Genomic DNA, 118,557 nt, shown 5'->3' on the forward strand with positions numbered 1-118,557 from the left:
AGAATCTGAAACAGGCTCCAGGCTCTGAGCTGTCAGCACAGAGCCCGACGCGGGGCTCAAACTCACGGACCACGAGATCATGACCTGAGCCGAAGTCGGCTCGTTAACTCACTGAGCCACCCAGGCGCCCCAACACTCTGAATATTTTGAAAACTATATGAAGGCGCCTGAAGTTGAAAAATGTTGGGAAGTGGCGAAAGTAATAAGTTAAATGATTATAGTTAAATGCAAATCTTCTGTTATTTAATAATAAGTATTGCCTACTATGTGAACGACATTGTGCTGGGTGCTGAAAAAGCAAAGTTTTTGCCTTTATGGAGCTTGTGGTATAGTGGGAGATATTTGAAGTATTATGTATAACATAATATACACCCATTATGTATAACAAAAAGGTATAACAGAAACAAGTGGAAGCATCAGAGAAAATTCATTTGAAGTAAGTACCTGGTGAAAGTCAGTCAGAGAAAGACAAACACCATTTGATTTCACTCTTAAGTGGAATTTAAGAAACAAAACTAACAAAGGAAAAAAAAAGAGACAACCCAAAAAACGGACTTTTTTTTTTAAGATTTTAAGTAATCTCTACACCTAACGTGGGGCTCGAACTTACAACCCCGAAAATGAGAGTCACATGCTCTACTGACTCAGTCAGCTAGGTGCCCCCCAAAACTGGACTCTTTAACTGCAGAGAACACATAGGTGGTTACCGGAGGCAAGGTGGGTGGAGGGGTGGCTGCATTGGGTGAAAGGGATTAAGGGTACACTTATCTTGATGAGCAGTGAGTAATATATGGAACCGTTGGCTCACTATATTGTACCCTTGAAACTAATACGACACTGCATGTTAACTACACTGGAATTAGAATAAAAAAAATATGATACCTGGTGAAGTCACAAAGGAGGTAATATTTGAGCAGATAGGTGAATGTATCAGTTTGCAAAATTGACAGGCCGGGGGGAAAGTGTTCGAGATAGTAGGTTTAAGCACAAGTAAAGGTTTGAAGTATATGAAGAACAAAATTCCGGAATGAGAAATAGTTGAGGATTACTGAAATTTTAAGTGAAAGTTTGCTGTTTTTCTTTTTGTCTGTCTGGTTTTTTATCTTAAATATTTTCCTATGGTTCTAATATCAAGATATATTTAAAAAATTTTTTATGTTATATATGTTTTAATATGTATATTATTTCTATTGATAGACGTTCATGTTGTTTCGTAGTTTTCACTATTACAAACAATGCTGTAATAAACATTGTCCCTACTTTTCTGCACATGTAAGAATGTCTCTAAAATAAGTATTAGTGGATTTACTAAATTGAATGTTATTTACAGTATTTTGATCAATTCTGCTAAATTTCACTTCATTCTTGGTACCAGTATTTGACAGTAGCTGATTTCCCACATCCTTGACAGGGATACATCATAAGGCTTTTTGAATTTTTTTTTTTTTTTTTAAATTTTTTTTTAACGTTTATTTATTTTTGAGACAGAAAGAGACAGAGCATGAACGGGGGAGGAGCAGAGAGAGAGGGAGACACAGAATCGGAAGCAGGCTCCAGGCTCTGGGCCATCAGCCCAGACCCCGACGCGGGGCTCGAACTCACGGACCGTGAGATCCTGACCTGAGCTGAAGTCGGACGCTCAACCGACTGAGCCACCCAGGCGCCCCAAGGCTTTTTGAATTTTAAGATTATCCCTTAGCTACGTAGACAATTAAGGACCCATTTCAACCAGTCAATATAACGAAGTGGTTAAGACCACTCTTGTATTGTAGTCACAGTTGAGTTCGTATCTTGGTTTTGACATTTGCCATCCACGTTAAACAGTTTCTAAGCGATAGTGTTGAGGCAAGTTTACCTGTGGAGTGTACAAGAAACATACTTATGGAAAGAATTCAGTTGGATTTATCATTATAGGACTGGGAGCAAACTGCGGGCATTAAATAACAGTTCATCATTCTTCGCGAATTTGTCAGGAATTGAGGGTCCCATTTAAGAGTTTAAGAGGTTCACATTTTCCAGAAAGATAACCAGAATGCACATCGGAAGTGCGGCAAACTATTTCAACAAGCGCTTTTAATCCGAGATTAAAAGGTGCTATCAGGCAACTCATCAGGCTGGGCATTTTAAACGTTGAGACGCTGGAGGATTAAAATCCACCACGTCTACGACTGGGTCATACATTTACCATAGGTACCCAGTTTGAGATTACCGACGGGCAGATACCCCTTTTTTGCCAGGAAACTGCGGCTAAATAGTGACTTCTGTCAGAAAAAAATCCTCCAGATTCCAGGACAGTCCGCCTCCTTCCTAAGCACTGCGGGCACCTGCCAGCCGCAAGATGGCGATTACCCCAACCACCTTTCCGAAACGGAGATTTCCATAACGCGAATCGCCGCGCCCTGGAAAGGAAGTTTTGCCATTACCCAAGATGGCGAACTGCGCAGCTTCACGGTTTCCAGCTTTCAATATGGCTTCCCCAACCCGCACCACCGGAGGTTAATCTCAGGAACCAAACTAAACTCGCGCGGAAGTAGCGTAAGCGGAAGTTGCGCCTGGCCCAACTTCCCACCCCCTCCTACGCCCGCCCCCGTTCCTACGCCCCGCCCCCGGTGGCGCGGAGTGCAGAGCCAAGATGGCGGCGGAGTTGGAGTACGAGTCTGTTCTGTGTGTGAAGCCCGACGTTAGCGTCTACCGGATCCCTCCCCGGGCCTCCAACCGCGGTTACAGGTACTAGCCCCGAGGCTCTGCAGTACACGCATACCGGGTCGGGGATGACAGTGTCTTCCTCAGGTGGCACGCTGCGAGTCCCCGCCACTGCCACCTCTGAGTTGTCACTTTGCTAGCCTCCCACCAGGGTTGTTCTCGCCCCGTCCTCCTGTTCTTTTCCCACTGTGGCATGCCAGCCTGGTTTCCGCCGCTTAAAAAAATTTACCATCTGTGTCTTCCCACCCCTCCTCCCTTGGGCCCCTCTGGGTTACCCATCTGCTCCCCATCATACCCATCCAGTCGTGCCTGCTCCATCGCCTGTCACCTTTGGTTCGTTCTTTCTTGCGTCCTTCGGTTTCTCCTCCTCGTCGTACCCCCTCCTGACCTCCCTGCTTCTCATAAACATTTCCAGTACCCCGTGCATAATGGTGGGTAATCATTGTGTCGGCCGCTCTCTAGGTGATACGATTTAATCTTTTGTGCCAGTCTTGCCACCAAGCATGATCCGCCGTTTGGTTTTCCTTTCACTTCTTTTGCTAGTGGCAAAGGTTATGATGGTAGGTTTTCCAGTGGTTGTCCATTCTGTTTGTTTTTTTCCAGTACATTTTCTTGATGATTACATGGTATTTTCTATTTTCCTTTCCTCCCTTCTTAATCTCTCTCATAGCCTTTCTCTCCAAAGTTAATGCAGCATTTTCTCTGTAGGGCTAACCAACCACCTTTGTGATCGCGTGTCGGTGAGGTTCTGAGGATGCTGTAGGCAGTCATGAAGTCATGTAGTGGAAGGAGTTAACACGTTAACAGGGTTAACATATTCAAAAATACGGGTATGAACCCTGACAGTTTAACAGCTGTGTGATTTGGGACAAATCTCTTAATCTCTGCAAGCCTCAGTTTTCTCATCTGTAAAATAGAAAAAAAAAAAAAAGTGATCAGAAAACCTGCTCTGGTTCTGTACCTCAGAGAAGTTTTTGGAGGGTTACGTGAAATAATATAAGAAATGTGAAAAAATTTAGGAAACAGTAAAGCAGCATATTAAATACAAGGCACTGTTCTTACCCCTCTCTCGTCCACCTCACCATCATGATTTTCCTCTTGGCATTTATCATTGCTTTGGCTCTTGTCCTCCTCCTGTGGCCATTAGCTTGCCTCCTTACTGGGGTTTCATTCATCATGAATCACTCTCTTCGTGCTTGCTGACCTGTGCACTAGACACTGTGGGTTGCACATTTTGGCGGAGGTGGTCCTAATTCCAGTTTTTCAGTCAGGCCCCAAATCGACCACGAATAGGAATCTACGTGCTTTTCGATGGTAGTTACTGGTAGTGGTGTGTGAGTCAGCAGGGACATCTGCTGCTTTGGGCTTCCCAAAGAAGTGACCCTGCCATTCTGGCTTAGGTACGCTCTGTGCGGGCCTCCGTAGCACCACTGCTGATCTCTGTCCTAGCGCTCTTCCTTCTGTATTGTAATCGATTGTTCCGTCTGCTGTTTCTCCAGACTAGCTGTGAACAACTTGAGGTCTTTCCTAAGTTTATAGTACCAGGGTCTAGTACAGTGTCCTGCACATAGCGGGCACTCTGTAAATGTGGGAGAAATGAATAGATTACACTTCATCACATAAATTAGCACTGATTGAATTGTTCAGTAGTTAAGACTTCCGAAAGGGTATGATACATCATACAGTGGGGTTCTCTTCTCTTTCTTCTACTTTAAGCTTTTTCAACAACCTTCCTCCTCTCACCCACCTGCATTCTCAACTTTCACTTCCTAGTTTATCCACAGCCTTTTATCTGTATGTCCGTTAACTGCACTGAGCCATCAAAACAATTTCTTAATTTTCCTCTGTTTCTTGTTGTCTGTGTTGTCTATGCGTATTATTGACATTTCTTATCCTCAAGAGGCATTTTATCATTAGCCACTCTTAGTATAGTGAATGAAGAGAGCTGAACTAAGTGTGCATCGAGATTCCCATTTATTTGCTGGGTTACTCTTGGCAAGACACCTAACTCTTTTTAATTTTTTTTTATTTTTTAATTTTTTTAATGTTTATTTATTTTTGAGAGAGACAGAGATGGAATGTGAATGGGTTAGGGGCAGAGAGAGAGGGAGACACAGAATCCGAAGCAGGCTCCAGGCTCTGAGCTGTCAGCACAGAGCCCGACGCGGGGCTCGAACTCACAAACCATGAGATCATGACCTGAGCCGAAGTCGGACGCTCAACTGACTGAGCCACCCAGGCGCCCCACACCTCTCTTGAACTGTAGTTTCCTCATTTGTAAAAATGGATATACTACTACTTACCTTGCAGTATCCTTTCACTTAATTTTCATAGGAAGAGGCATAATGCTTGGCACATAATAGGTACTTGATAAATGTTACTTGTATGCCTTTTGTCTGCCTAATCTTGTTTACAGAACCCATTTTACATTATGAGCATGACTTATTCTTTAGGCTGCCTTTAAAGGAAAAATTGGGATTTTTAGGAAGCAGGAGGAATACTTTGAGTGATTAGTAAGATTGAGGGAATGAATGACTTTGATTCACGTAGCGTAAGCTGTTGCTTCCCAGACTTTCTCTGACAATTTAGATCGATGAGAATGTTACAAATGATTAGAAAATGGTTTCCCAACCTATGAAACTGTTGTTATATTCATCACTGCCCTTCCCTCAGCTAAATCATTAGTAAACTCAGTAGTCTGTTTTAATGTGATGAGAAGAATGCTGGACTTCGAAGTTAGGCATTACTTCCTGTGTTACTATTCTTCATTAAGACGGACAGAGATGGTAGGCTTTCCATGCCTATTCCAGATGGTTGCTGTAAGGGTTTATTACTAACGTCAATGAAAATTTGTGAAGTCAGTTCAGAAGTCCAGCGAAACCAAGAGTTCCTCAGGCTAGGTCTTGGGAATGGGAAAGCAACTAAGGCTCAGGGCTGAGGGAAATTGCTTCTGGGGATATCCATTCACTTACTGAGGATTTGTTAAATATTGGCTACTAGCCACGCAAGATAAATAAGTCAAGGAACCTGTCCCAGGAAACACATCTAGTAGGCTTGTTCCTGATATATTCAGTACACAGTGTTTAGCTCATGGTGTGATGGTAGAATAAGTAATGACTCCTTAAAAAAAATGAAAACTCAGGGACCTTTAGAGCATTATAGTGTGGATCAGATTCAAGTACTTGAGGCACTGCATTAAGAGATGAGGGCATGACAAGGATTTATAAATCCTGTTCAAAACCTGTGCTAATTTTCATTTTTTTGTCCTTTCCACCTTTGCTTCTTGTTTAGATATATTTTATTGTTACCTTTCTGCCTTGCAAGTATTAGTCTTCAGGTTTCTAAGGGATGAGGTTTTTTATTTACAGATTTTATTTTATTTATTTACTTTTTAATTATTATTTTTTTAAGTTTATTTATTTTTGAGACAGAGAGAGACAGAGCATGAACGGGGGAGGGTCAGAGACAGAGGGAGACACAGAATCGGAAGCGGGCTCCAGGCTCTGAGCCATCAGCCCAGAGCCCGACACAGGGCTCGAACTCACGGACCGCGAGATCGTGACCTGAGCTGAAGTCGGATGCTTAGCCAACTGAGCCACCCAGGCGCCCCAAAGATTTTGTTTTTTTAAAATTTTTATTCTTTTTGAGAGACGAAAAGAGAGAGAGCATGGGATAGAGGCAGAGGGAGAGAGAGAATCCCAAGCAGGCTCTGCCCTCAGTGTGGAGCCCCATGCGGGGTTTGATCTCGTGACTGCAAGATCACGAATGCAGCTGAAATTTAGAGCCTGGTGCTCAACTGACTGAGCCACCAAGGTGCTATGAGATTTTATTTTTATGTAATCTCTGTACCCAACAGGGGGCTTGAACTCACAACCTCGAGATCAAAAGTCACATGCTGTAGTGATTGAGCCAGCCAGGTGCCCCATGATGAGTTACTTAATAACTTTTACTTTGCCCTCTCTTTTCCACACGCTGACAAAAACAAACTCACAAATTCAGAGCTTTGTAAAATTGGTCATATTTAAATAATGTCTTAGATTTCCTTCAAATTCATGTATCACACAGATTATAAGTATTCAGTGTTTTGTAATGTTTCCACGGACATCTGTATCTCTAGCCCACATGTTTTTCCTGAACTCCTGGCTCATATTCAAATGCCTTCTCTGTATCTTCACTTGAGAAATCAATTTGACGTCTCCAACTCAACATATTCAAAACTGAACTCCTGAGCTTTCTTCTCAGACATGCTCTACCTATAGCCTTTCTGTCTCAGTTATTGGCAGTTCCTTTGCTCAGGCGAAAAACTTCAGAGTCATCCTTGACTCCTCCTACCTCACATTCAGTCCTTTAGAAAACCCCGTTTCTTTGCTTTAAATGTGTCTAGAATCTAGCCGCTTCTGCTCCTGTCCCTTCCTAGTCACCGTCATGACTCCTGGATTGCGGTGGTAGTCTCTTAACTATAATCCCCTTGCTTCAGTATTTACATTGCTTCTATGTACAACAGACAAGGTAATTCTTTTTTTTTTTTTTTTTAATTTTTTTTTTTTTTCAACGTTTTTTATTTATTTTTGGGACAGAGAGAGACAGAGCATGAACGGGGGAGGGGCAGAGAGAGAGAGGGAGACACAGAATGGGAAACAGGCTCCAGGCTCCGAGCCATCAGCCCAGAGCCTGACGCGGGGCTCGAACTCACGGACCGCGAGATCGTGACCTGGCTGAAGTCGGACGCTTAACCGACTGCGCCACCCAGGCGCCCGGTAATCCTTTTAAAGTCAAAGGAAGATCATGTTTCACCTCTGCTTAAAACTGGTACTGGCTCCTTTTTCACTCAGTAAAAGCTAAAGTTCGTACGAGGCCTATACAATTTGCCCCTCTGTTACCTCACCCCCACCTCATCTCTTATTTTATTCCAGCTGCAGTGGCTTTCTTTTTGAGGGCAAGCTTTCCAGGTACACTCGCACCTTAGCACCTTTGCACTAATTGTTTCAAACCTGGAGCTCCTCCCCCCCTCCCCCCAATATCTGCATGAGTAACTCTCTTGCTTCCTTCACATTTTTGCCCACATTTCACCTTGTTTAAAAAAAAATTTTTTTTTTTAATGTTTATTTATTTTGGAGAGAGACAGAGACAGAATGCGCGTGGGTTTGGGGCAGAGAGAGAGGGAGACACAGAATCTGAAGCAGCTCCAGGCTCTGAGGTGTCTGCACAGAGCCCGACACGGGGCTCGAACTCAGGAGCTGTGAGATCATGACCTGAACTGAAGTCAGACACTCAACCAACTGAGCCACCCAGGTGCCCCTCATTTCACCTTGTTAATAAGGCCTCCCCTGACTACCCTCTTGAATGCTGCAACCTGTTTACCCTCCCACTACCCTCCCGATTTCCCTTTTCTGCTTCATTTTCTTTCTGCTTTAGTACTTACCATTTTCTGAGATCAGTAAAATACTGATATTTTACTTATTGTGTTTATTTTTTATTGTCTATTTTCTATTAGAATATAAACCTCACGAGGGTAGGAGTCTTTGTTTTGTTCATTCACCTAGAACAGTGCCTGTGACTTAATATGCATTCTGTAAGTATTGGTTGAATTCAGTGAAAGATGATAATACATTTAGGGATTTGGGAAGCCTTCTGTTACCCAGTATAGTTCATTCAGTAGACTCTGTTATTACTTGATCAGTAAAACACTATTATATAAAATGTCATCTGCAGTGTGGCAGTATAGTACCATTATGAGAGTTCGTTTTAATTGCTTGTATTTGTACTTTTACATGTTTTTATTGATCCTTATTAGACTCCAGGATTCTTAAGAAGTACCACTGTCTTTTGTTTGCTTTGGATTATATGTCATATGAGGCATCTGGGCAGCAGGGATCATGAGTTATTCTTGTTAATTATTTAATAGGTAGAATAAGCAAGAAGGGAAATAGAAATACGGCAAATGATTCTGTGTAGGTTTTTCGTAATAAAAGCCATAGACTTGAGGCTTCCTATTTTCCTGTCCTAGGGCATCTGACTGGAAATTAGACCAGCCTGATTGGACTGGTCGCCTCCGAATCACTTCAAAAGGGAAGATTGCTTATATCAAGCTTGAGGATAAAGTTTCAGGTAATCTGTGCTGGTGACCCTCTAAGATATTAAGGGTATTAGTTTGGTGTGCCTTTTCTTTTCCTTTTTCTTTTCTTCTTTTTTTTTTTTTTTAATGTTTATTTATGTATTTTGAGAGTGAGAGAGTGAGCAGGGGGAGGGTCACAGAGGGAGGAGAGAGAGAGAATCTCAAGCAGGCTCTGAGTTTTCAGCGTAGAGCCCAACACGTGGCTTGAACCCATACACCATGAGATCATGACCTGAGTCGAAATCAAGAGTCAGATGCTTAACCGACTCAGCCACCCAGGCACCCCGTTTTTGGTGAACTTTTATAAATACATTTAAGTTGGAGACTGGAATGGAAATATTTGTTAGAGTTTTAGATTTTTGCTTCTTTAGCTCAAGGAAGTCCTTTTCTTACCTGTTAGGGGAGCTCTTTGCTCAGGCACCAGTAGAACAATATCCTGGTATTGCTGTGGAGACGGTGACAGATTCCAGCCGCTACTTTGTAATCCGGATCCAGGATGGTACTGGTAAGGGATCTGGGATTTTGAATGGGTGAGGTTAGGAAAATAGGTGATGCCTTTCAATAAAGTGCGTCTCAGTTGCATTTATCTTAACTTCAATTTACTAAATTTTTCCACCCCTTGCTCCACAGTTAACTATGGTTGCTAAAGGACAAGGATTAACATGTTGTTTGTAATAAATAAAAACAAGCTCAAGATATGATAATTAATAGGTGGATATAAATAAATGTCTATCCAACCAAAGAATTCATACATATTGCCCACTCATTCATTGTTTGTGGTGGGTTTTGGTGGGACTGTCTTAAATCATCTATGTCTAGGGCATTTTCTATCTTTTCTCCATAGTCTATATCAGAGGTGGGCAAACTTTCTGGAAAGACAGATGGTGAATATTTTAGATTGCAGGCCAAATGGTCTCTATTGTAGCTACTCAGTTCTGCTGATGTGGTATGAAAGCAGCTATAGATAATATGTAAACAAATGGGAATAGCTGTGTTCCAGTAAAATATTATTTAAAAAAAAATTTTTTTTTTTTTTTAACGTTTATTTATTTTTGAGACAGAGAGAGAGCGAGCATGAACGGGGGAGGGTCAGAGAGAGAGGGAGACACAGAATCCCAAACAGGCTCCAGGCTCTGAGCGGTCAGCACAGAGCCCGACGCGGGGCTCGAACTCACAGACCGCGAGATCATGACCCGAGCCGAAGTCGGCCGCCCAACTGACTGAGCCACCCAGGCGCCCCATTATTGACAAAAACAAGTATGGCAGCATTTGTCTCTTGGGCAATATGTAGGGTGTGGACCCCTGGGCTGTGAGAAATGTTTCACATTCACAGACTTTATCTAGTTAAGGTAACTGTTAATTTTCATTGGGTGGAATTTTCCCTAAGGGACACTTCCTGTTCTGAGTATTCCTGTCTTTTTCACAGGGCGTAGTGCTTTCATTGGCATTGGCTTCACAGATCGGGGTGATGCCTTTGACTTTAATGTCTCCTTGCAAGATCATTTCAAGTGAGTGATTCTTGTCCTTAACCGAGTTAAACCTTGGCTAAGTTAACCCTTAACCAAGCTAAAGGGTTTTGGAAATGCTCCTCCTCAGTTGAATGGATACTACCTCTTTTATCTGCTGGTTTCTGTATTTGATAAACTAGTTTGTTACGAATTTGAATCTTCCCATTCACTGTTTCCTTACATCATCTTTGTGTCTCTTCTGTCCTTTCCTTATAGCCCAGGATATGTTTTTGGTCCTTTGTACGGTGTTTTGAGATGATGCTTTTGCTTATGCCTCTGGAGGAATTGACATTTGCTCTCTTCAGTGGCCGAGGGAGGCATATAGTAAGAGCAGGACTGTATGTGAGAGAGGAGGAGTTACATGCCAGTTTTGTTGCTTTGTGTAGCTGACGTGTTGTATGTCTCCTGCAACGACATTGCTTCAGTTTTGCCACAGTTGTGGTGGACAGCGCCATGCATGGTCAGCTTCCTACTTCAAGGGCAGGCATAAGTCTGCTTTTCTGCCTCAGAACTCTGAAATTGTGGAAGTGCACTCAGTTGGCACAGGGATGCAGCCCGGAAGGACGGAGGAATTAACGTCCCCTCAGGGGCAGCCCTCACCCATGGCGGGTGGAAATTGGCAGCTAAATGCCCTCCTTTGGAGGGACAAGTTAAATATGCATTCTGAATGGCTCCTCGGTGATATTGAACCCTGTTGCCCTGTTTTGGCTTTTCTTCTTTTCCTTCCTCACTTTTCATGTTCCTTCACTCTGCTTTCTGGAGTCCTGTTTCACATAAGCCAGTTACACTCAAATTTGTGTGTCAGCTCTGCTTTCAGGTAGTCCCAAATTGAGATAATTTACTCTTTTACTGAAGGTGGGTAAAGCAGGAATCTGAGATTTCCAGAGAATCTCAGGAAATGGACACTCGTCCCAAGTTGGATCTGGGCTTCAAGGAAGGACAGACCATCAAGTTGAGTATTGGGGTGAGTATGGTTTCTTTCCTCCCGCTCCCTGAATTTCCATAATAAGCTTTTGACTTTTTCTTTCTCTTTCTTCTCTGTTTTCTTTTTTATAGAACATTACAACTAAGAAAGGTGGTGCTTCCAAGCCCAAGGCTGCAGGAACTGGGGGCCTGAGCTTGCTCCCGCCCCCACCTGGAGGCAAAGTCACTATCCCCCCACCATCCTCCTCAGTTGCCATCAGCAATCATGTCACTCCACCACCCATTCCAAAATCTAACCATGGAGGTAGTGATGCAGGTAAATCTCTCTGTTACTTTGAACTCAAGACCCTGAGAACAAGAGTTGCACATTGCACCCTCTGAGCCAGCCAGGCGCTCCATCTCTGTTACTTTTAACTTTGAGAAATCATCTTATCTTCTCTTTCTTTTTTTTTTTTTAATTTTTAAATTTTACTTAAATCCAAGTTTAACATGTGGTGTAATAATGATTTCAGGGGTAGAATTTAGTGATTCATCACTTACACATCAATCTTAATCATCATATCTTAAGTTTCAGTTGGGTACCGTACCCCTGTTTGCCAAGGAGAGTATTGATGTTTTTGCTATTAATGACACTTGGTACTGAAAGGTGATTCTGACAGCCTTTAGCAAGGGATTTAAGTTTTTCTATTGAACCGGGAGTCATGGTATTTGGTAGGTTCTTTGTCAGAAAATGAGTGGATATTGGGGCACCTGGGTGGCTCTGTTGATTAAGCATCTGACTCTTGATTTCAGCTCAGCTCTTGATCTCACAGTTGTGAGATTGAGCCCTGCATCAGGCTTCAAGCTGGGTGTGGAACCTGCTTGAGATTCTCCCACCCGCTCCAAAAAAGAAAATGAGTGGTTATTAAGAAAAAGACTGTTTCCTTCATTGTACCTTGGTTAGATGCTAGTAGGCCTGAGAGTCAGATGCACTCAGATTTTGGTGAGAGCTCTGCTTTTTTTTTTTTAATTTTTTTTAACGTTTATTCATTTTTTGAAAGAGACAGAGCCTGTGTGGGGGAGGGGCAGAGAGAGAGGGAGGCATAGAATCCAAAGCAGGCTCCAGGCTCTGGACTGACACAGAGCCCGACGCGGGGCTCGAACCCACGGACCGTGAGATCATGACCTGAGCTGAAGTTGGATGCTCAACCGACTGAGCCACCCAGGCGCCCTGAGCTCTGCTATTTTATATCTGAGTGTACTTGGTAATATTATTTACATTTTCTGTCTTAATATCCTTATCTACATAATGGAGACTTAAAACTACACCCAGATTGTGAAGGTGGGGTGGCCTGACGCCACCTAGCACTGTCCGTGGCGCAGAGCAGCCACTCAGTAAACGTGATGTTTTCATTTTTCCTGTTTCTTCGCTAGGACAGCTGGGAGACCGTTAGACAGCATCTGGGTTCGTGAATACATTTTCACTTTTCTGTACCATCTAATGGCAAAAAAGAATAGATCTAGTTCTTTCCATTTCAAGAATGAGAATATTAGGGGTGCCTGGGTTTGACATCGGCTCAGGTTGTGATCTCATAGTTTGTGTGTTTGAGCCCTGTGTCAGGCTCTTTGCTGTCAGTGCAGAGCCTGCCTTGATCCTCTGTAGCCCTCTCTGTCTGCTCCTTCCCCTCTCTCACATGCGTATGTATGTGTGTGCTCTCTCAAAAAATAAACATTAAAAAAAATGAAAGAGTGAGAACATTAGAACGTGAAAAGGAATTTTTCTGAGATTATTCATATAATTGACGACTAAGAGTAAACTTTTTCTTTCTGGAATTTTGAGATAAAAATGGTTGTAACCTACTTTTTTTCATAAGTGTCTCCAGAAGGCACTGGGGGGATAATGTCTAAGATTTATTTTTAATTTTTTTGAATGAAGCTTTTTATTTTAAGATGATTGTAGGTTCACACGCAGTTGTAAAAAATAACAGAAAGAAATCCTGGGTCCTCTTTACCCATTTTCCCTAAATGGTAACTGTTTACAAAACCGAAGTGGAACAGCTTAATCAGGAAATTGACATTGATACCGTCTACTGATCTTATGTAGATTTCACCAGCTACACGTGTTCTCATTCGTGTGTATATGTGTGTTTAGCTCTCTGCACTGTGATTGTGTTAGGTTCCTGGATCTGTTACCACGGTCAGGATACAGAACAGCTCCCTCAGTGCAAGGGTCCCTCACATCATCCTTTTATACCCACACCTCCCCCCGAGTCCTGCCCCACTCCTCCTCTAACCCTTGGCGATCACTAGTCTGTTTGCCATCTTTATAATTTTGTCACTTCGTGAATGTTATATAAGTGGAAACATACAGTACATAACCTTTGGGGATTGGCTTTTTCCACTCAGCATAATTCCCTTGAGATTCATCCAAGCTGTGTACATCAGCAGTTTGTTTCTCTTTCTTGCTGGGTAGTATTCCATGGTATGGATGTACCATAGCGCGTTTAACCGTCGTCACCCACGGGGAAACATCTGGCTCATATCCAGTTTTTGGCTATTGCAGATAAAGCTGCAAGGAACATTTGTGTATAGATTTTGGTGTAAGCGTAGGTTTTTATTTCTAAGATTTTTATTATGCTTCCCCTTTTCTTTTTCTTCCGTCTGCCCTGTATTCAGATATCCTTTTAGATTTGGATGCTCCTGCTCCTGTCCCGGCACCAGCACCAGCTCCAGTGTCTGCAAGCAATGACTTGTGGGGAGACTTCAGCACTGCTTCCAGGTATGAGCATAGTGAAACCAGCATACTGTCAAGCAGGGTACAGGGAATGTCACCGTCCAATGAAATCTTGATGTGGGAAGGCAGGGCATTTCCAGATCATAGAGTCTTAGGCAGGAAGTTTAGGTAAGGAAGTAGAGTTAGTGCTGGGGATGGTGGGAGAAGAAAGCTGTAGGGTGAAGTTTGGCTGGGATGTTTCAAGCCTTGATAAGTAGAATTTCTGTGAGGTATAGTTTCAGAAAATCTGGGCATTGATTTCTTGGAAACTATTAAGTGAAGAATGGAGTAGCTGTCCTAATTCCTTTGGCTTTCTCTCTGTTCTCCTGTCTTGCAGCTCTGTTCCAAACCAGGCACCACAGCCATCCAACTGGGTCCAGTTCTGAATAGCATTAAGGACAGACTTGAAGAAAAAAAAAAATGACCTTGAGGGCACCAATCTGTGAGGGAAGTTAGGAACCCCTTCTCTTCCCAGAACCAAAATTACTGGACAATCTTTTTCATAGCTCCTCCATTGCATTCAAGCTGGATCACGTCACCCCCCTATGTTGTTACTTGCGTACAGCCGAGGAAGAATCTCTCATCTCCTGTTCACTGTTAAGGCAGGGGAGTGGTGGGTCTTCTCATACTTGTGGCTGACTATGCAGGGCCCCAAAGGCCAGATCTCTTTGAGGGAGAAGTGAATTCTAACATCTGTAAAATTGTTCTTTTCAATTCTTCAACTTATTTCAGAATCATCTCATGACCCTGTGTGCCTCTTTGTGAAGCCCTATTGAGCAATTTCAGGGGAGACAAAAACCTTGAAATTTCTTTTCCCACTAGCCTACGACCCTCCAAATGGACTGACCAACCTCAGTGTTTACAGATTCAGAGTTTTGACAGGGATAGGTGTGAAGAAAGACCTGTTTCCTGGGTCTCTGAGATAGACCCTCCTGCAGGCTTATCCTGTCCAGTGAACATCCAGGGCGGGGGGCAGCTCCATCGCCCTCGTGTGTTTACATTGTTTCTTCCTGTGCTCAGAGGGTTTGTTGGTGGCACCTCCACTGTTCTTTTATTTGTTGAATAGTGCAACATCTTTGATCAGTGGGTGTCTCTTAGATGAAGGAGGTTCGAGGGGCTGTGTTTTCCAAGTCCTATTGTAGAGAAGCGTTGACTTTCTTGCAGCTCCGTCTGGTGGCTGCATTTGAAGCGCGGCATTACTTTGTATTTGCCCCATTATTTGACCTGGAGTTGAAGGGTTTAGAGTTTTTAACCTGATCTGTAGAGCAGACGGGTTGAAAAGCACGTAACTCTTTTTCAGTACCCACATTGCCTTGCTGCCTGGGTATCTGGCCCCTTGCGTGAACATTTAGTTTTCAGTGCATCTAGCCCTTTCATAGAAAGCTGCTATTACATACATTGTCACTTATGAAGGAAGCTGGAGAGTCCACGGCACTAGCCGTCCTAGGTTCTGCCCGAGTGACCGCTTCGCTAAACCATCACAGAGGGTATCTCGAAAGCAAGTTGCTCTCCCACCACTTTCCCTTCCCTCTACCCCACCATTCCTTTTACAGTGCTGTGAAGACAGTTCCCTTTCTCAAATGAATGGGCACTATCAATTGTGTTTGTTAATGAGCAATTTTGAGGGTGAAATGGGAAGATCTCGTTTCTTCCCTCAGCACTTCTTTGGATGTGTACACTTTGGGAGGCTTGTGTTTAGTTTCAAAATATAGTCTCTCTCCTGGATTTCCTTCTTGACTCTTTTTAACTTTGGGTCCATTTTTTTCTCATTGCCTCCTGTTCCAGGCAGCTCTATTCTTACAGAGCCATGGCAGGGCTTTTTAAAATTCCAATAGAAAACACTAAGTGGAAAGTCTATAGAATCACTAGTGACTGACTACTGGGAAACTATTTTCTCAATCTTCCTCCATGTTGTGTTCTTTGTATTCTCAAGATGATAATATATTATGTATTTGAATTGCTGAAAAACTGAAAATGAAATTTAAGATATATGTATATAAAGCGTATGCTGTATTGGTGCAATAATGGTAATTAAAAATATGGAAAAAGGTAGTGTCTCCTTTATCTTTAATTTGCCTATTTCAGTGCCTTTTTAATTCAATTGACCCAATATAAACGGGCCAGTAGGTAATAAATGGACATTTTATATCTAATACTCTTTTTCAAGAAATAGGGTTTCATTCAGCAGTTCAGGCTAGACTTCGGTACTCACGGTTCTAAACCCACAGAGCACTCCACTCCTTATAGAGATCGTATATATTAATTATTCATTTGCTGGTACAGTTCATTTCTTTTGCTTCAGATTATCTTCACGATCGAGGCCACCACTCACGTCCCAGAACTATAATCAGCATCAATGAGGGGAATCTGTGAGACATGGAACTAAAGACAGAGTTATAGACTTTGGAAGCCAGAAGGATCTTGGAGTTCTCATTCAGTGCTTTTCACAGAAGGTGAATCAGAATGATACGTGTGCTTGCTTTTTTAAATAAAGTAACACACTGCTCTCTGTAGAGATTCTCATGTACCTCCTAGAGTAGGGCCTAGATGTCTTTCCCACCCATGGCCTTTCTTATCATTACTGAGGTTGTGAGGCACTGTCACTGACAGAAGTGTATCATAAGCCTCAGGTTTTGTTTGGGGAAGAAAGTGGACAGTCTTTTTGGTTTTTTTGTTTTGTTTTGTTTTTAGCTCAACCCCCTCAGTTATACATTAGAATCTGCCTTCACAGTTGTAGTGTGAACTGGTATTACTCCACTTCATCCTGATAACCTTCTAGGCAGTTGGCCTGCCTCTAGCTTTCTTTTCTTTTCCTCTAGCTCCAATTCACCTTCCCTGTTGCCACCGGAATCACCTTCCTAAATCAAGCCCTGCCCACGCCCTTTCTTCCCTGACTCATTGTCTTTAATGATTTTCCTTTGCTTAGATCATAAAGGCCAAAGTACCATTTCATCCTCAGCCTTGTTTTCCCTTTCACTCAAAATATGCTCCTGAAACCAGGATACTAGTCATTCTTCAAATGCCATTAGCACCCTGAATATTGACTGCTTGCTAAAATTCCCTCTGCCTACAATACCTTCCTGCCTATTGAAATCCTTCCCGTTTCGTAAAGCTGGCGTGAATAATACTTCATGAAATGTCACCTATTCTTTCAGTCTGAAAAATGATCTCCTTTGTTTTGTTTAGGTTGCTGTTGAAATTCTCTAATAACATTACTTTGTAATATTAATTATGCTAATTAATATTAGTTTGTAATATTAGTTAGAATTTAGTTTTTAAGCTCTTTGAACATAAGGACCATGTCTTCATTTTTATCTACAAACCATACTTCCCTATACTTTTGTGTTATAGTAGATGCTCATTAAATACTTGTCGAATTAACAGTGATTTCAGTGAAGATGGATTAGAAATCAGTAAGTTGGGTATTTTCCTTCTTTTACTCATTCTCAGGGTTGTTCCTAGCTACATGATGTAAGTGTTCTTTGTATGCTTTGTCATAGTTGCAGAAAATCTCATTTATGTGCTCCAAAATCCATCACTATGAGGGAATCAAAAAGGCAGTGATGAAGAAAAATTTTACTTTGGTACATAAACCCTGTGACCTGGGAAAAGAAAAATGGTATTGTAAATAAAGCACAGCTGCGGATACGCTTGGTAATTTACGGTCTCATTTTGATGACCATCACTGTCTTAAGATGACATTGCACTTTGGTTATGTTTTAGTTATCTTGTAGCTTAAAAAAACACACCATTTCTGTTATTGCCTCTTAACTGTGCATGACACACACATACGGTATGTGACTATAGAACTCCCACTTGGGGGCAATGGGGTGGCTCAGTTGGTTAAACGTCTGACTCTTGATTTCATCTCAGGGTTTTGAGTTCAAGCCCCATGTTGATGCTAGGTGTGAGGCCTACTTAAAAGAAGAAAAAAAACAAACAACAGCTCCTACTCAAGAGCTCCCCATCAATCACACACATATTCTCTTGAGAAAGAAAGGAAAAATGAGAGTTATCTTGATTTTCAGGTCCCTTAACCCTGGGGGACTTACATATAGGCTTGTGATTGTTTTGGGCATTTATTTCAGATTTTGCCATTATTGTCATTTTCAGTCCCGTTTTGAAAGATATCAAAGTAAAGCGGTAGTTCGTTTTTTTGAAAAAGCTCTGGTATAGTTGAATTGGCTACATCTGAGCCAGGAGTAACGTAATTGTCCACAGTGCCCTCCTGTTCTGCCTTATCGGTCTACTCAGTCTAAGCACAGTGTCATCAGCTCAATTAAAACACAGTAACGCGGGGGGTGCCTGGGGGGCTCAGTCGGTTGAGTGTCCAACTCTTAATTTTGGCTCAGGTCATGGTCTCACAGTTGGTGAGATCGAGCTCCGTGTCCTGCGTGGGATTCTCTCTCTCCCTCTCTCTCTGCCCCTCCTCATGCTCTCTCTCTCTTTCTCTCTCACTCAAAGTAAATACACATTAAAAAACCCACAATAATGCATTAAGACCCATTGTGGATTACTTGCTTTTTAATATTTTCTTTTCCCTTACATGTGTTCTGCCACTGAACCTATACTAGGAAAGAATGTCATTGAAGCCCTTTCTGTGAATGCTACCTCTGGCTGCATATCAGCATGGGGCCACTAGAGGGCAAGCTCCCTCTAGCAACTCCAGCAACTGTAGGAAATACTGCTCATACATCCTGGTGACGGAAGGTGTTTAAAAAGAAAGACGTACATGAAGACTGTCAAGGGACATATCTATGGAGTCTAACCATGCATTTGATGCATTTGTTGAGAATGTAGAAAGGTAGCTCTTTAGGTAGGCAGAAAATGAAGTACAGAATAATACTTTCTTCAGACTTTAATAAATAAATATTTGAATGAGGAATGTACTTATTAATTTTAATGACCCTTCCCCTGATCCTATCAGAATAGATGACTAATGGGTAGTAAAGTGTAGTCGTGGTTATGACCATGGATTTGGGAGGGAACAAATTGCCACAGTGCAAAATTTTGCTGTGCCACTTACTTTTTTTTTTTTTTTTAATGTTTATTTATTTTTGAGAGAGACAGAGCATGAGCAGGGGGAGGGACAGAAAGAGAAGGACACAGAATCCAAAGTGGGCTCCAGGCTTTGAGCTGTCAGCACAGAGCCCAACGTGGGGCTCGAACCCACAAACCATGAAATCATGACCTGAGCCGAAATCAAGAGTCAGACACTTAAACGACTGAGCCACCCAGGCGCCCCATTGGTTTTTTAGCTTTGGACAAGTTACTTAACATTTGTTTGCCTTGGTTTATTCCTATGTGATATGAATATAATAGTTCCTAGTTTTCTAGAGTTATTGTCACAATAATATTTTTTATTTTTATTTTTTTACTGAAAAATTTTTTAGTGTTTTGTTTTTTTTTAATACAATTTATTGTCAAGTAATGGCTAACATACAGTGTATACAGTGTGCTCTTGGTTTTGGGGGTAGAGTCCCATGATTCATCGCTCACATGCCACACCCAGTGCTCATCTCAACAAGTGCCTTTCTCAATGCCATCACCCATTTTCCCCTCTCCCCCGCACCCCCTCCCATCAGCCCTCAGTTTGTTTTCTGTATTTAAGAGTCTCTTATGGTTTGCCTCCTTCTCTGTTTGAAACTATTTTTTCCCCTTCCCTTCCCCCATGGTCTTCTGTTAAGTTTCTCAAGTTCCACATACGAGTGAAAACATGGTATCTGTCTTTCTCTGACTGACTTATTTCACTTAGCATATTGCCCTCTGGTTCCTTCCACGTTGTTATAAATGGCAAGATTTCATTCTTTCTCATTGCCAAGTAGTATTCCATTGTATATATAAATCACATCTTCTCTATCCATTCGTCAGTTGATGAACATCTGGACTCTTTCCATAATTTGGCTATTGTTGATAGCACTGCTATAAACCCTGGGTTACATATGCCCCTATGAATCAGCACTCCTGTATCCTTTGGATACCTTCTTAGTAGTGCTATTGCTGGGTCATAGGATAGTTCTATTTTTAATTTTTTGCGGAACCTCCACACTTTTCCAGAGCGGCTGCACCAGTTTGCCTTCCCACCAACAGTGCAAGAGGGTTCCTGTTTCTCCACATCCTCGCCAACATCTGTTGTTTCCTGAGTTGATTTTAGCCACTCTGACTGGTGTGAGGTGGTATCTCAGTGTGGTTTTGATTTGTATTTCCTTGATGATGTGTGATGTTGAGCATGTTTTCATGTGTCTGTTGGTCATCTGGATGTCTTCTTTGGAAAAATGTCTGTTCACATCTGTTGCCCATTTCTTCACTGGAGTACTTGTTTTTTGGGTGTCAAGTTTGGTGAGTTCTTTATAGATTTTGGATACTAACCCTTTATCCGAAATGCCATTTGCAGATGTCTTCTCCCATTCCGTCGGTTGCCTTTTAGTTTTGTTGATTGTTTCCTTTGCAGTGCAGAAGCTTTTTATCTTGATGAGGTCCCAATAGTTCATTTTTGCTTTCATTTCCCTTGCCTTGAGAGATGGTGACAATAACATTTTAAAGTGCTCAGGATGGCCTGGCACATGGGACTACTACTGCTGCTTAATGGCTATTCTAATTCTGGCTATCAGGATGTGCAATAAAATGGTAAGTGTAAGGACATAATGATGGGAGTTCTTTTCTTTTTTAAAAAATAAATTTTTATCGAGATATAATTGACATATGTAACATGACATTAGGCATGTGCCACATATTGATTTGATACATTTATATATTGTAATATGGTTACTACCATTGTGTTAGGTAGCACTTCTATTACATCACAGAATTATTATTTCTTTTTTCTGGTGAGAACAGTTAAGATCTAGTCTCTTACCCCTTTGAAGGTTATAATACAGTATTGCCTATAATCACTATGCCATGCATTAGATGTCCAGGACTTATCTACTGGTGGCAAGTTTGTACCCTTAAACCACATCTCCCCAACTCTCCTACGCCCTAGCCCTTGGTAACCACCAATCTACTCTTTGTTTCTGTGAGTTTGGGTTTTTTCAATTTCACAGAGAAATGATAACATATATTTGTCTTTGTCCGTCTGACTTGTCTCATTTGGCATTGTCCCTCAAGGTCCATCTATGTGGTTGCAAATGGCAGGTTTTACTTCTTTCTTATGGCTGAATATGTACACACATATATACACCACATCATAAATGGACACAGGGTGTTTCCATATCTTGATCTTTCTGAGTAATGTCGCACGAAACATCGGAGTGCTTCCATCTCTCCAGTATCCTATTTTCATTACTTTTGGATGTATATCTAGAAGTGGAATTGCTGGATCATATCGTAGTTTTGTTTTTAATGGTTTGAAAGACCTCCATACTGTTTTCTGTAGTGCTGTACCAATTTGCCTTTCCATCAACCGTGTACAAGGGTTTCCTTTTCTCCACATCCTTGCCAACTTTTGTTAACTCTTGTCATCTTGATGACAAGGTGTGAGGTGATATTTGATTGTGGTTTTGATTTGCATTTCCCTGATGTTTACTGATGCTGACCATCTTTCTTGTGAATGGGCCCCAAGCATCACTCCTGCCAGGCTGGGCCCTAGGGCTTGGAAGGGAGTAAAGTAGAAATAGTATCTTTGTGGTCTTGAGTCACATTGAGACAGTCAACTACTTGTGACTAAATAAACCTTTTGTAAATGAAAGAAAAAAAGAGCTGTTGACCATTTTGTCTTCTTTGGAAAAATGTCTATTTAGTTCCTCTGCCCATTTTTAATTGGATTGTTTTTTTGTTACCAAGTTGTAGGAGTTCCTTAAATATTTTGAGTATTAACTCCTTGTCACATATATGGTTTGTGAATATTTTTCCCCATTCCATAGGTTGTCTTCATTTTTTTTTTAATGTTTCTCTTGTGCAAAAGATATTTAGTTTGATACAGTTCCACTCGTTGATTTTTGCTTTTGTTGCTTGTGCTCTTTGTATCATATCTAAAAAATCATTGCCAAGACTAATGTCAGGGAACTTCCTCCCTATGTTTTCTTATAGAAGTTTACCATATCAGGTCTTAAATTTAAATCTTTAACCTATTTTGAGTTAATTTTTAGGAGTGTTGTAAAAAAAAATGTGGACATTTTAACAATATTAACTCTTTCAATCCATGAACACAAGATGACTTTTCATGTTTTGTTTTCAGTTTTTTTTTCATCAAAGTTGCAGTGTTTGGGGTATAGAAATTTCACCTTCTTGGTTGAATTTATTCCAATTTTGTTGTTTTTGGTGCTATTGTGAATGGGATTGTTTTCTTTATTTCTTTTTCATGAAATGAATTTGGGAGTGTTTTTCCCTCTTGAGTTTTTGGTAGAATTCTCCTTTAAAATCATCTGGTTATGGACTTTTCTTTGTTGGCAGGTTTTGGATTTCTGATTAAAAATCCTTACTTGTTACTGGTCTGTTCATATTTTCTGTTATTTACTGATTTAGTCTTGGTAGGCTGTATGTTTCTAGGAATGTTTTCATTTTTCTAGATTATCCAGTTTCTTGGCATATAATTGTTTATAGTAGTCTCTTACTATCCTTTGTATTTCTGTAGTACCAGTTGTAATGTCTCCTCTTTCATTTTGTAGTGTACTTATTTGAGTCTCCTTTTTCTCTCTGTCTTGCTAAAGGCAAGGCAATTTTATCTTTTCAAAACACCAGCAGAGTTTTGTTGATCTTTTCTATTGTTTTTCTGGTCTCTGTTTCATTTATTTTCATTTTGACTATTGTTATTTCATTCTTTGCACTAACTCTGGGCTTAGTTTGTTTTTCTTTTTCTAATTTCTTGAGGTGTAGTGAGGTTCTTTATTTGAGATGTTTCTTTTTTCTTAATGTAAGAATGTACCGCCAGAAACTTATCTTTTAGAATTACTTTTGTAGCCTCGCATAGGTTTTGGTATGTTATGTTTTTACTTTTGTTTCAAGCTATTTTTTGATTTCCTGCTTGATTGCTTTGATGTATTGGTTATTCAGGGTTGTGTTAATTTTCATATATTTATGAATTTTCTAGGTTTTCTTCTATTACTGATTTCTAGTTTCATACTATTGTGGTTGGAGAACATTTCAGTCTTTTTAAATTTCCTGAGACTTTTTTTGATCTAACATACGATCTGTTCTGGAGAATGTTATGTTTGCACTTGAGAAGAATGTGTATTCTACTGGTGTTGGATGGAACGTTCTGTATATGTCTGTTAAGTCCCTTAGTCTGAAGAATGGCTGCAGTCCAACATTTTCTTGTTGATTTTTCTATCTGGGTGATCCATCCGTTGTTGAAGGTGGTATACTGAAGTCTCTTGCTATTACTGTACCATCTATTTCTCCCTTCAAATCTGTTAGTATTTACTTAATATATTTAGGTGCTCTGCTGTTGGGTGCATATCTATTTGGGGTTGTTATATCTTCTTGACATTATTTAATGACTTTATTTTTTTGTTACCATTTTTGGCTTCAAGTCTGTTTTGTGGTATATGGATCGCCATCCCATTCTCTTTTGGTTTCTACTTGTGTGGAATATCTTATCCCATCCATTCACTCTTCACTTATGTGTATCGTTAAAACTGAAGTGGGTGTCTTGTAGGTTATATATAGTTGAGTCTTGGTTTTTTTATCCATCTAGTCACTTTATGTCTTCTCATTGGGGAATTCAATCCATTTACATTTAGAGTAATTGACAGGTAAGGATTTACTAATGCCATTTTTAAAATTGTTTTTTTTGTTTTGTAGTTCCCTTGTTCCTTTCTTCTTCTCTTGCTGCCTTCTTTTGTGAATTGATGGTTTTCTGTAGTGGTATGTTTTGATGCCCCTCTCTTAATGTTTTTGACTCTACTGTAGGCTTGGAAACTTCCATAAAGCACCATATATATGTATGTATGTGTGTGTATACACATATATGAAATAGTCTTTTATGCTGATAACAATTTAACTTTGCATACAAAAACTCTACCCTTTTATTCCCCCTTTTATGTTTTTGATGTCACTATTTACCTCTTGTTATATTGTATATCTATTTAATTATTCTAGCTATAGCTGTTTTTAATGCCTTTGTGTTTAACATTTATGCTAGAATTAAATGAATATAGCTATAGGCTTATCTTTACCAGTGTGTTGAATACTTTCATATTACTAACTAGCAATTTTTCATTTTAGCTTGAAGAATCCTTTCAGCATTTATTATAAAGCAAGTCTAGTAGTGATGAGCACCCTCAACTTATGTTTCTTAGGGAAAGTCTTTCTCTCACCTTCATTTTTAAACTTTAAAAAAAAATTTATTTTAGAGAGAGGGAGAGTGTGTGGTGGGGCAGAGGAAGAGGGAGAGAGAGAGAGAGAGAGAGAGGGGAACAGGGGGAGAGAGAGAAAGAGAGAGAGAGAGAGAGAGAGAACGAGAGAGAGAGAATCCCAAGCTGAGCATGGATCCTGATGCAGGGCTTGATCCCATGACTCTGGGATCATGACCTGAGCCAAAATCAAGAGTCAGACACTCAACTGACTGAGCCACCCAGGCACCCCTCACCTTCATTTCTGAATGATAATTTTCGTGGGTAAAATATTCTTGGTTGACTGTTTCTTTCTTTCAGCACTTTGAACACGAATATATCATCTCATTCTCTTCTGGCTTGCAAGGATTCTACTGGCAAATCTGCTTATGGCTTTGTGTGAGAGAGACATTTTTTCTCTTGCTGCTTTTTAAATCTCTTTGTTTTTGATTTTAGACAGTTTTACCATAATGTGTCCTGGAGAAGATAATTTATTTTATTAATTGAAGTATTAACACACAGTGTTTTATTAGTTTCAGGTATACCACGTAATGATGCAATAGTTGTACATATTACTCAGTGCACGAGAAGTATAGTCACTATGTGTCTCCAAACCACGTTATTATAATGTTATTGACTGTATTCCTTGTGTTGTGCTTTTCATCTCTGTGACTTATTTTTTTTTTTTTTTTTTGTAGCTGGAAGTTCATACTTTTTAATCCCCTTTATCTATTTTGCTTATCCCCCCACCGACCTCCCCTCTGGCTACCACCAGTTTATTCTCTGTATTTGAGTCTTTTTATTTTTTATTTTTTGTCTCTTTGTTTGTTTGTTTTTCTTAAATTCCACATGCGAATGAAATCATATGGTATTTGCCTTTGTCTGTTTGACTTACTTCACTTAGCATTATACGCTCTAGGGCTATCCATATTACAAATAGCAAGATCTCTTTCTTCCTTACAGCTGTGGGATATTCCATTACACACACACACACACACACACACACACACCCCACATCTTCTTTATCCATTTATCTATTGGTAGACACTTGGGTTGCTTCCATTTTTTGGCTACTGTAAACAATGCTGCAGTAAACATAAGGGGTGCCTCTTAAGGGGTGAATTAGTGTTCTTGTTTTCCCAGTGGTGGAATTACTGGATCATACACTATTTCTAATTTTAATTTTTTTGAGCAGCCTCCGTACTGTTTTCCACGGTTGCTGTACCAATTTGCATTCCCACCAATGGTGCGTGAGGCTTCCTTTTTCTCCCCATGTTATTTCTTGTCTTTTTGATTCTAGCCATTCTGACAGGTATGAGGTGATATTTCATTGTGGTGTTGATTTGCATTTCTCTGATGAAGACATACATATGTCTTCTTTAGAAAATATTCAGGTCCTCTGCCCATTTTTAATAGGATTATTTTTTTGGGGGGGGGTATTGAGTTGTAGTTCTTTATATATTTTGGATTTTAACCCCTTATTGAATATATCATTTGCAGATTTCTTCTCCTGGTCAGTGGGTGGCCTTTTCATTTTGTTGATTTGTTTCCTTCATTGTGCAGAAGTTTTTTATTTTGGTGTGGTCCCAATAGTTTATTTTTGCTTTTGTTTTCCTTGCCTCAGGAGACATATCTTGAAAACCGTTTCTATAACCGATGTAGAAATTATTGCCTATGTTTTTTTTGTTTTTTTGTGGGGAATTTTATGGTTTCCTGTCTCATATTTAGGTTTTTATTTATTTAAATTAAAACAATTTTTTTAATGTTTATTTATTTTTGAGAGAGAGCGAGAGAGAGATTAGGGGAGAAACAGAGAGAGAGGAAGACAGAATCTGAAGCAGGCTCCAGGCTCTGAGCTGTCAGCACAGAGCCTGATGCAGGGCTTGAACCCACAAACCATGAGACATGATCTGAGCTGAAGTCAGATGCTTAACCAATTGAGCCACCCAGGCATCCCTATTTATTTTTTATTTTTACTTTTTAAAAGTTTAAAAAAAATGTTTATTTTTGAGAGACAGACAGAGACAGAGAGCGATCAGGGGAGGGGCAGAGAGAGAGGGAGACACAGAATCCAAAGCAGGATTCTCTGAGCTATCAGCACAGAGCCTGACGTGGGGCTCGAACCCATGAACCATGAGATCATGACCTGAGCCAAAGTCAGATGCTTAACTGACTGAACCTCCTGGGTACACCTTTCTTTTTTTTTTTTTTTTTTTTATTAAATTTTTTTTTTTTTTTTTTTTTTACTGGTTGGTTATTTTTGAGAGAGAGAGAGAGAGAGGAGCAAGAGCAAGAGCACAAGTGGGGGAAGGGCAGAGAGAGAGGGAGACAGAATCCAAAGCAGGCTCCAGGCTCTGAGCTGTCAGCACAGAGCCCCATGTGGGGCTCGAACTCACGAATTGTGAGATCATGACCTGAGCCACAGTCAGATGCTTAACCAACTGAGCCACCCAGGTGCCCCCCTTTTATTTTTACTTGTAAAGAGAAAAAGCACAAACTGGGGAGAGGGGCAGAGGGAGAAAGAGAGAGAATCTCAAACAGGCTCCCTGCTCAGCACAGAGCCTGACATGGGGGCTCAATCCCAGGGCCCTGGGGTCATGACCTGAGTGGACATCAAGAGCTTGACACTCACCCAGCTGAGCCCCCTGCACCCCACACTTAGATTTTTAACCTGAGTTTATTTTTGTGTATGGTGTAAGAGTGTTCCAGTTTCATTCTTTTACATGTAGTTGTCCAGTTTTCCTAGCACCATTTGTTGAAGAGATGGTCTTTTACCCACTGTATATCCATGGCTTTCTTTGTCATAAAGTAATTGACCATATAAGTTTGAGTTTATTTCTGGGCGCTCTATTCCATTTCATTGATCTACGTGTCTGTTTTGTGCCAGTACCGTACTGTTTCTTTCTTTCTTTTTTTTTTAAGTGCCACAGAGAAGACTGCATATTTCTTCTCTGTGCTTTTCTTTTTCTTTTTCTTTTTTTTAATTTTTAAGTTGTTTATTATTTACTTTTTTTGAGAGAGAGAGACAGAGCATGAGCAGGGGAGGGGCAGAGAGGGAGGGAGACACAGAATCCAAAACAGGCTCCAGGTTCTGAGCTGTCAGCACAGAGCTGGATGTGGGGCTCGAACTCTTGAACTGTGAGATCATGACCTGAGCCAAAGTCGGACGCTTAACTGACTGAGCCATCCAGGCACCCGAGTACCCTACTGTTTTGATGACTACAGCTTTGTAGTACATCTTGAAATCTGGAATTGTGATACCTCTACCTTTGTTCTTCTTTGCAGAAGATCATTTTGAATTGCATTTTTGTGGTGATGTCTTCCTTTGTGAATTTGAATGTCCAAATCTCTCTCTAGGTTTGGGACATGTTTAGCCATTATTTCTTTTCTTTTCTTTTTTTTTTTTTAATGTTTATTTCTGAGACAGAGAGAGAGACAGAGCATGAGTGGGGGAGGGGCAGAGAGAGAGGGAGACACAGAATCAGAAGCAGGCTCCAGGCTCTGAGCTGTCAGCACAGAGCCTGATGCGGGGCTTGAACTCACAAACCATGAGATCATGACCTGAGCCGAAGTTGGTCACTCAACCGACCGAGCCACCCAGGCGCCCCTAGCCATTATTTCTTTAAAGAGCTTTCTTTATTTCTTTAAAGAGCCATTATTTCTTTAAAGAGCATTATTTCTTTAAAGAGCTTTTTATTTCCTGGGACTCCAATGATGTGTGTTTGTTTTAATGGTTTCCGATAAGTCTTGTAGAGTTTATTCCTCTCTTTTCATCTTTTTTCTTTTTGCTCTCTAGATTTCGTTTGATCTATCTTCTAGATCAAAATTCTTTGTTCTGCTTGGTTAAGGCTGCTGTTGAAGCTTTCTGTTGAATTCTTCAGTGATAATTCTTCAGCTACAAAATTTCTGATATTTTCTTATGATCTCTGTTGGACTTCTTTTTTCTTGTATTGTTTTTCTAATATGAAATTGTTTCTCTCAGTTCTCTGAGCATCTTTAGAACAATTATTTTGAATTCTTTGTTAGGTAATTCCTAGATCGCCATTTCTTTGGGGCTAGTTACTAGAGGTTTACTGTATCCCCCTGCATATTTCCCTGATTCTTCATTATCCTTGTAGCCTAGTATAGTTGTCTGAATATTTGAAGAAACAGCCCCTCTTCTAGACCTATGGCCTAACTTGCTTAAGGGAAGGCATTTGTCTGTGGGTGGGCCTATGCTAGAGCATGCTGTGACCCCAGTTCTAGTGGTGCAGGGTGCCAACTGCTGGGGTGTGTAGTTGTGCCATAGATGGGGTGGGGCACGATGTGTCTTTGGCTCAGACCGTTGGGGTCCACGGCATTGACGCTCGTTTTTGACACTTGTTTTGGAGTCCCCAGCAGTTTGGGCCAGGGCAGGCAGTGGTGGTGGCTGGGGCTTGTGGTATGCACACACTTGGGTGTGGGGACCAGCTGCGAGAGCCAGTTAAGCGGTGAGGACCAGTTGCAGCCACATGGAATAGTGGGGGCCAGGGCAGGCCGCAAGGGTGGGAGCCAGCTTTGGGCTCACCGGCAACAGCCTGGGCCGTTGGTGCATTCTCCTCTAGTTGCATGGTCTCCCCCTCTGGGTGTGTGCACGGTAGTGGTGGCCAGTGATAGGCATCAGGCTGGTGGCGTGCAAGTGTATAGCTGGAGAAGCTACACTTAAGTGCACACATGACGTTTGGGGTAATCCTCTGGTGTCCATGCTAGCATCTTGTATTGGAACAGCTGCAGAGGCCATGGTTGACTGCTGGTGTGGTTCAGGGGCTCTGGCGGGGGGGGTGGGGGTGGTGTGCACGGAGAGGTGGTGGAACGGGGAGGGACTCGGATGTCTGATGTCAGCAAATGTGAGTATCTGTGAGGCAAACGCTGGTGAAATCTACAGGGAGTCTGCCGCGGTCGTTAGTTTCTGCAGTGGCACAATCTGGGTTTTCTGCGGATCATGTCGCCGAGCTGTGAAATGTGACCTGTGACCATGCGTGGCTGCTGTTGGTAGCTTCTGCTTTTCTTCCTTGTTCCTAGCTGATGCTATGCAACTCGACTCTGCCAGTCTGGGTGGGTTGAAACTGAAGTGAGACCTTCTTGAAGCGCTCTGAAAGGCTAGGGAGGCTGATCATTCACCCCATTTTTCCCTTTCCTGGTAAGGAGAACTCTTTCCAGCTGGGAAGAACCCTCTTGGTGCTGAGCAGTGTTGCCTTGGGTGGTCCGGGGTGGGAGGGTGGGAAAGTGCAGGCAAAATGAAGCTGTTTGTTCTCTTCCTGTGTGGTTATTCTCAGGTTTTTTGTTCCACCGTGTTGCTAAAGTTTCTGAAGTAGACTTCACAGCTCTCCTAGAGCAGTTTTTGTTCATGGATAGCTGTTGATCTTTGCGGGGGGACCGAGGCTGGGAATCTCAACGGGTCACCCGTTTTGGTGATGTGAAAAATAATTATTCAGTTCCTTTATATCTGATGGAACAAGATATTCCAGATTCCTCTTGTTCTTAACTACTGGTTTTTCTTTTTTGATCTAAAGCCCCGGGAGAGAGGTATTACTGATGGGTGGTCTGTGCTTTGCTGTGTCGAAGCTTTTTATTTTGCTGCAGCCCCACTTGTTTATTTTTGCTTTTGTTGCCTTTGCTTGTGTGTCAAATAACATTATTGTGTTACATACTTGGCAGTTGTTAAGAGTGTAGACCAGTCACGTGAAGGGATGGATGTGTTAACTAACCCTATGGTAGTATTCATTTTCCAATATATATGTGTATCAAATCATTACTGTATACATCTTAAACTTACATTTTTTATATTTCAATAGTATCTCCACAAAGCTGGAAAAAATGACAGATACTGTATGATCTCATTTATATGTGGAATCTAAAGAAACTGAACTCAGAGTGAATCATGGTTGCCAGGGACCAGGAGCCAAGGGAAATAGAGAGATGCTGGTCACAGGGTGCACACTTCCAGCTCTAAGATTAACAAGTTCTGGAGATCTACTGTATAGCATTGTGAGTATAGTCTAATATTGTCAAATACTGTGTTATATAATTGAAATTTGCTAAGAGAATGGATTTTAAATGTTTTCACTACAAAAAAAGAAAGGGCAATTATATGAAGTTATGGAGGTATTTACTAACTCTGTTGTAATAATTTCACAATATATTCATATATCAAATTATCACATTGTACACCTTAAACTTACACAAAGTTCTATGTCCATTTTTATCTCAATAAAGCCTGAAGAAAAGTACAAATAAAGGTGACTTATTACATTAATCTATGCTCAGGAGCTTAGACATAGCTTGGTGATGTTAATCAGATGTGTCTTTGCTGTTTATATATTTATTTTTGTGAGAGAGAGAGAGAGAGAGAGCGAGTGCTCGCATGTGCACAAGCAGGGGAGGGACAGAGAGAGAGGGAGATAGAGAATCTGAAGCAGGCTCCAGGCTCTGAGCTGTCAGCACAGAGCCTGATATGGGACTTGAACCCACAGACTGTAAGATCATGACCTGAGCCAAAGTCGGATGCTTAACCGACTGAGCCACCTAGGTGCCCTAAAAAGTTTTTTTTTAATGTTTATGTATTTTTGAGAGAGAGAAGGAGAGAGAGTGTGATCAGGGGAGGGACAGAGAGAGGATCCCAAACAGGTTCCACACTGTCAGCAAGGAGCTCGACGTGGGGCTCCATCCTATGAACGGTGAGATCGTGACCTGAGCTGAAATCAAGAGTCGGATGCTTAACCCACTGAGCCACCCAGGTGCCCCAAGTTAGCTGCTTTTTGCCAAGAGTATGCTTCACATTTGGTGGTTGAAGGTCAGACTGGACTTATTCAGGGGGAAACTCTAAAGGGCTGATTCTGAGATATTTTCTTGGCAGGAGGAGTATCTTTGAGTCATTGGCAGGTTGCCACAACCTATATTTAGTTGCATGGGACTTCTGCAAAAATAATATTCAGCAATAGGGGGACTAGAGACACACAGTTTTTCCATTTCTCACCAGCCACCACATAAACTCCATCTTTTTAAAATCCAAATCCTTAATATTTTTATATGTTCCAAGGAATCAAAATTTTTGATTCGAAAGAGATTTAATGACAGTTTTGTAGAAAACATCCATAACATCTTTGAAAGATAGTTATCCAATATCTGCTTCAGTAGCTCACTCTTTGAAAGATAACCTTTTATGTATGTATGTATGTATGTACATAGGTTGTACATATGTATTTGCAAGAAGTAGCAGTTTATGTTTATATATGTATTTATTTTTTAAAATACAATTTCTTGTCAAGTTAGCTAACATACAGTGTATACAGTGTGCTCTTGACTTTGGGAGTAGATTCCCATGATTCCTTGCTTACATACAACACCCAGTGCTCATCCCAACAAGTGCCCTCCTCAATGCCCATCACCCATTTTCCCCTCTCCCCCGCACCTCCCCCCCCGTCAGCCCTCAGTTTGTTCTCTGTATTTAAGAGTCTCTTATGGTTTGTTTGCCTCCCCTCTCTGTTTGAAACTATTTTTTTCCCTTTACCTTTCCTCATGGTCCTCTGTTAAGTCTCAAATTCCACATATGAGTGAAAACATATGATATCTGTCTTTCTCTGACTTATTTCACTTAGCATAATGCCCTCCAGTTCCATCTGCGTTGTTGCAAATGGCAAGATTTCATTTTTTCTCATTGCCAAGTAGTATTCCATTATATATATAAACCACATTTTCATTATCCATTCATCAGTTGATGGACATTTGGGCTCTTTCCATAATTTGGCTATCGTTGATAGCACTGCTGTAAACATTGGGGTACATGTGCCCCTATGAATTAGCACTCCTGTATCCTTTGGATAATTTCCTAGTAGTGCTATTGCTGGGTCGTAGGGTAGTTCTATTTTTAATTTTTTGCAGAGCCTCCACACTTTTCTGGCTGCACCAGTTTGCATTCCCACCAACAGTGCAAGAGGGTTCCCTTTTCTCCACATCCTCTCCAGCATCTGTTGTTTCCTGAGCTGTTAATTTTAGCCGCTCTGACTGGTGGGAGGTGATATCTCAATGTGGTTTTGACTTGTATTTCCCTGATGGTGAGTGATGTTGAGCGTCTTTTCATGTGTTTATTTGTCATCTGGATATCTCCTTTGGATAAGCGTCTATTCATGTCTTCTGCCCATTTCTTCACTGGATTACTTGTTTTTCGGGTGTTGAGTTTGGTAAGTTCTGTATAGATTTTGAATACTAACCCTTTATCTGATATGCCATTTGCAAATATCTTCTCTCATTCCTTCAGTTGCTCTTTAGTTTTGTTGATTGTTTCCTTTGCAGTGCAGAAGCTTTTTATCTTGATGAGGTCCCAATAATTTATTTTTGCTTTTTTTTTCCCTTTGCCTTCAGAGATGTGTGGAGTAAGAAGTTGCTGTGGTTGAGGTAAAAGAGGTTGTTGCCTGTTTTCTCCTCTAGAGTTTTGATGGTTTCCTGTCTCACATTTAGGTCTTTTATCCATTTTGAGTTTATTTTTGTGTATGGTGTAAGAAAATGGTCCAGTTTCATTCTTTTGCATGTTGCTGTCCGGTTCTCCCAGCACATTTGCTAAAGAGACTGTCTTTTTTCTGTTGGATACTCTTTCCTGCTCTGTCAAAGATTAGTTGGCCTTACATTCGTGGGTACAATTCTGGGTTCTCTATTCTATTCTGTTGGTCTATGTCTGTTTTTGTGCCAATACCATACTGTCTTGATGATTGTAACTTTGTAGTAGAGGCTAAAGTCCGGGATTGTGATGCCTCCTGCTTTGGTTTTCTTTTTCAACATTGCTTTGGCTATTCAGGGTCTTTTGTGGTTCCATACAAATTTTAGGATTGTTTGTTCTAGCTCTGAGAAGAATGTTGGGGCAATTTTGATTGGGATTGCATTGAATGTGTAGATTGCTTTGGGTAGTATTGACATTTTAACAATATTTGTTCTTCCAATCTATGAGCATGGAATGTTTTTCCATTTCTTTGTGTCTTCCTCAGTTTCTTTTGTAACTTTTCTATAGTTTTCAGCATACAGATCTTTTACATCTTTGGTTAGGTTTATTCCTAGGCATTTTATGGTTCTGGTGCATTTGTAAATGGGACCAACTTCTTGATTTCTCTTTCTGTTGCTTTGTTATTGGTGTATAGAAATGCAACTGATTTCTGTACATTGATTTTGTATCCTGTGACTTTGCTGAATTCATGTATCAGTTCTAGCAGTTTTTTGGTGGAGTCTTTTGGGTTTTCCATGTAAAGTGTCATGCCATCTGTGAAAAGTGAAAGTTTGACTTCTTTTTTGCCAATTTGGATGCCATTTTGTTTTCTGATTGTTGAGGCTAGGACTTCCAACACTATGTTAAACAACAATGGTGAGAGTGGACATCCCTGTCGTGTTCCTGATCTTAGGGGGAAAGCTCTCAGTTTTTCCCCATTGGGGATGATATTAGTGGTAGGCTTTTCATATATGGCTTTTCTGATGTTAAGGTATGTTCCTTCTATCCTGACTTTCTTGAGGGTTTTTATTAAGAAAGGATGCGTTTTGTCAAATGCTTTTTCTGCATCTATTGACAGGATCATATGGTTCTTATCCTTTTTTCTACTAATGTGATGTATTGATTGAAAGTGTTGAACCAGCCCTGCAGCCCAAGAATGAATTCCACCTGATCATTGTGAATAATTCTTTTAATATACTGTTGAATTCGATTTGCTAGTATCTTGTTGAGAATTTTTGGTTCCATGTTCATCAGGAATATTGGCCTGTAATTCTCCTTTTTAGTGGGTTCTCTCTTTGGTTTGGGAATCAAGGTAATGCTGGTTTCATAGAATGAGTCCGGAAGCTTTCCTTCTATTTCTGTTTTTTGGAATGGCTTGAGAAGGATAGGTATTAACTCTGCTTTAAATGTCTGGTAGGGATGGCCAACAGGCACATGAAAAGATGTTCAACGTCGCTCCTTATCAGGGAAATACAAATCAAAACCACACTCAGATGCCACCTCACGCCAGTCAGAGTGGCCAAAATGAAGAAATCAGGAGACTATAGATGCTGGAGAGGATGTGGAGAAACAGGAACCCTCTTGCACTGTTGGTGGGAATGCAAATTGGTGCAGCCGCTCTGGAAAGCAGTGTGGAGGTTCCTCAGAAAATTAAAAATAGACCTACCCTATGACCCAGCAATAGCACTGCTAGGAATTTATCCAAGGGATACAGGAGTACTGATGCATAGGGGCACCTGTACCCCAATGTTTATAGCGGCACTCTCAACAATAGCCAAATTATGGAAAGAGCCTAAATGTCCATCAACTGATGAATGGATAAAGAAATTGTGGTTTATATACACAATGGAATACTACGTGGCAATGAGAAAAAATGAAATATGGCCTTTTGTAGCAACATGGATGGAACTGGAGAGTGTGATGCTAAGTGAAATAAGCCATACAGAGAAAGACAGATACCATATGGTTTCACTCTTATGTGGATCCTGAGAAACATAACAGAAACCCATGGGGGAGGGGAAGGAAAAAAAAAAAAAAAAGAGGTTAGAGTGGGAGAGAGCCAAAGCATAAGAGACTGTTAAAAACTGAGAACAAACTGAGGGTTGATGGGGGGTGGGAGGGAGGGCAGGGTGGGTGATGGGTATTGAGGAGGGCACCTTTTGGGATGAGCACAGGGTGCTGTATGGAAACCAATTTGACAGTAAATTTCATATATTAAAAAATAAAAAAAAAATAAAAAAAATAAAAAAAAAATAAAAAAAAATAAATAAATAAAACTGCTAAAAAAAAAAAAAAAAAAAAATGTCTGGTAGAATTCCCTTAGGAAGCCGTCTGGTCCAGGACTCATTTGTTGGGAGATTTTTGATAACTGATTCAATTTTCTTTGCTGGTTATGGGCCTGTTCAAATTTTCTATTTCTTCCCATTTGAGTTTTGGTAGTATGTGGGTATCTAGGAATTTGTTCATTTCTTACAGGTTGTCCAGTGTGTTGATATATCATTTTTCACAGTATTCTCTAATAATTGTTTGTATTTCTGTGGTGTTGGTTGTGATCTCTCCTCTTTCATTTGTGATTTTATCTATTTGGGTTCTCTCCCTTCTCTTTTTGAGAAGTCTGGCTAGGGGTTTATCAGTTTTGTTTATTCTTTCAAAAAACCAGCTCTGGGAATTCATTGATCTGTTCTGCCGTTTTTTGTATTCTACATTATTTATTTCTGCTCTAATCTTATTATTTCTCTTCTGCTGCTGGCTTTGGGGTTTCTTTGCTTTCTGCTTCTAGCTCCTTTAGATGTGAGATTAGGTTTTGTATTTGGGGGTTTTTTCTTGTGTCTTGAGGTAGGCCTGGATTGCAATGTATTTTCCTCTTATGACTGCCTTTGCTGCATTTGAAAGTTTGGATTGTCATGTTTTCATTTGCTTCCATATATTTTTAAATTTCTTCTTTAATTGCCTGGATGACCCATTCATTCTTTAGTACGATGTTCTTTAACATCCATGCATTTGGAGGCTTTCCAAATTTTTTCTTGTGGTTGATTTCGTTTCACAGTGTTGTGATCTGAAAATATGCATGGTTTGATCTGAATTCTTTTGTATTTATTGAAGGCTGTTTTGTGACCCAGTATGTGATCTATCTTGGAGAATGGTCCATGTGCACTTGAGAAGAATGTGTATTCTACTTTTGGATGAAAAGTTCTGAATATATCTGTCAAGTCCATCTGGTCCAGTGTATCACTCAAGGTCATTGTTTCTTTATTGATTTTTGCCTACATGATCTGTCCATTGTTGTAAGTGGAGTATTAAAGCCCCCTGCAGTTACCGTATTCTTATCGATAAGATTGCTTATGTTTGTGATTAACTGATTTATATATTTGGGTTATCTCCAGTTGGGGGCATAAACATTTACAATTGTTAGCTCTTCTTGATGGATAGACCCTGTGATTACGATATAATGCCCTTCTTCATCTCTTTAGTTTAAAGTCTAGTTTGTCTGATATAAGTATGGCTACTCCAGCTTTCTTTTAATTTCCAATAGCATGAAAGATTGTTCTCTGTCCCCTTACTTTCAATCTGAAGGTGTCCTCAGATCTAAAGTGAATCTCTTGTACACAGCACATAGATGGATCTTTTTTTTTTTTTTTTAATCCATTCTGATACCCTATGTCTTTTGATTGGGGCATTTAGTCCATTTACATTCAGAGTTATTATTGAAGGATATCGATTTAGTGTCATTGTGTTATCTGTAAATTTCATGCTTGTGGTGATGTCTCTGGTCCTTTGTAGTCTTGGCAGCATTCCATTCACAGAGTCCCCTTTAGGACCACTTTCAGGGCTGGTTTAGTGGTCATGAACTCCAGTTTTTATTTGTTTGGGAAAGCTTTTATCTCTCCTTCTATTCTGAATGACAGGATAACCTTGCAGTTAACCTTGCAGGATAAAGGATTCTTGACTGCATATTTTTCCTATTCAGCACATTGAATATTTCCTGCCACTCCCTTCTGACCTGCCAAGTTTCAGTGGACAGGTCTGCTACTACCCATATGTGTATACCCTTGTAGGTTAAGGCTGGTTTGTCCATAGCTGCTTTCAGAATTCTCTATCTTTGAATTTTGCTAGTTTCACTGTGATATGCTGTGGAGAAAACCTATTCTTGTTAAATCTTAAGGGAGTTCTCTGAGCCTCCTGAATGTCTACTTCCTTCCCCAAATTAGGGAAGTTCTCAGCTATAATTTGTTCAAGTAAACCTTCTGCCCCTTTCTGTCTCTCCTTCTTGAACTCCTGTGTATGGATATTATTGTTTCATTCAGTCACTTAGTTCTCTAATTCTCTCCTTGTGATCTAGTTTTTTCTTATCTGTCTTTTTCTTGGCTTCATCATTTTCCTTAATTTTATCTTCTATTTCACTTAGTCTCCCTTCTGCTTCTCCATCCTTGCTGTCACTGCGTCTAGTTTATTTTGTACATCATTTACACCATTTCTTAATTTGTCATGATTATTTCTTAGTTCCTTGATCTCTGCAGCAATAGATTCTCTTCTGTCTTCTATGCTTTATTCAAGCCCAGTGATGAATCTTATGACCATTTTTGTAAATTCTTGCTCAATTATATTGTTTATATTTGTTTTAAGTAATTCTCTAGCTGTCATTTCTTCCTGGAATTTCTCTTGAGGAGAATTCTTCCATTTCATCATTTTGGCTAGTTTTCCATCTTTTACATGTTTTAATAGCTTGTTATGTGTCCTGCAGCTGTGAGCACTGATATATTAAAAAGGGATCATACACTGTATAGGGCCTGGCTCTTCAGGAGGTGTTTTCAGAGTGTGTTGTCCGTTGTCCGTTGTTGTGACTTTGGTTGCTTTATTTCCCAACTTGTAGTGGTGGTTTGGACCCTCCACCAGGTATGCTTTGATTTGTTCATTGAAGTAACCCTGGAAAAAATTTTAAAAGAACCGTGCTGGAAGAAGCCTTATCCCATACAAAGAGAAATGACAGGGGCGGGGAAGAAGAAAAGAAAAAAAAGACCAGGCAGAGAATCAGAGAAACTATATAGCTTAATACAGAGAGAGAGAGAGAGAGAGGAAAAAAAATAAAGGAGATACAGAAGAGGTGTAAAAAGAATATATTAAAAATGTCTGCTTAAACAAACCAACAACCAGAATAGAGAAGGGAAGAAATAAGAGGAAGAAAAGGAAGAAAAAAACATATATATATATAATATATTATATATATATAATATATTATATATATAATATATATATAAAATATATATATCATATATATTATATATAAATAAAATATATATAAAAATATATATTATATATAAATAATATATATAATATATATTATATATAATATATATTATTACATATTTTTATTACGTATAAATATACAATATGTATTAGTATATATAGGTATATAGATAGATATAGACCAAGAATCAAATCAGAAAATGCAAAATCGTTGGACTGATGTCTGATGGTGCCTTGGAACCAGTGGTCTGGAGGAGGGGCTGTCTGGTTTGATCAGTGTCAGTCTTGCTCCATAGATACGCAGTTACCAGGCAGGGAGGGGTGTGGTTTGGTGTAGGCAGGTCCCGCCTCCACTGTGGGCCCACTGTCCTGTTCCCTGAAACCCCACCTTGTTGGTGATAGGGAGAAAAATGGCGACACCCCAGTCTCTCCTCCATGGACCGGGTGTCCCAGACCACTCTGTTCAGGCCATCCTCACAGTTCTGCATGGGAGTGAGTGGGACAGGTTTGTCCTGCTCTAAGTCTCCCGTGCCTCTCTGGCGGTCAGCTGGGATTCAAACCCCGATGTCTTAAAGGATCCCGCTCTGTGTGCCCGGGGTTCTGGGGTAGAGCCGGAGCCACTCTGCCCAGCCAGCTGACAAAAGGCCTCCGGCTGGTGGGTGCTGCGGGGTTTTGCGCCCTTAGAGTGGCTATGTACCTTCTTCCGCACTCAAGGGAGGGGACTGCTCTCTGACTGTGCCTCTGAGCACACTACCCAGCCCAGGGCTGGCTCTCCTCCCTGCCAGGTGCAAGTGCAGGGCAGCCTGCCCCAGTCGGGAGAAAGACCCACAATCCTGGATCCTGTTAGAAATTGGTGCTTTCTCCATTTTTTCTGTTCTCCAGTCCATAGTGTTTCTCTTGTCCACATACAATCCTACACTTCTACAGCCTCTCTTTCTCTTCCTTTTCTCTCTCCACAGAAGGGGATCTCTCCGCTCTGTGTCTTCGCCACCTGTTGTATCTCTCCCAGGTTGCAATTGAGCGCTGATGGCCCACCAAGTTGTCCCCGTGGGCCCCTAGAGATGTTTCTGTGCTGTTTGAGGGACAAGGGAACTTTGGTGCCCCCTACTCCTCCACCATGTTGAAGCCACTCCGAAAGATAACCTTTTAGAATACAAATTTGGGAATTAGGCCTGGATTCAAATTAATTAAAAGTCTAATTTTGTTGGCTCTGTGGCCAGTTTAATAACTTGTCAAACTCTCAGTTTTCTCATTGGTCAAATGGGGAGTAACAATGCATATTTTTCAGGATTATTTTGAATATTGAAATGAGAAAAGCAATATATTCATCACAGCACAGGGCATGGTAAGCTCAAATGCCTTAACCATTATTGGCATTCTTTTTCAGTGCTGATGACTAATAGCAGGACTGGTCGCTTTTAAGGAGAGGAAACCCAGGTTGAGTCATAACAACAAATAACTAAATAAGCAATAACCTTGCCAGGAAGGGCAAGCGTGAAGATGGTCTTTAGAGTGATTGGTGCTACGAACTTCTTTATAGGTTCGCACCAGTGCAAGGATTGCTTTCATTTGGCTGTGGTGTCCTATGAATTCTATTTAGGGGCCTTAGGACTCTTGATTGTCACTCTTTGTGTAGCTTCGATGGAAGTATCATAAACCTTCAATGGAAAACCAACAGGTTTATTTTTCCCAAAACTGATATTAACTTATCCCTCTTTTTATTTATTTATTTATTTATTTATTTAATTTTTTATTAAAAAAATTTTTTTTTAACGTTTATTTATTTTTGAGACAGAGAGAGACAGAGCATGAACGGGGGAGGGGCAGAGAGAGAGGGAGACACAGAATCGGAAGCAGGCTCCAGGCTCTGAGCCATCAGCCCAGAGCCCGACGCGGGGCTCGAACTCACGGACCACGAGATCGTGACCTGAGTTGAAGTCGGATGCTTAACCGACTGAGCCACCCAGGCGCCCCTTATCCCTCTTTTTAAAGGTAGGGTCAGAAGAAGAAAAATATGGCAGTCCAGGCTTTCTTAGTTCTTTTCAGTGCACATCAGTGCTTTCCAGTCATCGATTATCTGATCTTGTAATTAAAATGTCACTTTGAGGGCCTATCAGTTGCTAGCCACATGTAAAACTATTGATGCGTGTTTGTTTTCCTGCCATACTTTGTGGGCTTCCATTTTTAAAAAGTGGTTGGTGTATTAATTGTCTGCTTTTCGTGTGTGTTGTCCTTCCCCAGCTCCAGGTTATGATGGCCCCTCAGACAGGGACCTCTAGTCTGCATTCATTGATCACATCCCACGCCTTTTTGGTATATTTCTTTGTATTTAAATGAGGCGTCTCACAGTCAGCCTTCTTTTTGACACCCCTTTTGATCATTAGTGTCCTTAGTACCATGTGTCAGGAGTATTTCTGAGTCTGTTTCTTTGCTGTCCTGGAACAAAGGATGGTTTATGTTTCAGGATCTATCACTATCATTGTCTCAACCAGAGCACTTATGTGAGCATCAAACCAGGAGAAATCCCAAGGAGAATTGGTACCGCATCTTGTGATCCAGATTTATTTACCTCTCTGAACGAGACTGAATGTAGCAGTGACTCTAATTTGTCCACACCTTCTTATAGTTTTTGTCTTGTAGCATTTGCACTGGCTCTGGGCTTGATGGTGCAATGCTTTGGCCAAGGAAAGACTACGTGATGTGAGGCAAGCAGGGATTATGTGCATTGGACTTGCTCTCTTGCTGCTCTTGGAACCCTGCTTAGTCGGCTGGAGGATGAGAGACCACACAGAGCAGATATAAGCTGTCTCAGTCGGGGCCATCCTAGATAAGTGCCTATCAATCTGGTATCTGACCAGAGATACGTGAATAGACTGAGCTGAGATGTGAATAGACTGAGCTGAGATCGGCCACCCTTGACTCAAACCAGAACTATGCAGCTGAGCCCAGCCCAATTTGCCCAAATGAGGAATTTGAGCTGAATTAACGGTTGTTGTGTTAAACTACTAAGATGGTTGGTTATACAGATAACTGATGGTCTCCCGAGCAAGTCTATTATGTATATTATAATAAAAATGAAAGTTAAAAAGGATGTGGTAAAGGCAAAGTAAATAATATTTTCAAATGATTTTAAATTTAGTGTTACTTGTTATGAGAGCAAAGTATCTGATTAGTTATAAGTTTGGTTTATTTCAGCTCTTGCTTTTAGTAACTATCAACTGTGAAACATACCTCATAACGATACATGGCTCAAAAGGGATGTGTATTATTAGCTGTACTTAACAAGTTGTGATTCTTGTTTTTCAATTCTCTTTATAAATCTTTCTGTTAAAACCAGCTGGTAAATATCTTTTTTCCTGTTATTAATCCAGTTGTTCTTGCAGACTAATGAGAGTGTTCATTTTAAATTCATTGATAAATGAGTTCAAAACCCACTGAAACCAGATTTTGAAGATTTCAAAAAGGAAGATGTATAAACCACATCCTTATATAATTTTTGGCAAAAGGAAAAACATCACAACATGGTGGAACTAATTTTTTTCTAATTATCAATTTTCTATCTGCTCTCTCCATAACACAGTTCCTTTTTTGAGGTAGTCGTCTTCTCACTGTTGAAACATCACCTTTACCTTGAAAGCACAGGTTAATTGTGTGTGTGTGTGTGTGTGTGTGTGCACGCATGTACGTGTGTGCTCATATGCTTTGATATCTGCTAATTAGCATACCACCGGAAGCTATTACATAGCACTGAAAAAGTCAGCAAAATTGGAACACGTCTTTTTTTTTTTTTTTAAGCATAGCAATATTAAGTAAGTTTCCCAATTCTTTTAAGTCATTTGCCAAAGTGAACAAGATGGTCACTTCCCATCTTGTTAAAAAAAAAAAAAATCACAAATATTCTAATATCTTGTTTTATGAAACTAATCATATTGTGGTATTGTAATGATTTATGATACCAACTGCCTGGAGTTAGGCCAGATTTCACAGATTAAGGGCCTAGTCCTGTGTAAGACTGCTCTCATTTCAGACACCAGTCACAAGTTTGGGGGTTTCTCGGGCTTCCCTTATTTCTTATCAACCTCCTACAAATTTGGGGATTCCCATGACTCCCTCAGGTTTGATAATTTGCTAGAATAAGTCACCAGACTCAGAAGACTGCCAGCTATACTTACAGTTTTATTATAGCAAAAGGATACACATCAGAGTTATCCAAAGGGAGACACGCGTAGGGTGAGATCTGGGAGGGTCCCAGGTGTGAAGCTTTCATTGTCCCTGTGGATATGTCACCTTCCTGGCACATTAATATGTGACAGTACACACAGTATTGGCAGACAGAGGAGCTCACCTGAGCTTTGGTGCTCAGAGTTTTATCGGCATTTGTTACATAGGCATGCTTGGTTGTGTCATTTGCCATGAGGCTGAGCTCAGTCTCCGTCTCTTCCCTGGCTGGACTGGTATCTCATGGCTCAAAGCCTCAACCCTCTAGTCCCATGGCTTTTTTCTGACTTGGTCAGTCCCTATCTTGTTAGCGTCATCTTGTTAGCACAAACTAGGGGCTCACAAAGAGTGACTTCATTACCATAAAGTGTCAGGGCTCATCATGAATAACAAAGACATTCATATTACTCAGGAAATTCTAAGGATTTAGAAGTTACCTTCCAGGAACTGGGTACAAAGGTCAGCCAACTTCTTAACTATACAGATATTTAAACTGTAATATGATGCAGCATGCAGAGAATGAATGAACACGTATAGGTACAACATCAACTTCTTAAGAGTTGTGGAACCTTGGGGCACCTGGGTGGCTCAGTCGGTTCGGCTCAGGTCATGATCTCACGGTTCGTGAGTTCAAGCCCTGTGTCAGGCTCTGTGCTGACAGCTCAGAGCCAGGAGCCTGCTTCGGATTCTGTGTCTCCCTGTCTGCTCCTCGCCTGCTCACATGCTCGCTCTCTCTCTCAAAAATAAATAAACATTAGAAAAAAAATAAAAAAAGAAAGTTGTGGATCCTCCACTCTTTCCTCATGATAGATCCTGTACCAACATGACATGCAACAAACACTAAACTCATATGATAGTCATAAAACTTATTTTACTTAACATTTTAAATATCTAAAAATAGATGTTCTAGTATTTTATTTCTGTGCCCTAGAGGATCCTTTTTAAAAGTTTTTTTAAATGTTTTTGTTTTATTTTTGAAAGAAAGAGACAGAGTGTAAGCAGGTTAGGGTCAGAGAGAGAGAAGGAGACACAGAATCCAAAGCAGTCTCCGGGCTCTGGAGCTGTCAGCACAGAGCCTGATGCGGGGCTCAAACTCACAAACTGCGAGATCATGACCTGAGCCTAAGTCGGATGCTTAACTGACTGAGCCACCCAGGCGCCCCTAGAGGATCCTTTTTTAATACCAGCGGGGGTATTGTGCCCCATTTTGGAGATCACTGCTCTAGAGATCCCTTGGCTAAATTATTTAAAGTGTGCTAGGGGTACCTGGGTGGCTCAGTTGGTTAAACGTCTGACTTTGGCTCAGGTCATGATCTCATGGTTCATGAGTTCGAGCCCTATGTGGGCTCTGCTGTCAGCACAGATCCTCTACCCCTCTCTCTGCCCCTCCCCTGCTCCTCTCTTTCTCTCTCAAAAATAAACATTAAAAAAATTAAAAAAAGTAAAGAGTGCTATAGCCTGAATGTGTCCCCCCTCAAAATTCATACGTTGAATCCTAATTCCTGATGTGATGGTATTAGGAGATGGGGCATTTTGGAGGCGATAAGGTCATGAGGGTAGAACTCTCATGAATGGTATTAGTGTCTTTATAAAAGAGACCCCAAGGAGCTCCCTCACCTCTTCTGCCATGGGAGGACATAGTGAGAAGATGGCCATCTTTGAACTAGGAAGGGGGATCCTCACCGGATATCCGATCTTCTGGCACCTTGATCTTAGACTTCCCAGCCTCCAGAACTGTGAGAAATAGATTGTTATTTAAGCCACTTAGTCTGTGGGAATTTTGCTGCCCTTGACATGTCTCCCCATAGGTAGGGTGTATTTTCCTCTTCATATCAAGGCCAGGTGACTTCCACTGGCCAAAGGAATCATAGCGGATGTAATGTGTCCCTTATCTGAATAGAGGATTTGAGTGTTACTGTATGTTTCAACTTATAAGGAGCTGCTCTATGATCCTAGGTTCCAGAATGAGAAAATACTAAGAGAAGAGCCAAGCACAGTTACAGTCAACCTTATGCAGACCATAAGCCTACCCGCGATGTGAGTGAGACATAAATGTCATTGTAAGCCATTCAGGTTTTGGGATTATTTGTGATATAGTATAATCCAGTTATAATGTGATTTGTCCCAGGGAAACAGAGATACCTTTGGGAACATATTTATGTATGTATGTATGTATGTATGTATGTATGTATGTATGTATTTTTCTTTACAAACTTACGTTGTTGAGGCTCTGATCATCAGTGATTATTCTCGGGAGGAGGGTGTATGCACACACACAGGCAAGTGTGCAAGTACTTGTAGAGTCTAGTAATTTGCTAGAAAATTTGCAAGAATTAGCTCTTCCCTCTCTTGCCTCTTTTCAAAACCCTTTCCTTTTCCTTACGAAACAATTCAGTCCTAAATGAAACATTAGGTAGAGCAGAACAAGGTAAGTGTCTGTTGTAGGGTGGGGTGGGAGAGCAACAGTGGTCTGGTGCAGGTTGTCAGAGCTCAGGCAGGGTGAGAAGGGTGACTTTGCAGGGGGGTTGGCTTGATGGTGGTGCTGGAGCCTGAAAGAGTGAGGAGAACATCCCTGCAGGGATTGGAAAGTGTTTCGGGCATCAGACCCTATGCATCCCGAGGAGAATGTCCACATGTGGCAACGGCCTGGTGTAGGATGTCAGAAGCAGCCTGGTCTGGAGTGCCAGGGCCTGAAAGGTGAAGAAGACATCTATGTGGTGGGGAGGCCAGGTGCAGGGAGCTCAAGCAGGATGGTCCTTGCTGGGAGGTGGGGGATCCGGCACGGGTCAGGAAAGTGGCAGACCCGGTGTGGGTTTCAGAAGCCGAAAGGGATGAGGAAGCCGTCCACATGGTAGCGTAGCCCTGCGTGGGGACTCAGAGCCCAGGGAGGGCGAGGAGAGCTTCCACACATCAGGGTGATCTCGTGTCGGGTTTTAGAACCTGAGTAGGGTAAGGATGGGTTCCAGGTGGGTGTTAGGGAGCCGGCATCAGAAGTCAGAGTCTAGGCAGAGTGAGGAGGGATTTCCTATGGAGGATGGCCCAGCGTGGGGTCAGACCTGAGCAAGTTGAGGATGAGGTCCATGGGGGTTGGCTGGCTCTGTGCGAGAACACCCAAGCAGGTTAAAGGCCCCAGTAGTAATGTTGGCCTGGATTGGCAAGTCAGAGCCCCGTCAGGAAGAGAAGAGCATCTTAGAGGAGGGAATGGCAAAGATAGAAAATTGACTAAACGTGTTTATTACTCAAATAACAAAATAAATAAGTAAGTAAGTAAGTAAAAGACAATGGAAGCCAGTTTCTTACTGTAACAGAAGGGAGAAATGTGGAAGGGAGAAAACTAGAATGAACTCCTTAGCGTTGGATTGGAATTAGAGGTTATTAGTGTGAATGCACGGTTTTCAATGTACCTTGATATGGAAAGATAGAGGTAAGTGTGTGTGTGTGTGTGTGTGTGTGTGTGTGTGTGTGTGTGTGTGTGTGTTATGCAGGAGATGGAGGAGTTTGGTGCAGGAGATTAAAAGAAGGAGGATCCTTTGGGGAGAGCTGAATCTAGGGAGTGAGCTTTCAAGAGCACATCTCGGAAGATTCTGAACTGAAGGATTCTTTTTTTGGAATGCTTTCCTCTTGTCCTTTGGAAAAAGTCACATTTGTCACTGACTTTATCTCCTAATTTGTGACTCTATTAAATTATCTTAACTTGTTAAAAAACAGTCACATTGGCCTGTAGAGTCTTTTTGTTGTGGTGGTGTAAGGGATTAAAGGGATGGAGAAGGGTGGTGTGCAGGCTGGCCTATTCCACTAACATCCAGCAAAGAGAGCTGCTTTCAGGAGCTTCTGGAAGCGACTATATCAAAATGAATGGAGATCCATGAAAGAGTCAGTTAAGAACAGGGAAAAGCAGAGAGCACTGGGGAGCAGCTTCAGAAAATGTATGACGTAAGCTTTGACTTCCCTCCTACATACACTCTTGAAAGTGGGGAGGCTGACACATGAGTTTTTTGTCAATGATCCTCTTAGAATGTGGTCACCAAAAGTTGCCGGATCAGCCACATGTGATGAGAATACAACATGAATGAATCTATGCCCAGATTGGTCTATAAATAATTATGTTTGCATACAGATGTACACAAATACATGAAGTTCATTCTTGGCTGGTGAGCTCAGATAATACAGGTCTCAGAAAAGCGTTCTCTAACTGCTTAGTTTCTCTATGTCTTTCCTTCCTATATATATTTTTAAATCTACCCTTTGAGTTCCTACTTTACATTTCCTTATTACATTTATAAATTTATGAGAAGTTCCTTATTACATTTGCTGACGTATGTCCAAATGCTATGACGTATGCCAAATTCTCATTGTGCTGATCCTGGAGATTTGGCCTCTGAGGTTGCTAATTTTCACGAGATTCCTCTCAGAGTTATTTGCCTATATGGGGCCCCTGTTCTTGATAGGAAGTATGACAAATTGCCACCATGTTTGGGTTTTATTTTAAGATGTTTTAAGGAAGAGATGTAAAGGATTTTTTGAAGAGAAGATTTCTTCTCGATATGACTTCAGAGACCACTTATGCTGAATTGAGTTTCAAAAATGAATCCAAGTCCTCAGGCACCAAAGAAAGGCCTCCTGCAGGTAAGCACATTTTCTGGTGGTCAGAGTTAGTGATGAGAAGAAGGATGAAGAGAGAGTATTGTAAATGAAGCATGATAGTGTTAGTTGCTGGTTCTCTGGCCACAGGTGGGGCACCTAGGATTCTCAGAAGATTGAGTTATCTGAAGATAAGCATTAAGGGATTGTGTAGTTATATGCTAACCAAACTGAGGTGTGACAAGTCCACTAAGGTCCTGAGCTAAGGAGAATGCTAATTATGCTGAGGTTATTCTCCTGTGCCTTCTGAGGCTGAGTGAGAGTGCAATCAAGAGATTGGGTACAGGAGGGCCTGGGTGGCTCAAGTCACTTGAACGTCTGATTCTTCATTTCAGCTCAGGTTATGATCCCAGAGTCATGGGATCGAGCCCCATGTTGGACTCTGAGCTGAGCATGGAGCCTGCTGAAGATTTTCTTTCTCTCTCCCTTTGCCCCACTTGCATGCACTCTCTCACTCTATCCAAAAAAAAAAAAAAAAAAAGAGAGAGATTGGGTACAGGTCTTGAAACCGTCAACCCAGATACAGGGGATGTTGATGAGTCAGTGGACTCAGGCTCGGTTAGAGGGGAAGAGCTTGGGTGGAGAGCTTTGTGGGCGTCTTTGTTACCGTGGGACCAAAGTGTAACCCAAGACCGTTGCAGATGAAGGACTAGAAAGTTGCAAAGGGAGTCTTCCTTGAATTCAGGAAATCCATTGCATCCTGCCTCCCCAGGATGGATTTAACTGAATTTGGGAGTAGATAAAAGGTAATATGGTTATCATTTATGATATATCAGATATAGAGCAAAAGAGAAAAAAAGCATGTGTATTATAAGAAGCTGTGAGTGGGAGGTCATGATTGCGCATGCTTTCCAAAACACTTCCGTGGAGATAGGGAGAACGCTCAGGGAAACTGTTTTTTCCCCTTAAAAACCTTTTTTTTTCTTGCATATTTTATTTTATTTTATTTCTTTTTCTTTTTTTCTTATTATTTTTTATTTTTTTATTTTTTTAATATGAAATTTATTGTCAAATTGGTTTCCATACAACACCCAGTGCTCATCCCAACAGGTGCCCTCCTCAATGCCCATCACACACCCTCCCCTCCCTCCCACCCCCATCAACCCTCAGTTTATTCTCAGTTTTTAAGAGTCTCTTATGGTTTGGCTGCCTTCATCTCTAACTTATTTTTTTTTCCTTCCCCTCCCCCATGGTCTTCTGTTAAGTTTCTCAGGATCCACACAAGACTGAAAACATATGGTATCTGTCTTTCTCTCTATGACTTATTTCACTTAGCATAACACTCTCCAGTTCCATCCACGTTGCTACAAAGGGCCATATTTCGTTCTTTCTCATTGCCATGTAGTACTCCATTGTATATATAAACCACAGCTTCTTTATCCATTCGTCAGTTGATGGACATTTAGGCTCTTTCCATAATTTGGCTATTGTTGAGAGTGCTGCTATAAACACTGGGGTACAAGTGGCCCTATGCATCAGCACTCCTGTATCCCTTGGGTAAATTCCTAGCAGTGCTATTGCTGGGTCATTCCCCTTAAAATTTTTTACAAAACTTCCTTATTATATGTTGAAAGGCTCATTAAAGAAAAAATTAAAAACTGGAGGCATACACGAATTTATATTTATTTTACCATCTAGAGATCACTATAATTTACATTTCAGTGTAGATCTTTCCAGATATAAATACTATATCTAACTGTATTTTTTCTAAAGCCGAGATTATGTTATACATTATTGAGGATTTCGTCCCCCTGCTTGTCAATACCTCATAACTTTGGGAAGACTATTCTTTATTTTTTTGTGGAGGTACGATTGACATAAAACATTCTGCAATAGTCCCCTCTTATCTGGGGGGATATGGTCCAAGATCCCCAGTGAATGCCTGAATAGTGGATAGTACCAAACCCTATATATTGTGTTTTTTTTTCCTGTACATATGTATCTATGATAAAAGTTTAATTTATAAATTAGGTACAGTAAGAGATTAACAACAATAACTAATAATAAAACAGACCAATTGTATTAATATACCATAATAAAAGTTATGTGAATATGGTCTCTCTATCTCAAAATATTGAACTGTATTCACCTTGCTTGTGATGATGTGAGATGATAAAATTCTTATGTGATGAGATGAAGTTAGGTGAATGACCTAGGCATTGTGACCTAGCCTTAGGCTACTATTTACCTTCTGAGGATACATCAGAAGGAGGATCATCTGCCTTCAGACCACAGTTGGCCATAGGTAACAAATTGTGGAAAGCAAAACTGCGGGGATGGGGGCGGGGAGGGGGACTACCGTGTTAGTTTCAGGTATACAATGTAGTGATTTGATTTTTGTATATATTGGTGAAATGATCACCACAATGAGTCTAGTTAACATTTATCACCATAGTCACTCCAATTTTTTTCTTGTGATGAGGCCTTTTGAGATTTAATCTCTTAGCAACTTTCAAATATGTAATAATATTTAATAGTTGATAATACTATAATAATCTATAATATTAACTATAGTCGATATGCTGTACATTTAATCTCCATGACTTCTTTTTTTTTTCTTTCGAGTTTTTATTTAAATTCAAGTTAATTAACATATAGTGTAGTATTGGTGGCAGGAGTAGAATTTAGTGCTTCATTGCTTATATATAATACCCAATACTCATCCCAACAAGTGCCCTCCTTAATGCCCATCACCATTTAGCCACCCCCCCCCCCAACAACAACCCCTGCAGCAACCCTCAGTTCTCTATAGTTAAGAGTTTCTTATGGTTTGACTCCCTCTCTGTTGTTATCTTACTTTATTTTCCATGACTTCTTTATTTTATAACTGGAAGTTTGCACCTCTTAATCCCCTTCACCCATTCCCCACCACTCCTTACCCCACCTCTGGCAACCGCCAATCTGTTCTCTGTATCTGTGAGTTTCATTTTGTTTTTTGAATTCCACAGATAAGTGAGATCATATGGTATTTGTTTTCTGTCTGACTTATTTCACTTAGCATAATGCCCTCAAGTCCCATCCAAGTTGTCACAAATGACAAGAGTTCCTTCTTTTTTTTTTTATGGTTGAATAATAATCCATTGTATATAAATATCACACTTGGTATATCCATTCATGGATGGATGGACGCTTAGGTTGCTTTTCCTAGCTACTGTAAATTATGCTGCAATAAACATAGGGGTGCATATACCTTTTTGATTTAGTTCATTAAATGTCTTTGTTTTCTTTGGGGAGATACCCCGTACTGGAGTTAATAGATCATATGATATTTCCATTTTTAATTTTTTAAAAGTTTATTTATTTTTTAGAGAGAGTGGGGGGGGAGGGGCAGAGAGAGAAGGAGAGAACCCTAAGTAAGCTCTGCACTGTCAGCACAAAGCCCGATGCAGGGCTTGAACTCACAAACTGTGAGATCATGACCTGATCTGAAATCAGAAGTCGATGCTTACCCGACTGGGCCACCTGGGTGCCCCTCTATTTTTAAATTTTTGAGGAACCTCCATACTGTTTTCCATAGTGGCTGCACCAATTTACATCCCAACCAACAGTGCACAAGGGTTGCCTTTTCCCCACATGGTCACCAACACTTGTTATTTCTTGTCTTTTTTTTTTTAAGTTTTTATTTAAATTCTAGTTAATATATAGTGTAATATTGGCTTCAGGTGTAGAATTTAGTGATTCATCGCTTACATATAACACTCCGTGTTCATCACAAGTACCCTCCTTAAACTTTTTTCCTTTTTGATACTAGCCATTGAGAAAAGAATTCTTTTTATTTATTTTTTAATGTTTATCCATTTTTGATAGAAACAGTGTGGGGGGGCGGGCAGAGACCGGGAGAGACACAGAATCTGAAGAAGGCTCCAAGCTTTGAGCTCTCAGTGCAGAGCCCTACATGGGGCTCGAACACACAAACCATGAGATCGTGACCAGAGCCAAAGTCAGAAGCTGAACCCACTGAGCCAGCCAGGCACCCTGAGAAAATAATTCTTAACCATGAAATAGTAACTAGAAAGGTCTGACCTTATTTTAAGAATGTGATGAGAGATGACCATAATAACGATTTATCTGCTATGGCATTATTTATAGTAGTTGAAATTGGAAACAATCTGGAAGATTATTTAAATACATAATGAAATTCTATACAACCACAATAGACAGCGTTAAAGAAAAAATATGGTTGTATGAAGAATGTTCATGGTCTAGTGTATAACAATATAGTAGGTCTGAAGCTAGTGTCTGTGGTATGTCAATCATGTGGGAAAATGTATACTTATGTATATACACTTTGAAAATTACTGGAAGGATATATATCAAAACATTAGCAACAGTTCCCCCAGTGGTAAGAGGTTGTGTTTTTATGTAGTTTCCAACGTTTCTATAGTGAACATTTTTGTTTCCTATTTTCCTATTATTTCAGATGTCATATTCTTGGTAATAGTATATCATCCTAGAAAAGGGAGAAGAGGAAGGGGAGGAGAAGGAAAGTAAAAATCAGAATTTGTTACTGATGAAACTCCTTTGATTTCTCGTTCAGCTCCCAAAGAGAAGACCAGACTGAACAAAAGTAATCCCAGTTTTCCCAAGCTACTTTTTGCCTCATTGCTGGTGCTTCTGCTGCTATTGGCAATCTCATTTTTTATCGCTTTTATCAGTAAGTATCCAACTGAAGCTATATGGAATGTCTGCCTTCCATGAAGAGATGGCATCCATTAGATACTGACATTTAATAACGGGTCTATCCAGAAATCTGGAAAAGAAGTCTTCTTTGGGAGGGAGAGACACAATTAATGGGAATCTGTTAGAAATTTTGTTACTTATTTGAGTTTAGTTACTTCCTTATAAAAATAATGGTATCCACCCTATAAAGAAATTGAATATATGTGTGTGTGTGTGTGTCTTGTAGAGGGACCTATATTAGGTACCATTTCTACACTAGACAGTTGTGTAAGTGAGGACAAATCTGTGTTTGCCTATTAGTGTTTATAAGGCCAGGTTTTTTTGACTGCACAGACATAGATTTTGAGATGAGCAGGTGGACAAAAGGCGAAGGGAAGAGATATTCCAGGAAGAGTTTCCATTGAAATTTCACCTTAATCATGTCTTTCCTGCCCAAGACTATGTAAGATCTAAAGCCAATTTGGCAACTAGGTGGATTTCTTCGTATCTCTGGCTTTAAGAGCATATCAAAATTTTAAAAGGCATAAGAAGTAGTGAAGCCAGCATGTAGTGGGGCAGGGAGCAAATGGGAGGTAAGGAGGAAAAAAAGAGAAAATTCACTTTCTGGAGGAAGAGGTAAGTTATTTTTAAGTTGTGACATATTTGAGTATATTGGTGTGCTGAAAAAAAAAAGCCAGTTGAGAGTGGATAGAATAAAGGAAGAAGGAGGAGGAAAATAATGCCCATATCTCCTGATCAATGTTGGCTTAAAAAAAAAAATCTCACTTTACAGGTAACCCACAACTCAGAATTAGTTCAGTCTGCAACGGCCCCCACCCTCCTCCGCCACAACAGACCTACGCTGTGTACATCCTCAGACAGAACTGTTTGCTTTCACTCCATTCTCCCACCTTCAGGGCTCACCTTCTGCATTTAGTATTGAAGGAAAATATGGATAAATCCCTTTGCACTCATTATAATGGAGCCATCATGCCTCCCTTCAACTACTGATCTTTTGGCTATTCCTGGAGAAATCTATGGTTTCAAAATCAGTGGGATTAGGATTACATTGAATGTGGGGTGATGAGAAATCTTTTCCATTGTCAGGAGCCTTCCATTCAAGCAACTGGACATTTGTAGATTTTGTTCCTATAAAACAGAATGTGAGAAAGTAACAATAGAGAGCAAAGTCACAACACCAGAAAATGAATGGCCTTTTTTTTTTTCAGTTTTCTTCCAAAAATATTCTCAGCTTCTTAAAGAAAAAAAGACTGCAAAAGAGCTCCCTCACACAGAATTGGAATGCCTGAAAGAGAATGTGACCATGGAAGGTAAAAATGAATGTGCCTATAATTCAGTGGCTGACTACACTATGTAAGGATACCAAGTTAATATTTCCAGTAAGATTCGCAGGCAGATCATAGTAAGAAGTTGAGTCTCATGATCATTTCAAGCTTCAGGTGTACAAAGAAATAAGACCTAAAATTCTTATATGCGTATCTTTATGTGTACAAAGAAATAGTCTTCATTGTGGAGATAGCTGTTTAAATCCATGGGTAATCTCTTTACGGAATGTTTGTCCAGCCACATCCTTGGAGTTCTTTCCAGAACACCCTTTCTCACTTTTTACAGTCTGGCTAAGAATTTTGTGGGTCTTCAGATTCTGGTTCCTTTTTGCTTCACACTTCCTTCAATTTATCTCTTTCCTTTTGCATTTTACGATAAGCAGTAAGGAGAAATCAGGCCACAGCTTTTTTTTTTTTTTTTTTTTTCAATATATGAAGTTTATTGTCAAATTGGTTTCCATACAACACCTGGTGCTCATCCCAAAAGGTGCCCTCCTCAATACCCATCACCCACCCTCCCCTCCCTCCCACCCCCCATCAACCCTGTTTGTTCTCAGTTTTTAACAGTCTCTTATGCTTTGGCTCTCTCCCACTCTAACCTCTTTTTTTTTTCCTTCCCCTCCCCCATGGGTTTCTGTTAAGTTTCTCAGGATCCACTTAAGAGTGAACACATATGGTATCTGTCTTTCTCTATATGGCTTATTTCACTTAGCATCACACTCTCCAGTTCCAGCCATGTTGCTACAAAGGGCCATATTTCATTCTTTCTCATTGCCACGTAGTACTCCATTGCAGGCCACAGCTTTAATACTTGGCTTAGAAATCTCCTCTACTAAATATCCAAGGCTGTCACTTACAAGTTCTACCTTTCACAAAACATTAGAATACAATTCAGCAAGTTCCTTGCTATTTTATAATAAGAATTGCCTTTCTTCCTGTTTCCAATAATGTGTTTCTCATTTCTGAGACCTTACCAGAAGCATCTTTAATGTTCAAATTTCTACCAACATTCTGTTCATTATGGTGTATGTATATTCTTTAAGACGATAGGATGTTTCTCTACAGCTCTCTTTTACTGAGTCCTCACCAGAATTATCTTTAATATCTATATTTCTACCAGCAGCCCTTTCTTTTCTTTAAAAAAAATTTTTTTTTATGTTTATTTTTGAGAGAGAGAGAGAGCGAGCTTGTGAGTGGAGAAGGGGCAGAGAGAGAGGGAGACACAGAATCTGAAGCAGGCTCCAGGCTCCAAGCTGTTAGCACAGAGCCCGATGTGGGGCTTGAACTCATGAACCTGAGCCAAACCTGAGATCGTGACCTGAGCCGAAGTCAGAGGCTTAACTGATTGAGCCACCCAGGGGCCCCTACCAGCAGCCCTTTCAAGGCAATCTAGGCTTCTTCTAGCATGCACCTCAAAATTCTTCCAGCCTCTACCCATCACCCAGTTCTAAAGCCATTTCATGTTTTTAGGTGTTTGTTACAATAGCACCCCACTTTGGAGCCAAAATCTGTATTAGCCTGCTTGAGTGTCATAACGAAATATCACAGACTGGGAGGCGTAGACAACAGAAATTTATTTTCTCATAGTTATGGAGGCCAGAAGTCCCAGGTGCCATAAGAGTCAGTTTCTGGCGAGGCCTTTCTTCCTGGCTTGTAGACAGCTACCTTCTTGCTGTGTCCTTACATAACCAATTCTCTGTGTGAATGGGGAGGGAGAGAGAGTTTTCTAGTGTCTCTTCCTCTTAGAAGGACACAAGTCCTATTTTAAGGCCCTGCTTTTATGATTCATTTAACCTTTATTACCTCCTTAAAGTCTACCACTGTAGTCACATTGAGGGTTATAACTTCAGCACATGACTGTTGGGGGAACACAGTTCAGTGCAAAACAAGTTTCTATGTAGTTTACTAGAAATTCTTGTGCATTTGATATTTGTTCTATCCTATTTATTAATTTATTCAGTCATGTATTTATATCTCTATATACTCATGGATATTTATCTTACACTTTGGGTTATAATCCAATACTGTATTTATTTTGTTGCTCAAATTGTTCTACTTGTGCCCCTGGGAGTCTTTCAGTTGGCTCCCATGGCCCTTTGGCATGCCCCCATCACTTTGTTGCTTTACTTGGTTTTTGAGCACTTCCTTACTTTTTGGGATTGTAATATTCTCTGGGCTTATATTGTATATTTCTTGCCTTAGTCTTAGAATCAGCTATTTCTCTGTGGAGTCCTGGCTCCTGTTATTGAAGAATGGCATTAGAAACCAAGATTTGAATACTAGGTATGCTCACTGCTGCTGAGGTGTTCTTTTAGCCCTCCCAGTTCACAGAACAAGGAAATCTCTATGTGTGTACTAACCTGTGCGTGTACATATATTGACAAATATTTCTATAGGCAACTATGTATATCTATAATAAGGTATACATCAGTTTTTACTGATGTCTGAAATGTTCCTCCATTAACACATTGCATCATTCTAGCCTACTTCCCTTGATATCTTTAGTGACTACTCCAACAGAGAGAAATCTGGTCCCATTAACTTGCTCAGTACATTTCCTTAATTATTCAATTCCAATTAACACATATAGCAGTATCGGAATTGTAAACTCATACCACCATGGGAAACAACTTTATCAACTAGAATACAGTGCTGGCGTGCGGTGTCTTTTGTCTTTATTCTTGTAGACTCCATTTCCAAAGTCACTTAGGTCATCATCCTCTTCCCACCCCCTTCAGTGTGTTGTGTCTGACATTTGTAATACAGTTAGATTATCTTGTCACAGTCTTCATTCTTTCATGAATTCTCTGACTTCCTAAATGGATTTTTAAAGCTTTATACAACAAATATGTAAAGTTCTGTGGATTTTGACAAATGCATAATGTTCTGTATCTATTATTAAACAATATCATACAGAATAACTTCACCGCCCAAAAAGTCCCCTGTGCTCCATTCTCCTTTCCAAACTTTTGGTAACCACTGAAATTTTACTGCCTACTTTGTCTTTTCCTATCATTGGAATTACAGTTGGTAGGTAGTCTTTTCACTGGAATTACAGTTGGTAGTTGTTTTTACTTAGCTTATTTTATTTTATTATTTTATCATTTAAATGTTTTTGTTGAAGTATAATTAACATACACTGTTATATTAGTTTCAGGTGTATAACATATTGATTCGACAATTCTATATATTGATGCTCACCTTGATAAGTATAGTCACCATCTGTCACCGTACAATGTTATTACAATGTTATTGGCTGTATTCCCTATGCTGTACTTTTCATCTCCAGGACTTATTTATTTTATAATTGGAAGTTTGTACCTCTTAATCCCCTTTACCTATTTCATCCGTTCCTCCGGTAACCTCCATCTGGCTACCACCAGTTTGTTCTCTGCATTTAAGAGTCCGTTTATTTTTTGGTTTTGGTTGGTTTGTTGTTCATTTGTTTTGTTTTTTAGGTTCTACAAAGTGAAATTTTATGGTGTTTGTCTTTTTCTGTCTGCCTTGTTTCACATAGTGTAATACTCTCTAGGTCCATCTGTAACAAACAGTAGGATTTCCCTCTTTCTCATGACGGAATAGTATTACATTGAATATAAATATTGCAGCTCCTTTATCCACTCATCTATCAATGGACACTAAGGTTGCTTCTGTTTCTTGGCTACTGTAAAAAATACTGCAGTAAACATAGAGGTACATATATGTTTTCGATTTTGTGTTTTTGGTTTTTTGGGGGGGTATATAGTAGTGGAATTATTGGATTATGTGATTATTTTTAATTTTTTGAGGAGCCTCCATACTGTTTTCCACAGTGGCTATACCAACTTACATTCCTACCAACTATGCATGAGGATTCCCTTGTTTCCACCTCCTAGCCAACACTTGTTTGATTCCATGTCTCTGATTCTAGCCATTCTGACTGGTGTGAGGTAATATTTGATTGTGGTTTTGATTTGCATTTCCCTGATAATTAATGGTATTGAACATCTTTTCATGTGTCTCTTGGTCATCTGTATGTCTTCTTTGGAAAAACATTCAGGTCCTCTGCCCATTTTTAATAGGATTATTTGGTTTCTTGGGTGTTGAGTTGCTTAAGTTCTTTATATATTTTGGATGTCAATCCCTTATTGGATATATCATTTGCAAATATCTTCTCCCATTCACTAGGTTGCCTTTTTTTTTTAATGGTTTCCTTTTCTGTGAAAAGCTTTTTATTTCAATATAGTCCCAATAGTTCATTTTTGCTTTTGTTTTCATTCTCCGAGGAGGTATATCATAAATATGTTGCTAAGCCGATGTCCAAGAGATTACTGCTTATGTTTTCTTTTAGGAGTTTTATGGTTTTAAGTCTCAGATTTAGGTCTTTATCCATTTTGACTTTATTTTTGTGTATGGTGAGAAAGTGGTCTAGTTTCATTCTTTTGCATGTAGCTGTCCGGTATTCCCTACCGGAATTCCCTACCGGTCAAATTTATTGACCATTTATTGAAAAGACTGTCTTTTTTCCATTTTATATTCTTGCCTCCCTTGTCATAGATTAATTGACCATGTAACTTTGGGTTTATTTCTGGGCTTTCTATACTGTTCCCTTGACTGATGGGTCTATTTTTGTGCCAGTACCATACTGTTTTTATTACAAAAGGTTTGTAGTATATCTGGAAATCTGAAATTGTGATACCTCCAGCTTCGTTCTTTCTCAGGATTGGTTTGGTTATTCCAAGTCTTTGTGGCTCCATACAAATCTTAGGATTATTTGTTATAGTTTTGTGAAAAATGCTGTTGTTATTTTGATAGGAATTGCATTGAATCTGTAGATTCTTTTGGGTAGTATGGACATTTTAATGATATTAATTCTTCTGATTCATGAACATAGTATATCTTTCCATGTGTGTCATCTTCATTTCTTTCATCGACATCTTATAGTTTTCAGAGTATAGGTTTTTTACCCCTCTGGTTAAATTTATTCCTAGGTAATTTATTGTCTTTGGTGCAACTATAAATGGGACTATTGTCTTATTTTTCTTTCAGTTACTTTGTTATTAGTGGGTAGAAATACAACAGTATGTATAATATAATATATTAATTTGTATCCTTTAACTTTAATGAATTTATCAGTTCTGATTTTTTTGGTGGAGTCTTTAGGACTTTCTATATATAGTATCGTATAAGCTGCAAATAGTGAGAGTTTTACTTCTTTTCTTACCAATCTGGATGCCTTTTATTTCTTTTCCTGTCTGATTGTTACAGCTAGGACTTCCAGACTATATTGAATAAAAGTGGTGAGAGTGAACATCCTTGTCTTGTTCCTGATCTTATAAGAAAAACTGTCAGTTTTTCATCATTGATTATGTTGTTAGCTGTGGGTTTGTCATATGATCTTCATTATTATTATTGTTATTTCTAAATATAATTTATTGACAAATTGGTCTCCATACAACACCCAGTGCTCATCCCAACAAGTGCCCTCCTCCATGCCCATCACCCACTTTCCCCTCTCCTCCACCCCCCATCAACCCTCAGTTTGTTCTCAGTATCCAAGAGTCTCTTATGGTTTGCCTCCCTTCCTCTCTGTAATTTAACCCCCCCTTCCCCTCCCCCATGGTCTTCTGTTAAGTTCTCAAGATCCACCTATGAGTGAAAACATACGGTATCTGTCTTTCTCTGAGGTTCCTCAAAAAATTAAAAATTGATCTTTGTTATTTTGAGATATGTTCCCTGTAAACCCCTTTTGTTAAGAGTTTTTGTTATGAACAAATGTTATATTTTGTCAAATACTTTTTCTGCATCTATTGAGATGATCATATGGTTTTTCATCCTTCTTATTAATGTCATGTATCACATTGATTGACTTGCTAATATTGAACCACCCTTGCTTCCCTGGGATAAATCCCACTTGATTGTGGTGAATGAACCTTTTAATTTAATGTTGAAATCAGTTTTCTAATATTCTGTTGAGGTTTTGCATCTGTGTTCATCCAAGATATTGGCCAATAGTGTTTTTTTTTATTTTTTTAAGGTAGTATCTTTATCTGGTTTTGATATCAGAGTAATGCTGGCCTTGTAGTGTGAATTTGGAAGTTTTCCTTTCTCTTCTAAGTTTTGGAATAGTTTGAAAGAATACACATTAACTTTTCTTTAAGTGTTTGTGGGAATTTACCTATAAAGCCATCTGATCCTGGACTTTTTTTTCTTCAGACTTTTTGGTTGCCAGTTCAATTTTGTTATTAATAATTGGTCTGTTCAAATTTTCTATTTCTTCCTTGTTCAGTTTTGAAAGATGGTATGTTTCTAGGAATTCATCCATTTCTAGGTTGTCCAGTTTGTTGGTCTACATTTTTTTATACATTCTCTTATAATTCTTTGTATTTCTGTGATTTTGATTATTTCTCATCCTTTATTTCTTTAAAGAAAAAAAATTTTTTCAATGTTTATTTATTTTTGAGAGAGAGACACACACATACAATGTGAGCAGGGAAGGGCAGAGAGAGGGAGACACAGAATCTGAAGCAGAGTCCAGGTTCCAAGCTGTCAGCACAGAGCCCGATGTCGGGTTTGAACCGCAAGATCATGACCTGAGCCGAAGTTGGATGCTTAACCAACTTAGACACCCAGGTGCCCCTCTCATCCTTTATTTCTGATTTTATTTATTTGAATCCTCTCTCTTTTTTTTGCGAAGGCTGGCTGAAGGTTTATCAGTTGTGTTCATCTTTTCAAATAACCAGTTCTTGGTTTCATTGATCTTTTCTATTTCTTTAGTTTCTATTTCCTTCCTTCTACCAGCATTGGGCTTTATTTGTTCTTCTTTTATTTGTTCGTTTAGGTGAAAAGTTAGGTTATTTGAGATTTTTCTTGTTTTTTTGAAGTAGGTCAATATCACTATAAACTTCCCTCTTAGAACTGCTTTTGCTGCATCCCAAAGATTTTGGACTGTTGTGTTTTTATTTTCATTTGTCTTCTTGCATTTTTAAATTTCCTCTTTGATTTCTTGGTTGGCCCATTCATTATGTAGTAGCATGTTGTTTAGCTTTCACATGTTTGTGCTTTTTCTAGTTTTTTGTTGTAATTTCTTGTAATCTTTAGTTTTATACTGTTGTGGTTGGAAAAGATGCTTTAGTCTTCTGAAATATATTGAGTTTTGTCCTGTGATCTATCCTGGAGAATGCTTCATGTGCACTTGGAAAGAATGTGTGTTCTGCTGTTTTTGGATGAATATTCTGTATATATCTACTAGATCCATCTCGTCTAATGTCATTTAAAACCAGTGTCTTATCCTCTCACTTCTCCATGCTTGTGATGTCCCTACCATTTGTGGCTAGTTGTGCCAGGGGTTGGTTCCCAACCGTATCTCTGCCCCTCCTACCCTTTTTGATGTGGCCCTCTCTCTATGACTAGTTGTGGAAGATCTATTCTGTCAGTCTTCAGAGTTGGTTGTATAGAGATAGTTGTTACCTTGGTGTGTCGATGGACAAGGTGAGCTCAGGATGCTCCTACTCGTCCATCTTACTATTTTCCATTTTTCTGTTACTGATTTCTAGTTTAATAAGCCTTGTTGTCTGAGAGCAGACATTGTATGATTTCTATTCTTTTCAGTTTGTTAAGGTATATTTATGGCCAGTATGTGGTCTGTCTTGATGAATGTTCTATGTGAACCTAGAAAGAATGTGTATTCTGTTGTTGTCAGATAGAGTAGTCAGTAGATGTCAGTCATATATGGTTTATTGATATTGTTGTTGAGTTCAACTATATTCTTACTGATTTTGTGCATCTGGATCTGACCACTTCTGATAGAGGAGTGCTTAAGTCTCTAACTGTGGTAATGGATATGTATTGAAGTTCTATTTTGTTTCACTTTTTGATGCTGTGTTGTTAGGTGCATACACATTAAAAAATGTTATGAGTTCTTGAAGAATTGACCCCTTTATCATTATGCAATGACCATCTTTATATCTGGTAACTTTACTTGCTGTGCACCCCGCACTGTCTGCAATTAATATAGCTACTCCTGGGGCGCCTGGGTGGCTCAGTTGGTTAAGCGGCCCACTTCGCCTCAGGTCATGATCTTGCGGTCCGTGAGTTTGAGCCCCACGTCAGGCTCTGTGCTGACAGCTCAGAGCCTGGAGCCTGTTTCAGATTCTGTGCCTCCCTCTCTCTGACCCTCCCCTGTTCATGCTCTGTCTCTCTCTGTCTCAAAAATAAATAAACGTTAAAAAATTAAAAAAAAGATATAGCTACTCCTGCTTTCTTTTGTTCAGTATACCTTTCACTACCCATTTACTTAAAACAATTTTTTTAAAAATTTATATTTATTTATTTTTGAGAGACAGAGAGAGACAGAGCACAGGTGGGGGAGGGGCAGAGAGAGAAGGAGACACAGAATCCGAAGCAGGCTCCAGGCTCCCAGGTGACAGCACAGAGCCCGATGCGGGGCTCGAACTCATGAACAGTGAGATCATGATGTGAGCCGAAGTCAGACACTCAACCGGATGAGCCACCCAGGTGCCCCACTACCCATTTACTTTTAATATACACATGTCTTTATATTCTCCTCCTAAAGTTTTAATGTGGGTTTCTTGTAGACAATATATAGTTGAGTCTGGTTTTTTTTTTGATCCACTCTGATAATCTTTGTGTTTTAATTCGTGAATTTAGACCACTGACATCCCAAGTGATTATTAATATGGTTGTATCAATATTTATCATATTTCTTTTGTTTTATATATCTTGCCCTTGTTCTTTGTTCCTTTTTTGTCTTTCACTCTTCTGTGGTTTTGAGAATTTGATATGATTCCATTTTCATTGCATTCTTAGCATATCAATTATACCTCTTTTATACTCGTTGCTCTAAAGTGTGCAATATACTTATCAACTAATCCAAGTCCACTTTCAAATAACTATACAGCTCCATACATAGTGAGAGTATCTTAAAATAGCAAAATGATCCTAAGTCCTCCCTCCTGTCTCTTGTATTAATACTCTCACTTATTTCACTTACATCTTTGTATACATAATCTAATACATTGTTGACATTATTATTTTGAACAAATGAAAGATCAATTATGAATATAGATCAGGGGTGCCCGGGTGGCTCAGTCGTTTGAGTGTCCGACTCTTAATTGTGCTTTAGGTTATGATCCAGGGGTGTGGGATTGACCTCTACATTGGTCTCCATGCTGAGCGTGGAGCCTGCTTGAGATTCTCTCTCTCTGCCCCCTCTCCCCTGCTTGCACACATGCTCTCTCTCTCTCTCTCTCTCAAAAAAAAAAAAAAGAATATAGATCAATTAAGAATATAAGAAATATGTTTTTATTTTACCTTCACTTATTCTTTTTTTGATGCTCTTACTTTATATAGGTCCAGGTTTCTGACCTATAATATTTTTCTTCCCCCTAAAGAACTTCTTTTAACATTGCAAGTTCTACTGGCAACAATTTCCCTCAATTTTTATTTGTCCAAAAAGTCCCTATTTCATCTTCACCTTTGATGGTTAATTTTGCAGGAAAAGAATTAGGGTGATAGTTTTTTGTCTCTGAACACTTTAAATATTTCACTACATTCTCTTCTTGTATCCGTGGTTTTGGAGAAGTCTGATGTAATTTCTATTTTGCTTCTCTGTAGATGTGTTTACCCCTTCTAGCTTTTTAAAGGATTTTTCTTTATCTTTGATATTCTGTAGTTTGAATATGATATATCTTAGATGTAGTTTTCTTTGGCATTTATCCTGCTTGGTGTGCTCTGAGCTTTTTTGAATCTGTAGTTTGGTATCTGTCATTAATTTGCGAGAAATTCTCAAATGTTATTGCTTCAATATTTCTTCTGTTCTTTTCTCTTTTTATTGTTCTGCTATTCCCATCATGCACGTATTAACACTTTTTGTAGCTGTCCCACATTTCTTGGATATTCTGTTTGTTCCCCCCCCCCCCCCCCCCCCCAGTTCTTTTCCTTTTTTTAGTTTTGGAGACTTCTATTGAGACACCCTCATGCTCAGACTTTTTTCTGCAGCTGTGTCCAGTCTAATAATGAGCTCACTAAAGACAGTCTGCCTTCCCTTTTTTTTTTTTAAATTTTTTAAAATGTTTATTTTTGAGAGAGAGAGAGCGCGTGCGTGTGCACGAGTGGGGGAGGGGCAGAGAGAGAGAGGGAGACATGGAATTCAAAGCAGGCTCCAGGCTCTGAGCTGTCATCACAGAGCCCGATGTGGGGCTTAAACTCACGAACCACGAGATCATGACCTGAGCCAAAGTCAGAGGCTTAACTGACTGCGCCACCAAGGCATCCCATTTCTTTTTTTTTTTTAAGTGTATTTATTTATTTTGATAGAGCAAGCGGGGAGTGGGGGAGGGGCAGAGAGAGAGAGAGAGAGAGAGAGAGAGAGAGAGAGAGAGAGAGAATCCCAAGCAGGCTCTGTGCTGCCAGTGCAGAGCTGAGGCTTGGTCTCATAATCTGGGAAGTCATGAGCTGAGCAGAAATCAAGAGTCGGACGCTTAACGGACTGAGCCACCCAGGCGTCCTAGACATTCTTTGTTTCTGTTACAGCATCTATCATGTTTCCTTTTGTTTCTTAGAATTTCCATCTGTCTGATTACATAGTTCATCTCTTCTTGTATGCTGTCTACTTTGTTCATGAGAGCCCTTAACATATTAATCATTGTTGTTTTAAATTTCTGTTCTGATAATTCCAATATCCTGCTACCATCCGAGTCTGGCTCTGATGCTTGCTTTGTCTCTTCAAACTGGGGCGCTTCAAATTGCTATGCTTCTAGCAATTCCCCATTTACACCTCAGGTTTCCCTACCCTGCAGCTGGTTCCCACAGAAATTTTGGCTCCTGGGTTTCTGCTTCAGTAAGTTGTGATCCTCTGTATTTGCCTGCCTGCATAATTTTAAGAGCAGCGGCTTTGCTTGTGAGGAGTTGTTGATTTGTGGTTTGTTCGGCTTTTTGCTTCTTAGGTTGGTATGGTAACTTCCAAGATTCTTGCATGCCAGCCTGGAAATGGGAAGTCTATTTATTTATTTACTTTTGTCTGTTTTGGCTCTGTTATTTGCTTGAGTAATTTCTATATTTCAATTCTGCCTTTCAATTCCCTGATTTTTCTGTCTCCTCTGCTTTTGAGCCCAGCCACCGAACTTTTTATTTTGGTTATTATATTTGTTAGTTATAAAAACTTGTTTGTTCTCCTTTATATCTCTAATTTGTTGGCTGAGATTTTCTTTCTTTCTTTTTGGAGAGAGAGAGAGAGCATTGGGGGCAGGTCAGAAGAGGAGAGAGAGAGAGAGAGAGAGAGAGAGAGAGAGAGAGAGAGAGAGAGAGAGAATCTTAAGCAGGCTCCACGCTCAGTGCCGAGCCCGATGCGTGGCTCAGTCCTACGACCATGAGATCATGACCTGAGCTGACATCCAGAATCAGACCCTGAACCAACTGAGCCACCCAGGTGCCCCTGTTGGCTGAGATTTTCTATTTCTTTTCTGAGGCATTGTTTTGTTTTGTTTTGTTTTGTTTTTTTTCATTTGGTCCAAACATGTTTGTACTTTCCTGTTGAGGCATCTTTGTCATGGTTTCTTTAAAATCTCTGTCAGATAATTCTAGTATTTCTGTTCTCTTGATATTGACATGTATTTATTTTCTTTTTAAAAATTAACTTTGAGGGGCGCCTGGGTGGCTCAGTCGGTTGAGCGTCCGACTTCGGCTCAGGTCATGATCTCGCGGTCCGTGAGTTTGAGCCCCGCGTCGGGCTCTGTGCTGACTGCTCAGAGCCTGGAGCCTGTTTCACATTCTGTGTCTCCCACTCTCTCTGCCCCTCCCCCGTTCATGCTCTGTCTCTCTCTGTCTCAAAAATAAATAAACATTAAAAAAAAAAACTAACTTTGAGAACTTGTAATTCATGGTATGATGGGTGATTTTCCACTGAAACCTGGACATTTGGTATAGTAGTCTGGATCTTATTTAAGACCTCTGTTTTAGCTGCCTTTTCCAGACACCACTCTGGCAAGGGAAGGGGGGCCCTGCCTTGTTACTGCCTGGTACAGGTAGACTTGATCCCCTTGATACCTGGTGGGTGGCTCCTTTTCACCTCTGGATGAAGATGCAAGTTCCAGTTTCCATGGGGTCTTCCTTGGTCCTTCATTTTAATAATACACACACTTAAAATTTTTCTTTTATATTGGACATCTATGGCCTTTCTGTCAATACAGGGAAAGATTGGAGCTGCTGCCCAAAGGATTGGAAGCCATTTAGTTCCAACTGCTACTTTATTTCTAACACAATAAGAAATTGGACGGAGAGTGAGAAGAACTGCTCAGCAATGGAGGCTCACCTGCTGGTGATCAAAACCAAGGACGAGCAGGTGCTTTCTAATAGATGGTGGAACCAGGAGTCCCATCTGGTTGTTGTTTACCTCTCTTGTCTCAGGAGGAGGTTTTCACTGTTTTGGGATATTGGTGGTGTGGCAGAAGGCTTTTAGTATAATTGATAAGAAAGGCTACCTAAGCCATTACGTGCTACACCTTCTTCCTGTTTCCATAAAACGAATCTCTCCCAAAATAAATTGGGGCATTTAAAATATAATATGTGGGCTTGGAGTGGAAGAATGAAAATGTCTTAGCCTGAAATACTAGTTTATTCTTTCAACCTGTAAATATTTTAGAAAGTAGTAACTATTTCATGGAGAAGGGGTATTATATCAAATAGAGAAACAGAGTTCGGTCATGAAGAGTCACGGTCAACAATCAGAAATGAATGAAGTTGAAGAAGTTATGAAAGGAGAATGATTTAATCTGCAAAAATTTTCTAATGCATGATTTTGAAGAACACTACTTAAGTGGAGAAGGGAAGTGAATCTGAGATGAGAATTCATTATGGTCGTGGATAGAAATGGCTTCCATTTATATTGAACATCACTATGTTCTAAATGTTTATATCCCCACCAAACTTCATATGGTGAAATCTTAACCCCCTGAGATGGTGGTATTTGGAGGTAGGGTCTTTGAGAGGGTTTAGGTAATGAGGGTGGAACCCTCATGAATGGAATTCATGTTCTTATAAAATAGTTCCCTTGCCCCTTCTGTCGTGTGGATACACAGTGAGAAAAAGCTGTCTATGGATGAGGAGGAGGGCCTCTACCTGACCTTGCTAGTACCCTCATCTGCGGTTTCCAACGTCCAGAATTGTGAGAAGGAAATTTCTGTGGTTTATAAGCTACCCAATCTGGGGTATGTTGTTATAGCAGCCTGAGCAGAGCAAGACAAACATCATGGTCACAAGTGTTATCTTTGATCTTGTACTGCTCAGCCAGAGAAGACTGCGGCTCCTGGGCAGGGTCCCCATGTGGCTCTTCCTGGATCCTTTCTTTTTCTTGTCTTCTCTCTAAGGCTACTGTAAAGAACTTAGTTCTACCTGAATACTTTAAAGGCTATAACTCTTTTCTTTTCTTCCCTTAGGATTTTATCATCCAGAACGTGGATATGTCTTCTGCTTATTATATAGGGCTGTCAGACCCAAAGGGAAAAAGAGATTGGCAATGGGTTGATCAGACACCCTACAATGAAAGTGTCACGTGAGTACAGAATTCGATACAGGAATCCCGGGCCCTGGATCATGCACGGATTTTAGAATGTTCCAACTATTAGCTATGAAAATAAAATAGCTCACTCTTAACTCTTGGGCACTAGGTTTAAATAATTTTATTTATTATCTCATATATAATCATCACAAGAACTCTGTGAGGCACACGTTATTATTTTTCCCAGTGTAGATTTGAGGAAATTGAGTTTAGAGAGTTTAGACAGCTCAACAAAGGTTATCCAACAGTGGCGACAGTGATCCTCAAATCCAGCTCTATTTGACATCAAAGTCTGTACTTTTAACTACTACATTATGTCTCTAAATATAACAAAAATTTATGTCAGTTAAGGTCATGGCCAGTTATTGACTTAATATTTCTCATAAAGCAAATAAGCTAAATTGTGATACTTATAATATCTCATATTCATGTAGGTCGTTTAAAACTCTTAAATCCTTTAGTGCATTTTAGGGTAATACTACCTTTGATCCTCATATCATAAAGGAATATGACTCTAGTCTCTATTTTTTAGATATGGAAATCAGGAAAATGAAATTATATGTCCAAGATAACAGGGATGTTAGCAGATTTAGGGATCTTAACTAGTTCTTCAGACACCAAAAGCAATATATATTTAAAAAAAGGAAACACACTACAGTGATATTTGGGACTGGGATGAAATCTTTTTTTTTTTTTTTCCCTTCATCATTTAAGGGAGCTTATGGACTGGTAGTCCCCTGGGAACAGGACATAATGATGGACAAATAGAAGGGCTATCTGCTAGGAGAACGTTTAATGCAATGAAATGACACAATATCGGGTGATGCACACACCGTTTCTGAGGGAAATGCCAGAGTTTCAGGCGGAGGAGAACCTGCATGAGAAATGGAGAAGGAATGATTTGGGCATATCCACCCTTGACATCCACACAGTTCAACCTCAGCCCCCTTCCTCACTGTCCCTAACCCTTTTCAAAGCCCTGTGTGGAGAAACAACCTCATCCATTTTTTTCCCTTTCAGATTTTGGCACTCAAGTGAACCCAGTAATCTTAATGAGCGTTGTGTTATATTACATTTTCGTCATCTACCAAGAGAATGGGGCTGGAATGATGTTCTTTGTAATGGACATCACAAGTCACTTTGCAAGATGACGAAGATCTACTTATGAATGGGACATTCTGCATGAACATGTGGTTGAATTGGAACCCGCCATTTATAGAGATAGCTAATTTGCTCTTTTTATTCATGTGTAAATCTTGTGGAAGGAAGCTCCATAGAAGTTTTCCATTGGCTGTCACCTTTTCCATTTATGAGAGAATCAGTATACGCGTTCATTCATTTCTTCCTTCTCCATGTGCAGAGATCATATTTCTGCAGACACATGGAGGAAGCATGAGCCTCCTTTCCTAATTTTAAGGAGTTAGGCATTGACGTAATTGTATATGATATTGGTATGATTATGTGATGGGGTTCCTCTCTCTGTCTGGATTTTTTTTTTTTTTTCCACGAGAGTGATCAAAAGCAGAATAATCCCAACTATTACTTTCCATTTCTCTCAGACATTTATCAGCTTTAACTGAAGCATGTTATGTGCCAGTTGGAATATGATATACATCAATAGAACTTAGTTTCTGGCTTTGGCCCAGTAGACCATTTGGGATTCTTAGCATTCTCTGCTCATTCTTGGACTGTCATTTAACATCAGGGTGCACTCAGAGGGAAATCCAAAACAACATTAGAGATTTAGAAGTTATTATTAGTGAGTTGACATAGATGTATAATCATTAGGTAGTCTGATAGTTTTTTTTTTTTTTTTCCCTTAAGTTTTATAGTTTCTGTGTGTAGATTGCCACTCAAAATGGCTCCTGGTTTATTTGTATTCCCCTTTGCACTGAATTCTTACAGATCATTTTATTTCAACTACAACATAAAATAGATTTATAATGAAGCCTGTTATTCATTGCTTTCATATGCTAATTATAATTGATCATAGTAAAGCTGATTCTAGCCATGGCTATCCAAGTATGACTTCTTGAGATTATGCCCCGATTATCTTGATACAACTGAGTAATTACATTTGCCACTCATTTCCTGACTGTATCTAAAAAGGAGTTGTTTTTATACAGGTCTGATCTTATCCATAGTATGTAGAACTTAGCAGTTTACTCCTCGGAGAGCAACTTACAATCATGGAAGAATTCCAGGGAAGCTTTATTGACAAAGAGTTTTCCTCACTATTATTTCAATAATAAGGGGTTGGAATGAAGAGCAAAAAGAACCACTTTACGAAATGCTTTCGATTTTCAGAATAGAGGGTGTGCTTGAACTGGAGTGCAAGGAGAGTGGTGACATTAGTCATTGCTGGAACTTTCTCTGATCTCCACCTTATATCTTATGAATGTGGTTCAGATCCTATTTTCTTTAATTTTCCATAAAGCACCACTAAATCAAGATTGTGGGTAACAGAGTTTATGTAAGATTTGTGTTTAAAGAGTGATATTAAAGTGAAGAGGCATCCAGCTGACTTCAAATCAGTGGACAGAATTTTGAAAAATAAAGTTGCTTTAAGCCACTAAAGTTTTGGGGTGGTTTATTATTTAGCAATGTATACCTGAAACACCTGTGAATTACATTGCGGATTTGAACCAGATTCTGCAAAATAATGAAACATATTCAATCACATTGGTGTCTCTGAAAAGATTGACAGTTTTTGGGTTTTTCTTGTGGGTTTTTTGGGGGAGAATATCTCGAGAACTGGTGGGCACTGCCTTTTTTGCTGTGACTCTCAGCCATTCTGTGCTTCTAGTAACCCACCCTCAAACTCGAGCCATTTGTGAAAGCAATTTTTAAAAAATTTTTTAAATGATTATTTATTTTTGAGAGAGAGAGAGACAGAGTGTGAGCAGGGGAGGGTCAGAGAGAGGGAAACACAGAATCTGGAACAGGCTCCAGGCTTTGAGCTGTCAGCACAGAGTCTGACACGGGGCTCAAACCCACCAACTGGAAGATCATTACCTGAGCTGAAGCCAGACGTTTAACTGACTGAGCCACCCAGGTGCCCCAAAAGATTGACAGTTTTAAAGTGAGAGTAGGTTAATTTTATCATTAAGTGAATAAAATGCAAAATTAAAGTGTTTGTTTTTTATACAATTTAATTCTTACTCTTGTGTTGTGGGCATATTATATTACATCAGAGGTATGTGGTTCTTAAAGTTCAGTATATTAAGTGTGCATATATAATTTTTTTTCAAATATTAAGTATGAGCAAACAAAAATTGTTTTCAGACCACTATTCTAGAAGATGGATTTGAAAATGCTTGATTGAAGTTTAGGTAATTGTTCCATCTGAGGTAAAAGAAAAAGAAAAATACAAGCTACAAACAAAACTATTTGAAGAAAGTTGTGTTTATGTTGGTTTATTAAGAAGATACATTTAAACCTATGGATAAAATATACTTAGAATTTTAGTATCTATATTCATTTTTATGTTGCTATTAAAAACAAACATATAAATAAATAAATCTACCAACACCTAAAGCCCTTTTAGTCAACCTGCCACTTAGTAAATGGAAAAGGAAGCAGAAGCTGTGGAATATTCAGTACTGGGGAAAATACTTTTGCTCAGTGGAGTTAAAATGATCAGCCTGGATGATTTTTCTGAAGCTGGGCATCTGCTGACATATGACAAACCCTTCTGAGCCTGTTAATATTCATTTTGTCTTGATGATAATACTGAAACATGAATTAATAATAGTTTTGTCTTTGCCAATATGGAAATCATCAATGGTACCCACCTTGTCAGAGATGAATTCAGTGACTCAGGCGGGGAAAAAATAATGTCACAATTCAAATGTATTAAGCCATATGTTCAGTATGTGTTTAATTAAATCAACCACATTTTCTCTACACAATGGAATGCTCTGCATTAGTTAAAATTGTTGCAAATGGAAGCACATAATAAAGAACCAGTAGTTAGGACTGTGGTGCATATTGTTGGTCTATACGTTTTCCTTAGAAGCAAAACTTTGATTTTCTTTACAGAGAGTCATTTTCTTTCATGCAGCCCAGGTGACCTCACTTTCAGCTCTGTGAATGGATACTGATTAACTCAAGGCAATCAAAATAATCACCCTAGTGGCTGGTTTAGGAATAGCACACATTGCAAGGTAATCCAGTGAATCCCCTCCCCTTGTTCTCCAATGAATCCGGGAGCTAATCTCCCTCTCCCAAAGAATGTGAACAGAGAAGTATGTAGCCTGCCTGCTACTAATAGTCATTCTATCACCATGTGGGGAACTAGCTTTAGAACTGCAGAAACACCATGGGGTAGGACAATGGAAAGAATCTGGTTTCTTAAGGGTATTGTTGAGCCACTGAATCAACTATTCCTGAAGCATATTCTACTCTGAATTTTTAATCAAAACTAGTAAGTTTTCTCATTTAAGTCTGACTGAGTCATGACCGATATAAAATAGTATATTTTTAATTGACCTAACCTTATTGGGATTCAGTCGTCTAAGGAAAGAAGCTAACGTTTTTAGAGCACAGTTCCGTGAGTTTTGTTTGTTTTAGATTCCATTTATGAGTAGAATCACATGGTATTTGCCTTTCTCACTCTGACTTATTTCACCTAGCATAATACCTTCTAGGTCCATCCATGTGGTCTCAAATGGTATGATCTCATTTTTTTAATGGCTGCATAATATTCCAGCGTGTGTGTATGCCACATTGTCCCTATCCATTCATCTATCAATGGGCAGTTGGGCTGCTTCCATAATGTGGCTATTGTAAACAATGCTGCAGTAAGCATAGGGGTGTGTATATCCCTTCAAATTAGTGTTTTTGTTTTCTTTGGCTAAATACTTTGTGGTGGAATTACTGGATCATATGATATTTCTGAGTTTAAAATTATTGAGGAACTGGCATACTTTTTTCCACAGTGGCTGTAGGAATTTACATTTCCACCAACAGTGCATGAGTGTTCCTTTTTCTCCACATTCTCATCAACGCTTGTTATTTCTTGTCTCGTCGAGTCCAGCCATTCTGAGAGGTGTAAGGTGGTATCTCATTGTGGTGTTGATTTGCATTTCCCTGATGATGAGTAATGTTGAACATCTTTTGATGTGTCTGTTGGCCAAGGGAAATTAATTTTCAATAAAAAGATGCAATTTTGGGGGTGCCTGGGTAGCTCAGTTGGTTAAGTGTCTGACTATTTCGGCTCAAAAATTAAAAAAAATTTTTTTTAAGTATATAATTTGAGGCGCCTGAATGGCTTGGTTGGTTGAGCATCCTACTTTGGCTTGGGTCATGATCCCGCAGTTTGAGAGTTCAAGCCCCACATCCAGCTTACTGCTTGCTGTCAGCTCTGAGCCCAATTCGGATCCTCTGTTCCTCTTTGTCTCTGCCCCCCTCCCTTGCTTGCACTCTCTCAAAAATAAATAAACCTTTAAAAAAATAAAAAGTATGCAATTTTTGTTACTGCATTTATGAAAAAATTCATTTTTTAATTTTTTAAAGTTTATTTATTTTGAGAGAGAGAGAGAGAGAGAGAGCACGCATGTGAGTAGGGGAGAGGCAGAGAGAGAGGAAAAGAGAGGGAGACAGAGAATCCCCAGCAACTGACAATGCAGAGCCTGCAGGGCTTGAACTCATGAACAGTGAGATCATCACTTGAACTGAGAACAGTAAGATCATCACCTGAGCTGAAACCAAGAGTCCGATGCTTAATTGGCTGAGCCACCCAGGCGCCCCTATGAAAAAATTCTTTAAGTGGATCTGAAGTTTTCATCAGAACTTCAAATGGGTTAGTGGCCCAGAAGAGTTTCATCATTGTTTATCTGGTTGATTTCAACTTCCCAACATCTTATCTTCACGACTAGGACTTCACAGTCCTCTGATAAGGGCTAAAGAAAAACAAAATCATTGAAGGTTACACAAATAAACTGTTCTCCTTCTGGTAATGGGGAACTATTTTGTTGTAGACCAACCCTTGTAACAACAACACCAATAACAACACTAGCAAGAGGAAGTTGGTTTCAAAGCATTGGGGAGCTATCATGGCACTGAAGATTTGAGGCACATGAAGGTAACAACATAACCATGAACATGATGGATCCATGTTCATGGATCCATGAACAGTGATCAGCCATTCTTCCTCTAATTTCTTGGAATTAGGTAATCCCTAGAATCTTGATGTAATCCCAAAGGATCATCTGAAGAATGACTTATATGAAATTTCTTATCATCCAGTGGTATTATAGGAAACAACAATAATAATCTCTTAAGTTGAAAATAATGAGATGCTCTGTATTTTGTATTGTGAGTCTGTAGACCAAAAATATCTTAAACACATTTGTGTGGGAAAATATCGGAGTCTAAATATCTCTTAGAAGGTAGTGCTTGCCTCCACCTATTGATTAAGTTGTCTTTATCTAAATTCTTAAACAGGAGAATCAAACTGGGTCTGCTTAGTTCAATCATGGACAGTAATTTTCAAAAGGGCAACACAGTGCTGTTTTCTTAAAAGCATTTGTTTCAAATTGCTGATTCACTCCTGATGTCCCCTTCAAAAGAGTTCAAGTCAAAAGGACAATATGCATTTTGACTCTAATAGTATGTGATTTTATTTTCAATCCATACAAGTTATTATCTTTTCCATTGCTAGTTTTTGCATGACTCCCTTATTAGACTCAAATATCCCATATTTGTCTGTACATCTGACCTGAACCTACAAGTCTCCTTTTGATCTAATCTCCCATTCTCCCTATTAATTTTTCATTTTGTTTTTTGTTTTGATCCTGTTTGCCTTTGCTCATATCATCTCAGCACTCTATTCAAAGTCTTGCTACTGTAATCTAGAAATGTATAAGGAATGAAAAGAACAAAAGAAAATGGAGCACAGGGTTGCCAGTGGTCAAGAGCAGAAAGTGACTTAGGGAGCACATACTGGAGATGGGCAATGAGCAAATAGGTCTTTAAATTGATTTTCCTATATATAAAGTTTACAAATTTTCTTTGGACCATCTCATACCTTGGGTTTGAGTTTCTTTATCTCTGAGGGGAACTGGAGGCAGAAGCATATGTTTTATAACCACTTCTTTCCCTCTTACGACTTGTTGTATCTCTCTAACCAACCCCAGGGAGAATTTTCTGGGCTTTTACTACTGTTCTCAATATCTATTTTATCATTCACTGTAACTATGCCATCACTTTAAAAGCTTGTTGAGTACAGTATGCACCTATTCATATTAGGATTTTTTTTTTTTTTTGTATTCAAGACTGCTCACTTGAGAATGTGGAGATATTTGTGATATTAATAAAGAGAAAGGTCTACATTCTAGAGACTGTATGTTTTGAAGGATCCCCAAGCTCCTGAGTAATTAGAAGAAATTAATGAAGGCTGTCTTTGATGTTATACCACTTCAAGCTCCCCCTTACCTACTCAGGGAGATAATAAAAGATGACTAACCTATGCCCAATATTGGTCTTGATGCAATAAGAATGTTTCATCGCTTTGCAGATAGATTCCAGAATCTTCCATTTTGCAATCATATTCCTGAGCAATGTCTGTAGATCTTTATGTAATTTCTATATTAACCCTTATTATTGAAGCCATATCTAGTCAATCAGACTTTTGCTTACTTCTAAGACCCTCTTCAATACATGGATTAAAATTTACATAAAATCAAATTTGGCTTGGGAGCACTTAAATTAAGGCCTACAAATAAATTTCTTTTAGGGCATATGAAATTTTCTATTTTGCACACCAGAATAGGAATCAGAAATCTTATGTCAGGAATTGACACATAATCTGAAATTCATGTCAAAGTTCCAATGAGCAGTTTGGGATATGTTTCTCAATTTCCTCTTATTTCTCCTAGTATTTTTAAAACAACTTGAAACTTATCCAAACCACAACTTCTTCTTCAAGATACAGTTTTTACCAGAAGTCCCTTAGCCTCAAAAGAGTGTTTAGCAGTTTGTCTCTGAGCTCTGACCTCTTTGACTGAAGCAGAGCTCTGGTGACATCTTCAGAGCAAGTGGTGAAAAAGAGCCTCCTGAATCTTCTGAATACAGAAGATAATGGTACGAGACGGGCAACCTCAAGATAGAGGTGAGCATTCCTTTTCTCAGTTCCAGAGAGGAAAGCAGAAGTATATGATGAGATGATAAAGGTCATTTGGAAACAAGGGGTAGACCACAGATTGATGGGACCAAGATTGGGCCACCGTAGTAAGAGTGATGGGAAGTTGAAAGAAAGAATAATTCCTCAGAGCCAGAAGCACTTCAAAAAGTAAGAAACCAAATATTAATACAGTGGTATGGGAAGAGGGAGGTAAAGTGATGTTTTCAGCAAGACCGAGACTCAATGGATTAGCATAATATTTAAGAAGAAAGAATAAGGAAATGGGAATTATGGTTGGCTGAGGGTGAGTTTTGCCCAGATCGTTTAGGACTACAGAGCCACTATTTGCTTATTTATTCTGAAAGAGTCCTTCCCGCCTCCCCGCCCTTAATTTTTAGAGAGAGCATGAGTGGGGGGAGAGGGAAAGAGGGAGAGAGGGAGAGACAGAGAGAGAGAGAGAGAGAGAGAGAGAGAGAGAGAGAGAGAATCCCAATGCAGGGCTCAATCCCATGACCCTGGAATCATGACCTGATCCAAAGTCAAGAGTCCAACACTCAACCGACCGAGCCACCCAGGAACCCCTATTCTGAGGGAGTTTCTAAGCTCTCTCTTGTTTTAGGTTTTTAATTACTCTGAGATTCTTCATCTGGTTTCTTCATTGCTCTAAGCTTCCTAAAAATTTTCACTTCCTGGCTTCTTGATAACTGCTTTTGTCTTGCTGGTCTGACAGAGAAAGCAGTATGGCGGTCCCAAGTAAGATTCTGGTCTGTTGCTGTGATTTCCATAGCACTCCTCAGTGCTTGTTTCATTGTGAGCTGTGTGGGTAAGTTCTTCACTCAGGTGCCACTTCCCTTGATTCCTTTTCCTATCGTGTTCTATAAAGATTTCCTAGGGTATGTTTTTTGTTTTTGTTTTTGTTTTTTTTTTTAATCTCATTAATATGTTAGCTCTTACTTGGAATACCATATTTGATTTCTCCTCCTCCTCCTTCTTTCCCTCCTCTTTTTCCATCTTTTGATAATTGACTCTGCTTCCGGATCTACTTTACCTGGTTTTATTAACACGTTCCCCACTATGGCCTCACATATGAATGTGTGTTAGTTGTAGACATCCTTTAAGACACATCATCCACTACCGGGTTCCCTAGTGATCACTGTTCTCTGGGCAAAAAGTCCTCTATTTTGAGACTTCAACTATAATTACTTTTATAATCATAGCATAGATTAGGCTCTTTGATTTTCATATGGGAGTCTTTCCCAGTATGAGACGAAAAAGTTTTCAAATGCAATCTTGAAGATATAAGGGAATGAAGTTTTGTTTTCCTTGTTCAATTTACTTCCAAGTAAATATTTCAAGTTCATTTTGTGAGAAGTTTCAAAGATCTTTTTGCTCCTTAAGCTACAATTTGGTCCTCTTTTCATTGATAACGTAATTAAAAATAATATTGAATAGTCTGGGAGGCAGTGAAAGTGACTACCTATGTCAAATGGGCCATGTTTGAAGTTCCTTCTGAGATGTAAACCAATCTCACAGCCTTTGTTAAAACACGGTTATCACCTAAGTTAAAATCTGCTTTACTTTTCATGGTCAAGTGCAAAAGAGAAGGAGGTTTAAGAATAGTTATTTCATTAAAGGAAGCAGATATTCAGGACCCAAGGTAGAAAGTCTTGACTGTATTGAGCTTCAGTAGTAGAAGGGCAAAAAAAAGTAAGTGAAGAGTCATGGCAGAACCTGAGAGAGAACAGATCTTATGCTTAAGGCACACACCCTTGAGCATAAAAGTGAATGTTTATCCGAGACATTTAAAATGTCTAAATGTTTAAAAGTTCCCCTTGGTTGTTATTTACCCCATACGTTTATCTGTAGCTACCAACAGTCAGAAATTTTAGAAAATATTAAAATAACCTGCAAGCTTGCTTCAGGATTATTAACATTACGGAGAAACAGACAGCCAGTGAGTCAGAAAATATCTATTGATTACTCTGTGACCATCACTATTCCAGGTGTTTGCGATCGATTGATGTGGAAAACAGATCAAATCTCTGCCCAAGAATATAGAACTTAAATTCCAGTGGGGAAAGAACCAAAAAATAAATGGGCAGGCATATAAACAAACAAAATTAATGAATACAAACAAGTCGTAATTCAGCATAGTGTTTATGAGCTTGCCTAGAGAGAAGAGATTGGTGGGGGTTGGAAGCAAGCCAGCTTGGCAAGAGATACAGAGCATAACTCTCTATAATAAAAACAAATGATGAATACTAATCCTTCTGCTTCCTTCACAGTGACTTATCATCTTACATATGGCAAAACTGGCCAAAGGCTGTCTGAACTACACACACACCACTCAGGTTTAACCTGCTTCAGTGAAGGGACAAGCATGAGAGGTAAGGTGTTGCAATGCCTAACCAGACTTTCTCTTTTCTCAGAGAGAGGTCAAGGTCAAGTTCAACATTGGTTTATTCCATTTTTTTTTTTTTTAAATAAAGTCTCTGCTTTAAGATATCTCTAAATTTACATGTTCATATCAGGCTGTAGATTCATCCTCAAAACAATTTTTCCTCCAGACTGCTTGATCTCAATAAATGCTACCAACACATACCATGTACTTTGCTCAAGCTAACACTGGAAGTTATTCATAACAGTTCTCATTTCACATTAACCTCATCCTTATCAAATGGATAAAATCTTCTTTTTTATCTAAAGTTCTCAGTAATAGCCATCTGCATGCCAAGCATCAGCTTTATTACTGGTTAGTGTGAATCCTGGAACATGGCTCAGGATGAGATTGCCCTCACTGTAAAATATAGTCCTGGTAACTTCCAAGGTGAAGAGCTGGGGCAGTTGAATTCAGAATCATAATTTGCCCCACACTATATCTAGTGAAGAAAGTCAAAAAAAGGTAAAGTACATGTTTGTAGTAGTCTTTATGGCCTTACTCTTTCCAAGAAAAAAAAAAATCCAAGTAGATTTCAGACTCTTGCTACTTCAAGAACTAAATAATCCAATCCTCTGCGGCTATGTGGAAACCTATGAGGCATAAAACGAGGGCAGATGTTTCTTTGTATTTCTGTGAGATGTTGGGATTTTCCCTTTTATGTTATTTGGCAACAATATGGTACATGGGGTGGTTAGGGAGGATTTTCTTTACTCTCCCTGACTTCTGGTTCTCTTGTCACCTTGGGGTTCTTTTGTCAAACAATTGTGGAGCTGGCCCTTCTGAGGAGGAAGACAATTCTATCAGGAGGTAGGCACTCCAACAACTGGAGTTTTAAAGAATGCCTTCTTGGAAGCAGCCATGAGTGCTTTACCCCTTGCCTTCAGAATGTTCTGAAATGAACGAGACAGAGATGGATATTAATGAAATGAACCCTACATTTGCAGAAGAGACTGCGAATTTACTCCTTAAAAATACCCAACCTGGTATTATTTATGGCCAACTAAGCTCATCAATATAACTAATTCAAGTTACACGATTCAAGCTTACATGATAAAATTATTTTACTTAATACCATATCAGCAAATAAAAGGGCTCCAATGTTAACAATATCTCTTCAAATTCTTATTACAATGAAGAGGAAGAGCAAAAGTCTAAACACAAAATTTTCATTTCAATTACAGTTAAGAAATAATTGATAGTCTCAGTGTGTCTTCTCTAATTTGTTTCCCCCTGAGTCCCAGTCAGAGTGTTGAGATGTTCAGATGCCCGGATAAAGTTTCTTCAGTAGAGCTGAGCTCTACCTAGACCTGTAGTTTTCAAATTCAGGTCCCAACAAGGATTTTGAAAAACTACATACCCTCTTATACAATTTATTTTGACATTAAATTTTTTTTTTTACCAAGCTGTAGAAATGAAGGGTTTAAGTTCTAAGATATAAGTATTGGGGCGCCTGGGTGGCTCAGTGGGTTGAGCATCCAACTATGGCTCAAGTCATGATCTCGTGGTTTGGGAGTTCGAGCCCCGCGTTAGGCTCTGTGCTGACAGCTCAGAGCCTGGAGACTGCTCCGGATTCTGTCTCCCTTTCTCTCTGCCCCTCTCCTGCTCACACTCTGTCTCTGTCTCTCTCAAAAAGAAATAAACATTAAAAAAATAAAAATAAAATATTGTAAGTGTTGACATTTAAAACACAAAACTCTTGCAACTCCTTTCAAAATCTCTCTGCTGGTGTTGAAATACTACCATCATTCATTAAAAAAAAAAGTATGTATTCGTTAACAGTTGGATGTTTTACATTATTCTTTTTCCCTCTTCAACTAATGTTTACATCACACTTCCTTGATTTTCTAAAATATGTACTATATGTCTGATATTTTCATTTCCTGAGGGCCATTAGGCTTTACATGTTATAAAATTTCTTCCAGATTGACTTATCATTACGTATCATTGACTTATCCACATTATGAGGATACAATATTCAACACATCACATTTATTACAAATTTTGACAAATTATTACCAATAAAATAAAACTATTAGAAACTCACCTCTCTCTCTTTTTTAATTTAGCTTAGAGAGGGAGAAAGAGCACGAGCTGGGGAGAGGGGCAGGGGAAGAGAGAGAGAATTGCAAGCGAGCCCCGAGGTGGGGCTTGATATCACAACCCTGGGATCATGACCTGAGCTGAAATCAAGAGTCAGATACTTAACCAACTGAGTCACCCAGGTGCCCCAGCTCATCTCAATCTCTCTCTCTCTCTCTCTCTCTCTCTCTCTCTCTCTCTCTCTCGTTTTTTTGTTTGTTTGTTTTTTGTTTTTAGAGAGAGGGCGCAATTGAGCAAGGGGCAGGGAGAGAGAGTGAATCTCATGAAGGGCAGAAAGAGACAGAGAGAGAGAGATGGGCTCACCCAGAGCGGGGCTCGAGCTTACCCGAAGCACCACAACTCATCTCTTAATGAGTTAAAAAAAATCTTTTAACGACTTAAAAAAAAAAAATACAATCAGTCGGGTGCCTGGATGGCTTAGTTGGTTGCGTGTCTGACTTTGGCTCAGGTCATGATCTAGCAGTTTGTGAGTTCGAGCCTGGCACCTGGCTCACTGCTGTCAGTGCAGAGCCAGCTTTAAATCCTCTGTTCCCTCTCTCTCTGCCCCTCCATCCATCTCTCTCTCTCTCTCATAAATAAATAAACATTAAAAAAATTTAAAAAAACAATCAGTTGTATCCTAATATTACTAGAATGAGATAGAATTCAACATCAGTTCTGTTCCTATTTTTCAATTTAGTGACACATACCAATAAATCTTACTTATATAAATAAGTAGGAATAGAAGGCGATTTGTTAGAATATCACCAGTTTTTAAACTTTTTAAGTTATTTGCCAAAAATCATCCAGTTTTCTGTTATCAAAAATTATTTTAATGGTGTGTTAACTGAGCATTGATTAGATTATTCTTCAGTGTTGTTGAGAGTAAAGAATAATAAATGGGTTAATTTGCAAAAGGTTGTTATTTCTTAGTAGTCATTTGCTTTCTCAATTTCAAGGTAGTACACTAGAAAAGGTTTTAGTAACTCTTGTCAAATGACTTCTAATTACACCTGCTTTTTAATAGGTACCTTAATAGGTACTGTTTTTTAGTCAAAGTACTTGATCAGTCCATTATTCTCAGAGCAATTGGGAACACAAAATATTATTAATGTTAGTGTAGCTTTTTGACAAGTGCTTCTATTCATCAATATTCTTGTCAACCCCAGAGCTAGAGATTCAGCACATTCATCATATGCAAAATGTTTGCCGTATATAATTTAGTTGACCAAGACGGTACCGACCATCAAAACAGTCAGCCAAATCAGACTTTTTAAATTGAAATAATAACGTTAATACATGCTTTGAGGAGTGCTGTGAAAAGCAGTCTTTAATAATGAACAGAACACAGGGGCGCCTGGGTGGCTCGGTTAAGCATCTGACTCTTGATTTCGGTCGTGATCCCACAGTTTATGGGTTTGAGCCCCAAGTGGAGTTCTGTGCTGACAGTGTGGAGCCTGCTTGGGATTATCTCTCTCTCCTTCTCTCTCTGTCCCTCCCCTGCTCTCTCTCTGTCTCTCAAAATAAATAAATAAACTTTAAAAAAACTAATGAACAGAATACATAATTGAGACAGATTTCTACAAGTGGCTAATATTAAAATGATAGAGACGTGGCCTATTTCATCCAACTTATAGTATTATAAAAGATAAAAAAGCCTGTACATTGTTTGTCATCACTTAATGATGTAATAACATACAAAATAAATAAAATAGACCTATATGCAACACAGATGAATCTTAACAATGTGGATCAAAAAATTAAACCCGAGAAGACCAGATATATTAAAATAGCTTTCAAAACACTCAAACCTCAACAAATCTAAATGACTTGTTATTTATTTATATATATGTATATATATATATACACACATATATATGTATCTTATATATGTATGTATACCTATCTGCTTCACCTGCGCGGGTCATTTGAAATCCTGAGAGACCTTGATGTTTCTAATGTATAAAGGATTTGAAGGACAGGGAAAAACAATGATAATAGCTTTTTTTTTTTTTTTTGGCAAGAAATCCAGAGCAATTATGCAGGTAAACTTTAGGGCTTAAATATTGTGGGCTTAATGCTAAACAATGTTTATTTAAAAGCAGATCTATGGCTCCAAGCTATATAATTCAGGGAAACAGTAAATACGTGAAATAAGAAACCGATCTCTAGAAAAGAAATGCAGATTCTTGGAATTTTATGTGTATGAAACATACCTCTTTAATCTTATTTGTGCCGTCTCGCGCTCATTCTTCTCTTTCATGCAACACAGGGAATGTCTGGGCATGTTGCCCATGTGCTTGGAAGTCATTTGGTTCCAGCTGCTACTTCATTTCTACTGAGCAGAATTTTTGGTCAAAGAGTGAACAGAACTGTGTTGCAATGGGTGCTCACTTGGTGGTGATCAACACAGAAGCAGAGCAGGTACTTGTGTTTATTTTTCATTAAATTGTTTTTAATTGTGGAAGAAAATACGGATGTTACCATCTGAACTGGTTTTAAATGTAGAGTTCAGTAGTGTTACCCATATTCATATTGTTGCAAAAAGATCTATCTCTAAAACTTTTTCATCGTGCAAAAGTGAAACTCTATACCCTTTTAACCGCAACTTCCATTGCCCCCCACCTCCAGTCCCCGGTAACCCCCCTTCTATCGAACTTCAAGCTTGACTCCTTCGGACACCTCGTATAAGTTGAACCACACAGTGTTTGGTTTTTTGTGACTGCCTTATTTCATGTAACATAATGTCCTCAAAGTTCATTCATGTAGCAGTAACAGAACTCTCTTCCTTTTTAAGGCTGACTAATATTCCTTTGTGCATATACCACGTATCATTTATCCATTCAAGTGTTGATGGACATCTGGGATGCTTTTACCTCTTGGCTATTGTGACTAATGCTGCAGTGAACATGGGTGTGCAAATGTTTCCATGAGTCTTGCTTTCAGTAACTTTGGATATATACCCAGAAGTTGGATTTCTGCATCATATAGTAATTCTAATTTTAACTTATTTGAAGAAACTGCACTGTTTTACATTGTGTCTGTACTATTTTACACTCCCACAAAGAATGCACAAGGATCCCAATTTCTCCACATTCTTGATAGCACCTGCTATTTTCTTCTCTTTTTTATTAAAAAGAATTTTTTTTAAATGTTGATTTATTTTTGAGAGACAGAGACATAGAGCACAAGTTGGGAAGGGGCAGAGAGAGAGAGAGAGCAAGAAGGAGACACAGAATCCAAAGCAGGCTCCAGGCTTTGAGCTGTCAGCACAGAGCCCAATGGGGGGCTCGAACTCACCAACCATGAGATCATGAGCTGAGCTGAAGTTGGCTGCCTAACTGACTGAGCCACCCAGGTGCCCCTCTTCTCTTTTTTATTTTGATAGCGGCCGTCCTAATGGGTGTGAGATTATATATTCCATTATGGTTTTGATTTTCACTTCTCTAATGGTTAGCAATAGTAAGACTCTGTCATGTACCCTCGTGCACTGTTGGTGGTAATGCAAACTGATGCAGCCTCTGGGGAAAACAGTATGGAGGTTCCTCAAAAATTAAAAATAGAATCACCATATGATCCAGCAATTGCACTATTGGATATTTACGTGAAGAATATGAAAATGCTCATTTGAAAGGATATATGTGCCCCTATGTTTACTGCAGCATTATTTACAATAACCAAGATATAGAAACAGCCCAAATGTCCATAGATAGATGAATGGATAAAGAAGATGTGGTATAGATATGTATGTGTGTGTGTGTGTGTGTGTGTGTGTGTATCTCAATACATACATACATACGTATGTATACATACGCCATGGAATATTCAGCCATAAAAAAGAATGAAATCTTGCCATTTGCAACAACATGGATGGGGCTAGATAGAGTATTATAATGCTAAGTGAAATAAGTCCATTAGAGAAAGACAAATTTCACTCATATGTGGACTTTAAGAAAAGCAAAACAAATAAACATTGGGGAAGGGAAAGAAAAGGAGAGAGGGAAGCAAACTATGAGAGACTTTTAACTCTAGAGAACAAACTGAGGGTTGGTGGAGGGAGGAGGGTGGAAAATAGGTTAAATGGGTGGTGGGTATTAGGGAGGGCGCTTGTGATGAGTACTGAGTGTTGTATGTCAGTGATGAATCACTAAATTCTACACCTGAAACCAGTTTTACCGTATGTATCAACTAATTAGAATTTAAATAAAAACTTGGAATTAAAAAAAAATTGTGTCTCCTTTGATTTCTTTAAAAATGTTGTGTAATTTTCAAATTATAAGATTTCCACTTTCTTTGCTAAGTTTATTCCTAAGTATTTTGTTCTTTAGATGCTACCGTAAGTGAGGTGGCTTTCTTAATTTGCTTTTTATATTGCTTATTGTTATTGCATAGACACGCAACTGGTTTTTGTATGTATAGTCTGCATCCTCCAACTTTCCTGAGTTTGTGTATTAGTTCCAACGGCGGTTTTCCAGCTTTAAAGAGATATAATTGTCATATAAAATTGTATGAGCTTAAGGTGTGCAATGTGAGGACGATGTATGTATGTGTTGCACAATGATTCCCTCAAAAGGTTAGTTAACACATCCATCAATTTACGTAATTACCATTTGTTTTTGTGGTTGGAATATTTAAGTCCCATTCTCTTCTCAGCTTTGCAGGATCCAGCACAGTATTGTTAACTATAGTCACCGTGCTGAACATTACAGTTCCAGAACTTGGATTCATCTTGTAACTAGAAGCTGGAACTTTATGATTACCATCTTCCCATTTCCCCCGCACTCCAGCACCTGAAGCACTGTTATGCTCTATTTCTCCCATCCAAGTACTAACCAGGCCCGACCCTGCTTAGCTTCCGAGATCAGACGAGATCGGGCGCGTTCAGGGTAGTATGGCCGTAGACTGTTATAGTCTATTTCTATACGTGGCTTTTTAATTGAAATGAAATAAATGTAATTTAATTAATTTACTTTTTCTTTGAGTACAGTTGACACGCACTGTCACATTGGTTTCGGGTGTCAACAAACATAGTGATTTGACAAGTTTATATGTCATGCTATGTCGGCACAAGGGTAGCTACCGTCTTTCACCCGGCAATAGTGTTGCGATACCTGTGACTATATTCCTTATGCTGAGCCTTTTATCCCTGTGATTTATTCATTCTGTAAGTTTGGCTTTTTTTAGAATTCACGCGTGAGTAAGATCATACTGTACTTGTTTCTTCCTCACTTATTTCGCTTAGCTTAGTGCCCTTAACATCCATCCATGTTGTCACAAAGGGCAGTATCTCCTTCATTTTTATGGCTGAGTCATGTTACGCTGTATATTTCCCACACTTTCTTTATTCATTCATCCATTTATAGACTCTTAGGTTGTTTTCATGTCCGGGTTTGGTAATTAACGCCGCAATAAAGATGGGGTTGCAGCTATGTCTTGAAAATAGTGGTTTCATTTCCTCTGGAAATCCCCAGAAGAGGGATTGCCGGATCATATGGAAGTTTTATTTTCAATCTTTTGAGGAACTTCCGTATTGCTTTCCCTATTGGCTGTGCCAGTTTACATTCTCATCAACAGGGCACATAGGTGCCCTTTTCTCCACATTCTTGATGGCATTTATTATCTTTCGATATTAACATTTATTTTCTTTCGTATCTTTTGAGATTAGTCATCCTAACAGGTATAAGGTGATATCTCCTTGTGGTTTTGATTTACATTTTCTTAACAATTAGTGATATTGAACATCTTTCCATACCTAGTGGCCAGTTGTATGTCTTCTTTGAAAAAATATCTATTTGGGGTGCTGGGGTGGCTCAGTCGGTTAAGCCTCCGACTTGGCTCAGGTCATGATCTCACAGGTTTCTAAGTTGAAGCCCTGCGTTGGGCTCTGTGCTGACAGCTCGGAGCCTGGAGCCTGCTTCAGATTCTGTGTCTCTCTGCCCTCCCCTGCTCATGCTCTGTCTGCCTGTCTGTCTCTCTCTCTCTCAAAAATAAGTGAACATTAAGAAAAAAATTGGAAAAAAAGAAAAAATGTCTATTCAGGCCCTTTGCCCATTTTTAATTGGATTTAAATTATTTAATTTAATTTTGTTGTTGAGTTGTGTAAGTTCTTTATATAGTTTGGATATTAACCTTATCTGTAGCTGGTTTGCCAAAATTTTTTCCCATTCCATAGGTTGCCTTTTCATTTTGTTGATCGTTTTTTTGTTTTGTTTTGTTTTGTTTTGTTTTTTTACTGTGCAGAACTTCTAAATTTGGTGTAGTCCCACTTCAATTTTGTCTATGCTTCTGGTGTCATATCCAAAAATTCATTGTCAAGACCAATGTCAAGGAGGTTTTCCTCTACGTTTCTTTTTCTAGAAGTTTGTTTCAGGTCTTGCATATGTTTTCAGTCCATTTTGAGTTGATTTTTGTAAGTGGAATAACATAATGGTCCAATTTTATTCTTTTGCAAGTAATTATCCAGTTTTTCCAATACCATTTATTGAAGAGACTATCTTTTGAGTATTTTTGGCTCCCTTGTCATATATTAGTTTATTGTATGTGCATAGGTTTATTTTTGGACTCTGTTCTGTTCCACTGGTCTATGTTCCTGTTTTTATGCCAATACGATAATATTGTGATTACTATAGATTTGTAATATAGTTCAAAATTAGGATGTGTGATGATTCCACCTTTATTCTTTCTCAAGATTTCTTTAAAGTATTTGGGGTGTTTTATGGTTCTATATCAATTTTAGGATTGTTTTTTCTGTTTCGGTGAAAAATGCTATAGGTATTTAATAGGTAGAGATTAATTACATTAAATCTACAGATGGCTTTGGGTAATCTGGGCATATTAACAATATTAGGTCTTCCAATCCATGAACATGGGATATGTTTCCATTTATTTGTGTCTTTCCCAATTTCTTTCATCAATGTATTATAGTTTTCAGTGTACAGATTTTTAATCTCCTTGGATAAATTTATTCTTAAGTATTTTATTATTAGTATTATGTATAGTATTTATTATTCTATTGTAATGGGATTGCTTTTTAATTTCCTTTCCAGGTAGTTCATTGTTAAAAACACAACTGATTTTTGTATTCTACAACTTACTGAATTTGTTTATTAATTCTAATAATTTCTTGGTGGAATTGTAAGATTTTCTATATATAAGATTATATATAAGATTATATATATATTATATATATATATATATGATTATATATAAGCATCTGCAAACAGAATTTCACTTCTTCCTTTATAATTTGGATGTCTTTTATTTCCCTTTCCTTTCTTCCTCCCTCCCTCCCTTCCTTCCTTTCTTCCTTTCTTCTTTCTCTCTCTCTTTTCTTTTCTTTCTTTCTTTCTTTCTTTCTTTCTTTCTTTCTTTCTTTCTTTCTTTCTTTCTTCATAATTAACTCTGGCTGGGACTCCCAGCACTATGTTGAATAGAAGGGGTGAGAGTGGGCATCCTTGTTTTCTTCCTGATCTTAGATAAAAAGTCTCAACCTTCCACCACTATGATGTTAGTTGTGGGCTTGTTGTATATATGGCCTTTATTATATTGAGGAACATTCTTTCTATACCCAATTTGTTATGAGTTTTGTTTGTTTGTTTTTTGTTTTTGTTTGTTTGTTTGTTTTATGGCAGGATGTTGAATTTTGTAAAATGATTCTTGGCATCTAGTGAGATGATCATATAATTTTTATCTTTCATTCTATTAATATGGTGTGTCACATTTATTCATTTGAATATGTTGAACCATCCTTGCATCCCAGAGGTAGAGCCCACTCAATCATGGTGTCTAATCCTTTTATGTATGTATGTATGTATGTATGTATTTATGTATTTATGTATATGTATTTATATACTTATGTATTTATTTATTTACAGTGAGTGGGGGAGGGGGCAGAGGGAGAGAGAGAGAGAGAGAGAGAGAGAGAGAGAGAGAGAATCTTAAGCAGGCTCCATGGTCAGTGTGGAGCCTGACACAAAGCTTGATCTCATGATCCTAGGATCATGACCTGAGCTGAAATCAAGATTCAGACACTGAACTGACTGAGCCACCCAGGTGCCCATCCTTTTAAAGTGCTGTTGTATTTGGTTTGCTAGTGTTTTGTTGAGAATTTTTGTATCTATATTCATTAGGGACATTGGCCTGTTATTTTCTTTTCTTGTGGAATCCTTGTCCGGCTTTGTATCAGGATAATGCTGACCTCATAAAACGAATTTTGGAGTATTTCCTTCTCTTCAATTTTTTGGAAAGGGTTCAAGAAGGATTGGTATTCATTCTTCTGTCAAGGTCTGTTAAAATTCACCAGTAAAACTATCTGGTCCTGGGCTTTTCTGTGTTCTGAGGTTTTTAATTATTTTTCAGTCTCCTTACTCATTATTGGTATTTTAAGATTTTCTATTTTTTCATGATTCAGTCTTTGTAGGTTATATATATTTAGGAATCTTTTTGTTTATTCTAGATAATCTAATTTTTGGCATATAGTCATTCATAGTATTCTCATGATCCTTTGTATTTCTGTGGTATCAATTGTAATGTCCCCTCTTTCATTCTTGATTTTATTTATTTGAATCCTCTCACTTTTTTTAGTCTATCCAAAGGTTTGTCCATTTTATCTTTAAAAAAAAAAAACCCAGCTCTTGATTTCATTTGTATTTTATGGTCTCTATTTCAGTTATTTCTGCTTTGATCTTCATTATTTCTTTCCTTCTAAGCTCAAATGAGCTTAGTTTTTTTCTCTTTTTCTAAGTATTTGAGGTGTAAAGTTAGGTTGTTGTTTTGTTTTGTTTTGTTTTTTAGTGATCTTTCTTTTTTTTTTTAGTGTAGATGTGTTCCTAAAGTTTCTAAGTGGTATAATAGCAATTTTAGATGAGTAATATCTTTTTTAGAGGGTGAGGAAGGAAAATAAAGAAAATAAGAGAAAGAAAGCAATTTGAATGCAATTTCTCTTTTCTTTTAGGGCTTTCTGAACATCTTAAGAACGATTATTTTGAATTCTTTGTTAGGTAATTCCTGGTCTCCACTTCCCTGGAACTATACTAGGGGCTTACTCTATCCCTTTGGTGGAAACTTTTTCCACAAATTTGTGATTCCTGTACTTTGCCTAGGTGTCTGCACATTTAAATAAGCAAAAATCTCTTATCCAGACTTTATGGGTTGATGTAACTTAGGGAAGACTTTCACCTCTGGGTAGAGACACACTGGAGTGTGATGTGACCTAGGTCTAGTGGGGCAGGGCACCAAGGATGGGGGCTTGTGAAAGCACAGGGTCTGGGGGTAAGGAAGTTTCTTTGGCCCAGATCACTAGGCTACACAGCAGACAGCTCTGTGGTCCTTAGAGAGCACTGTGGGAGGTCCACAGAGGGTACAAGGACTCATGGTGTCTCAGTGGTAGTTTCAAGTCCAGTGGGGATTAGGGCAAGCAGAGGTAGTGACTGGAGCTGATTGTATGCACAAACTTTGCTGTGAGGGCCAGCTGCATTTGCCTATGTTGTGGCAGGGACTAGTTGTAACACACATAGTGGTGGGAGCCAAGGCAGGAAGTCAGTCCCAGTACTCCCACTCAAGCAAGGCAAAAACTAGTCCCTCCAGCACCCCCCTTGAAAAGCCAGAGCATTGGGCGTATTTCCTTCCCATGAGAGAAGGTGCGGGCTGGCTGTTTTCTCCTGATTGCTTTGTAGTCTGCCCATGAAGTGGTGGGTAAATTCAACAAACTTTCATACCCACTTTGATGCAGCTCTGCTTGGCTTCGCACTTGCCTTGGGCCCTGCAATGTCTTGACTGGTTTCTTGAGTTCTCATAAAGGCAAGTTGGTCTGTATATTGTTAACTTTGGTGTCTACCTGGGGGAATGAAGACCTGGGGTTTCCTATTCCACCATATTGCTAATGTCAGTGGAGCAGGTACATTTTTCAAAAGACATTTTTCATTTTGTAAAAGTAAATATTTATTTATTTTACATAGTAAACTATCAATCTTTCTTTATTTTCAACATTCACAATAGAATGATGAAATCCGTATGGTCCTTCCATTTTCTTTCTGCTGAATGAATGAATGAATGAATGAATGGAACATGTGTAATGAAATCTGGTTCCACATAATTCTCTGTATTAGGACTTTCCCAAGCAAATAATTAACAACTTCTGTTTCAAAATTCTGTTTTTCCCCATACTCAGATTCTCAAAGGAGTGTCAACATTTAATCATACAATCAACAAGCATTTTGATTTGTTTGGTGAAATGGCAATCATCTGGAAGGTCAATATTTTTAAGGGCGAATCATCTCTAAAACAAAAAAATAGCAAATTATCAGATTTGATTGATAAATAGAAACATGCTAAATGTAATATAATAAGTAATAAGTATTATATGTTCCAGGAAAGTTTTGTAAAAATGTTTATAAAGCTCACCTTAATATTCAGAATTTCACTTGCTTTTCTACCAGACATATATATAGTTCTCAGCTGACAAAATGAAAAATTTCAATGTAGTAAGACTCAATCTAACTTTTACTTTAAATATGCATGCATGTTAATTGTAAGGCATTGGCTAGTAGATATAAACATCTCAAAAGCATCCTCTATATTTGAGGAATGTCTGTTTTGACAATGTTAATTTATATTATAGTGAAACAAAAGTAAATGTCCACATAGAATATTGCAAGCAGCATTCTCAGTATTTAATAAAGCTCAGGAGAAAATATTGCCAAACTTATTTTAATATTTTTCAGAATCTATTATAAAGCACTCTGTTTTCTATAAAGTTCCATAGCATATTTTTGTACACAAAACAAAGGAATATTTCTTTGTATGTATAGCAAAATTCAGAGCCCTTAAAGAAAAGAGAAATTGCATTCAAATTGCTTTCTTTTTCTTATTTTCTCTTTGTTCCTTCCTCACTCTCTGAAAAAGATATTATTCATCTAAAATTGCTATTATACTATTTAGAAACTTCAGGAACACATAAATTACGCTTCGAAAAGTATTGAGTTCAGGGGTGCCTGGGTGACTCAGTCAGTTAAGTGGCCAAGAAGAGCTCAGGTCATGATCTCACGATTCATGAGTTTGAGCCCCGCATTGGGCTCTGTGCTGACAGCTTGGAGCTGGGAGCCTGCCTCAGATTCTGTTTCCCTCTCTCTCTGCCCCTCCCCCGCTCATGTTCTGTCTCTCTCTCTCAAAAATAAATAAACAGTAAAAAATAAATAAATAAAAGTATTGAGTTTATTTGAAAGCATCACATTCAGTTTGGCTCTCAGTAAACGAAACTGTGTCTTCATTAGATACTAATTTTGACAGAGCACGGACTTGCATACATTGGATGTTGTGATAAAGTAAGTTCAAGTAAGAGGTGTTTGCTTTCAATAATAAAGTGATATGGAATTAAAGTACAATATGTATATCTTCTGGATAAGTGATTTAGACCATTATGGGTTTGTTTGGTTTTTTTTTGTCTTTTTAGAAGTCTTTAGAATTAATATTTTAAAAATTACTCCTTTTATCTGGTACTTAGTCTATTCACTGGAATAGAGGCATAGAAAACATTCTGCTAAGATTAATACATTCATACAATATATGGCTAAGCTGAAATGAAAAGTTCGAATATCTGTGAGATAGTGGCATTTGCAATCGTGAGTTGTTTTCAATGGAGGAAACTGCTAAGGTTGTTTTAGCAAAAACCCAAGGAAAACCAGTCTTGGGCAATGAGTGCCAACCTATTTTATAACAGTTAACAATCCTAGCTCTTTGCAAAAGGATGCCATTTTGTTTTATTATTTGTTATTTAAAAAAAAAATTTTTTTTTTAAACGTTTTATTTATTTTTGAGACAGACAGAGACAGAGCATGAATGGCAGAGGGGCAGAGAGAGAGGGAGACACAGAATCGGAAGCAGGCTGCAGGCTCCAGGCTCTGAGCCATCAGCCCAGAGCCCGACGCGGGGCTTGAACTCACCTACCGCGAGATCATGACCTGAGCTGAAGTCAGACGCTTAACCGACTGAGCCACCCAGGCGCCCCTTTTATTATTTTTTAAAGTTTATTTGTTTATTTTGAGAGGGAGAGTGTCAGAGCCAGCAGGTGAGGGGCAGAGAGAGAGAGACAATCCCAAGAGAAACCTAATGGGGATTCTCGCTCTTCCTCTTTTTGCCCCTCTTCCACTCGCATGCACTCTCTCTGTTAAAATCACGACTGTTAAAACCCAGTCAGCACTCCTTTATGTTTAACTTTTACAGATAATTTCCCACTTCCTAGAGAAGTACTTCTTAGGAGAATAGGGAAATGTAAATTTTGATAACCCAAATGTGATTTCACTGGTAAACAATCAGAAATGAGATGAAACACCTCTGAACTTATAAAATTAAAAAATGATTAAAAGTACAAAAACTGACATGTAATTTTAAAAGAATTCTGTCTCTTGGTTAAAAAAAAAAAAAGAATAAATTCTGCCTGAGATGGGTGGGTTAGGAGTCGTCCCCTCCTGTGATCTTGTTGGTGTTTTGGCTTGTTTTCTTGGCCAATGTGCTGTCGTGTGACTGTTCATCATGCCTCACATTTTCTTTTCGCTTTAGAGTTATAGGAAATTGCAGTCTATGACTCCTTCTTTTCTTCATGCAGAATTTCCTTGTCCAGCAACTGAATGAATCATTGTCTTATTTTCTGGGACTCTCAGATACACAAGGGAATGACAATTGGCAATGGATTGATCAGACACCTTACAAGGAAAATGTCAGGTGAGCGCCGAATCAGATTAATGACCCATAGGGCCTTGTTTAGGTAGAAAAGTTAGGGGAATTCTGTTCGTAGCGATCACTAGTGCTAATATTTACAATTGTAACAATGATAACAGATTCTAACAGTAAGCTCTTACTAAGTACATGTATTATATCACTTAAACTTCGTGAAAGCTTATTTTTTAGAACTCATCTTATGGGTTAAAAAATTGAATAACTTGCTCAATGTCAATGAACTAGTAAGATGAAAAACTAGGTCTCAATTTCATGTCGACCTAACTCCAAAGATAGTGACGCTCTCAGCCATTACATTTTACTGCCTCTAAACACATGTAGACACTTCAATCAAATTTTTCTCCAGTTAATACGATTTAAAATATCCAGGGAAGAACTATGTTCAGTTCTGATGGGATAATAATATAATAATACTATTTATTTGTGGCTTAAAAATCCATTTAATTGTACATTGTCTCATTTGATTTTCACACAATCTCGTGATCCATTTGGAGACCTTATTGTGATTCCTATTTTTTTTTTAATTTTGAAGTTTATTTATTTATTTTCAGAGAGAGAGAGAAAGAACAAATAGGGGAGGGTCAGAGACAGAGAGGAGAGAGTGAGAATCCCAAGCAGGCTCTGTGCTGCCAGCTTAGAGCCCGATGTGGGCTCAATCCCACAAACCATGAGATCATGACCTAAGCCAAAGTTGAACGCTCAACTGACTGAGTCACCACGTTGCCCTTGATTCCTATTTTTAATAGATGAAGAATCTAATACCTGGGAGAGTAAGTTACTTCTCTAAGATCAAAGTAAGCCAGCAATAAAATCCAGTTTCTTCATTCCAAAAATAAGGTCCTACCCACACCCTCACCTCCTACCAGACTGCAGTCCTTGGAAGCAGGGTAACTTCTTATATTCAGACTCATTCTCCCTGACACTTGTTTAGTGTTGATCCATGAGAATAGAGAAACTAACTTAGGAACGTGATTAAGAGTACACAAACTTTAGGAGTACACAAATGATAAGGCAGCCCCTTTATTACAGGCCACTAAGAGAGGAACTTTTTTAATAACTTAGGTTGGGATAAGGGCTCTGAATAGATGAGAAAAGTGAAGATCAGAATCTGGGGGCGGAAGGTCCAAGGACACTCTATTGCATACAAATGTTGCCAGGGGAGTGACAGAGGAACAAGAGTAAAGGTATGTATCCACACTTGTGGTTTTTGAGGAGGGCAATATGAGAAGAGGAGAGCAATCATTGGGATGTTCTGTCCCTCTGAACCTCATTGTTCAACCCTGACCCTACATACTTTCTAATCAATCGCAATGCATTCATTGAAGAAGACTTTTGCCTTTTTGTTTCTCTTTAGATTATGGCACCAGAATGAGCCCAATTTTTCTGCAGAGGAATGTGCTTCAATAGTTTTCTGGGAAAACAGAGGATGGGGCTGGAATGATGTTTTCTGTGATACTAAGAGAAACTCAATATGTGAGATGAAGAAGATTTATCTCTGAATGGAACTTTATTCACTGACACCTTTCAAGTTAAGACCTATCATAAAATGATAATTTCCTCTTACGCTTATGTATAATCTTTGTCACAGAGGTTCGTGGAAGTATTCAGATACCCTTCTGCCTTCAATCATCCCTCTTCTAGTTTCCTCTTTTTCACTAATGATAAGATGAACTCTTCCTTCGTTTTCTCTTTAATTGGTACTTCATTCTTTCCTTTCTTCATATTTCTTTTTGCAAACACTCCTTGTGCCAGAGACTGTACTATTTTGTCTGTTAGAAGACTCATAAGGAAGTAACTTTTGAAAATTATGAATTTCTTTCACCAAAATGCCACTTAAAAGCCCTTTTGGCCAAGATGGTGACTGGGACTGCAGTCATTGGAATCCCTGGCAAGAGCTGAAGGATTTGCTTCCTAGAAAGTTCACTCACATGGCAATTTCATATTGGCTATTGGTAGAAAGCCTCAGTGCCTCACCACAGGGATCTATCTCTCCTTGGGGTTATTTGACTGTCCTCACAATATGTTGGCTGGCTTCCACCAGAGCAAGTAATCCAAGAGAGCAACTGAGAGCAGCAATGTCTTTTGTGATCTAGCTTCAAAAGCCAAACACCATAATTCCATTGATCACACAGACCAAACCTGATATAATAAAGAAGAGGGCTGGGGCACATGGGTGGCTCAGTCGGTTGAGTGTCCAACCGGCTCAGATCATGATCTCACGGGTCGTGAGTTCAGGCCCCACCTTGGGCTCTGTGCTGATAGCTCGGAGCCTGGCACCTGCTTCAGATTCTGTGTCTCCCCTTCTCTCTGTCCCTCCCCTACTCATGCTCTCTCTCTCTCTCTCTCTCTCTCTCTCTCCAAAATAAATAAACATTAAAAAAAATTTTTTTTAAATAAATAAGAGGACTATCCAAAGGTATGAACACCAGAAGGTGAGAATCATTGAGGACAATCTTGGAGTCTGGCTGCCAGAGTGGAATTTCCTTATAAAGATACAAAATGTGTATTCCAAGAAGCAAAATAATTAAAAATTCTTCTACAATAAAAATATGAAACTCATGTTCATCAAAACACTATAAAGAAAAATTTTAAAAGTTGAACTGCAAGAAGATATTTTATTTTATTTTTTTAAAGATTTAATTTTTTTAAGTAATCTCCACACCCAATGGGAGCTTGAACTCACAACCCTGAGATCAAGAGTTGCATGCTCTACCAACTGACCCAGTCAGGTGCCCTGAAGATATTTTAAATACTTGTAACTAATATAGTATTAATACTGCATAAGAACATATAAACAACTGTCACAAATCAATTAGAAAAGACAGAATTTGGGCAAAATATTTAAACATTTTACAGGGGTGCCTGGGTGGCTCAGTCGGTTGAGCGTCCGACTTCAGCTCAGGTCATGATCTCACAGTTTGTGAGTTCGAGCCCTGCGTCAGCCCTGCGCTGACAGCTCAGAGCCTGTAGCCTGCTTTGGATTCTGTGTCTCCCTCTCTCTCTGCCCCCCCCCACCCCCACTTGTGCTCTGTCTCTCAAAAATAAATAAATTGTTAAAAAAATAAAAAAAAACATTTTACAGAAGAGGAAATACAGAATCCAATAAATGTGTTTTTATAGAGATGCTCGGCTCTACTAATAATTTGAAAACTGTCAATCCAGACCACAATAATATACTGTTTCATATCCATTTTAATGGCTAACGTTAAGAAACATAACACCAAGAGTTGGAAGAGATGTAGGTAAATGGTGAGCTTATACTGTTACCACCATATCGGAAAATAAATAAATCTACATTTTTCCTATGAAACATCACCTAACAAATGCTGTGTGGAGCGAGATCTAAGTCTATGAAATGTGGGTACTGGAATGAAGAGTTATGCTATGGGGATAACTCTAACTAGGGAAACCTTCTGCATTGTATGCTTATGTTATTTAGGCACGTATCTGGTAAAAGTGAAAACAAAACAAGGGTTAGATAAACATAATTCTCAATGTAATGGTTACAATTGGATGGTAGGCCGGTATTGGGAGGAACACATAGGCACATAATAGAGTTCCAGGTTTTGTATTGGGCAGTGGTGTTTATATAATAAACATCAAACAGGGGCACCTGGGTGGCTGGATTGGGTAAGTGTCCAACTCTTGGTTTCTGCTCAGGCCACGATCTCATGGTTCGTGAGTTCAAGCCTCACATTGGGCTCTGTGCTGACAGTGCAAAGACTGCTTGGGATTCTCTCCCCCTCTCTCTGCCCCTCCCCTGCTCTCTCTCTCTCTCTCTCTCAAAATAAATAAATAAACTTAAAAAAATTAAGAAAAAAACACGCAAAAAAACCCCACAACAAAATAAAGCAAGAATATCAAGAAGGTAGTGTATTATGAATTTCCAATTATGATTAAAACATTTTTGTGGACCCAAAGTCCAAATATAAAAATAATGAATGCAAGTCTAGATTAATGAAAGTTGGGAGTTCTTGACTGATATCTTTGAATTCAGGATCACTTTGAAGCAGCAGTGGTCCCAGATTCCAGAAGCTCTTGCTGCCATGCCACTGTCACCACAATTGTCTCTCCACCCACAAGAGGCCAGACACTGGAATCCTCAATCTGCCCCTACCAATCACATCTGGAAACGCATCACTTATGACCTTGATTATCGGCAGAAACATCCGCAGGAAAATCTCTCCTGCTTTATGTTTACTTCCAAGTCTCACACTGTTTCATCTAATTGGTGGTGAAAAATTTTCGTGAAGACAATAGTTGGAAGGGAATCTGAATAATGTAGTTCATAGCTTTGGGTAAGTTTACCTGTACTGTAGTGTTTAAGTCTGTTTGGGCTGCCAGAGACTGGGTAGCTTATAAACGGTGGAGGTTTATTTCCCACTGTTCTGGAGGCTGGGCAGTCCAAGGTAAGGCACCAGCATGATCACATTTTGGTGAGAGCCCTCCTCCTAGTTCATAGCCTGCACCTTATCACTGTCTTCACGTGGTGGAAGACATGTGAAGTCTCTCGAGAGCCTCTTTTATAAAGCATTCATCCCATGCAAGAGGACTCCATTCTCAATACCTAAGCACTTCCCAAAGGTCTCATCTTCTAATACCGTATGTATTTCAACCTATACATTTTGTGGGGACACAAACATTCAGACCGTAGCAGGTAGGTAAATGTTTCTTAGATGTTTGGTGTAGGTTTATCCATAAAGTTCTCCGGGCTTGCTGCCTATTTAAGACTGTTTATTTGGACTACATTTTCCCCCTACGATTTTTAGGATTGATCAATTTAATTTCTATTTTCTAGAAAATCATTTATCTCACCTTAATTTTTTTTTTTTTTTTTTTTGAGCAGAGAACATGCTTTATTGAGGAATAGATAGGGAACGGTGCTGTCTACCACATGTGGGGAAGGGTTAGCTTCGGTAAAGTTCCTTTACCCTTAAGAAAACCCCCAGTTGGAGCGCCTGGGTGGCTCAGTCGGTTAAGCATCCGACTTCAGCTCAGGTCACGATCTCGCGGTCCGTGAGTTTGAGCCCCGCGTCAGGCTCTGGGCTGATGGCTCAGAGCCTGGAGCCTGCTTCCGAATCTGTGTCTCCCTCTCTCTCTGCCCCTCCCCGGTTCATGCTCTGTCTCTCTCTGTCTCAAAAATAAATAAACGTTAAAAAAAAAAATTAAAAAAAAAAAAAAGAAAACCCCCAGTGAAGTTGCTTTTAGACAAACTTTAACAGTGACACTGAAACTGGTTAAATATGCTAAAAATTAGCTCCCCCCAGACTGCAGTGGGTGTGAGTAGTGACAGAGATGACGAGAGAAAGGCACAAATGACCCGAGTCAGGAATGTGAGGGTTCCACATGCAGTGGAGTATTGTAGGACACCAGGTTGGGATGGGTGTCATGTCATATATCAAAAGCTTGGAAGGGCCCCCATCAAAAAGTTGGAAGGGCCCCCATGTTTATAACAGCACTACCAACAATAGCCAAAGTATGGAAAGAGCCCAAATCTCCATCGATGGATGAATGGGTAAAGAAAATGTGGTACCTATATACAATGGAGTATTACTCGGCCATCAACAAGAATGCAATCTTGCCATTTGCAACTATGTGGATGGAACTGGAGGGTATTACGGTAAGTGAAATTAGTCAGAGAAAGACAAAAATCATATGGCTTCACTCATATGAGGGCTTTAAGAGACAAAACATATGAACACAAGGGAAGGGAAACAAAAATAATATAAAACAGGGAGGGGGACAAAACAAAAGAGACTCATAATTATGGAGAACAAACTGAGGGTTGCTGAAGGCGTTGTGGGAGGGGGGATGGGCTAAATGGGTAAGGGCCATTAAGGAATCTACTGAAATCATTGCTTCACTATACACTAACTAATTTGGATGTAAATTTTAAAAAATAAAAAAGAAAGTTAAAAAAAAGAAAAGAAAATGGAAGCCATCAAAAAAAAAAAAAAGTTGTAAGGGGCTGGACAGAAGTTAAAGGCAGCATCTCTTGCTTTGCTTGAACACCAAAAATAGGAAACCAGGGGATAGGGGGGAACGGTGGCAAACCCCAAAAAAGGAAATGGGGGAGGAGTTCTTGGAAGGGCATGGGCACTTTAGTTCAAGAAGGAGGGTGAGGCACTGTTAAAGAGAAGCAAACCTTGGCGGGGGTGGCCTGCTGAGTCTTGGGCAGAGATCTGCAAATCATGCGCGGTCATGTCCTACCTACCTCGCCAAGAATGTTCAGACAAAAATCGGTGCAACTGAGGTGTGCTACATCAGACTGGTACTGGGGAGAAGGTTTCTGCAGTCTAATGAACCTCTTCACCTGCAGCATGAAGGAGGACTGAACGTTATTTTGGCACCTGCAAATGTAAAGGGGGCCAGGGAGTTAAGAGAGAAGAAAGCAGTTATGACTGGGTACTTTCTGGCGAGGCAAAAAGAAGTATTTGCTGCCTTCTGCCAAGACACTGCCCACAGGTGAACTCGGAGTACCGAATCGCCGCCTTTAATTGCCCTCTCCATCTCGTTCCGATAGATTATGCGCTGTTAGCAAGACTCGTCCTTGGAAGAGTCTTAAGAGAATATTGCTCTCTGGCCAGCTTGATACTGATTATAAGCAAGGCTGTCAATAAAAATGGAGGAAAGAAATCAAAGTGAGGTAAAATCCAAAGGGAACGGACCCCTCCCAGTGTGCACACACTCACAAGTGTTACCTCTTCCCTGCTGTTCCAAAAAAAAAGTAAACACATGTAAGGAGTGATTGGAAAGGTCCTTGTGGCAGCAGCCATTATTCGGAAGTCTGGTGACCAGGCAGGAAGAAGCATTATTTCAAAGTTTAGAAGATGGAACACAAACAAGCTCATGGGGCTACCGGGCAAGAGGGGAGCCGGTGACTGGACAGGTACGGTGCCAAACAGAACACCATGGATCAGTGCTGTGAGGTGTCTGCCTTCAGGGCTACTAGAGATCCCATCCAGGCAACCTCAGTGAGGCCGAAATCACAGTTCCTCAGAACTAACTTCTGCAACATACACCAGGGTCGGAGCCGGGACAGTCCTGAGGAGGTTGGTCTTCCCCCCAAATACTGTATTTACCAACCACAAGAGCCCCAGAGATGACAGACGGATCCCTAGGGTAGAGATTCCTGCTGCCGGGGTTCGCAGGCTCAGAGTAACAGGTCACTTAAAGTGGGAGGGGCACATTGTAAAAAGCTTGGGTCCATGGTTGTTTTTTTTTTTTAGAGGGGATCTTTGACCTCTTTGGCTCTCCACTCATCTATCAGGTCCCGTGTCTTTAAAACTAAGTGTTTTCCTTTCCAATAGTTGAACATCTGAGGGTCTGTAGAGGGCTGACAATGTCCACAGGATTCACAGCTGTCTCCTGGCTAATTTCTTTGGTAGAAATCTCTTTCCCTTGGAGATAACGCAGGTAGCCGAGAAGCACTTCTTTCCAGTAACTGCAGTAGCTTGTGAGCCTCTGACTGGAGAGTGGACGTTCTGAGGAACCAACTTTTTCTTCCACTTTGGAAAGCAAATAACTGAGATCAATGAGCACCTTGCCATAGTCCTGTCTCCTGTACTGAGGGATGCTAAGGATACTACACTGCAGTTGAAGAATGAATTCTTTTCCTTGGAAAAATATCCAATCAGGTGACAGCCGGTGTTGTCCACTTCTGTCATAACATGGAACATAAAGGGTTCCACATCATAATGTAATATCTTGTGGTCCAGAAAAAGCTTGGCCAACAGGCGTAGGTTTGGGCGGTGGACTTTGTTTTTCTTGCGGTCTACTTCAAACGTGAAGACTGAGCCTTTCTGATATATCTCATCACCGGGTGGCTGTTTCCATACACACTTTTAGCCGTGTGTTAGCTGAGTATCATTTCGCCTTTCATGTATTTTAATCAGAATTCACATATGTAGAGATGTCCCAGTCTTGCATATTCTTTGGGATAGGAAGAATGGTACCAGGTAATGAGCTCATAACCACCAAAAGCAATTGTTTTAATCATGTTGCTCTCCTCTGTGCTTTGGTCTTGCGGCCTTAACTTGTCCAAATCCTCTGAAGCCTGGGCTCACGCTCTTCGGAAAAGATCTAAGTCATATTCACTATTCAGGTTTTCCAAGAGAGTTTCTCGAGCGTTCCCATAGGTCTGTCTGTGTTCCATGGCAGTGATTACGAATGTCCTTTCACAGGACAGCTATCTCATATTAATGTTTGTTAGTTAATGTTGGCTTGATTAATTTGCTAGAGCAGCTCACATAACTTGGGCAAACAGTTTATTTACTGATTACTTGTTTGTTACAAAGGATATTAAAGGAGGTGAGTGAACAGCCAGATGAAGCAATGTGTAGAATGATGTCCAGAGGGTCCTGAGCATGAAATGTGAGAGACTCCAACCTCTTGGCATATGGATGTGTTCTTGTTCACACACACAAAACAAGAATATCAAGGGGAAGCTCTCTAAACCCTGTCCTTTTGAGTTCTTGCAGAGGCTTCATTATGTAAGCATGATTGAGTAAATCATTGCCCAATGGTAATTAATTAAACCTCCATCCCCTCTCCCCTCCCTGGAGGTGAAGGGGGGGGGACTGAAGTTCCAACCTCTAATCACTGGCAACCAGCCTCTATCCTTAGCTTATCAAGGGGCTTTTCAAAAATCATCTCGTTAGCATAAATTCAGATGTGGTTGAAAGGGGTTTGTTATGAACAACAGAAGTCGTGTAGTTAGAAAGCACTAGCTTTTAGCTATTTCTAAAGTTGAGCTGAAAATACCTTCCTGAAACACTCACACAGTTGAGTTCAAGTTGCTTGCCGAAGAAACATTTCACTACGTAAAACTCCCAACTAAATACTCCACTGCGCCTTGAGCCGATCTCAGTGTGAGATATTTTTTTCTAGTTTTCGTTATCTTTGCCTCTGACCTGAGTTTGAAAGCAAGTAGATTTGAGTCACGTAATGCCCCTCAGTTTGAATTTCTGAAGTTGAATCCTCCGAAAAATGGGGCAGTTAGATCACATCAGTGTCTTCTAATCCAAACTGTACTGCAAAGTAATTATCAATGACAACAGGTCAGAGGAAGTAGGAAGAGACAGCCAAGAAAGAAGTGAACGGAGATCTGGGTACAGGTGCTAACATTTGAACTTGGTGGGCCTTAGACCAGACAGAGGACCACTTCTAGTTCTAGAAGTTGGTGATTTTGTAAATTCTACCTTGAGCTCTTTTAAAACAGTTTTGGTGATTTATATGATCTTGAGATAGTGGTATTGAAAATAAACTTCTCAGTATCTCAGTGATACAAAAGACAGGTAAAGTTAAAGATTTGTTTGTCTTTAGAGGAGGCAAATGTTGAAATACGCATCTCTACTTTGAGTTTTCTCTTTCCTTTTAGAAATGTCTATTACTTCCAAAGTAGTTTTTCAGGGCAATGATGAGTTTGTACCAACAGCTGAGAAAATTATTCAACATTAGATAACTCATGTTAAAGAAATTCCCCTGAATGCAGTGACTGTTCATTATTAAATCACTGTATTCTTTTATAAAGTTTACATTTTCCTTTATAAAATTTCCTCTTAAGGAAATCAGTGTGGCAAAATTTCCTGTGAGTGCTCATTCCTTGCCTTGCATGATAGAATTCATGCTAAAGGATATCCTCAGCTCAAATATCTCTTTTGAAACTTCCTAAGTAGGACTGGTCATTGTGTTTTTTTTATGTGCGTATAATATTCTGTTCCTAATTTTTTTTTATATGGCATGTGTGCTTGCATTAGGATTATTTGTCATTTCTACTAGACGACGTGGAAGCACAAAGCCCTATTTACTTTTTCCGTCTTTATTTTGTGTCAGTTTTTTTTTTTTTTTTAATGTTGTAGTTAGTTAACATATCGTGTAATATTGGTTCCAGGAGTAGAATTTAGTGATTCATCATTTACATGTAACACCCAGTGCTCATCACAACAAGTAAACCTTCTCTTATTGTTCTTTTTTCTTAAATAATTAATTTATTTTGAGAGAGAGAGAGAGAGAGAGAGAGAGAGAGTGCATGCATATGTGAGTGGGGGAGGGGCAGAGAGAGTAGGAGAGAGAGAGAATCCCAAGCAGGCTCTACTCTGTCAGCACAGAGCCTGATGCAGGGCTCGATCCCATGATCCTGGGATCATGACCTGAGCCAAGATCAAGAGTCAGCCACTTAACTGAGCCACCCAAGCACCCCAATGTTCTTAATGCTCTCTAATCACTTGGGGAATTACAAGGATTGGGGGAGCTGTGAGTCAGGAATGAAGGATGTTGACCTTATGTCTTATTATAAATTACTATATCACAGCGCACAAAGGATTCCTGCATCATATATCACACTAATAAAACAAATTACTAATCTGTTGGTACTTATTGGTTGGAACATTTATATGTAAATGTTGCACAATAGGCATTATGTCATCCTTCTTTGCAATGAAACTGCTACAATGTCAGAAAAAAATCATCCATCTAAATTGAGCCTGGATGAATTAGACCTCAAGGTGTCTAGAAGAAGAAAGAAAGATTATAAACAGCTAAACAATTGGAGAAAGGACTGGAAAGTTAGTACATTTAGTTCTTTTCGTACATGGTACGTTTCGCCAGGGTTTATGAGCAACCTGAATTAGTTTTTGCTATGCTGCATGCAGATTCCAGCAAGTTTTCCCTTTGAATAGAAATTTTGGGTAAGAATTTTGTAGGATGCTTTAGTAAATATCTGGGTATTGGAACTGTATATAGGAAGAGATGCCTGTATATTGAAGTCAATACAAGTTAAAGTTATTATTTTATTTGGCAAATCAAACCTTTTATCTTTATGGCATCACTTTTTAAAAATGTTTATTTATTTATTTTGAGAGAGAGAGAGGGAGGAGCAGAGGGCCGAGAGAGAGAGAGAAGAGAGAGAGAGAGAGAGAGAGAGAGAGAGAGAGAGAATCCCAAGCAGGCTCTATGCTGTCAGTGTGGAGCCCAGTGTGGGGCTCGATCCTATGAAACTGTGAGATCACGACCTGAGCTGAAATCAAGAGTCAGATGCTCAAATGACTGAGCCACCCAGGTGCTCCTAACTATGCATGTTTATGTGCCAGACATTTTATTTGAGAAATAATTGAAGCCCAGAATTGTCTTTAGCTTAAGATATGTGTAGAAAAAAATAGGCAGCTGGGAGAGATCAGGTCTTGTATATAGTACCTAGAAATAGTACCTACTTATTCATTTTGCTTCTCCTGTTTGTGAAAAACCGTTTAATATACAACCCCAAATCTCAGTAGCTTTTTGGACATAGGCAAATGCTCCATGGGGAAAAAAAAGTGGCCCCCAAATTCTGCATTTAGTCTCTGTACTTCTGGCAAATCTGACTTTGGCTGAGTAATTTCACACTTGCGCAAGTATACCGCATTATACCAGTAACACTTAAATGTTGAAAAATTAAAAAAAAAAAAACTTTTGATAATTTTTTGTTGTGGTAAAATACACATAGCATAGAATTTATCATCTTAACTATTTTAAGCGTACAATTCAGTAATATTAGTACATTCACATTGTTATGCAACCACTGTCCAGAACTTTTTTTATGTTGCAAAACTAAAACTCTATTCACTACACAACTGTCCATTTTCCTCTCTTCTTAATCTCTGACAACCACCGTTCTATTTTCTGTCTCTGTTAATGCCTTCAACTACTCTAGATGCCTCATATAAATGCAGTCATATGGTGTTTGTCTGTAATGACCGGCTTATTTCACTTAGCATGATGTCCTCAAGGTGCCTCCATGTTGTAGCCTGGGTCAGGATTTCCCTCCTTTTTAAGACCTAGTAATATTCCATTGTGTGTATATACCACATGTTGTTTATCCATTTATCTGTTAGTGGACCCTGGAGTTACTTTTATGTTTTAGCTATTGTAAATAATGCTGCAATGTACATGGGTATACAAATACCTCTTACGGACCCTGATTTTAATTATTGGGCGTATATATATCCAGAAGTAGAATGTCCAAATCATATGGTAACTCCATTTTTTTAGTTTTTGAGGAACCACTCTACTGTTTTCTATACGGGTCGCACCATTTTGCATCCCTGCCATTCAGAGTCAAAGGTTCTAATTTCTCTACATCCTTGCCAACACAATTTCCTATCTACCTTCCTTCCTTTTTTCTTTCTTTCCATTTTCCATTTCCATTTTCCTAACGATTAGCATTGAGCATCTTTTCACGTGCTTGTTAGCCATTGATTTTAAGTTTTTATTTAAACGCCAGTTAGTTAACATACAGTGTAACATTAGTTTCAGATGTACAATATTCAACACTTCTATACGACACCTGGTGTTCATCATAACAAGTGCACTCTTTACTCCCCATCACCTATTTAACCTTTTCCTCCACCCACCTGCCTTTTGATAACCATCAATTTGTTCTCTATAGTTCAGGATCTGTTTCTTGGTTTGCCTCTCCCTCTCTCGTTTTTTCTCTTTGCTCATTTGTTTTGTTTCTTAAATTCCACATAGGAATGAAATCATATTGCATCTGTCTTTCTCTGACTGACTTATTTTGCTTAGCATAATACTCTCTAGCCTCTTCCATGTTGTTGCAAATGGCAAGGTTTCATTCTTTTTTATGACTAATATTCCATTGTATATATATATATATATGTATGTATATATATATATATACATATATATATATATGTTGGTATATATATATATATGTATATATATACCAACATATATATACCAAATATATTGGTATATATTGGTCAGTGGACACTTTGGCTGTTTCCATAATTTGGCTATTGTAGACAATGCTGCTATAAACATTGGGGTAGATGTATCCCTTTGAATTAGTATTTTTGTATTCTTTGGGTAAATACCTAATAGTGCAATTGCTGGATCATAGAGTAGTTCTATTTTTAACTTTGTTGAGGAACCATCATACTGTTTTCCACAGTGGCTGTATCAGTTTGCATTCCCACCAACAGTGCAAGAGAGGTCTCCTTTCTCTATTTCCTTGCCTACACCTGATGTTCCTTTCTTTCTTTTTCTTATTCTTCTTTGAGAGAGAGAGAGAGAGAGAGAGAGAGAGAGAGAGCCTGACTCGGAACTTAATCTCATGAACCGTGAGATCGTGACCAGAGCTGAAATCAAGAGGTGGACACTTAACTGACCGAGCCACTGAGGCGCACCCTCTTGTGTTTTTTTATTTTAGCCATTCTGACAGGTATGAGGTGATATCTCATTGTAGTTCTGACAATGAATGATATTGAGCATCTTTTCATGTGTCTGTTAGCCATCTGGGTGTCTTCTTTGGGAAAATGTCTATTCATGTCTTCTGCCCATTTTTAAATTGGATTATTTGTTTTTTGGGTGTTGTGTTTTCTAAGTTCTTTATGCATTTTGGATACTAATCCTTTGTAATTTGCAAAAATCTTCTCCCATATCATAGGTTGCCTTTTAGTTTTATTGAATGTTTCCTTTGCTGTGCAGAAGCTTTTTATCTTGCTGAAGTCCCAATAGTTTATTTTTGCTTTTGTTTCCCTTGCCTCCGGAGACCTATCTAGAAAGAAGTTGCTGGGTGGATGTCAAAGAGGTTACTGCCTGTGTTCTCCCCTAGAATGTTTATGGGTTCCTAGCTCACATTTAGGTCTTTATTCCATTTTGAATTTATTTTGTGTATGGTGTAAGATAGTGGTCCAGTTTCATTCTTTTGCATGTTACTGTCCAATTTTCACTATACCATTTGTTGAAGAGGCTGTGTTTTTCCCATTGGATATTCTTTCCTCCTTTACATTAAAAAGAAAAGTGAAAGGACTCAAATAAATAAAATCATAATGAGGGGTGCCTGGCTGGCTCAGTCGGTTGAGCATCCGACTTTGGCTCAGGTCATGATCTCATGGTTCGTGAGTTCGAGTTCCACATCGGGCTCTGGTGCTGACAGCTCAGAGCCTGGAGCCTGCTTCAGATTCTGTGTCCCTCTTTCTCTATGCCCCACCCCTGCTTGTGCTCTGTCTCTCTGTGTCTTTCAAAAATGAATAAACATAAAAAAAATAAAAATCATAATGAGAGGAGAAATAACAACCAACACCACAGAAATACAAACAATTATAAGAGATTATTATGAAAAACTATAAGTCAACAAATTGGACAACATGGAAGAAATGGAGAAGTTCCTAGAAACAAAGAAACTATCAAAACTGAAACACAAAGAAATACACAATTTGAATAGGTTGGTAGGCTGCTAAGAAATGGAATCAGTAATCACAAACTCCCAACAAACAAAAGTCCAGAGCCAGATGGCTTCACAGCTGTATTCTACCAAACATTTAAAGAAGAGTTAACAATTCTTCTCAGGTGATTCACAAAAATAGAAAAGGAAGGAAAACTTCCAAACTCATTCTAAGAGTTCAACATTACCCAGCTTAAGACTCCACTAAAAGGGATAACTACAGGCCAATATCCCTGATGAACACAGATGCAAAGTTCTCAATAAAATACTAGCAAAAAAAAAAAAAAAATCCAACAATACATTAAAAAAGTCAGTCACCATGATCAAATGGGATTTATTCCTGGGTTGCAAGGGTGGTTCAGTGTTCACAAATCAATCAATGTGATACACCACATTAATGAAAGAAAGGATAAGAACCATATCATCCTTTTAATAGATGTAGAAAAAGCATTTGACAAAGTACAACATCCATTCATGAAAAAAGCCCTCAACAAAGTAGGTTTAGAGGGAACCTACCTCAACATAATAAAGACCATATATGAAAAACCCACAGCTAGCATCAGACTCAAAGGTGAAAAACTGAGAGCTTTCCCCCTAAGATCAGGAACAAGACAGGGACATCCACTCTCACCACTGTTCTTTAATAGAATACTGGAAGACCTGGCCTTAGCAATCAGACAAGAAGAAATAAAAGGCATCCAAATCAGCAAGGAAGAAGTCAAACTTTCACTCTTTGCAGATGACACGATACTTGATGTGGAAAACCCGAAAGACTCCACCAAAAAATTACTAGAACTGATACATGAATTCAGTAAAGTTGCAGGATACAAAATCCACATTCAGAAATCTGTTGCATTTCTACACACCAATAATGAAGCACCAGAAAGAGAAATTAAGGAATAAATCCCATTTACAATTGTGCCAAAACCAATAAGCTACCTAGGAATAAACCTAACAAAGAGGTGAAAGACCTGTACTCCGAAAACTATAAAACACTGATGAAAGAAATAGGAGACGATGTGAAGAAACTGAAAGACATTCCATGCTCATGGATTGGAACCACAAATATTTTTAAAATGTCTATACTACCCAAAGCAATCTACACAATTAATGCAATCCCTATCAAAATACCAATAGCATTTTTCACAGAGCTAGAACAAACAACCCTAAGATTTGTAGAGAACTACAAAAGACCCTGAATAGCCAAAGCAACCTTGAAAAAGCAAAAAGCAAAAAGCAAAAAGCAAAAAAAAAAAAAAAAAAAAAAAAAAAAAAAAAAAAAAAAAAGCTATAGGCATCACAATTCAGAGTTAAAGTTACACTACAAAGCTGTAGTGATCAAAACAGTATGGTACTGGCACCAAAATAGACATAGATCAATGGAACATAATAGAAAACCCAGAAATGAACCCACGATGATATGGTCAATTAATCTTTGACAAATCCATTGATGTTTTAAGACATTAAAACTACATTGCATTTGGCTTTTAATAGTTGTCTTCCTCGAAAGGCTTGGTCTAATTTATCAACTCTGCAAATGACTGGATATGGAAGTCTAGATAGCTAATATTTTACTGGGGCAAGAAGGTATTTTGAACCTTTCTGTAGTGGGCTGAATAATGGACCCCCAAAGACGCTCACATCCTAAACCCAGGAACCTGTGAATATGTTACAATTCTATAGGGTAAGGGGTTTTGCAGACATTAATAAATTAAGGATTTTGAGACAGAGAGATTATCCTGGATTATCTGGGTAGGCCTAATGGACTCAAAGTGGTCCTTACAAGAGAAAAGTAGAGGGATCAGAGTCAGGGAAGAAGATGTGATGACAAATGCAGGGGTCAGAGTCAGAGAGAGAGAGAGAGATTTGAAACTACACTACACTACTTGATTTGAAGATGGAGGTAGGGACCATGGATCAAGGAACGTAGGTGGTTTCCAGAAGCTGGAAAAGGCAAAGAAATGGATTCACTTCTAGGCCTCCCGAAGGAATACAGCACTGCCAACTCATTCTAAACTTCTGATCTTTAGAGCTATAACATAAAAATTTATGTTGTTTTAAGTCACAGAGTTTGTGATAATTTATTACAGCAGCATCAGGGAACTAATATACTTCCTTTGAATTTTGCCTTGAGTGTTGTTAAGGGCTCAGCAGAGCTGACAAGAGAACGAAGCTGCCAGGTGTTGGAAGAGCTGAGTAAAACAAGTCAAAATAAGCATACCAGCGAAGCATTAATCACTTGCTGTCCTGGTATAAACAAGAGACCGAATCAGAGTAAGTGCTGAATACCCTGTGTCCCATTTTCCCTCATGTAACAGCACACTGGTTGAGGATCAGGTGTGTTAGCACAGATGTGGGAGGCATCCTACTGTTGAGAGAGCCTAGAAACAAAGGTTCCTATAGTTTTACAGACCCGGGGACCAAGGAGAGTTTGAGGGACAAAGGCTAGTAGTGGAAAATACTGGCGACTGAGTCAGGGTGGGGAAAAGTATCTTCAAAGTCTTCTCCTCCCCTGATCAGGATGTCCTGGCCGAGATGCCTGAGGAAGAACTGGGATGAAGACCCTTGCTATAGAGACCTAGAAATGAAGGTCGTCGGGCCAGGAAGGCAAATAAGCATAAGAGTGTGGCCAGCCTGAGGGGACTGAGTCCTTGACTGTGACTTCCCTGGATGTGCACCAAGTCTGCTGTGGCAAGAGCTGCTTTTCCTCATGAGACCTGCCAGGTAAAGTCTTTGTGATTGCTTATGGCCAGGCCTGAGAAAGTACACATAGGCTTTTTTGGCCAGGAAGCAGACTCTTCAGTTATGGTGGTTATCTTGAGTTATAGTGAGCTCTTAGTTATGGACAAGTATTACTGATTAAAAAGTCCCATCTGGGGCGCCTGGGTGGCTCAGTCGGTTAAGTGTCCGACTTCAGCTCAGGTCACGATCTCGCGGTCCGTGAGTTCGAGCCCCGTGTTGGGCTCTGGGCTGATGGCTCAGAGCCTGGAGCCTGCTTCCGATTCTGTGTCTCCCTCTCTCTCTGCCCCTCCCCCGTTCATGCTCTGTCTCTCTCTGTCTCAAAAATAAATAAACGTTAAAAAATTTTTTTAAAAAGTCCCATTTGGGGGAGACTTGTTCTGACCTTCTTCGATATCTTGGCACTGACCCACTAGAGGAGACTTGATAGTCTTCTGCAGCAGAGAAGATCTCAACATAACCAAGGTCACATTTCTTCCAGTCCAGTCCAAAGCGATGTGGATAAACAGTAAAGGTAAATTGATTTAGACAGAATATTTAATATTTATTGTACAACCGCATATTTGGACAGCAATTTAAGCTTTCTGAGTATTTCTTAAGCTCTAACTTATGACACTAGAAGATTTTCTAGAGACAGTTAGTTCCAGACTTGTTACTGTCAATTCAAACTGCGGAGCAAGAAAATTTACTCTTTCCTCTAATTAGCAGGCACACATCTTTATTAAGGAATCCAGAGATGTTTTCTGAGAACAGAAGCTCTGGGTAATTTAATTTAGTGATTCATGGATTACCCTTGAGAACAGCAGAGGTGTAACTAGGAAAGAACTCTTACCCTTTTAAAGGAGGTCAAGTCACAAGGAACACTATTCACTGTTTGAACATTGGATACATTTTTCCCTTCATACTTGCCAGTCTACCGAGGATTTTCTCTCCCGTTCTTTTGTTTTTCTACTTGTGCCTGGTCAGAGTCAAAAGATCCTTTTGTCTCCATTTGTGGCCTGAGGCCACATCTAAATCTGCTCTTGCTTTATATTAATTTGGCACCCTGCCCATGTTTTTATGTTGTTATTTATTTTAGTTTTAAGTTTATTTATTTATTTATTTATTTATTTATTTATTTATTTATTTCAAGAGAAAGAGAGAGAGAGAGAGGAATAGGGGCAGAGAGAGAGGGGAGAGAGAATCCCAAGCAGGCTCCACACTGTCAGTGCAGAGCCCAGTGCAGGGCTCGAACTCACGAATCATGAGATCATGACCTGAGCCGAGATCAAGAGTTGGATGCTTAACCGACTGAGCTACCCAAGTGCCCCTGTTATTTATTTTAATTTATTTTCACTTTGGCATCTCCCCTGTTTTTAGTTTTTCTCCTCCCCTCAGTACCCAGAGGGCAAATCGATACCTGAAACTAATGTAACGTTGTATGTCAAATATACTCAAAAAATAAAAAATAAAAGAGCATGAAGAATAGGTAAGCAAGTTGCAAAATGGGACTGTTAGTTGGTCTATAACTTACATGACTTGGAGAGATGCCTTTGCTCTTTTGTTTGGACCTTAGATTAGTCTCGAGCCTTTGGTTTATTGCATCCTCCATTATCAAGGGGAACTGAAAACTGATGGTGACGTTGCAGAGTCTGCTCTTCCTTTTTCCTGTATTGCTGTTGACTTCACTGAACCCTTCGGGAATTTGTACTATTTCCAGGTTGTTTCTGAGTTTTCATTTTATCCGTAACTCTTCTTCCATTTGACAAGTCCCACTGAGAAAAAAAAAAAAAAAACTCATCCTATTCAAGTTTCTATATATTTGATACTACTCCCCTGACAATGTGCTTCAATCAATGATTTGGGGTGAGAAAAAGGGCCCATAAGTTAGAGAGCCCCACCAAATCATTGATACTAAAGACAGGGAACCTGCCCCTGACATTCCAAAACTCTTGTGTCGCCCCTATTTGTTTTGGTAATTCTACTGGTCGTTAACCAAGGAAATCATGAAATATTTTTCCAACATGTGCTTCACCTTAACCTTGACTCATGAATACTAATTAACAATCTTCTCAGGTTCTTGAAACTTTAAGAACTCTGTTTTTGCAAGAACATCCCACACTACAAAATATTCATGGATCCATGCTGTTTATTATTTCCTTCCTTAAACTCTAACTCACATCTGTGAAATTGAACTGTTGCTTATCTTTCTAGAATGAGATGACTTATGTTTCCTCCTAAAGCATTTACTTCATGGGCACAACTTCCGATGGAAATTTATCATGAAGAAAATGATAAGAATAGCAACAGACGTGAATGGTTGTTCATACATGGAAGATATATAAACGAATTACCTGTATGTCATATACATGCTTATCTTCTGCAAGATCCGACATGGTAATTGAATAGAGAAACTTAATGGGAAACACCAGGGAATGTGAACATATTTGGAGAAGTCCTTAACATTCTTTTATTTTTGAATGTTCTTATGCTTATATTTTTCTGAATATAAAGAAAATGCTTTTAACTTTTGGAAGTGGGGGGACTTTAGCCCTTACTTTATTTGTGGTGAATTTTATATCTGAAGTTCCCTTTAAGAGTAGGACGACAAAGGTCTAATTTTTCTGAACAAGTCCAGGGTTCCTGGATAAAAACGTCAGAGAAACAGACATAAGAGGTTCCTGGTATGCCTCACCAAGTGGGTGCATGCAGAGTATTTCTAGAAAAATAACCTCAGAGTGGAAGTGAGAACTTACTTTCTTTTTAGTTTCAGAGGAGGGTAGAAGTAAAACTAAGAATGGAGTATTAGGAAATGGTGTTGATTCTGAGAGTGATGTTCTATTAAGTGAGCAAAGGAGTGAAAGAACTCTAAGGTTGGATAATTCTGGTACTGTAATGGAGCTCAGAGCATGACACTAGGTTACAAAAAGATGAAATTAGAGAAATAACTGAGCCTTCTGAGCAATTAGGAGGGTTAAAAAACTCATAATTCTGGGAGATTAAAAATTGGAGCAAGTATTATATTTGGGGAGAGTTAGGGCAGCAAAGGGAGACTGCCATTCAAGAAGAGAGAATAGGAAGATGGGCAGTAGGGACTTCTCAGTACCGCCTAAGTTTGTATTCGGCCATTTGTTCAGGTGTTTCTAGGATTCTCCCACCTTAAATTTTACCCATTATCATTAACCTTAGGTTGTTAATTATTTCTTTCCATGCTCCAGACTCCTAGGAAACTGGGTTCCTGAGCTCTTAGCTTGAGGGGATTGTTACTTTCTGCTTTATTTTGCAGATCTGACAGAAGGACGATCTGGTGGTCCCAGGAGAAACCTCTGAGTACCTCTATGGTTTCTTTTTTTAATTAATTACTTTTTTTTTTTTATTTTAGAAAGAGAGTGCAAGTGGGGCGATCACAGGGGTGGAGAAGATAGAATCCTCAGCAGGCTTCACTCCCAGTGTGGGGCCCGATGCGGGCCTCAATCTCATGACCGCGAGATCATGACCTGAGCCCAACTCCAGAGTTGGATACACCTAACTGACTGAGCCACTCAAGCACCCCTCTATGGTTTTCATTCCACCCTTCGGTCGTTGTTTCATTGTAGTCTATTGTATAAATTCTTACTTGAAATGGAGATATCTCTTCATTACTTCCAATACAGCCTGTTGAAAAAATGTCCCTCAAAATATTTTTCTCTTTCCGTCTTAATATGTCAATTTCTACTGTAACTTTCTCCTTTGTTTATCAAATAGAATTCAAAATATAATTTACAGATTTTATTTTCCTTCTTGACCTTACAACAGCTCTTAAAATACTAAAATATGCCTTTCATTTATTTAAAAAAATTTTTTTTAACATTTATTTATTTTTGAGAGACAGAGAGAGACAGAGAATGTGCAGGGGAGGAACAGAGAGAGAGGGACACACAGAACCGAAGCAAGCTCCAGGCTGTGAGCTGTCAGCACAGAGCCCAATGCAGGGCTCGAACCCACCAACCGTGAGATCATGACCTGAGCCAAAGTCAGTTGCTTAACCGACTGAGCCCCCCAGGGACCTAAAATATGCTTTTTAAAAATTCATTGACTATCACTTTCAATTACTTTGCCTGGTTCTAGCTATGTCCCCAGTTTGGATTCTTTTCTAAAAAAAAATTATTGAGAAATAATTGACAAGTATAATTGTATATATTTAAAGAATACAATGTGATGTATTGATATACATACACATTGTAGAATGATTACCAAGATCAAGGTAATTAACACATCCATCACCACACATAATGAACCCTTTTTAGTGTGGGTGGTAAGAATGCTTAAGATCTATTCTTAGCAACTTTCAAGTATATAATGCTGGATTATTAACTATAGTCACCAACTGTACATTAGACTTCAGAACTTATAACTGAAAATTTGTACCCTTTGAACTGTGTCACCCAAGTTGCCTTCCCTTCAGCCCCTGGCAACTACCATTCTATTCTCTGTTTCTATAAAATTTTTTTTTTAAATCCACATATAAGTGATAATAAGTGATACCAGACAGTGTTTATCTTTCTCTATCTGGTCTATTTCACTTCTTTCACTAATGCATTCCAGATTTATCCATCTGTCGCAAATGGTAGGATTTCCTTCTTTTCCATGGGTGAAGGAGATTTAATTGTATATATACCACAATTGTATGTTTTCTTTGTCCATTTATCCAATGAAGGACATATCTCGGCAATTACAAATAATGCTGCAATAAACATAAATGTGCAGATATCTCCTTGAGACTCTCATTTCAATTCTTACAAATATGTACTTAGGAGTGGGATTGCTAGATCATATAGTAGTTTAATACTTAATTTGTTGCCATACTATTTTCCATAAAAGCTATGCCAATTTGCATCCCCACCAACAGAGTACAAGGATTCCCTTTTCTCCATATCCTTGCCAATGCTTGTTATTGTTTGTCTTTTTAATAATAGCCAACCTAACAGATATGAGATGATATCGTAGTTTTGATTTGCATTTACCTGATAATTAGTGATGTTGAACACCTTTCAGATACCTATTGGCCATTTGTATGTGTTTTTTGAAAAAAAATGTGTATTCAGATCCTTTGCCCATTTTTAAATTTGCTTTTTTGGTATTGAGTTGTATGAGTTCTTTATATATTTTGAATACTATTCCCTTATCAGATATATGTTTTGCAAATATTTTCTCTCATTCTGTAGGTTTCCTTTTCCCTTTCAATCCTTTGCTGTTCAAAGCTCTTTAGTTTGATGTAGTCCCACTTGTTTATTTTGGCTTTTGTTACCTGTGATTTTGGTGTCTTATCAAAAAAAACCCAATTATTGCGAAGGCCAATGCCAAGGATCTTTTTCCTTATGCTTTTTTTTTAGGGGCTATATGGTTTCAGGTCTTACATTTAAGTTTTTGACCTGTTTCAAGCTAATTTTGTGAGTGTGTAACGTAAGGGGCTGGTTTCACACTTGTGCGTGTGGATATTCAGTTTTCCTAAGGTCATTTATTGAAGAGACTATCCTTACCCCATTGTGTATATTAGTTAACCATATATACATGGGTTTATGTCTGGGCTCTCTATTCTGTGCCACTGGTCTATGTTCCTGTTTTTATGCCAGTACCATACTGTTTCTAGCTGTAGTTTTGTACTATAGCTAGAAATCAGGAAGTGTGATGTCTCTACATTTTTTCTCCTTTCTCAGGATTGCTTTAGCTGTTTGTTTTTTGTTTGTTTGTTTTTTCGGTTTTTTTTTTTTTTTTTTGGTAGCTTTATACAAATTTTGGAATAGTTTATTCTGTTCCTTTGAAAAATGCCATTGGAGTGTTGATAGAGAGTGGATTGAATCTGTAGATCATTTGGGGTAGTATAGGCTACAGACCATTTTGGGGTCACTACCAATATTAATTTTTCTGATCCAAGAACACAGTATATCTTTCCATTTATTTGTCTTTTTTTTTTTTTTTCCACTTTCTATCATCGAAGTCTTACAGTTTTCAGGGTAGGTCTTTCACCACTTTGGTTAAATTTCTTCCTAAATCTTATTGGTTTTGATGTTATTGTATATAAGATTTCTGTCTTAATTTGTTTTAGATAGTTGGTTGTTATAGAAATGCAACTAATTTTTGTATGTTGATTTTGTATCCTGCAACTTTATAAACTTCATTTTTTAGTTCTAACATTTTTTTGGTGAAGTCTTCAGGGTTTTCTATATAGAGGATTATGTCATCTGTAAAGTGATATGATTTTACTTCTTCGTTTCTGGTTTGGTTACCTTTTATTTCATTTATTATTATTATTATTATTATTACTATTATTATTACTATTTTGCCTGGTTACTTTAGCTAAGAGTTTTAGTACTATGTTAAGTAGAAATGGTAGGAGTGGGCATTCTTGTATTGTTTCTGATCTTACAGATCTTACAGGAAAGGCCTTTAACCTCTCACTGTTAAATATGATGTTAGCTTTGGGCCGGTTATACATGGCCTTTATTATGTGGAGGAACATTTCTTCTATATTTAATTTCTTGAGAATTTTTATCAAGATACCATGTTGAATTTTGTCAAATGGTTTTTCTATATTGATTGAAATAATGATATGATTTTTTCCCTTTGTTCTGTAAATGTATTAGTTACATTTCTTTAAAAAAATTTTTTTTAATGTTTATTCATTTTTGACAGACAGGGAGAGACAGAGTATGAGTGGGGAAGGGGCAGAGAGAGAGGGAGACACAGAATCCGAAGCAGGCTCCAGGCTCTGAGCTGTCAGCACAGAGCCCGACGCGGGGCTCGAACTCACGAACTGTGAGATCATGACCTGAGCCGAAGTCGGACGCTCAACCGACTGAGCCACACAGTTGCCCCTGTATTAGTTACATTTCTTGATTTGCATGTGTTCAAACATTCTTGCACCCCAGGGGTGAATCCCACTTGATCATAGTGTATGACCCTTTTAATGTGCTCTTAAATTTGGTTTGATAGTATTTTGATGATATTTGTATCTATGTTGATCAGGGATATTAGCCCATAATTTTGTTTTCTTTCAGTGTTCTTATCTAGTTTTGGTATCAGGGTAATGCTGCCCTAATAACATGAGTTTGGAAGTGTCCTTTTGTCTTTAATTTTTTGGAAGAGTTTGAGAAGTGTTAGTATTAATTCTTCCAAGATTTGGTCAATTTCACCTGTGAAGCCATCTGGTTCTATGCTTTTATTTGTTGGGAGATTTTAATTTTTAAGTTTTTCAAAAAGTCTTATTTATTTAAGCAATCTCTATACCCAACGTGGGGCTTCAACTCATGACCTCAAGATCAAGAGTCACATGCTCTTCTGACTGAGCTAGCCAGGAGCCCCATGAGATTTTTTTAAAGAATTTTTTTAACATTTATTTATTTTTGAGAGAGAGAGAGAGAGAGAGAGCGAGCACAAGCGGGGGAGGGGCAGAGAGAAGAGTGAGACACAGAATTGAAAGCAGGCTCCAGGCTCTGAGCTGTCAGCACAGAACCTGATGTGGGGCTTGAGCCCACGGACTGGGATATCATGACCTGAGCCAAAGTCAGACACTTCACCAACTGAGCCACCCAGGCGCCCCCCATGAGATTTTAAATTAATGATATAATCTCCTTGCTTATTATTGGTCTGTTAAGATTTTCTATCATTTCATGATTAATTCTTATAAGTTGTGTGTTTTAGGAACTTATCAATTTCTTCTAAGTTATCTAATTTTTGATGTATAATTATTCTGGATAGTCTCATATGATCCTTTGTATTTCTGTGGTATCAGTTATAATGCATCTTCTTTCAATCATAATTAATTTTAGTCATCTGTCTCTTTTTGGTAATGTCAACTTTATCTTTTCAGAAAAACAACTCTTAGTTTCATTTTTCTATTGTTTTTCTAGTTTCTATTTAGTTTATTTCTGCTATAATCTTTATTATTTCCTTACTTCTGCTAACTTTGGATTAGTCTCTTTCTAGTTCCTTAGGTATAAAGTTAGGTTGTTATTTAAGATTTTTCTTTTTGGGGCACCTGAGTGGCTCAGTTGGTTAAGCGTCCAACTCTTAGTTTCAGCTCGGGTCATGATCTCATGGTTCATGAGTTCAAGCCCCACATCAGGCTCTGGGCTGACAGTGTGGAGTCTGCTTGGGATTCTCTCTTTCTCCCACTCTCTCTCTCTCGAAATAAATACATACACATTTTTAAAAAAGATCTTTCCTTTTTCCCTTAATGTAAGCATTTTTCATTATAAACTTTCCTCTTGAAACTACTTTTGCTGCATTCCATAAGTTTTGGTATACTGTGTTTCCATTTTTCTTTGTCTACAGATATTTTTTTGATTTCCCTTTTGATTTCTTCTTTGACCCATTGGTTGTTCCAAAGTGTGTTGATTAGTTTCCACATATCTATACATCTTGTTTTCCTCCTGTCACTGATTTCTACTTTCACACCACTGTGGTTGAAAAAGATACTTGATATGATTTCAATCTTCTCAAATTTGTTACAGCTTGTTTTGTGACCTGGCATACGGTCTGTCCTGGAGAATGTGCCATGCGCACTTAATAAGAATGTGTAGTCTGATGCTGTTGAATGAAATGCTCTATACATGTCTTTAAGTCCATTTCATCTAAAGTGTAATTGTGATGTGATTTACAATAAGAAATATATAGTTGGCCTTTTTCTCCTGGAACTCTTGAATTTTCCTAAGTGATGAAAATGATATAGGTGTCTTTTGGTGTATTTAGAAGGTGATTTTTGGAAAGCACCTAAGGATGGACACTGCTTGCAAGGAAAACCAACCGTGTGATTAGAAGGCTGAAACTTTCAGTCTCCTCCCGACCCCCCATCCTTGAAGGAGGGGAGAGGGCCTGGAATTTGAACTAATCACTAATAACCAGTGATTTAATCAACTGTGTCTGCATAATGACATTTCCATAAAAACCCGAAAGGATTAGGCTCAGAGAGCTTCTGGGTTGGTGAAAACATGGAGATTTGGAGAGAGTGGTGTGCTTGGAGAAGAGCATGGAAGTTCTGTGTCCTTTCCCCATCCCTTGCCCTATGCACACATCTCTTCTGTCTGGCTTTTCTCGAGCTCTATCTTATTATAATAAACTGGTAGTCTCGTAAGCAAAATGTTTCTCTGAGTTCTGTGAGTCACTCTGGCAAATTAATCAAGCCCAAGGAGGGGCTCATGGGAACCTCAGATCTATAGCCAATCAGTCAGAAGCAAGGTGACAACTTGGACTAACACTTGCATTTGAAGTTTGGGGTTGGGGCAGGGAAGGGCAATGAGATCTGATGCTGTGTTCACTTAGACAGTATCAGACTTGAGTTTAGTTTTAGGACCCTCAAATGCTGTTGGAGAATTGCTTTTTGGTGTGGGACTCACCTCCCCATTTTGGAATTTCATGCAGAACTGAAACTGGTGATCAGAAGGGAAATCAGAATCTAAGTAGTTTAAGTTAATTATTTCCTTAGTGTGTTTTTGTCTGGATGATCTATTCAATGTTGAAAGTAAGGTATTCAGTTCTCTACAATTATTACACTGCTGTCTCTTTTTGCCTTCATTTTTTAAAAAGTTTTTATTTATTTCCTTTGAAGGGTGGGGGGAGAGAGAGAGAGAGAGCACAAGCAGAGTAGGGGCAGAGAAAGAGGGAGAGAGAGAATCCCAAGCAGGGTTCATGCTGTCAGCACAGACCCTGGTGTGGGGGTCAATCTCACAAACTGTGAAATCATGACCTGAGCCCAAATCAAGAGTTGGAGGCTTAACCAACTGAGCCACCCAGGTGCCCCTATTTTTGCCTTCAGATACACTTATAATTGTGTAATC

The 118,557-nt window shown here is 39.1% G+C and overlaps 3 protein-coding genes and 1 pseudogene across 6 annotated transcripts; 3 read left to right on the forward strand and 1 right to left on the reverse strand.

The window, feature by feature from the left end:
- Positions 1-2,595: 2,595 nt before the first annotated feature.
- NECAP1 (NECAP endocytosis associated 1) lies at positions 2,596-16,054 on the forward strand. Its single transcript, XM_019464599.2, has 8 exons — positions 2,596-2,727; positions 8,711-8,811; positions 9,219-9,323; positions 10,245-10,326; positions 11,182-11,290; positions 11,383-11,566; positions 13,906-14,008; positions 14,340-16,054. The coding sequence occupies exons 1-8, from the start codon at positions 2,633-2,635 to the stop codon at positions 14,386-14,388; spliced, it is 828 nt and encodes a 275-aa protein (XP_019320144.1). The 5' UTR covers positions 2,596-2,632; the 3' UTR covers positions 14,389-16,054.
- A 13,055-nt stretch (positions 16,055-29,109) lies between these two features.
- On the forward strand, positions 29,110-70,405 carry CLEC4A (C-type lectin domain family 4 member A). Of its 3 annotated transcripts, XM_019464600.2 has the most exons (9): positions 29,110-29,431; positions 30,087-30,279; positions 44,183-44,263; positions 46,717-46,852; positions 51,405-51,521; positions 52,756-52,857; positions 65,061-65,212; positions 66,306-66,421; positions 67,448-70,405. In XM_019464600.2, exons 4-9 carry the CDS (start codon positions 46,771-46,773, stop codon positions 67,593-67,595), a joined length of 717 nt encoding a protein of 238 aa, XP_019320145.1. In that variant the 5' UTR covers positions 29,110-29,431; positions 30,087-30,279; positions 44,183-44,263; positions 46,717-46,770; the 3' UTR covers positions 67,596-70,405. The 3 variants fall into 3 exon arrangements, with proteins under 3 accessions (XP_019320145.1, XP_019320150.1, XP_019320153.1); XM_019464605.2 differs by lacking the exon at positions 29,110-29,431 and having other exon boundaries at positions 29,598-30,279; XM_019464608.2 differs by lacking the exons at positions 29,110-29,431; positions 44,183-44,263 and having other exon boundaries at positions 29,598-30,279.
- A 3,534-nt stretch (positions 70,406-73,939) lies between these two features.
- Positions 73,940-94,926, forward strand: LOC109276072 (C-type lectin domain family 6 member A-like). 2 transcript variants are annotated; one of them, XM_019464610.2, is made up of 6 exons: positions 74,157-74,540; positions 75,283-75,375; positions 76,838-76,939; positions 81,344-81,495; positions 91,673-91,788; positions 93,158-94,926. In XM_019464610.2, the coding sequence occupies exons 1-6, from the start codon at positions 74,510-74,512 to the stop codon at positions 93,300-93,302; spliced, it is 639 nt and encodes a 212-aa protein (XP_019320155.1). In that variant the 5' UTR covers positions 74,157-74,509; the 3' UTR covers positions 93,303-94,926. The 2 variants fall into 2 exon arrangements, with proteins under 2 accessions (XP_019320156.1, XP_019320155.1); XM_019464611.2 differs by lacking the exon at positions 75,283-75,375 and having other exon boundaries at positions 73,940-74,540.
- A 4,102-nt stretch (positions 94,927-99,028) lies between these two features.
- Positions 99,029-99,958, reverse strand: LOC109276162 (histone acetyltransferase KAT7-like; annotated as a pseudogene).
- Between the last annotated feature and the right edge of the window lie 18,599 nt (positions 99,959-118,557).

Source organism: Panthera pardus, unplaced genomic scaffold, assembly GCF_024362965.1.
Source record: "Panthera pardus isolate Hobbes unplaced genomic scaffold, ASM2436296v1 HiC_scaffold_6, whole genome shotgun sequence".
Lineage (NCBI taxonomy): Eukaryota > Metazoa > Chordata > Mammalia > Carnivora > Felidae > Panthera > Panthera pardus.

Excerpts from the sequence above, each read along its gene's own strand:
- NECAP1 (XM_019464599.2), top strand. The coding sequence starts at position 2,633 with ATGGCGGCGGAGTTGGAGTACGAGTCTGTTCTGTGTGTGAAGCCCGAC. Across the intron at positions 8,812-9,218 it reads GCTTGAGGATAAAGTTTCAG|GGGAGCTCTTTGCTCAGGCA; the intron begins GTAATCTGTGCT and ends CTTACCTGTTAG. Across the intron at positions 14,009-14,339 it reads GACTTCAGCACTGCTTCCAG|CTCTGTTCCAAACCAGGCAC; the intron begins GTATGAGCATAG and ends CCTGTCTTGCAG.
- CLEC4A (XM_019464600.2), top strand. The coding sequence starts at position 46,771 with ATGACTTCAGAGACCACTTATGCTGAATTGAGTTTCAAAAATGAATCC. Across the intron at positions 51,522-52,755 it reads ATTTTTTATCGCTTTTATCA|TTTTCTTCCAAAAATATTCT; the intron begins GTAAGTATCCAA and ends TTTTTTTTTCAG. Across the intron at positions 65,213-66,305 it reads TCAAAACCAAGGACGAGCAG|GATTTTATCATCCAGAACGT; the intron begins GTGCTTTCTAAT and ends TTCTTCCCTTAG.
- LOC109276072 (XM_019464610.2), top strand. The coding sequence starts at position 74,510 with ATGGTACGAGACGGGCAACCTCAAGATAGAG. Across the intron at positions 76,940-81,343 it reads TGAAGGGACAAGCATGAGAG|GGAATGTCTGGGCATGTTGC; the intron begins GTAAGGTGTTGC and ends CATGCAACACAG. Across the intron at positions 81,496-91,672 it reads TCAACACAGAAGCAGAGCAG|AATTTCCTTGTCCAGCAACT; the intron begins GTACTTGTGTTT and ends TTCTTCATGCAG.